Here is a 121,896-nt window from a genome sequence, read left to right on the forward strand (position 1 = left end):
AGAGATGATAGGTAGATGGATGATAGGTAGATGATAGATAGATGGATGATAGATGGTAGGTAGATAGATGGTAGGTAGGTGACAGATGATGGATGAGAGATGATAGTAGATGGATGATAGGTAGATGATAGGTGACAGATGACAAGATAATAGATGACATTTGGTAGATGAGAGAGAGACAGCCGACAGTTGAAAGACGGGTAGATGATCGACAGAAACATGGATCCCGCGGGGACTGGCTCCTCTAAGCATGGGGCAGAGCTGTCCCATGACCTGCCACTGTGGCTGGACAACCAGAAGAGCTGGCTGGCGACTCCGCACAAGGGCCGAGGCCTGAGGACCCAGGCCAGTGCTGGAGGGCAGAGTCGGCCGCCCAGCTCCAGAGCCAGGGCTGGCAGGACGCCGGCCCCTCTGCCGGTCCGTCTGCTCAGGCCCCAGGAGATAGGGGTCTGCCCAGCCACCGGGCGAGGGCGGCTCTTCTCCCTGAGGCCCCGGCTAACAGCCAGCCTCCTCCAGAAGCACTGCAGACGACTCGGGACTGCTTTCTCCAGCTCTCTGGGCGCCGGCGGCCCAGGCATGTGGGCCCACGGAGGTGACCAGGGTCAGTGACCCAAACTCCTGCAGCTGGAGTCGTGAAGCTGAGAGAGACTCAACGGGAATAAGCAGAACCAAGGAAGTAACGAAAACAAGGGCAGAAATCAATAACATGGACACAGGGGAAAGCAAGTTGAGAAGGTCTAAAGGTGGCCCTTTCAAAAGAGGAAGGCCATCTTGACAGACCCCTGCAGGACAGACCAGAAAAGAGAAAGGGCATCAATCACAGCATCGGAAATGAGGGGAGGCCCAAAGACCCTCGGCCTCTGAGGGGAGGCAGGAAGTGGTGACACCTTACCCTGTAATGAGGGGAGGTGGGAGACTCCTGGAGAGGGGCGCTCGGCCAAGCTGTCAGACTGGAGGGGACCAGCAGACCCAATGGGAGGGCCCTGGGGACACTGACCCTGAGGGAGGGCCTGGGGACACTGACCCTGTGGGAAGGACCTGGGGACCAGCAGACCCAATGGGAGGGCCCTGGGGACACTGACCCTGAGGGAAGGACCTGGGGACCAGAAGACCCAATGGGAGGGCCCTTGGGGACACTGACCCTGTGGGAGGCCCTGTGGACACTGACCCTGTGTGAGGCCCTGGACACACCAACCCCGAGGGACGGCCCTGGGGACACTGACCCCGAGGGACGGCCCTGGGGACACTGACCCCAAGGGATGACCCTGGGGACGCTGACCCCGAGGGATAGCCCACCCTTGCTCTGCAAACACCAAGCCCAAAAACAAAGCAGACTGGGAAACGGTCCACACCCAAGACCAGGGTGGGCGAAGAGCGGGGCCTTGGCCTAGAGCCTCGTGGTGGAGAACGCAGGGCGCACTCTGCGCACAGCGTGGCCTCGCCTGGCTCTGTGCCGGGCGCGGCACTCACGACTTCTGACCGGGGAGGAAACCGCCCTCCCTGGGAAAGCACTCGGCACGAGGCCCTCAGGATCCCAAGAGGCCGGGACACACGCACACGCGTGACGCCAGCAGGGTCGCTGGAAGCAGCGTGGACTGGGTGAACAGGACGGTGGTCTTTCCTTGTAGTATCATGGCGGCTTCCGGGTATGTTTGAGACTAAATCACAGCAGCAAGCGACAGAAACCCTTCTCAGACCTGCTGAGCAGCGATGGAGGAGTCAGACCACAAGATGAAACTTCCTACACTGTCATGAAGGGCCCGTGCCCAGAAAAGGGGTGACTTTCTGCACTCTGTAGGAATGTGGCCACGTCACTTAGTTGTAGGTGACTGTGTGGTCTAAAGTATGACCTCGTAGGCTTGGTTCTTAGAAATACAGCTCTTGGGGAGTCAACCCATCTTGAGTCCTGCTGCCTGTGGTGAAGGCCACTTCGCGATAACACTTGTAGGAGTTTATTGTGAACTACTTATCATAAATTCCCTGTGCATGGTCCTTGTCACGTAGGCCAAGAATTCAAACCCACCAACGTCGAAATGGTTAAGAAATGACATCAAATCTCCTGTAAAAGCCCCACGTCACCCCAGCTCAGGGTCCAGAGCACCAGCTCCTCTGGCCTGCTGGCGTAGATAAAGCTGAGTTCGCCTGCCCTCCTGGGGGTGGAGCACAGTTTCCTTGACAGAACCAGAACCCCACAGTGCCCTGGCCCAGCAGTCTGCAGCCCTTCTGTGTGGCTCTGCACAGCCCAGCTCGGGGCCTGCCCACGCGCCCAGATGCAGTGGGAAGGGAGCCGGCTGCACCCTCTGGACCTCCTGGCCCAAGCTGGCCTCCGGTGAGAGCTGGGCTAAGGCTGAGCAGGGGCTGGCTTATGTGTCCACTGAATGGACAGCTGTTTTCTGTGTCCTTCCTTTGCTTAGTCCCAAACAGCCTGTCCACAGCTGGTCCCACCCTGACCCCATGCTGGGGAGGGTGTTATATGTGGAATAAGAAGACGGAGCAGGCGGAGTATTAAAACCAGGCCTGGACTGGGGCTTCACTGCGAGGGTGACCCTCCAAGGGCAGCCAGCTGGCTCCCAGTGTGGGCTCAGGGGACAGCAATGTCCCCTGGGCCACGGGAGGCTCCCTCTCCTTCCCTGTGCTGGACCTTGGGGGCGCCCTGGGACCCTGCGCGCACTTTTCTGACACTCCCTTGCAGACCAGTCCCTTCGTACCAAAACCTAGAACCAGCCGGACTGAGTGTGCAGCAGCCCGAGTCTGAGCTCCTCCAGGTCTGCCATCCCCAGGCGCAGAGTGGAATTTTGTGAAACATGCCCAGTCCTGACCCCAGGCCCAGCCAACGGGGCCAATTTGAAAAGAGGATCTTTGCAGACATAATGAAGTTGAGGGTCTCCAGGTGAGATCACCCTGGGTTTCGGGTAGCCCTACATGCAGTGATGGGGTCCTCATGAGATAGGGGAAGAGATCTGAGACCCGGAGGGACACCGGGGAGAAGCCACGTGGGCAGAGGCAGAGTTCGGGATGATTTATCTGCGAGCCAAGGAGCACGGAGCTCGGAGGCTGGTGGCCGAGGAAGGGCCGGCCCCTGCAGCCCTGCAACGCCTTGCTTTCAGACTCCTGGGCCAGATCTCTCCTGGCGAGAGAACCAGCCTGTGTGGTGTCAGCCGCCCCCCAAAGTCTGTCACTTATTGCTGCAGCCCCAGGAAACCAGTTCTCAGGTCACCGGTCACCATTCCCCATGGCCACTCCTCATCCTGACACTCCGGGGCAGCTTCAGGGCAGGGTCAACCCTGGGGCCACGGCGCCCAGGCCTCCCACTCTCCTGCAGGGGCGGCGCAGCTTCTCCCTACCAGGCAGGAAGGGATGACCCGCGAGCAAGCCTGGCAGCCGCGTGCAGAGCAGGTGACTCCCGGGCAAATCAGGCTCAGAGTGGACTTTAAAGAGTAAGCTGAACAAAATTCACATTTATAGAACAAATAACAAAAAGTCCCTCCCTTTCTCATTTTCAATCTGCTTTGTAAACACTTCTTTCAGTTTTCACTTTGGATACGGAGATCATTCAGATTTTAATTTCAATAGCTCAAAATACAAAGGCTGTTATTCTTGCCCTTTTTTTTCCTTGGGAAAGTTTGGAAGCTCCTCACCAACAGAAAAATAAGCTTAATAAATAATGAGTACAGAGCAAATTACGAATGCTTAATTTTTCATGCTGCTATGAATATTCAGCAAATAATAGAAGGTTCCCTGAGATTTCAATAATAAGGCCACCGGGGAGCGGGGCTGGCCAGGCCCCTTCCTGTGATGCTCTTGATGCCACGTGTTTGAAATTAACGCAGGAGCTGTCTTCATTTTCCAGTTCATTGAAGAGAGATTCGTACTCATGACGCAGCTCCCTGGCTTCCAGGGGACAGCTCCTCTCGAGGACACTGGCCAGTAAGCCTGCCCTGACTCAGCTGTGGCGGGGAGACCTGTGCCCAGGGCATGTGCACATGGAGAAGCCCCCAGCTCGCCTGCTCACCCCAGCCCCACGTCCTCAGGAGGAGGTGAGAGGCCTTCGGGACAGGCGGAGTGGGGTCCCACTGGCACCCAGGGACGGTGGCTTTGGCCTGTGCAGAAACTTTGGCCCTCTGTCTCCTTTGGGTCTCTTCAGTCCCATGATCCTGCTGCTCCAACACCCAGGATGTCACCGGCTGGTGACGTCATCTTTTCTAACTTTTCAAGAAGATGAAAACTGAAAGCCCGTGCCCACAGGAGGTGGCAGGCGCCTTTCCCTCACTCCCTGAGCAGCTTGGGGTGCCCTGCCTTGGTGGTTGGTGCACGGCAGGCAATGTGACAGGTGCCGGCAGCCGCCACCCCACCCCACCTCAGTCTGGACTTGCAGAGGGGCCTCTCCCTCTAAGGGACCGTCTGGGGCTGGCCTGGGTGTGCCTGCAGGTGGCGGCCTTCCGTAGGGGCACCTGTCTGGAGATGGGCCTCCCTTAGGCCCCTCCTGCAGAGGAGCCCCAGACACCTCTCTGAAGAAGCAGGGCGCAGGACCCAGATGAGGACCAGGCCTGTGAGACCAGGTGTGCAGCCAGGGAGTCCCTCCCTGCCCAGGCGTCAGACCCAGCTCCCGCCCCCTGGCACATGCTGTCCACACCCTTCTTCCTGCCTAGCGGCCACATCATGGGGGTGGGTGGCATGACTGTGCCCAGGGGTCGGACGTGGGCCTCAGTGCCACAGGCAGACTCGCAGCTTTGCAAAACTGTGAGGAAATGCCCTGGAGGACTACAAATCGGTCCCCGGGCTGGCCGATGGAAGGTGCAGCCCGCTGGTGCCGGGAGGGTCCACTCCAGCCCCAGAGGGCCAGGGGCAGTGGCCACAGAGCTGGAGAGCTCCCATGTGAGGCCAGCAGAGCCCCCACGCCCCTTACCCACTCAGCCCACTCACGGGGGCCTGCCCTGCTGTGGTGCCCGGTCCTCAGAGCTTGGGCCAGCACACTCCTGACCACACCGCCAGCCAGGGCCGCTGCTCACACGGCAACATCAGAGGTGCCCAGTCTTCCCCAGCCTAGGGTGGCCAGACCTGGTCCTGAGGAAACACAAAGTTTCCTCAAGACCAAAGGGTGGCTCCCCTTGGAGGGACAAAGTCCCCTGCCCTTTGGGGTCTCCTCAGTGGACTCCCACCCTGAACTTGACTGAACCAAGCCTGCTGGGACGGGAGGACTGGGCCACCCTTTTCAGACCCCAACCGGGGTCATCCAGGAAGGAGACCCATGATGAGGAGCTGTCCAGAGACAGAGTCCATGAAGAGCTGCGTCCAGCCGAGCAGCCAGGGGAGGCAGCACCAGGGCTGTGGGCCAGCTGCAATAGGACCCAGGCCACGTCCAGGCAGTGTCCACCCACACCTGGGTTCTGCAGGGGCATCCAGGTTATAGGGAGCACAGGGCACAGGGAAGGAGTGCAGTCCCCTCTGCAGTCCAGGCAGGCCCAGCCAGGAGAGGCCGTGGCCAGTGCTGAAGCAGGTGTTCCAGGGAGCCGCAGAGCCTGGGCCCTGTCCCCTCCCGCCCTCGCACGCACGCTGTGACACCACTAATGATGCCCACCCCAGTTGCTCCCCGAGAGGGACCCCAGCCCTGCCACCTGCCTGTGTGTCCACCTCAGTGGGCAGAGAACCCAGGTGGCAGTTCCAAGCCAGCCCAGAGGTCACCACAGCCACCCTGTCCACACCTAGTGTGGCCTCCACAATGCCCGAGCCCCACAGGAGGCACGGCCCAGCCCCACAGGCTTCCAGGTTCATGGCACCCACCGCGCTGGCCATCACTCCCTGAGAGCGTCCGGAAGTCAGGGACTAGCTCCATGCAGGTCCCACGGTGCAGGCGCCCATGACCTCGCCCCTGGCCAGCCGTGCCAGACGCCGGGCTCGGTGTCTGGGAGATGCTGCGCGGGGGAGTGGGGTGGGGCAGGAGTGGCGTTCGCACCTCTGTGGACTCGGGGACAGACACGGGCAAAGGAATCCCTCCCAATCACCGGTTGCGGTCTCCGGCGCACAGTCTGAGCCAGGGCGGACTCGAGAGTCCACTCCCCGGGCGCCTGCCGGGAGGGTCTCACCCACCCCTGCTGAGCCGCGTACGAACAGGCCAGAGCCCTGAGGGCCGGGAGGCGACCTCCAGTGCTGCCCATCAGCCTCAGGACACACAGAATCAGCCGGGCCCTCTGGTGACTGCATTAGGCCGGCCTGGGCAGGCCCTCAGGACCACTGCAGCCCCACAGGCTCCCGGCACAGCTGCCCTCAGAAGGCAGAGAAGCAGTGTGGTGGGCGGAACCGGGGCCCAGGGTTACGCCACGTGCATCCGAAGATGGCGACTGGCAGAGAGCAAAGGGCGTTCTGAATATGCGTGGAGAAAGGCAGAACGCGTTTACAATTGGCTGCATGATAACCAGTTCACTGCCTAGCACGGGGACAGATATACCTTGTATGTGTGCTCGAGCCAGCGACTGCTTGACCTTTAACAGGATTGGATGGACATACCTGGTTACGATTGCTTATGCCTGAGACTGCGTATATATTGAGGGTGTTATCTGAATAAACGGGAAGCTGCTTCATGAACTTCTAAAGAGTACGTGTCTTCTGTCCCACTGGTCAGGCCGAAAGCGCGAGAAGCGGCTTTCCGTAAGCGGAGCCGCTTGGAGCCGCCGGGCAAAGAAGCCGCGGTCTTTCATAAGAGCAGCGTGAGCCGCTTGAAGCAGCCCGTCAGCAAACAACAGCGGTTTTCCGCAAAGCAGCCCACCAGGGCCCGAGGTGTGCTGGGGCTCAGGGGTATGAGCATCTGATCCTCTGGGTCACTTCCCTCGCTCGGGAAGGGGGGCAGTGGGTGCCCAGGAGGGCAGGACCCAACACAGCTGTCACACCCACTGCCCAACAGCGAGGCCACAGCACACGGCCCAGGTTAGCCTCCGACTTTGTTGGGTAGAACTGTGGCATTTTTCTCTCGAATCAGTGCCTCTTGTCACAGCCGACTGATCCTGCGTCTCGACAGCTGTGTGCTGGGCCTTGGTGCTCAGAGAATAACAGGAAGTGTCCTCATCAACCAGGCTGTTCCATGTGGGAGAGAGACGCCAAGAGAAAAGGGTACCTCAAAATAGCAGGGCCCACGCCTCCCCGGAGCGCTGCAGAGGGGTAGGTGGAGGTGAGGACTCTCTCTTCCTGAAGCAAGAAGGGCAGTGGCCATAGACACTGTCCAGTCCAGTTCTCCAGAGCAATGCGTGGCCACACAGGCAGCCTCTGGTCAGGAGCGTCAGCGCCAGCGCTCAAGGCTCTCCACGTAGGTGGGTCTCCAGGCTGCGGCGTCGGACTCAGTGGGTCCCTGACGCAGGGTGAAGACACTCGGCCCTGGTGGTGGAGTCGGTGGCCTGAGCTTCTCATCTGGGGTGTGGAGGAGGGATCTGCAGCCCCGCAGGGACTCGGGGATCCCGAGCCCTCGAGTTGGGGTTCTGCATGCAGCTGTACCCTGCTTGTTGGCCGGCCCCTGGCTGCCGAAAGTGTCCAGGAGACACAGTGTGGAGGAGACAGGGTGATCTCCTCCTGGCAGTAGAGGGCCTTCCGGGCTGAGGCATGTCCCCAACCAGCAGCTGCAGACGTGGCTGCCCTGTGCCCACGTGGGTCCTGGTCCCTGGGACCAGGGGATCAGATCTCTGCGGAAGCCCAGGCCTGGGCCAGCCATGCCCACCACTCTGAGGAAACTTCTTGAAGGACGCAAGGCCCCGTCCTCTGCTCAGACCAATTGGACTGCAGTGGGTGGCCACTTGGGACATTCAGATCACAGCTCCTTGGAATGGCTCTGGGAGGCAGGGCCCCACAGGCTGGCTGACCTGGACCATGGGCTACTCCTGACTGCACCAGCATGACCTTCTGGGGGACAGCTGTTGGACCCTGAGGGCGTTGGTGCAGTCAGGAGCTCTGCACCCAGTCCCTGGCCCTGCTCCCCAATACACCCATTTCCTAAAGGCATGTTCCTGCCTGGCACCTGGGGGAAGAGGGACGAGGTGGGGCGGAGGTTCCACAGACTTGTGGGATGGAGAGGTGGCTGCTCTTCACGGCACTGGCACTGTGGAGAGACTCTCCTAGCCCCCGTCAGCTCCTCATGCCTCCACAGGGCCCTCAAGTGGGCCTTGCCATGAGCCGGAGCCCCAGGCACACCCAAGGGAACTGGCCATGGCATCTGGTGCTGGGCTGTGGACACACCCGCCCAACCAAGCCCTGGGAGCCGCCCTGGGTGCCCCACACAGCCCTGGCCTGCTCCCTGCCTGGCACGCTGGAGGCAGCAGGTGCCCTCTGGGCAGAGCTGCACTGGGAAGGGCCCCATCCAGTCCTGGACATAAGCCCTGTCCTGGCAGGCAGGCTGCCCACATCTCTGGCCAGAGATGACCAGACCCAGGTGCCCTTGGCGGCCAACTCAGGAACAGCTGTGCTCAAACCCCACAGTGAGTCAGACAGAAACTCAGCTCCTCCAGGAGACGGGGCTGGAATGGCAATGTCACCTCACATACAATGTTGAGGGTCACAGGCACCATCAGGGGCTGGTGCACACCTGGTCCCCACCTGGTGCCCAGTCCAAGTTAGGCTTGGGACTCTGACCGGCAGGCTGGTGGAAGGGCCTCACTTTCCACAGGAAGCATGTGGGGGACGTAGGGGACAGCATCACTCATGCCCTGGCAGACGCCTGGCCCCCAGCCTCTGATCTGCCCCTCTCAGGTCCCGGGTGCAACCCCGCTGGCCCACTTCTCCACCAAGGGTGCTGTCTGAACTTGCCTGTGGTGCTGACGTGCTTTCCTTACCTTCCTGTGCTGGCCCTGGATTGCTCCCTCTGCTGGCCAGGCAGGGTGCGTGCCGCTTCCCTGGGCTCCGCACCCCACGGCCTGGCCATGAGGGGAGTTTGCAGTCCTGCGTTCTGCTGGAAGGTTCTGGGCTTGCCTTGCTTTTCTCTGTAGTGTGTTGATTTCTCCAGCATGAATCGGGCGTGGCGCAGTCCACATCCATCTGTCCCTGGCGTTGCCTGCTGCAGGACGTTCCTTGGTGGTGGGCTGCCAGCTCTACCCCTGGGCTGCTGTCGGCTAGGGGCCCATCTGTCCTCACTCCCATGCAGACACGCTTGGAATCCATGTGTGTCTGTTTCTCACACCCGAGGAAGAATGCTCCCTGTCCGGCCACGTGAGCGTGCCTCCAGGTGCCCGGGCCCTTGGGGAGGACCAGCACCTCGTAGCACTGAGCCTTTCTGCCCAGAGCGCGTGTTCGTCTTCTCCAGCCTCCTGGCGCCTGGCTTCAGGGACATTCATGGTTTTCCGTGGTTTGCCGGTGGGTTTCTACCTGGGCTTTGGTCTGTGGGTTTGCAAGTGGAGCCTGTTCTCCTGTGCGGTCACCAGCCCTGCAAGTATTGCACAGTCTACTCGGCGTCTGGCCAGCCTCCTGATCTGGTTTGCCCCGTGCTCCTGGGTGTCCAGAGTAACTCCCAGGGGGCAGGGGTCCTGCCCCTGCCGCTCAACAGGCTCTCCCACTGTTGGCCCGCCCCCTCCTGCCCTCCAAAGGCATCAGGTTGGCGTCGAGCACGGCCCCCTGCTGACTGAGGCAGGCTCTTGGGAAAGGTCCAGGAGCCCCTCGATTACCAGGGTCTTGGATCAAGGCGGGCTGTGGATTCTGCCAAATGCCTATTAGGCTCCTCTGGGATGATGGTTTTCCCTCTACACCAGTAATGAGCCGATTGAGGGCAGTGAACCTCAGAGTTGAGCCGTGGACTCCTGGGATGACCCTCCTGACCGCACGCGGCTGTTCTGTGTGCTGACAATGTCGACTGACGGTGTTCTACTGAAGACTTTCACCCAGCAGGGTGGGTCTGTGGTTCTCACGTCCACGCCACCCGCGTCAGGTCGAGCCCGCTCTCCTCTGGGGCGCTGGGCTGGGCCTCCTTGTTCTCCGGCATCTCTCACGTGTTCCCTGTGAAATGGGGCTGGTGTGCTGGGCCACGGGCCGACCGACCGTGCGTCCCTGTGTCTGCTGTGGAGACGGGCATGCTGGGCCCCACCCCACCTGGGGTCCGCTCCTTCCCTGAGGGCCAGGAAGGCGCAGCTGCCAGGACCTCACACGAGCGTGTGGGCAGTCTTACCTTTTGCGTGTGCGGGTGCCCTCTGCCTTCCCAGTCAGGGTCTGCTCGCCGAGCTTGGGAGAGTGGTCTCCTCTTCCTGCCTCTCTGGTAAGGGCTTCCTCGTGCCAATCTCAGGTTCTTCTCTAAGACGGGTGGCCATTAGGCCTGTATCTCACCTGCTTCCTTGCCCTTGGGGCTCTTGGCAGTGACGTGAAACAGCTTTCTTCTTGCTGGGTGCCCTGTGAAACCTGAGCGCGATACTTCAGGTTTGGTTTCATGCTGAGCCCGGGAGTTGAGGCGCAGCTTCTCTCCGGGTGGCTGTGCCTCCGTCTCTGGCTGGGCTGTCACTCTCTGACTGACCACAGACTCTTCCTGCACTGGTTCTACTTTGGGGACTATGCTGAATGTCCACTCGAGGTGTGAGGGTCTCCAGTGCTCTCAGAACCAGAAGCTGCACTGGAGCCTGGTCTGCCAGTGCCTGGGGCAGAGCTAGCGTCCACTCTTACTGCTGCTCCCACTTTTAAAGTGACAATGCTGCTCCTTCCGTTTCTGACTTCAACCTTGTCTGACACCAGGACAAAGCCTCTGCCCTCTGCCCCCTGCCCCCTGTCCCCTGCCCCTTGCCCTCTGCCCTCTGTCTCCCTGTCTCTCATTTCTCCTAGACTTGTTCCTACATTTCTGTCTGAACTTTTGGAGTCACTTACCTTTGTCCTTTCTGTCTGCTTTGGCTCCAGCTGGAGGACCTTTGGCGCTTAGTGAGGTTACACGGATCTTACTCTAGGCGCACGTTTACTTTTATCTGTGCTTTACACAGATAAAATTCATTCATATTTTGTAAGCTTCAGTCTCTACTGGGCTTGTCTTTTTCTCCTGAGTGAATTGTGGCTTCTGCACCTGCCCTCCCTCCACCGGGGAGGCGTCCTTCCCTCTGGTGTGGCCACTGAGCCACTGTCCCAACCCCAGAGCTCTTTTCTTCAAGTAAAGAAAAACCCAGAGTGAAATTGCTGCACTGCTGGGTAATCGGAAGAAAAAGATTTTTTCAGAAAATCTCCATGCACAAAACGGGAACCGGGGAAGGGAGGCGGAACGAGCCCTTCTCAGACCAGGCTGCGCACGGCTCCGCTCCGAGGATCGGACAACCAGCCTGCTGGGCTGCGGCTAGGTGGCGGGGCGCTAGCCCAGCACGTGTGAGGCACTGCTAGGGTTCGAGCCTCGGCACCTCGTCAAAATGAATAGATGAAATAAAGGCATGGTGTCCATCTACAACTAAAAATATTTTTTAAAAAAGGAAAAGGAAAAGAAAACCAGGGCATGATGAAACTTCCGGAATTCAGGATTCATTCGAGGAGGGTCCAGTAACTGCAGAACAGTCAGGAGGGCCGCCCAGCCCACCTCCCACCGGGCAGCAGCCCCCCTGGACAAGCCTCGGGGAACACTGGCCATCTGCAGCCACACGCTGACCCCCCTCAGTCCACCCTGTGAGCACCCCAGGGTGGGACACAAGTGTCCAGCTCCTGCTCTGCCTGGCTTGCAGCTTCCAACTTCCAAGCTCAGAGACTTGCTTTTGGCGAAGTGTCCACCCACCGGTGCCAGGGAAAGCTGCAGGTGGATGGGAGGTCTCCAGAAGAACGTGGCAGGGAGGGAAGCCACCACGCCCCTCTTCTCCTGTCCTGGGGAGGGAATGTGAACCAGGCCTCGGTTGTCGGAGTGAGTCCGCACAGCGTGGAGGAGATCTGCCCTGCAGCGGCCAGCCGCCCAGACAGCGCTCCCCTGCTGGGCGCGGGTGGCCTGCACGGCACCTGGCCGCACCACCACGGAGCGCGTGAGCACCAAGGTGTCCAACGCCCCTCTGTTGAGTCCTCCAAGCTCTCTCTGGAGTCAGTGAGCAGCTGCTGGGACGTTTGCAGACCCAGGCTGAACACTGGAGCCACAACGTGGATCCCTCACCAGAGGCCCCTGCCTGGGAAGCCCAGCACAGGGAACAGCCAGGGCACAGGCGTGGGGACCCAGGGCCCTGCTGTGTGACCACACTGAGACTGACCACTGCCACCCAGCGGAGGGGCTCACGTGGGGCTTCTGCTGGGGTCAGCTGTGAGGTCCACTCGCAGCTCCTCCAACACCATGGTCTCATTGCGAATTGCAAAGGCCCTGAGACAGCCCAACCTGACCCTCGGGAGTCCAGGCTACACTTCTAGTGTGTGTCCCCTCTGTCCACGCCAAGTCCTTGTTTAAATTTGCAAGATAACAAACAAACAAAAAAGCAAAGTGGACGCACCAAAGCCGCCTGCAGCCAGGGCACAGGCAGAGCTGGGGCAGCACAGAGGATTTGTTAGGAGCAGAGCAGAATGGGGCCGGTCTGGAACCGCAGGGCCCCCTGGGCTCTGAGGGGCTGCCCAGGCTCATGTGACTCCGGGCAGTGCCATCTGGGCAAACTATCACTTGAGCGGCTGCTGCGGACTTCAGGCAGCTCCGGCACCATGAGCACCGCGTGGCCACAGAGCCGCAGTGCCTCTGGGGAAGGACACGGCCACCATGGGCAACAGGCCACCATGTCCCCAGAGGGTTTGTCTCATGCATCGTCAGAAGGCTTCAAAGTGTGACCTTGAGCCCCCTTCACTGCCTGGAAACAGACCAAGTGAAAGGTCAGGAGAGAAGAGGATGGGAGGCCCGGACCTCGTTGCTGGTGGGGCTGCTCCAGGTGGAAAGCACGGTGCAGATGGGACGCTGCTAAGGACTGGTCACCCCCACAGTGGCGGTCTCACGGTGTGCCAGGAGAGCAGGAGGGGCGCTCCTTGGGGGGTGACAGCATGGCCCTCGCTGGCTGTCCATGCTGCCGCTCCAGTTCAGGGGAATACATCGCATCCCAGGAGCCCATGGGCAGCTGCACACATTGCCTCTACCTCAAAAGAGGCTCCACTAAGTCCAGAAGAGGAGCTGTGGCTCACAGTGCCCCACCAGACACTGAATCAACATGGTGAACCAGAGCGCCTCCCGTCTGGACGCTGGTCACTTCCCTTCTCAGGAACTGGGTGGCAGTGGCGAGGACAGTGCATTCAGGAGGCAGACCAGGTGTGGACACGGTGGAGTGCCCGCTGATTCTCAAGGGCACTGCCTGCCTCTGTGGCTCCTTGCTCAGACCCCTGACACCACCTGGCGCAGCCTGAGACGTGGTGTGCAAAGACGACCATACACAGGGCCTTCTTCTCCAGTGATGCCCGGCGTCCTGTGGGCATGGCAGGGCCAGACGCCACACACCCTCCACGCTCTCTCCCACCAAACTCCAGCTCCCCGAATCCTCCTCCCACCCTGCCCCCCCTGCCGAGGGACAGGACCTTCCCGTGGGCTCTGTGGCTGTGGCACAGGGGAATGTGCTGCAGTGACGTGGGCGGCGCTTCCCGGCACACCGCAGAGGCGACTGGACAGTGGAGAAGTGCCCGAGGGAGGACACCAGCCTAACGCACCTGCAGGTGAGCAAGAGCACAGCCAGGGCCGACAGGGACTCAGGGTCTGAGCGAAACCCCGAGTGAGGCAGGCCGAGGATTTAACAGGACTTCAGATTTGGGAAACAAAAACCAATAGGATCCATAAATAAATCCAAAAGCTGATTCTTAGAAATAAAATAAAATGAACAGCAACAGAACAGAGAAACCATTAGCAAATCTAAACAAGACAAAGAACGAGAGAAGAGAAACACAGAACAAGAAATAATGATGAGAAAACAGCTCCGGGTACAGAGGAGAAGAAAATGCCCCGAAAGGAGGAAATGAAGGCTGCTCAGGGCTGTCGCCACGGGAAGCAGGGACCGCAGCCACAGCAGGTGCGCAGAGGAAGGACGGCTTCTCTCGGGCCTGCTCGGGAGCTCCAGAGCCGCAGCCCAGAGAAGCAGGATGGGGCTTCCTGTGGGTGTGCAGGGCCGGGCCCAGAGCCTGGGTCTCCGAGTCACGGCCCCAGTGACGGGGGACTCTGTGTCTTCTCAGGGAGGGGAGGGCACAGACCTCCACAGGCCAGTGAAAGAGGGAGATGACTGGGCAACAGGTCTGCTGCGGCTGCTCCCCGCTGGCTGCTCTCCCTGGTGAGGGTCTCCCCACAGGGAGCCCCAGGGCTCAGGACCAGGAGCCCCGGCCAGGGTCTACTCTGAACAGAGGAGGGGCACAGAGAGCCTCTCCCTGGATCCTCGACTCTGCTTCAGCTCCTCAGGGTGACCTTCACACCACAGAGGGCTAGGGTGGGCCCTGACACAGATGTGCACACACACACACACACACTGGGCCCTGACACAGATGTGCACACACACACACACACACACTGGGCCCTGACACACAGATGTGCACACACATCCACACAGCACACACACACACACACACACACACACACTGGGCCCTGACACACACTCAGGCATGCACACACATCCACATGAGCACATACACATGCGTGCTGGGCCCCTGACACACATGCACTTGTGAACACAAGTTCCTGACATATGTGCTTACACGCACATGCCACCCACACACCCCCCACACAAGCACACACATCCTCATGAGCACACACATGCATGCACACTTGTGTATCTACACATACCCAGTTACACACTGCACATGAGCACACATGCACACACATGGCTCTTCAAATGGAGTAAGGACATGGTCCAGTCCCCCAGGCCCGGCAGACTGCCGAGGAGCTCGCACGAGGCTGTGAACTGTGCAGGGCCGGGGACGAGCGTCCAGGTCCTTTGGTTAGGACCAAGGTGGTGGCACCAAGCCTCAGCGAAGTGTCAGCCCGGCCCCGCGAGAGGAAGCAAGTGGAGGCACACGGCGCCCCGACCAGGAGCCGCCCAGAGCTCGCTCAGGCCCTACCTTGCAGTCCCGTGAAGGAGCCAGCAGTGTGTTTTGGTTTTGTGTTTTGTGTGTTTTTAACCAGACCAGATGACTCAGCATTTGCATAGAAATAAACATGCAAACACAGCCCTGGAGGATGTTAAGAACAGAGACAGGCGGAGGCCGGCTTTGGCAGCAGATGTCGAAGCATATTGTAAGTCGAAGCGGCCAAGACTGTTTGCGCAGTCCCTGCGTGGACTGACGGGTGGAGACGCGGACCTGGCAGCATGGGCGCAGGGTGCGGAGCCGGGGCGCAGGCTCTCCACCACCCAGACAGCTCCTGGATCCTCGGGGACGAGCTCAGGGAAATGAAGCCAGAGGGGCTGGGCAGCAGCGTGGGCACCGTGTGTCTGCGGCAGCACGTTTGCTGAGGGGACTCAGGCAGCCTGACCAACTCATCTACATGTAATTTAAACATTATGGCTGGAAAAAAATCAAAATAAGCCAAAAACAAGAAAACAAAAGTGAGGTATGAGAAACACTTGCGTTTCATATCGCCAAGAGGTGATGTTGTCCCACAAAGTGCCTGATGGGTCTGCCTACGATGACCCAGCGCTCAGCGGACACCGTCCAGTGAGGGCAGGATGAGCAGCTGACCAAGGGGCGCAGCCACGACTGTGAGATGTCTGCATTCCCTCCCAGCAAGCACACCCAAGCTGCGGCCACAGCAGAGGGGCGCCCCCACCTCAGCGGGTCGCTCAGAATCTTCAGGGGCCTCCCTGGTGGTCGTGGTGACGCCTGGCTTTCCGCCAGGGCTCTGCCCCCTGCACAGGCGTGAAGACACAGCCAGTGGTCCTGGCCAGCAGACATAAGCCAACGCACCAGCTGCCCGGGAGGTCGCCACGCTGGGCGCCAGAGTCCTCGAGGATGGACGCTGTCGGTAAGAACACCCACGTTGGAGTGAAGGTTATTTTGAGCTGAAGGCAACTGGGGGTCAGAGGTGCAGGGAGGGTCCCTCCCGTCCTGTTCAGCCTCCAGCAGGGTTTGGCGTCCCCTGTGGCCTGCCTCCCAGGCTCCTGCACCATGGTTCATGCTGGAGACGGGGCCCTGGCATCCTGGGGTCGCCCCGTCCCCTTACTGCCCCACATGCTCGCCTGCCCGGCATCACTGCCCTAGACGCCGACTCCCCGGTCTTTGCACACCTCACGAATGAGTCGCTCTTTGACCACTCGGCTGATGAGCTCTCGGGGTGCTCGAGGGCTTGATCCGTACCCTCCTACGCGGATGGGGTGAGGAGCGGCCCAGGGGCTCCTGGCAGCGCATTCTGCCCCCTCTCCCCAGCAGCGGGCCCTGGACCTGCATGGCGGCGGGGTCCCACTGACTGTGCCCTGACTGTGCCCTGACTGCATGTCACCCCTGCCCACCTGACCCAACAGAGAGGGTCCCAGGACCACCTGACCCAGCCAAGGCCTCCCCAGCAACGAAGAGCCCAGGCGCAGACCATCTTCATAGCTGTCACCGCTCCAACCCTCCCAGACTCCACCCTTGAACTCTTGTGCCTTTCCAAAGCGGACATCAGCTGTCCCCAGAGGAAGCCAGGTCAGGAGGACAGCTGGGTGGATAATGGCACAGGCCCCACAGGCCCTGCAGCCACCAGGACCCAGAGCAGGGTGCAGGTTGGCCACCAAAGGACACTGGCTTCCCAGGGGTGGTGAGCTGGGGTGGACCTGATGGTCAGGTGTGTAGGGTGGTGAGCTGGGGTGGAGCTGATGGTCAGGTGTGTAGGGGGTGGTGAGCTGGGGTGGAGCTGATGGTCAGGTGTGTAGGGTGGTGAGCTGGGGTGGAGCTGATGGTCAGGTGTGTAGGGGGTGGTGAGCTGGGGTGGACCTGATGGTCAGGTGTGTAGGGTGGTGAGCTGGGGTGGAGCTGATGGTCAGGTGTGTAGGGTGGTGAGCTGGGGTGGAGCTGATGGTCAGGTGTGTAGGGGGTGGTGAGCTGGGGTGGACCTGATGGTCAGGTGTGTAGGGTGGTGAGCTGGGGTGGAGCTGATGGTCAGGTGTGTAGGGTGGTGAGCCTGGGTAGAGTGTGTTGTCAGCTGGACTCCTGGGCAACCTGAAATGGGCTGCGTCCAGCACAGGCACACAGGAAAGCAGTGAACAGTGCAGAGCTTCTCCCAGCAGAGCTGCCTATCAGCGACCCTCCCGCCTCCTCCTAGCCCCTCAGGGGTGGGCACCTGCTCTTCTGCGGCTAGGGCCAGGGTTAGCTAGGCCAGTGACCTACACACCTGACCATCAGCTCCACCCTAGGTCACCACCCTGACCATCAGGTCCACCCCAGCTCACCACCCCCTTTCTTCTCCTTGCCTGACCTTGGGAGCTAGGATTCTTGGTCCCTTGAAAGTGGACTCCCTCCTGGGCATCCAGCCCGTGGCTTTGGCTGCTGGCTTCCGTGCGTTGGAGGACTTCTGTCTACATGCTCTGCCCCTTCAAACTGCCCTGTGCTCCCTTAGGGAACAGTGAAACCCCTCCTCTCTGCTGGTGGTGAAGGGCAAATGCTGCTGCTCGGGGACCCCACCACCTTCTGGTCGAGGTGTTCTGGGTTCCTGTCCCCTGACACCCTGGGCCTCGGGAGGTGGAAGGACCTTCACAGAGGCCACGGCTCACCTGAGGGCATCAGGGTGAGTCCTGAGCTGACGACTCCTGCCTCATGGAAACGGGATGTGGACACGGGCAAGCGGAGCGGGCGCCTCCATCTGTGCACCATGCAGTGGCCTCAGGAGGACCAGCCCCGTGCACACCTTGGTCTTGGACTTCCAGCCTCAGGGTCTAGCCTGGGAACCTAGCCACGGAGCGCTCCCTGTGGTGAGGCGGCGTGAAGGTGAGAGAGGAACCTGCTCCTGTCCTGGGTCTCCTTGGGGACGCTGGTGTCTCTGGTTCCTCAGGTGGGCTCCTAGATGGACTGGTCACCACAACCTCAAGTCAGGGTCGAGGCTGGAGCTTTGGGCACCCACTCTGGGGAAGCAGTGGGCTGCAGGGCATTGAGGCCTGTGCAGAAGACCGTGGGGCTCAGAGCACCTCCCTGCTGGTGAGCTCCAAGTGCCAGAGGGGGCACCCCAGGTCCACCGAGAGAAGTGCGAAGGCACCGGAGGCGCCGGCTGCCTGGGGGAGGCCCAGGCACAGACAGGGCACCCGCCCCTTCCACACTTGCTTCTCGGGCAAGAAAGCCGGGCCTGGCCGACCTGAAGCACCATGTGGCAAGAAGACAGTGGGGCATCAGGGTCTTGCTACTTGTGGCTGCCTTCCAACCAGAGTTTCCATGTGCAGAGCTCTAAGATTCAGAAAGCGTCCTGCCACTTGACGTCAGGGCGACGCCAGGGCGCATTTCACCCGCCAGGCGCCTGGGTGGAGAATCCCGGTGCACCAACACACACCACAGAGCCACCTGGGAAGCACCCGACACGCCGAACCCGATACGCTGAGCTGCAGGGATCCCGCCTCTGCCTTAGGAGGGCCACGGCTGCACACGGAGAGAAACACCTCTAGTTCCCAAAGCTGTACCAAGGCAAGACGACCTGGTCAGACCCTGCCACGGACCACCCCTCAGACACCTGCCATGGACCCGTCTCCCCAGGGCCCTGTCACAGAACATCCCCTCACCTCGGAATCACACGACCCAGACCTGCCCATTGGTGGCTTGCAGGCAGCAGGCCCTCAGGTCTGGTCTGCTCAGGGTGTTGGGCCACCATGGCGTGGCCACGTGGGGATGCGCGCAGTCTCTGTGACTGCCCCACGCGCCTCACTGCTGGCTGGCCCACTCCCAGGGCAGCTGGAGCAGGGAAGCCCTGGGGCCTCTCAGCAGATCCACACCCCTGGCTCTCAGGGAGCGCCCAGGACAGAGCTTCTGGGTGGCGGGCAGGGCCTGCTGAACTGTTTCAAAACCTCCCTTTCCAGGGGTGTGCCGCACGTGCCCGCTTGCACCAGGCCCATCTGTGGCTTTAGCATGGGCTGTGGGCATGCGGTGGACCCTCTGCTCTGCTCTTCCCAGCGCTGCGAGGCTGTGCTGCCCTTTGCGTCTCCACACAGATTTTGGAACTGGCTCCTGGGCGTCTTGAAGGATCGCTGTCGGCTTGAGTCTGGGGCCTAGCTGCTCTCGCAGTTTGGAGTGGCAGCACCCCTGGGCCCTGGTCTCCCAGCTCAGGAGGGTAAACCTCCCCAGGGGCGCCGCCCATTTTAAATGGTGCTTTTCCGTCCTGGATTGCTGTCGCTCAACAGCGCAGATGCACTGACAGCCATGATACCCACCTTACTGGCACTCTACCTGCTCTGTGCTAAGTTCACTTAGGCTGCAGTCTTTCTGCAGATTCTTGTTCGCTGCTAAAAGTCTTCAAACTTTTAAAGTGCTTGGATATCTTTTACTTTTAAAAAGGAGGCCCCCTCCAGACCCAAAGGCCACCCATTCTCTATTCCCGTTAAGAACTAAACTCGCAGGTCTTCCTGCCTCTGCCGGGCTGGCTCTTCCATTCTCTGGGACTCCGCCACCAGAGGGACCCTCCTCCCGGGTCCCCATGCTCTGCCCCCGTGAGCTCGCAGCTCCTACTCAGGCTGATCCTCTCTCGCCGGTCTGAGCCAGCTGCCGCCCCTTGCGCAGGTCCTTCCCCGGCCTCTGGACGCAGTCCTGTGCGGGGCACCCACCGCCCTCACCTGCTGCTCTGGCCCAGGGGACTGCAGCACTGCCCCACCCGTCCTCTCTTCGCGCCTGGCCCAGGCTCGGCGCTCAGCTCCGACCTCTGCAGTGGTCTCGAGAGCGGGAGGCCCCGCCCGCCCCGCGCGGCCCCGCCCACCGACCCGCGTCCCTCCGGGTGCTAGGCAACCGCCGGTCCGCAGGGCCGCCCGACTGACCACTGACTTTAGGTAGCGAGCGGCGTGGCACCATGGACCTGGTCATCACGCAGGAGCTGGCCCGCGCTGAGAGCCACCAAGGTGGGCTCGCCCCCGCCTCCAGGAAACCCGGGACCCCAGCCCTGAGAGGGGAGGACCCAGGGATCCCGCCCCGGGAGGCCCCGACCCCGACCTTGTACCTGGAAAGTCCGGGAAAAGGCCCCCAGGAGGGGAAGACCCCCGCCCCTGATCCCGGCCCAAGAGACCCCCGGATAGGCGCCCTGGAAGATGAAGGTCGTTGAGGGCTGCGTTGGGGCGGGAGTCCAGGGCTTCCTCCCTGTCCTAAGTAGTGGCTGGCCCTTTCTCATCCCTGTCCCTGACTGCAGAGCTGGGGAGGCTTCTGGGCAGCCTGTCCAGGGTTCCAGGGAACATGTCCCCGCTTGTCCCAGGGACAGCCTAGGGGCCCACAGGGAGGCCTGGCCGGGGCTGTGCCTCTCCAGACCTCACCTTCCTCCGCTGACACTCTGCCCTGCAGACCAGGCGGCCCTGAAGCGAGCCTATGAGCTCATCAAGTCCGCCAACATGGGGAAGTCGGAGTTCGACCCCTTGGAGAGCTTCAGCCCCGACCTGTTCGTGCTGTGTGCAGAGCAGGCCCTCAAGGTGACTGGCTCCAGGGACCTGCGCCCCACCCCGCAGCAGCGCAGGGGGTGGGGAGGGCTCTGGGCTCACAAGACACAGAGGCTGGTGGGCGGTCCTGGGGGCGGAACCTCGCTGGGCCCGCCCTGATTGCTGGGTCTGCAGTCAAGGCTTTGCCACCCAAAGAGCGTCCTCCTGCAGATGGGGCAGCCAGAGGTGAGCGAGGACTGCATCCAGATGTACTTCAAGGTGAAGGGACCAGTCACCCAGTTTCTGGGCCGAGCGCACCTGTGCAGGGCCCAGCTGTGTGCCCCCAAGTCGTCAGACAACCTGGTGAGAAGGCTGATGCTGGGCAGCTTCCAGAAGCAGGGCAGGCTAGACCCTGCTGCGGGTCTTGAGCAGAATGGAGTGAAGTCCCCAAATTCGTTTTCACAGTGACGTGCAATGCCCAGGGTTTTCTCAGGACTCTGGTCGTGTGTGTGACCCTTTGACCCCTTGGTGGTAGTGTTGTGGTCTTTCGCCGTCTGCCCCTGCAGCTGTCCCTAAGCTGGGCAAGGGGAGCTTGAGGAGGGCAGATACCCAGCCAATGTGGCTTCCCGTCTTGCCAGGCCATTGTGGGGAGAGGGTGTTCACAGAAGTGACCTGAACAGTGACCGGTGAGATTGAACTGAGTGTGCTTTACTCCATTTCAGGAGGAATTTGAAAATTGCGTGACTCAGTACATGAAGGCTATAAACTTTGCAAAAGGAGAGCCCAGGTAGGCAAGCTTGAACCCTGTTTCCAGTGGATGGTACGAGCCGCCAGAGCTCCCTGCCTGACGCGGCTTATTTGGACCGCGGGGTTTCCTCAGCACTCCTTGGGTGTCAGTGGATCCACGGTGGTGGGCACATCTTAGCAGGTGCAGCTGCTCTGTTCCTAGAAACCCCACAGAACCGCACAGTGTTCTGTAGTTTCCGTGGTCCACACGGGTCCGGTCAGAGCATGACCTCTGTGGTCTCCTTCTGACAGGTGCCCTTGGCTCCTGGGACCACCATCTGTGTCCTCCCAGTGGGCTGGCCATCTGTGTCCTGGACACAGTCCCCAGTTCCTACTCTGTCAGTGCTTTCTCATCACTAGTAAGGGTGGTTTTGAAACCTGAGCTTGCACACACTGGAATACACACAGTAAGCGCGTCAGGGCCCAGCGGACTCCTGGGCATCTTCCAGGTCAGGCAGGAGGGCAGCACTTCCAGGAAGCCTTCCAAGCCCCTCCCTCCTTGCTCACTGGTATATTTCCTTGGGGTTGTTCAATTTGTGGAATGACTCAAAGAAAGGAGCCCAGTGCAGACTCACAAGCCATGGCTGGGTCTTCACCGTGGGCCGGAACCACGGCTCCTCACAGCGGGGCTGCCGCCCTGCCCCGGGGATGGCTCTGCATCCTGGTGCTCCTGATGGGCCTCTGCCATCAGCTGGAGGTGGGGAGGCATCTTCTCCCAAAGAGCCCAGGGGAACGGCAGCCCCTCGCGTGCGCCCTGCTGCTCAGACTCCCTCTGCCGGCCGCAGGTACTACTTCCTGGTGTACAACGCCTCTGTGCTGTACTGGCACATGGTGAGGCCGTTCCTCAAGCCCGGATGCCACCAGTACGTGATCCCCAGCCTCTCCCAAATTGTCAGCGTGTTAAACCAGACCGAGGAAGAGGACAAGGAGTGGCGGGCAGAGCTGATGCTGTGAGTCAGGTGCCCAGGCCACCCCAGCCCTCCTGCTGTGACTGCCTCCCAGCCTGTGGGAACCCTGCTTTCCCTGCCGTGGTCAGGACTGGGTCTGTGTCTCGTTGGGTTAGAAATCTGGGGTGAGTCTTGCTGGGGGTGTTTCCGCAGAAAACAGAGAGGCGTGTGAGACTCAAAGTCAAGGCAGTGTGCTCACGGATTCCAGGCCTAGTGTGGTGGACTCTTAGTGTGGGGGGCCTTTGCACAATGCCTGAGCCAGAAGAGTCTGTGCATCCCGCCAGGCAGGAGGGACAGCACGGTGGGGACACAGGCACACGTCCTGGTCTGAGGAGCCACAGGGGCAGGCGGTCAGCAAAGCCTGACCAGCATGCCAGCTGGACGGAAACAGGGTTTATCTGGGGTGACTGGGCAGTTGTGGCCACAAGGGTCCCACCTGTGCTGATTGTGGAGATCCCCACCCAAGTCCAAGTCCAGTGCCTGTGGGTCAGCGGCTCCCTCTCGGGGCCATTGGGGGAAACTTTGAAACAGTAAATACAGACAAGATCTTTCTTTTTACAATGTCGTTTTAAAAAGGCCTCGGCAATTAAAATGCCAGGAGCGCCCAGCTCCCTTGTGAGGGTGACCGCTCTCTCTCCTGTGGCTCTTCCTGGCGAGCCCACAGCCAGGAGAGGGAGCTTGTGAGAGGCACAGCTGCGGGTGGCTGAGCCAGCCCCCAGGCACCTGCAGAAGCAGCTTCCCGAGTTCAGTGCCCACACCTTCTGTGACCCAGGGAGCTTCTTGAGTGCTACCTGCAAGCTGGGAAAAAGGAGGAGGCGGCCAAGCTCTGTTCCACGGCAGCACCCTTCATAAAAGCCCGCGTGCCCCAGAAGTATCAGCAGATGTACTCGGTCATGGTAAGTCGACAGAGTTAAAAACAGGCGTCAGCAGTAGTCTCCCTGAAATTCACCCTTCAGAGAACTGCCTAAAGGCCAGGAACAAGGCCATTAATCAGGGCATGGGGACCTAGGTGCACACCTGAGCCAAGCGAAGATGTGAGAAGCCGCCCTTCATCTCAGAGCAGACGTGCAGGCCCAGTATTCTTTTAAAACAAAACAGGATCTTTGCCTTCATTATTTCTCTTTAAATACTCCTTTGGTAACAGCATAGACCTTTTTTAAGTTAACCAAAAATTTGTAAAGGTGCAAGTAATTACTTCAGGATTATGTCCCCACTGCAGTAATTTTTATATTATTCATTGGCTATTAATTTTTAGGTATAGGGATCACCTGAAGTTATACATGAAAAGCTATAAAACTTTTATGAGAAAATACATCTTAATTGATTTTACAGGAAGAATAAAATAGTAATATCTATGCACACATCTAAATCGCTACCTAATTACCTGCTTGGGTCCAAGCTAATATTCTGTCCCATCTTACGACAGGTTCGTCATGAATTAATGGACGAGCTTCAGTTAAAGATGGAAAGGAAACATTCCATTAGCCTGTCAGTGTCTTTCCACATTAACTCCCTCAAGGCGTGAGTAGTCCTGGGGGCAGCAGGGTGGGTTTCCCAGGGCTGTGCTCAGAAGCCGGCCCCTCTGGCGGGGAGCCCTGTGTTATGGGAGCTGGAGGAGGCGGAGCCCAGGGACGCCTGCGGAGGACAGTGGGGCCCAGGGTGTGCCCAGGAGTGCAGGGCGGAGGCTGGCCCCCCGTTCCGGGGAGGAGGAGGGGCCCCGGTTTCCATGCCGATGGTCTTCAGTGCAGTGCTGCTCTGCTATGGCTGCCTGGGCAGGTTTTCTGGGGTGTTTTTTTCAGTGTCGTAGGAGAAATGACTCCCACGAGGTAGGAAAGATGAGGAGCGAGGACCTTTCTGGGGTGGTGGGGAGAGAGCAGGCGGGACATGTTGGGCCTGTGTTCACGGGAACAGGTTCACAGACTTAACGGCTCCTTAGAGCTTTAACACAGCTGTAAGGATGTTTTTTCCTCTCGGATTTAACTCTAGAAAGCTGGATAAAAATGACTTACCAGAAGACGCCTGTTCGATTCTGAAGAGGGCCTACAGACAGTTAGGTCTGTACAACCTCCAGCGCTTTCCTGCAGTCAGAGAAGAAAAGTGAGTGCTGTGTTTCCAGTGTGTAATCTCTGTGGTCTCGGTACAAGGTAGCAAGTCCTGGAAAACGTGGAAAGATACCGAGCAAGCAGGCAGGAGCGCACTGCCAGCACAGCAGCGGAGATGTGGTGCGTCTCTCCCTGGTCTTTCTTGAGGTTTGTGTTGTGCACTTGGGATATGTGACTTCACATCCCGCTCGGCAACATCAGAGTGACCTGTGAGCACAAGCGCTGCCATGAGCGAGTGCAGCATTTGGCAAGTGTGCGAATCCGTGGGGGAGAACACGCAAGCCACACACGGAGGGCACATCTTTCCTGAGCCCACCCAGGGCTTTCTGAACCTTCTGAGCACGTGTCCAGGGACAACTCCCAGGAGAGGTGCTGAGCCTGGGCAGCCCTGGGGCTCTGGAAACTCCCCCCCACCAGGGGCAGGTGGCAGGGGTCCAGTCTCCCACCCCCGCAGTTGTTGGTGGCCTCCTGATTAGCTCTTTGAGCGTAAGGCAAGTGTTGTCCTTTTCACATGGGGGCTGACGGTTCCAGTTGCTCTGGTTAATCTGCATGTGTCTGATCGCCAGCAAGGCTGGCTCTTCAGTCTATCGTGCCTTTGAGCCTCCTCCTTTGAGATCGTCCTCTGAGATTCTCATTCACTTGCGTCTCCGCTAACGTAGGGAGTGTTCTGACCTTTGCCTGGAGCAATTGTTTGGGTGTTTTTGCAGTTTGCCACGTGATGGTGGGTCGGTACGGTGTGTGGGCCTGCATTCCCCAGGAGGGGGCGCCCAAGGCTCGGCCCACCCTGCAACTGTGTCTTGGTGGAGGATGGTCTCCGGGTACTTCAGCTAAAAAGAGGTGCGCTGAGTGAGGGTGGGTCCTGCGTCCATGACTGCTCCCCATAGAAAGAGGAACGTCCAGACTGCTCCCGGCACATGGCCCTAGTGGTCGGTGGCTGTGTGACAAATGACCACAACTCTGAGACTTAAAAGAAGGCACATTTGCCCTCTGGCTGTGCCCGCAGGGCAGGAGTCACGTGCCAGCAGCTTTTAGTGCCCACAGTCGCGGGGCCGCAAGCCATTGCGTTGGAGGCAGCAAGGGAGAGTCAGCTGGAGCGCAGGGTCAGTGCTGAAGTCAGCGTGTCCATGCTGCGACTAAAGGACCTGACCAGAACAATTTTAAGGAGGAAAAGTTTATTTGAGGGCTCACGTTTCAGAGGTCTTAGTCCACTGAAGGCCGGCTCCATTCCTGGACTCGAGGTGCGGCTAAACATCATGGCGGGAGAGGGTGCAGAGGGACGCAGTTCACGTCATGGTGGTCAGGAAGCAGCTGGACACTCCACTCCCCAGACAGAAGGTGCATACCCAAAGCCAGGCCCCAATGCCCACCTCCTTCAGCCCACCCCACCTGGCCCCAGTTACCACTCAGTTAACCCCTTCAGGCGATGGACTCACTGGCCGGGCTGAGACTCACAGCCCAGTCCTCTCTCCTCTGAACCTTGCTGCACTCTCTCACACGTGAGCTCTTGGGGGACAGCCCACCTCCAAACCAGAACGCAGTGTGGTGCACAGCCCAGCAAAGACATCAGAGTCATCAGAAGGGTGCGCTGGAGGCAGGACCAAGTCCTGCAGGCCCTGCTGCAGGAGGTGGGCAGAGCGGAGGGATGAAGTGCCCTCTGTAGGCCGCTCGTACTGGGCCAGGTCTGCAGTGGCTCCTCAGGAGGAAACTGTGCACACGGACACAGGGACCCCTATGGGAGTGCATCCCAGGAAGGACGTCCACGGGGCCGCAGATGGTGTGGGCTGCCCCTTCCTGAGGGTCTCTCATGGTGCCCCCCAGGAGGTTCTGGGGGTGGGGTCTGAGGCGCTAGGTGCTTTGTGCCATGCTGTCTGCCCCTTCCCCTACTCTGAAGTTGTTGGTCTTAAACATTTGTAGGCTTGCTTTCCCTTTGTTAATTTCCCGTTCATTTTGGGATGTTCTAAAAGTGGGGTATGAAGGCCTGTCTCTGACTCCAGGAGCTGTCCGCGTTAAGGCGTGAACCCTCCACTTCCGACATCACCAATTGCCCCAGCTTCCTGCTCACTCTTGTAATGTCTTCATGTACAAAACCGTTGTATGTAAGATGAGAATGATTGGGCTATTATTCCTGCCAGTCCTGGGCCAGACGCTGTCCAGGCCTTGGTGCTGGTGTCCCCAGCTGCTTCCCGGAGGCCCAGGACTGGGTGCTCAGAGGGACTTGCAGGTGGCCTTGCTGTGGCCAGCCCTCCTCCTGTGCACCAGTGGCAGTGAGGAAGGGTCTCCACCCCAGCATGGTCCTGGCCTGCTGCATGTGGACTGCTGTTTTGGGTGCCCTGTCTGGCAGTGTAGCCAGACTGCCAGCTGTGGCCAGGGCAGGCTCCCTGGGGTTCAGCCTGTGACCTGTGTCCTACTGTCGTCCTTGGGGGGAGCTGTGCTGGGACTCACTCTCGCCACCAGCACAGCCTGGTGTCGGGGTGTCGGTCCTTCCCTGCAGCTCAGAGAGCCACAAAGGCCTCTGGACACCCCGGGGATCCTGCTGGGGCCTCCCCCTGGGCTTGCGTGCCTGCAGTTCTGGGCAGGGGGAATCCACTCTGTTCGTTCAGAACCAGTATGGCTATTGAAAACCAGTGATTGACCCTTCATGGTTTTTCTGCCTGTGTGGAGGAGCTCGAGGGGACATAGGCTAGGGGTCAGGAGGCCAGGCCTTTGGAGGCCCCTGTGCCTCAGCAGGGGAGAACGGGGCAGCAGCGCAGGCTGGAGAAGAAGCTGGTAACACGCCTTCCCAGGCAGAGTGTTGTATTTACAGGTGATCCTGCAGTGTCCCCAGAAGGTAGAAGAGGGAGGACTTGTTCCCAGGGTCCCTACTGGGGTGCTGCTGGTGTCCGTGGGCAGCCCACAGTGCCAGATGTGACACAGAGCACCAGGTCCAGTCGGCACGAGGCCCTCTGTCCTCCCCTCCCTGACGGAAGCCTTGAATAAGGGCCAGCCTTCTCCAGAGCTGTGTGCTGTCCGTACTTTCCACAGATTGGCAGCAGCCTGGGGCTTACCAGGAAGACTGGGAGGGTGACCACGGGCGCCCCTGATGTCCTCGAACCTGGGAGGGAGGGCTCTGCTCCAGCAGCACAGGCGTCCTCCTGGCAGCCCCCCTCTCCATGCCTGCCCCTGGCCTGCCGTGCGGAGGTGACCGCACCTGAGGTGAGGCTGAGCGGGGAGCATGTGACAGCAAGTGGCCTTGCTGCAGGGCTGCACCTGACTTGAAGACCTGGTAGAGGCTGCACTCGGCCGCTCCCCTTGGAGAGTAGTCCGGCCGGCGGCAGGCTGGCCAGCCTCTGCAGGACTCACCATCAGCTGTTTGTGTCTGTTGTTTTGTTCCTTATCTTGCTTGGACCCTGGCTCTGCGGGGACAGGGCTGGCCATCTACCTGACCGTGGGCATGCCCCGCCCCGTTGAACTGGTGCCCGTCTGTTTCTTTCCAGAATGCTTTTGCTTTTCGAATTAGCTCGTTTCTCTCTGACCTTGAAATGTGAGGAGATCACCTCTGACTGCCTCTCGGACCTGAAGAAAATGGACAGCAAAGTAAGTGCAGTGGCTTCAGGGGGTCGCCAAGTGGGTTGCTGCGCAGGGGGCCCAGGGTGGTACAGCCGTCACACACTGACATTCCGCGCACAACACATCTCCATTCTGTCCCTGCCAGGGACCATCACAGAGGGTCATGGGGAACATTTGCTCCCAACCCTTTTTCTGCGTTTAGAATTTTCCCGAGTAAGTTTCACTGATGTAGATTCCAGAGAATTCTCACCACCGAGGTCTTTGGATACGTGTGACAACATTGCCCCCCAGGGGAAGTCTCAGAGTGTGCACCCAGCGTGGTGTCTGCCTCCAGCTGTGTGGGAGGCCTGTCTGCAGAGTGTCCAGCCGCCGGAGAGTTCCTCCACGCAGGATGAACAAGGGAGAGGACAGCCCTGCAGAGGGGGCTTCCTGCTGTCCTCCTGAGCTCAGGCTGCGGCCTGGTCCTGAGTTACCTTGAGTGAGACCCCCTTGGCCTCAGGAGTTTACCTGCAGCAGACGAAGGAAACACCCCCTTTAGCAAAGGGGAAGTTGGCCGTTCTCCTAGCTGCAGTGATCTGGAAATGGCTTTTGAAAAGGGGATAAGGCTTCCTGTGGACCTGACCGCCAGGTCCACCTGGGCAGGACCAGCATGGAGGAGGGGCCGTGAGCAGCTCAGCCTGGGAGGCACTGCTGTTGAAGTGCTTTGCCGAGTTCTTTTGTGGGCTCCATGCCTGTCTTCTGGATTTCCGTGCTACAGGGGCCCAGACTCAGCATTGCCATCCAAGCTGGGCGCCTGAGCTCTACCCGCACCGGACGAGGAGCCGTCCTGTGTCCTCAGAGCCTACCAGAACTGGACCCCAGGCTTTGAGCACAGAGAGGTGAGATGCAGGGACAGTGTCTCTGGGGTCAGTTGCTGCAGAAGCCCAGGTGGCGACAGGGCAGCTCACAGGTCCTGTGCCCACAGGCGTGCTGCCCAGCCCTGACCTCTCTCCTGGATCCCTGCTCCACCGCCCCCAGCCACCCCCAGTCACCCTCTGAGGCCGTGCTGTGTGTCTGCAGAAGGACTGAAGGGTGGGAGCCGTTCCCATTCTCACCAGCCAGGAACAGAAACTCAAGATCCTGGAGGCTCAGAGGCATCTGTCTCAGCAGCGAAGGAGTTATCCCAGGCTGCTCACCGCGCTGGTCCTGCCTAGCAAAAGTGGAACATGAAAATGAAGGAACAAACCTTTTCCTCATTAATGTGATTGAATACCAAGGACAAATCTCAAAGTCACAGGAATACAAAAGTCCACAGCACCCAATAAAGTAAAATTGACAATGTCTGGCATCCTGTAAAAGTTGCCAGGCACCCAAAAAGGAAAAGGAGAAGAAACACCAATCAAAAAAACTCAACCAAGAAACTTCACAGATTGGTTGACCCAGATGCTGAAACAGTTATAACTGTATTCCAGATGCTCAAGAAGGTAAAAACTTTGAACTTTTAAGTTAAATAGGACCAAGGAAGACAATTCAAACTCCCAAACACAATCTCTAGAGCTGAAAAACTACTCTGTCTCAGATGAAGCTACACTGGATAGAGTTGAAACAGACATTTTAGAATAAAAGATGAGCAAACCTGAAGGTTCTGCAAGGGACACTCCAGAGGGAAACTCGGGAAGGAGAGAGGTGGAGAAGAAAATGTGGGTCATGTGCAGCTTCCCGCAGAGTGGTAACTACGCTGCAGATCCCTGAAGGGCAGCATTGAGGGCAGCAGGAGTGGACGGGCTAATGGCCAAAACTGCTGAATCTGATAATCTTCAAAAGGGAAGCGAAAGACATCATGTTGTGAGGAGCTCAAGTCGGATGGCAGCAGATTTTGTGTTGCAAGCAATGAAACCGGAAGTCAGAGGTCGTCTCTAAAGACCCAGAGGAAAGGTATTCACCCTGAAATCTGCACCCAGGGAAAATGTCTTCAAAATCAAAAGCAAAGATTCTTTAGATTTATTAAAATAACAGAAGCGGAAAGAGTTTGCCTGCCTCTTAGAGAGACTAAAGGAAGTTCTTCAGACGGCAGGAAGATGGTACCTGAAGGCAAGATGGGTCTATGCCGGACAAGGAAGGGTGGGAGGGGAGCAGGCCGTCTGAGCAGGACAGTGTGGCTGTCCCATGGGGGTCTAGACCTGCTTGTGGCAGCCGGGCAGGAGGGGACTGTGCCAGCCAGAGTACCAGTGCTGCACACCCGGGGCTGACTCTGCAAAGCCCTGTGTGCACACATATCCTGAGACAGCCACCAGAGCAATACCAGAAAGAGGCGCAGCTGAGGACCCAGCAGTCGGGTGGAATGGAACCACAAAGGGCACTCCGTGGATTCCCCCAAGACAGAGAGAACACAGAATCAAGAAAAGGAGGGACAAGAAGGAATGCGTCCCCGGAAGCCAGTCACGTTGCGAGTCGTGTTAAGTGGGAATGGCCATATGCCCAGTTACAAGGCCAGTATTACCACCTGGGGAGAGCAGGTCTCACCCATGCTGCTGCAGGAAGCCCACGTCCAGTGTGGGAGGCAGGCCGGCTCTGACCAGCACACGACACCTGTGGGCGCTGGATGTCACCGTAAGTGGTGAGAAACTGCTGGCCACAGAGAGGAAAGGGGACAGGAGACAGTCCTCCATGCTTACGCACCTGTCACACCTGCATGGAGCTTCGGCGTGAATGCAGGGGGACTGACAGGCCTGTGGGGACAGACAGGCTTTGATGCCACAATCCCAGCTGGGCTGGCCGAGTCCTCTCTGGCAGTACACGCGCAGGCGAGTGCCGGGTAGGACTTCCTGCGTGATCCCTCGGCCTTTGCCTTTGGGAGCGTGCTCAGGTCCCGGTGCCTTGGCTGTCCGGTGGTCTCCTCTGCAGGCCTCCAGCGGGCACGCTGGTGGTGTGAGAGGTCTCGAGGTTGGTGCACGAGGGGGCCTTCCCCAGGCTCACTCAGGTGGCCGTTTCTCACAGGACCCTGGGAAGCTGATCGAGATCGAGTGTCTGGAGTGTGAACTTGAAGCCTCCAGACTTGAGAATAAAGTTAGAGTCTACCTCCGGACAGCTGTCGAGGTAAAGCCCGGGCCAGTCTCGGTGCCCACGCTCCAACCTGTGGCTCCCGGGGAGAGCCGGGTTTGGGCCAGTGTGGAGGGCACTGGGGACGCGCCCGGCTCCCGTGCTCACTGCCCTGGCTCTGCACCGGCACCCAGGTCAGGTGCTGCCCAGCTGTGCCTCACCTCCTCCTCAGCCTCGGTGTCCAGCGTTGGGCCTGGATGTGCTAAGCTTCCAAAGCTGGTATCCTCCCTACACCAAGGTCTGGGACACACCAGCCCTGGCAGGGTCCCCCGTGGCCCCAGGGCCCCCTCGTCCTCCCATGCAAGTTGGGGGCTGGGATGTGACCTCCTAGACTCTGAGCTCATGTGGCCGACCTAGAGCTGCCATGTCCCCACGCGGGCTTGCCAGGCCACAGCTGTCCTGGAGGGGCGGAGCCCAGGGTGGGTCTTTAGGGAATGCACTGCAGGGTCAGCACAGGGCCCTGGGCACACCTCGCTGCCAGGCAGGCCTGGTTCCTTACTCTCTGCCCGTGCATCTGCCTGGCACAGTTGAGCTCCTTGAGGGACAAGGTCAACATTGGTCGACTGCCACATGCTGGGGGCTGGCGTGTGGGCCAGCTGTGAGTGCCCACAGGTCACGGTGACACAGGCGAGGCTGCAAGTATGGCCTGTGGCCTGCGCAGCTGTGCCCCACACCCACCTAGGGGACTCAGGGTGCAGCTTCCATTCGTGAGGCTCTGACTGGCTTTCTGCAGCCAGGACGGGGTCGTGAGGCCCCAGGGTGGACTCTGCCCTCAGCTCAGAGCAGGTGAGGGCATGGCCTCCGGGGACTGGAAGGCACAGGCTGGGGGACCTGGCCCAGCGGGGTCTGCGGAAGGCTCAGAGCTTCTGCTTACACCTGATCCCACACCCCTGATCCCCTGGACCTCAGCCCTGCCCACGCCGGCCCTCCCAGGTCATGCCGTGATGGGCCTGGCAAGGGCCCCAGGCTCATGACCTTCACAGAATCACTCGCTGTCCCCCAGGCCCAGCTGAGCATTGTCAACAGGCTGGACGTGGTGCTGCAGCGTGCCATCCGCCTGGGTGACCCCCGGGCCATCCATGTGGTGTGCACCGCTCAGTGGAATGCCTGCCTGCCCCTGCTGCAGCGCAGCCTGCGGCACCACCTGCGGAAGCCGCTGACCGCCGTGGCAGAGATCCTGGAGAAGGTGGACAGGTGGGCTGAGCTGGTCCTGGGACGTGGCCCCTAGTGGGTGTGGGTGGAGGCTCCTGCCTGGGCCTTGTGGGGGGAGTCCACTGCTGAACTCACTGGTGGTGCCTCTGGAGTGCGGCCTTCCTGAGGCCTAGTGTCCATGGTATGAGACGTGGACACTCTCCCCGTGCACCTTGTATGAGTCAGCTTTTCTGAGGCTGTGACCAAAGACCTGAGGAGAGCATGGTTCCAGAGGTTCAGTCCACTGAAGGCCACTGTGCAGCTCTGGGCCCGAGTGGGCAGATGGTCACGGTGGAAGAGTGGAGGAGGAAGGCCACCCAGGAGAGCTGGGGAGCAGAGGGCGCTCTCTCACCAGGGCAGGCCAGGGACCCACCCCTGCAGCCAGAGCCACCTGCAAAGTCACCAGCCAGGCCGTCCACTTGGGTGGGTTCATCCACTGACCAGGTCAAGGCTCTCACTGCCCAGGCAGGTCACCTCTGAGCTTTCTTGCACTGTGTCACCCTGGAGCTTTGGGGCCGCCTGCCTAGATTACAACACAGCTCCTGGGGACACTGTGGGGACCGTGGAGGGACGCAGGTGGGGATCGGCCACTTATGGGAAGGGGACTCGGACACATCTCCTGGCAGCTGTGGCGATGGCAGGCACGTCCTGCTGCCCACACAGCCTGCCTCCTCAAGCCGGGGTGTCGTCCCTCCTCAGAAGGCTGGCCATCGCTGGGTGTGCACTGCCTCTGCAGTGGACCCTTTCACGCCCCTCAGGTCAGTGGGGAGTGTCTTTCACACGCCTGTGGACACTCACTGGTCCCCTCATGACCAACTGCACAAAACTCCTGTCTGCCAGGTTTATCGTCAGGGGATGAGCTGGAGGTGGTCTTAAAGATCCCTGTCCAGAGATCGGCGCCGCTCACGGTTCTTGCCTTCTGTGTTTGCTGGAGCCTACAGACAACACCCCGGGCCCTGCCGCTTGTGTCCTGGGGAGGCCCCGTGCACTGCCGCCCAGCTGGAAGCCCAGGGGGAGGCTTCCCACCCTCGCCAGCGCCCCGTCTGCCTGCTGATGGAGGGCGTGCTCCCCGCCCCGCCTGAGTGTGCACCCGCCCACTCTCTCAGCCTTTGCGCCAAGAACTTTGCTTTGGTGGAGCTCTCCACATGCCCCGCCTGACACCCTGTCTGTTCCCCTGGCGCTCTGATCCTCACCCTGCACTTGGATTTAAAGTGCAAAGCAGTCTCAGAGCATGCCCTCAGACAGCAGATGGCTGAGTCTTGCTCTTCCATCTGAACATTGCTCTCCTTATTTCAGTTCTTTCTGGGGCTCTCTCGGAGCCTCAGGGGTGTGGATGGAGCCTGCCACAGCTCTGGGAGCTGAGGGCCTTCCTCTCCTCCTGCTGGGGCCCCGGCCGCCCGCCTGTGGGGCCTGGCCGCCCTCGGGCTCGCTGGGCTCGCTGTCCCAGCTCCACTGCTGTCTGCTCTTCTGACCAGGTGATTTCCATGGCTGTCTCAGCCCCACAGGCTCCTTTCCCACCCTCCCAGATCTGCTGCCTTGCCCCAGGAGCTATCTTTGCTTGGTTCAGTTTTCAGGCTCAGTACGTCCACGTTTTCAGTTCCGTTTCTCTTGTGAGATTCTTTACCCGTTCACATGCATCCTGCTGCCCTCGAGTCTGGGTGTCTCCCGTGATACCTGCTTTGCGGGGTTCGTCGCCGCCTGTGCCCTGCGTCGGGTTGCGTGCTTGTGTCCCTTGCAGGTCAGGGGCTTTCTGACTCTGTTGGGAGCTCGGTGACATGGAGAGCTGTCACACATTGCTCTCTTTCTGGAAGAAGTGTGGGACTCTTGGCTGGCAGTTCGATTGTCATGGGGTCTTTTGGCATTTTGCCTGGGAGCGTCTCTAGAGGTTGAGGCGTCCCCAGCCCACACCTCCTCGAGGCTTGGAGTCAGCTTTTGTTGGGGCAGGAGCATGGGAGGGCCTGGCCCCTCACCCAGCCTGCTGACTCGACCTCCTCAGCTCCAGACACTGCGGGTCCTTCTGCTCAGCCACCACCCTGGGGGGAGCTGGGCTGTCCTCCACACTTCCTGAGTTTTGCTCCCCTGGGTCGTGATCTTGTGCTGCCTGTTGTCTGTAAGCGCAAGAGGACAGGAAGCAGATCTCAGTGGATTCAGAGAAGCCTCCATTCCTTCATGGACTCGGGCACCCTTGCAACACACTTTCCTGATGGGAAAGTGGCTGTCAGTCACAGAGGGCATTTCGGTTTTGCAGGTACAGTGATGTAACCAGGAAGCTGTGCACAGGCAGCTTTGCCGTCAGGGGTTAGTTGAACAGGGTGAACTTTCCTTTAGGAGGTGGTTGTGAAAAAGCTCTGTTGTCTGGGGAGATAGGAGTTCAGATCCCAGGGATGCGTCCTCGTATCTTGCCCCTTGGTAGTTGCTGTGCTTCCATTTAGGACTGACGTGCCATGGGGGAAAGTCATGGTTTAGGGCGCTCCCAGGGCTGCTGGGAGGTTGATCCTTGGCCACTTTCCCCTCCTCCTCCCAAGCCACACTTCTGTCCATTTTTCTTCGGGGGCTATGTTGCAAGGGTATTATTTCCCATAACCCTTCAGCATCTGTCCCTAGACACCACTGCCTCCTGTGCTTGTGCCGCTCCTGGGTGCTGTGGTGGCAGGTGGGGCCCTCAGGAGTCACTTCGCCAGCTGGGAGCGGAAGTCCTGAAAACTACTGATCTGCAGGCCTTTCTGCTGCCTGCCCCACCGTGGAGGCTGTGGGCTCTCCGCTGCCAAGTCTGCAGCTGTGGTTCCTACATTTGTCCCCAGGGTGCCCCCTCTGCAGGACTCCTGGCCACCTTACCAGCCTCCTGAGCCGCCAGCTCTAGAGGAGTCTCCTGGGCAAGTGCTGCTCAGGACCCCACCTCCTCGTCCTCAGCACTGGCCACAGGGAGGTGCTCGGCTCCCACTGTGCCTGCACCTGCAGGCAGCACCTGAGGACCCTGGTTCCCTGGCTGAAGCACAGCTTCACCCTGACTGGGACAGGGCCCCTCCAGCCCTTCCCTTGGGGACATCATGGCGCCCTGGCTTCCGTGGGCTGCGGGGCCCCAGCCACCACCACAGGCTGTCTGCTGCTCTGCAGAGCCCACAGCGTTCCTGTCTCTGAGGGGGCGTGTAGCAGGGGCACCTGTACTTCTGTCCTCAGGGAGAGCCCTGGGGCCTCGCTCAGCAGTCTGTTGAGTGGGTCAAGGCTGCACCTCGGGACCATGGCTGAGGTGGCCCTCCCTGTGCTGTTGGTGGCAAGGCCTTTGCTCAGACTTAATGCCCCACCCCACCTGGACCAGCTGCAGCACAGGACTTGGCAGGTGCCTGGAGAGTGTCTAGAAGAACCTGCGCAAAGACCAAGGACTGGGGCTGGGCCGGGGCTCAGTGGCGGAGTGCTTGCCGAGCATGTGTGAGGCACTGGGATCACTTCTCACCACCGCATCTAAATAAATGAGTAAACAATAAAGGTCTATCGACGTCTAAAAAAATGCCAAAGACAAAACGACCACGGACTGCAGGTCGGGGCCAGGAAGGGCAGGGCTGTCAGGTCCAGCACGTGGCGGTGTCACGTGCCCTCCACGGGAGGGGTCCTGGGCTTGTGCGCCCCCCCGTGCTTCCTCACAGCAGCCCCTGCAGGCGGCCCCGCGTGCCCCTGCTGCCTCCCACAGGCGCCTGGGCCTGGCAGCTCTTGCCAGCTGGCTGGAGGTCCCCCGTGGTCTGCAGCGTTCACCCCTCCGCCCTTCCTGAGCCCTCGAGGTGAGGCCGAGTGTGACTGGAAGGAGGCTGAGGAGCCAGGGTCCTGGGCAGTCATGCTGTGCCCTGCCCTGCGCTGAGCGTGGAACAAGCCTTGCATGCCTGCAGGGCAGCCCGCTGACTCCCCTGACGAGGGCCACCTCCTCCCCAGCCTCATGACTCTGCTCCGCTGCCAAGTGCACATGGAGATGGCAAGCATCGAGGAGGATGAGGACCGGATGGAGCCTGCCATGGAGCACCTGCGGAAGGCCATGCAGCTGGATACCCTGGGCCTCTACCGGGACAGTCTCGAGATGGCCCTCACTCGGCTGCACCTGTGCACCATGCTGTACCAGTCTCCGGAGCGCCCCGAGGACAGGGCCACCATGATCATCCAGCAGGTGCTCCCGGGGACCCAGGGCCAGGCAGAGCCAGCGTGAACCCAGGCGGAGGAGCAGGGTGCCGGGAGGGAGCTGCCGGACTCGCCTGATGGCGGAGGGCCCTGGACCACCTGCTGGGCCTCCCGATCCTCTCCTCTGCAGGCAGAGAGAGCCATCCCCAAGGACAGCGTGAGGAAGAGGCGGGCCCTGCTGGTGACCGCAGGCCTGGCCCTCGCCCCCGACACCTTCCAGATCGTGCTGGACAGCGAGAACGAGGCCAAAGGTGAGCGCGTCTCTCCAGGCCGGGCTGGGCAGGAGGGGCCAGAGGCCTGAAGCCTGAACCTGCTGCCCGCTGCCCGTGACTGCTGCCCAGGGCTCCATGCACGGGGGGACTCCTCTGCTCTTCCACCACAGCGAGGGCCACAGCCGGGGACCCCAGGACAGATTGACCTTCTCACCCTCTGGAGGCCAGGGTCCCAGAGGAGCTGTGTTGGGCTGGCCCTCTCCCTGGCTTGTGGGTGGTCTTCCTCTGCTTGCCCCTCAGGCCTCCTCCTATGGGGCACCCAAGGCAGCATTCCAGGATCCTGAGTTCTGGGTCAGGACACAGCCTCTGGTCCAACACCAGGATGGTGTGTGGGTCCTGGGCTGCCCCTCCACATTAGTGATCTTGCAGGTCAACCTGGGCTGACCCCGCTCACCTCAGCCCTGACCTCACTCGCCTCAGCCCTGGACTTTGTCCCCAAGGAGGTCCAACCAGTGTATCTTATGGGGCACACAGTGAGCGGGCCTGGGGGGTCCTGGGCACCCTTGTACCCCAGCCCCCCTGGAGCCAGCTGGCAGCCTGGTCTGGCTGGGCGGCCATGCTGTCCTCTGGGGGCTGACACCAGTCACATGGGGACTGGAGCTGGGAGTAGTGGTCTGAGTGGGGCCGGAAAAGTCCATGTGGTAGTTGGAGAGGAGGAGGGCTGGGTGGGGTCACGCCCTGGAGGGGTGCGCCTGCCCGCCACTCTCCTCACCCTCAGGAGCGTCTCCTTCCTGGGTTTCGTGCTGTCCTCAGGAGGCTGAGGAGAGCTGTAGGTCTGTTGGTCTCTGGTACTCATCTGTATTGCCTCCCTGGACCATTGCACTCAGCATGACCTGCTGGAGGCCTGTGCGCTTTGCCCGAGGGGCCCAGCCAGCACCCACTCCCCGCAGGAGCTTCGGCAGAGCCGGCTCCTGTAGGGCTTCTGCGTCGTCTGAGAAGGCAGGAGGCCAGCCCAGGGGAAGCACATCCCCGAGGACCCTGTCTCTTGCCCAGAGACAGGCCAGTGCCCTCTGGGTCCCCAAGCAGCTCCCTGGGCAGCCCAGCACTGGGCATGAAGCTGAGTTCTGGGTGTCCTTCCTTTATTTCTTGGGAAAGGAGCAGGGGCTCAGAACTTGCTACTTAAAGCCAATAAAACCGCTGGGTTTTGGGGACCGTGGGTCTGCTGAGGGGCCAGGGTCGAGATCTGGGGCAGAGCCTGGTGCTTCTGATTGAAAAACTGACTGGTTGGCACAGTCACAAAGTGGGTGGCAAGCAAGGGACTGGCGGATTCTCTCTGCTACTCCATGCACAGCACGGTCAGCCCGACTGGCCTCTGTCAGAGAGCACAGCAACATGCACTAGCGATGCCCAGACTCAGCCGCGGGACCCAGCTGTTGCTGGGCAGGCACCACACTTCGCTGTTGTCACCAGTGTCCCCACTGAATGCAGCTGGCCATTCCTGTCACCCCCTCCCTCAGCACGTGATGTCAACCCCCACATTTTGTTCTCTGCCTCAGTTTCCACTGGGAAAACCAGAGGTAGATTCACGTACCTCTTCGCAAAGGCCCGGCATCACATGCTTAGTGTGGACAAGGCTGCCGGGCATCTGCGGCGTCTGGGAAATGAGAATGACCAGGAGAGGTGAGCAAGGAGCTAAAAGCAGAGCCCAGTAAGGAGGGTCTGTTGGGGCGGAAGACATGCTCTGGGAGGAGGTGCACCTGGGAGGAGGTGCACCTGGGAGGAGGTGGACCTGGGAGGGCATGCACCTGGGAAGTGTGCACCGGGGAGGGCATGCTCGTGGGAGGAGGTGCACCTTGGAGGTGTGCACCAGGGAGGATGTGCTCCAGGGAGGAGGTGCACCTGGGAGGAGGTGCACTTGGGAGGAGGTGCACCTGGGAGGAGGTAGTTCTGGAAGGAGGTGGTCCTGGGAGGTCGTGCAACTGGAAGGAGGTGGACCTGGGAGGGTGTGCACCTGGGAGGAGGTACTCCTGGGAGGAGGTGCTCCAGGAGGAGGTGCACCTGGGAGGAGCTGCATCTGGGAGGAGGTGCACCTGGGAGGAGGTGCTCCTGAGAGGAACTGCACCTGGGAAGAGGTGGTTCTGGGAGGATGTGCACCTGGGAGGAGGTGGACCTGGGAGGGCATGCACCTGGGAGATGTGCACCGGGGAGGGCATGCTCGTGGGAGGAGGTGCACCTTGGAGGTGTGCACCTGGGGGGAGGTGCACCTGGGAGGAGGTGCATCTGGGAGGAGGTGGACCTGGGAGGAGGTGGTCCTGGAAAGATGTGCACCAGGGAGGATGTGCTCCAGGGAGGAGGTACTCCTGGGAGGAGGTGGACCTGGGAGGGCATGCACCTGGGAGGTGTGCACCTGGGAGGAGGTACTCCTGGGAGGAGGTGCTCCAGGAGGAGGTGCACCTGGGAGGAGCTGCACCTGGGAGGAGGTGCACCTGGGAGAAGGTGCTCCTGGGAGGTGTGCACCTGAGAGGAGGTGGACCTGGGAGGAGATGATCCTGGGAGGAGGTGCTCCTGAGAGGAACTGCACCTGGGAAGAGGTGGTCCTGGGAGGATGTGCACCTGGGAGGAGGTGGACCTGGGAGGAGGTGCTCCTGGGAGGAGGTGCTCCTGGGAGGAGGTGCACCTTGGAAGTGTGCACCTGGGAGGAGGTGGACCTGGGAGGAGGTGGTCCTGGAAAGATGTGCACCAGGGAGGATGTGCTCCAGGGAGGAGGTAACTCCTGGGAGGAGGTAACTCCTGGGAGGAGGTGCTCCTGGGAGGGCGTGCACCTGGGAAGAGGTGCTCCTGGGAGGAGGTGCACCTTAGAAGTGTGCACCTGGGAGGAGGTGCACCTGGGAGGAGGTGCTCCTGGGAGGGCCTCCAGCTCTGCGCATTGCAGGCAGGGTATGGGCAAGGCCTGGCCTTGTTGGTGAAAGGAACAGGCCATGACCCATGTGTGTGTGGCCAGCAAGAGGCTCCCCTCTCCTCAGGGGACACATGGTGCAGCCATCAGGATCGTGTGAGCCAGACCATGGCATCAACCCAGGGAAGGATGTCCCATGCTGGAATGGGGACGTGGGACCTGCACCTGACTCAGGGACAGCCAGCCCTGACCCTGGCCCTGACCACTGTCCACCTGCCCCCAGAGCAGTCCAGCTGCTGCAGTCCCAAAGCCCTGGAGCGTGGCTGTTCCTCAAGAGCAGTCCCCCTTGTGTCTTCTAACCTCGCCAGCTATGCCTGAACCTGTGTTTCCTCTGCTTGTGTCTTGGAGAGTAGAATCCATATTTGGGCAGAGCTGGCCAAGGTCGCCAGGAAGCAGGGAGTGTGGGATGTGTGCCGGACAGCAAGCCGCTTCTGCCTGCTGTACGACAGCATGAAGGCCAAGAAGCCATCGAGGCAGAAGCGAGGTGTGTACACCGGGCGCCCCTGAACAGGGAGCCAGAGGCAGGCCTGTCCCACCAGGGCCACCCGGGTGGGCCACCCGGGCCTCCTGAAGAGGCCGTAGTACCGGGGCTGGTCAGCGTGCAGGTCCAGAGGAGCCCTCGAGTGGAATGCAGCCTGCCCTCCTCGACCTGGGTCCTGTGTGCACAGAAGCAGTGACGCTCGCCTTGGTACCGAGCGTGTCCAGACGTTTTTCTTGTCATTATTCCCCATACGATGCCGAGGGACAGCCATTTTCTTCTTGCCCACCTTGTATGAGGTGCTCAGGTCAATCTAGGTGACCTAACGTGCACAGGAGGAGGTGTTCAGGGCGTAGGCACAGACCATGCTGTTTACACGGGTATCTGGGGTCCTCGACTGTGTCCCCATGGACACTGAGACAGGTCACGTGACAGCTCACGGTAGTTGTAATGGTAGCAAAGTCACCAGCGACTGTCACCAACACCTCCTTTCGCTAGACATGGGTCTGACACACCCTCACCTTGAACCCTGACCCCTGCCTAGGGTGCCTGGGGGAGCTGAGGAGAGCCCCAGGCACGGGGCGCGGGCTCCTGAGCTGTTCCTCGCCCTCTGCCTGCTCCATCTCCCAGGAAAGAAGAAGCGAAACACGGAAGGCTCTGTGCAGGACGCCTGGGGCCCTCTGGAAGTGACGCTGCCGCAACGGTGGCCCCACGGCCTGCTGCGGAAGCTCGCGGAGGTGGGCTTCATCAGTGCGGAGGTGCGTGCCCGGCTCCTGTGTGTGGGCTGCTGCGAGCTGGGGTCTGCTCGGGCACCTTGTTCACGCACTGCAGATCTTTATTGTAGGCCCGTGTGGGCCCCCCAAACTGTGGGTCAGGGAGGGACGATCGCCCCAGTCCTTGGAAGCTTTTCTAGGAGAAAGACGCAGATCAAAACGCATCTTGCTGTGTGTTGCTGCAAACTTCTGGTGAGAAGTGACTTCTGAATGGTGAGTCCGAAGGCACGTGGACACAGCAGGTTATGTCTTTCCGTTTGGGGCTTATGTTTGGAGAGTACTTTGGAAGAATTTGAAGGAGGTGTCATCTCTGGCCTTGATCTGACCCCCTGCACGTGTGGGCGCTGAGATGCAGTGCCCGCCCTGCTAGTCAGCAGGTAGAGTGCAGCCAGCTGGACCCAGGCCCACCCTGTGGCCGGCATGCGCTCCTAGCCTGCGCCTGTGCCTGGGCTGGAAGTGACGTCAGAATTCTCCAAGTCGGTGCAGCTCGTCTCCTTTGGGGTCCCACAGTGTCAGGAGGCCCTCGCTGGTCTGTTCAGTGAGTCTCCGGGTCCACGGCATGGTTGCGGCTGTGCCCCCCGTGGAGACAGGCAGCTGTGACAGTGGGGTTTACCCACCCAGGCCCAGCCCCCCATCTCCTGAAGGCCCCCTTTGCCCTGTGGGCTCAGCAGCCTGAGGAGATTCGGAGCTGGTGGAGCATCGGTCAGCAGGAAGAAGCATCTGCTCTGCAGAGGGGCAGGGGTGCGGCCGTGCCCACACTAGCTCTTCTCTCCCGGGTGTGTCTTTGCAGTGAGGTGACAGGCCTCCAGCAGCTGGGGGTGGGCTCAGCCAGGAGTCTCCTCCTGCGTTTGGTTTTCAGAACCTGAGCTTAGAGGAGAGATGCCGGCTGTCCGTTCCCCAGGGCTGGGCGGCCTGCCTGTGACCCTTCCACCACACTCTCACAGGCCACCATCCACTTGCTGCGCATGGAAGGTGTGGAGCTGAATGACCAGGCTGTCCCCCCTGAGGACCTGAGCCAGCACCCAGCTGGATACGTGCCTGAGCCCCCAGAAACGAACCCAGAGTGGATCACATACAGGTGGGCAGCCACGCTGGCCCGTGTGCCCCCTGAGATACCCTCTGCTCCTTGGGGCTATAGTGGGGACGTCCTCCCGAAAGACAGAGCATTCCCACTATCACACAAGAAGTCAGAGCATCAACACGAGCCAGCACTACGGAGAGCGCACGCCGTCAGTGGGGCAGCCTGGCAGGAAGCAAGGCAGGAGAGCGCACAGCTGTGCCCCTGGCGCCTTTGCCTGAGTCCACCCCCAACTCTAGGGAGCCTTCTCACTGCTGGTACATGTAGGCTCCGGGGTCAGCAACGGGGGAGGATAAGGGAGCCCGCTGTCCCGTCTGCAGGAAAGTGGGCTGAGCACTTGGCTCACAAGCCCCTGCAAAGGAAGAGCTCACGTCAGTGTGCACAGAACACCCAGAAAGACACGCCCGCGAGAGGGAAGCTCGAAAGCAGCCAGGGAACGGGGAGGCTGCCGACAGTGACAGTTCTGAGCTACTTTTCAATCTGAGACTTTCAAAGAGGGTGCGGTAGTGGCTGGGTACCGACTCCGGCAGTGCTGGCCAGTGCCGTGGGAGAAGGGAGGCCCGTCTGTGAGCGACTGTCACATGGGAGGGGACACGGGTCCTCTCTAGCTTGGCTGGAGGTGCCACCCGCCAGCCCGGGCTGGTTTTATACAGCTCATAAGCTAAGAGTGTCTCTAACATTTTAAAGTTTGTAAAACAAAATAAAGAAAAACATGCAGCAGAATCTATATTAGCTCACACAGCCCCAAGTACTCTCGACATTGACAGAAAAATTCTTCCCTTTCCAGGCTGACAGGGTGGGGACATGGACCCTCGGGCTCAGTGCTGAGTGACAGGGAGCTGCTCTGTGCTAAGCACAGCTCGGTGCCCTGGTGGGAGAGGGTGGGCACACTGCAGAAGCGGGAGGAGGCCGGGGGCAAGGGCGGCTGCTGAGGTGGGCAGGGCCTCGGCCAGCAGCTCCTCCTCAGAGCAGGGCGGTGCCAGGGTCCAGTAGCCGATGAGAGCTCGGCCCCGGGAAGAGCAGGAGTTAGGTGAGAGGAGAGAGGTGCCGGGGCCTCAGAACCTCCGCTGGGAGGGGCAGGTACAGAGGGCTGCGGGGCTCAGCAAGGGCAGCGCGCTTAGACCCAGGGGAGTCCACAGTGGCCTCCTGGGGAAAGACCTGTACGGGCTGAAGCTCGCTGTGTGCCCCGCAGGACCTGGATCGAAGGCCTGTCCGAGTACGCCATGAGCAACTGGCTGCGCTCCGCGGAGATCGGGCTGGAGATCGGGGAGGCCTGGGTGGTGCAGAACGCCGCCGTCTACCTGCTGAACCACAACCACCACCTCATTGTGGCCGGGCGGCAGCGAGAGCTGCTGGACCCCCTGCTCCAGCTCCTGAACATCATCAAGGCCTCCGACCGCCTTGGGTGGGTGTGATGGCAGGTGCAGCAGGCAGACCCTGGGGGCTGTGGGGTCAAGCATGTCTTCTCTGGGGCCATGGGACCCACAGTGGCCATCAGGGGCCAGGACCTGCGCTCTGAAGGCAGGAGGGCACCACATATGCGCCGCCCCTGGGTCTGGTTGTGTCTGGGTCGCCACGTCCAGGTGCACGTGGACTTGAAAGACGGTTTTCCTAGTACAATGACAACTTTGGAAACACCAAGTTTTACCTAAGGTCAATTTGAACGTGTTTGTTGATTTGCTTTTTAGTCTGAAGGGCAGGGCCAGTTGTCTTACTCCAGATTCTGGTAGGAGAGGCATGAGTAAGGATGCAGCCACAAACACACTATGGCTCCTCGTGAGCACCTAGGCTACAGCCCACAGGTCAGCAGATGGCTCGGAGAGATGGGCAGCTGGAGCTAGCTCCCCACGCACCCCTGCCCCGTGAGCACCCCTCAGGCTGATTCTCCATCTTGGCGTGTGGAGACCACTCTGTCCCACAAGCCCTACTTCTGTGATGTCTTCAGCTGCCCGTGGGAATCAGACTTGGACATCACCTCCTGGTCACAGTGGCCACACAGGCAGGGGTGCAGTGGCCTTTCTGCCCGGCCCTGGGGCACGGTGTCCCCCTCTGCAGGTGGGGCCCTGAGACCTGCCTCCCCTGAGCAGCAGGGACTCCATTCTCTGACCACAGACCCTGAGCTTCCCCTGAGGACAGCAGGTGGCCTCCTTTCTGCTGCTTCCTGGCAGAGGAGTCTGTTGGCCAGTTGCTCCTGCCACAGACCCCAGGAGCCTCTACAGGCCGAGAGCCTGGCCTCCTGGTGCTCACACGCTGCTGCCGTCCAGGGACCCGGTCATGTTGGTGATGCTGTGCAACGCCCTGGCCAGAGGCCTGATCATCAGCTGGATCCCCACCCAGACGCTGGAGAAGACAAAGAGAGTCCTGCGACCAGCCACCGTGCACGCCCCTGCGGACCCGGGGGCAGCCTCTGAGATCCGAACAGCTGTGGAGGTACAGCCCCCAGGCCCAGGGCCAGCAGGGAGAGAAGGGCAGGGGTGTGGACAGCAGCCTGGATACTCGTGGGGGAGAGGATGGGGTGGACAGTCACAGAGCCTGCTGCCCAGGCCCACCCAGGCATCTGGCAGGTAGTGCTGGCCATGTAAACCAGGGCCAGGACCACATGAGGACAGGGATCCAGGCAGGGCCCCTGCTGTGGCTTCAGCAGGTGCCAGGGTGTGGCCTTTGGGCCAGGGAGGCAGTGGCTGCAGGAGGCCATGACAGGCCTCCAGTCTTCATTCCCAGTGGGACCAGGAGCTGGACTGGAGGAGGAGCCAGGAGGGCTGGAGTGGCCAGGGTCAGCTTGTCTCATGGACCCATGTGGCCTGACCAGGCGCTAATGATGAGCTTATAGCCAAAGCCCAAGAGATCACGGAGCAAGACTGTCAAGGGGCAGGGGGATGAGGGATGTGGGGACGTGGGGGATGTAGGGGATGTTGGGGACATGGGGATGCAGGGGATGTGGGACGTGGGGATGTGGGGGACGTGGGGACGCAAGGGATGTGGGACATGGGGATGTGGGGGGTGTGGGACGTGGGGGACCTGGGATGTGGAGGACATGGGGACATGGATGAGGGACGTGGGGGACATGGATGTGGGGGATGTAGTGGACATGAGACGTGGGGACATGGGGTTGTGGGGGACACAGGGGTTGTTGGGGGACATGGGAAGGGTGGAGGGCATGTGGGGACGTGGGTAGACGTGGAGGCTGCATGCCTCTGCAGCCTGGAGGACCAGGATCATTGCCTGGCTGGTGAGGGCACCTCTGTGGCGTTGCTCAGTGCTCGCAGCGGCTCTGAGCAGTGACCACACGTGGGGCTTAGCCTCCTGGGAGGTGAGGAAACAGGCACTCCATGGGCGAGGGCGGGAGCTGCAGTGTTCGGGCCAGCCCCCAAGCCCTGCCGTCACCTTGGGAAGATGCACAGTGGACCCTGGTCCCAGGTGCAGGGTCCCTGCCTGCCCTGTGCAGGCCCAGATCCAGCACCTTCCACCGCAGTGGGCGACTCTGCCTGGCCTCACTCACTGAGGGTTTGGGTGCATTTCTGACCTGTGTCCTGGGCGACAGCCCCGAGCCGGGTGGTGGTGAGAGGAGGTGGACCCCGCTGCAGAGGACTGCCCTCTGGGCGCCTTCTGGGTCCACCTGGAGCCCCGGCAGATTGACAAGTGGGCAGGAGCCGGTCAATGTGCAGGGGCCGCTCGGTGGGGGTGTCGAGCTCCCCACCTGGGCCGACGGGAAGAGGCCGCCTGCACTGCAGGTCTGCGAGTTTGCGCTGAGCCAAACCAACGGGGGTGTGCCCGAGGAGGCGGTGCCCACGGGCGTGCAGCAGCAGCTCATCGCCACCTGGGTGAAGGCCAAGCAGCTGGCACAGCAGCAGATTGGGCCACGGCTAGGCACCGACGAGCAGGTGAGCCCAGTGCCTGCTGCTGGCCAGGTGTGCGGCAAGTAGGGCCACGGGGGCCTGCAGGCAGTCTTCGGAGTGTGGCTTGGGTCCTCTTCTGGGCCCCAGGCCAGACTGCAGTGGGTAGTACTTCCCCCTAGGAGGTCTGGAGGCTGTCTCCCCACTGAGACCACTGCCCCTGGCCACCCTCCCCGGGGCCTGAGCCTGGGACCTTGGGGACGCTGCCCACCCTCAGTGCCACTCATCAACAGATGGCCACCTCCTTGGCAGGTGTCAGGGACCCCCAGGCTGGGAATACAACAGGCTGTGGGAGAGAACTGGGAGGCCAGAGCAGCCCTGCTCCTGCAGACAGCCTGTGGAGCCACTGGGCAGCAGGGAGGGATCTAGGGAGGGGCCAGAGGGACATTTGGAGGAGCAGAAGCGAGGCCTTAGATGGGAGCCAAGGAGGGCCACGCAGCCAGGGCCACTGCTGGCCAGGCCCTTCAGCCTCCAGCTGCAGCCCGTCCTCCAGGGGTCAGACAGCGCTGGCCGACACAGCCACAGCCCTGCGGTTACTCGGTGACTCAAGAAGCCTCCTGGAGACAGACCTCATGACGCACCTGAGGCAGAGTCACTCGATCTCATGGGCTGATCGTTGCCATAAGCTGCATGGAGGGTTGAGTGCACCGTCCTCCAGGTCCTCCAGCCATTGCTCACTGGTGCCTCAGGCTGCAGACACTCAGTGCCCTTCCTTTCCACAGAGTACCAACGAGGACAGCAGCTCTGTGACCAGAGTCCTCGTTGCGCTGGAGATGTACTCCTGCAACGGGCTGGGCCTCATGGACTTCACCGTGCCCCCCCTGGCCCAGGTGGGTGTGTCACTGTGTCCCAGAGGCCTGACAGCTACTGTGCAAAGAGGGACAAGGAAGCCAGTCTCAGAGGGTCTTGCTGGGGAGCAGAACTTGAGCCGCACCCCACATTCTCTCCACAGCACCCCAACAGAACTCTGCGGCCCACTCCAAGCACATAGCTCCAGCTGCTGAATGGAGTGTCGCTTTGTCTTCTTCTCTGGATGCCTCTTGGTGTCCAGACAGGCCCAAGCCCTCTGCGCAGGCAGAGGTATCTGTGGGGACAGGCACACAGTCCCAGACTGCAGCTGCCACGGGGGTAGTGATGTGGCGGGCATGGTGCCCACAGTGCAGTGGTCTATGCCAGCCACAGAGGCATCTGGAACAGCTACACTAAGTGACCTAAGCCTGGCAAATGCTCGGCCTTGTTCACCTCAGAACCCAGTGATCTTGCAGGCTGACAAGAGGCGCCCTGCCATGGGCCACAGCTGTGGGGGTCATCATCACCACGTGATGCCCCTCTCCCCCCCCAAAGGTGGTGAAAATGGCCTCCGAGTGCAGCTGGTCAGAGCCTCTGGTGGAGCTGCAGACACTGACCAGGCTGACCCACTTTGCCTATGCGGCCCATGACCATGAGCTCACCATGACCTGCTCTCAGATGGCCACACAGTTGGGGATCAAGTACCTGAGGATGTTGGGTCCGTAAGTATCCTCCATAACCATGCTCCAGGGTGACGTGACAGGAGGAGTCCCCACAAGCAGGTGACGTGACAGCAGAAGTCCCCACAAGCAGGTGACGTGACAGCAGGAGTCCCCACAAGCAGGTGACGTGACAGCAGGAGTCCCCACAAGCAGGTGACGTGACAGCAGGAGGAGTCCCCACAAGCAGGGTGACCTGAGCAGGAAGGGTCCCCACAAGCAGGGTGACCTGAGCAGGAAGGGTCCCCAGAAGCAGGTGACGTGACAGCAGGAGTCCCCACAAGCAGGTGACGTGACAGCAGGAGTCCCCACAAGCAGGGTGACCTGAGCAGGATGAGTCCCCACAAGCAGGTGACGTGACAGCAGGAGTCCCCACAAGCAGGGTGACCTGAGCAGGAGGAGTCCTCACAAGCAGGGTGACCTGAGCAGGAGGAGTCCCCACAAGCAGGGTGACCTGAGCAGGAGGAGTCCCCACAAGCAGGGTGACCTGAGCAGGAAGGATCCCCACAAGCAGGTGACGTGAAAGGATGAGTCCCCAAAAGCAGGGTGACATGACAGGAGGAGTCCTCACAAGCAGGGTGACCTGAGCAGGAAGGGTCCCCACAAGCAGGGTGACCTGAGCAGGAAGGGTCCCCAGAAGCAGGTGACGTGACAGCAGGAGTCCCCACAAGCAGGGTGACCTGAGCAGGAGGAGTCCTCACAAGCAGGGTGACCTGAGCAGCAGGAGTCCCCAGAAGCAGGGTGACGTGAGCAGGAGGAGTCCCCACAAGCAGGTGGCGTGACAGGAGGAGTCCCCACAAGCAGGTGACGTGAAAGGATGAGTCCCCAAAAGCAGGGTGACATGACAGGAGGAGTCCCCACAAGCAGGTGACGTGACAGGAGGAGTCCCCACAAGCAGGTGGCGTGACAGGAGGAGTCCTCACAAGCAGGGTGACCTGAGCAGCAGGAGTCCCCAGAAGCAGGGTGACGTGAGCAGGAGGAGTCCCCACAAGCAGGTGGCGTGACAGGAGGAGTCCTCACAAGCAGGGTGACCTGAGCAGCAGGAGTCCCCAGAAGCAGGGTGACCTGAGCAGGAGGAGTCCCCACAAGCAGGTGGCGTGACAGGAGGAGTCCCCACAAGCAGGGACGTAAGCAAGTGTCAGGCTCGGGCCAGGATGTGGCACCTGAATACGTTGAGCTAGGATGGCTGCAGTGACCTTGGTAGGCCTCCGTCGTCCTGCAGGTTTCCAGCCTGGCCTGCCGCCTTGCACAGCAGCCTCCACCTGCTGTCCCCATGTCACTGAGGACTTCAGCTTCTGTGCCTCTCACAGTGCTCAGTGTCAACAGGCTTCCTCAGACCAGGCATGCAGTGTGCGACCCACTGGCCATGGGCATGGTGGGCAGAGGGGGGCATCAGTCCAGACTGCCAGGACCTAGTGCCAGACCGGGAGGCCGTTGCTCCTGGTCTGGAGGCTGGAAGCCACAAGGCGTGACCTGTGAATGGCGCCTCATCCTTGTATCCTCCCAGGCACAAGGCCTGCCGAGCCTCTGATCCCGCCCTGTTGCTCCACCCTGTGTCCTCGGGGCCACTCACAGACCCGTGACCGGGCACCATCCCCTGGGGCCATGTGGGTTTGGGGCACTGTCTCCTGTGGCCACCAGAGATAGCCTAGTGAAAGTCACTCTGAATAGACCAGGATGCGCCCAAGCAAGTCAGGTCGCGATGGAAGGGGCACCGGCGAAGTGCATGACACCAGCCCTCGGTCTGCCCGCTCCCGCCGGGTCTCCCGCAGGACCTGCCCACACAGCCCTGGGCACCTCCATTCGCTGTACAGCTTCCATGTTCTGGTTTGGAATGGCAGTCACAGAGCGTGGCTGTCCCCTTCCTGAATGAGGGGTTCGCCAGCTGCTACAGAGTGCTGTGTGCAGGCCCTCAGGGCCTTCCTGAGCTACCGCCAAGCTGGAGGTGCCCTCTGTGGCTGGGCCCAGGAGAACCTCCCAGTGCCCATGTCCCTGGCCTGGGCCCAGCTGCCAGTCTCATCTTTCAGGTCCTCCTGGTGCTTGCTGTGGTGGAATCAGCTCATGTGGGCAGGAGGTGGGCACCTGGCAGTGGCTGCACCCCCCTGGCCACATCCCCACAGGGTGGGCTTGGGCAACATGTGGTCTGGCTCACACCACAGCTCGGGGCCACGTCCACACACCCAGTGATGATCTGGGAGTCAGCGAAGAAATGTGGCCTGCAGCTTCTGTAACCTGTGGCCTCTGAAACCCAGGGCTCCCCCATGCCCAGGCGCACAGACAGGACAGAACACGGTGACCGACAGCGCAGTGACTGGTGTCCAGTGGAGGGCTGCTCTTCCTGGGCAGGTGTCTGTTCCCATGCTCCAGAGGAGGAGCTCTCCTCTCAGGGCAGCGCCACAGAGATGTCACTGGACGGGACACTGGGCTCTGAGAACCCTGCGGCGGGGCGAGGCCTGGAGTGTACGTGGGCGCCAGGACCTACCAAGGACTGCGCAGAGGGAGAGGTCAGAGACTAAGCTGCCGTCCACGCTGGGACTTGGGCAGGTCAGCGCGACCAGCGCCCAGTGGACACTGGTGTCTCTGCGTGACAGGCCTGGTGGGTGCTCCAGCAGCTGCAGCGGGAGAGGCTTCAGCCGGAGGACTGGCTCTACGTGGGCGGGGCTCGGGAGTGAGGAAGAGCACCAGGCGGTCGTGGCGAGGGATGGAGGAAGGCCGCCCTCTGCCCAGTTCTTGAGAGCCGACTGTTTAAAGCAGAATTCGCACTGCCTGCTGAGAGCCACGGACACAGGTGGAACGCGTGGCGGCAGAGCCCCAGGACGGCGAGAGGGCTCCACGTGTCCGCCAGGCTGTCAGGGTCGAGGGTCGCGTTGAGGCCCCTGTGCAACCCAGAGGTCTCGCCAAACACCCGCCAGAAGACGGTGAAGGACTCGGGAGGGCGGAGAAGGGCAGCAGCACAGAAGGCAGAGCGCAGAGCTGGCAGAGGGCAGCCTCTGCCCCTGACCTGCAGGAGTGGCGCCCCCCTTCCCCCGGAAGGACGCGGCTCTCCCAGCACTGAGCGCTGGACACGGGCTCCTCCAGCGCAGACCCCGTCCGGCTCCGGCTTACGTCACGCAGGCACGTCATGGCCCAGGCACACCCGGCAGAGGTGCCTCAGAGAAGTGCCATGGCGCTGGGGGCCTGCTCGCCTAGCAGCGCTGCAAGTCGCAGAAGCAAGAGCGCAGGCCACAGGGTGGCAGCAGGGAGCTCAGCCGCCACTCAGGGCACTCAGGCAGGGCACAGGTTCAGGAACCTGAAGAAGGGCCTCCCCTGAGGACACTCCTAGGACACCCTGCCCGGTTTCCGGGCCGCAGCACCGGGAGGACCTGAGCCGTGCTCGCCTCCAGTGTTGTCAGCCTCTGCTTTCCTTCCAGACCCGACTCCCACCACAGGGCAGGTCCTTGCCGGCCAGAGCCAGCACCTTCCCTCTGGCTACTCCTGCAGGTGCCTGGCCTCGTCCCTGAAGGCGTCTCCCCAGAACCAGCGTGTTTGTCAGAGTCAGCTCTGAGCTGAGTGGCAGGATGTGCCCCACACAGCGCTGGGGTCACTCTGTAGTGCATGGTCTGCAGGTGCCCAGGCCACGGGAGGTGCTCGAAGAACATCCTAGAAGGGCCTGCTGCTCTGGCGGCTCTGCGGGAGGCGATCCCAGCCGAGCTGGGTGCAGAGAGCACCACCAGAGGCCAGCGCTCCTCCTCCTGCCCCGCAGAGCCTGGCTGGACTGGCGCCCACTGCTGCACAGCAAGCGGCCCCCAGATCAGCTAGTGGCTCCTCAGCTCTGTGACTGACGGGCTCGGCCAGTTGGTTCTGGTTCAGGGTCTCTCATGAAGTCACTCAGGGTCAGCACAGACCAGTCATGGAGAGACCACTGATCAGGTATCCCCGAAGCTAACTCCCAGGCCCTCAGCGCTGCCTCCCATAGCCAGGTGTTCCTGGGGATGCTCTCTACCCGTGTCACTGTCCACCTCTCCATGTGTCCTTCCCCCTCGCAGGCTGAGTGGCACCAGCCACAGGTCAGTGCTCCAGCCAACAAGCAGAGGCCTCGTGAGGCCAAGTCGCTGGCCCCCATCAGCCCGCTGGGCACGTCCTCACGGCTGCCCAGGTTCTGGGAGGGCGGGGAGCTGCACACAGGGTGGGTGGAGATGGGCCCCATCTTGGGGGCCACCGCAGAGGACCGCAGGAGAGACTGCTGCAGGTCACCCCCTTCTCAAGCACTCTTGCCCCCAGGGTGGAGGCCCAGCTGGTGGCGGAGATGCTGTGCACGGCCACCTGCATCCAGGGACAGAGCATCATGGAGAACCTGAAGGGGCGGAAGCAGCTGCGGCTGGCAGCGGCCAAGGCCTTCATGGAGAGTGCCAGGTGTGCAGACGCAGCCTGGGACACAGGAGGCCGCAGGGACACTGAAGCCCCAGGAGCCACCTGGCAGTGTGGGGAGGACCGTGCCCACCCGTGGGGAGCCCAGGGATACCAGAGGCCACTGGCTGCCCTGAGTGGTCCTGGGCCCAGGAAGGGTCTCTGAGCACCAGTGGCCAGAGGGCCCTGAGCAGCCTGAGCAAGGCCAGGCCCAGGCGGGTGCGTGAGGAGCGGGGGTGGCTGGCCCCAGCACTGCCCTGCTGTGCAGGGAGGCCGGCCAGGTGGCCTGGAGGCGTCGTGTGGAGGGGCACCCGGGCAGTGGAGAGGCTCCCCGGCGGAAGCAGTGCCAGGCGGGGGGAGCTGTGGCCAGCAGCCCGCGCCTGTGCCTGCCCTCTCTGGGTCAAGAATGCACTTTCAGGTTTGGGGGCCTGGCGGGCAGCAGCGCCCTGGTGATGCTGGCTGCCCGGCACTACTGGAACACCTGGCTGCCGCTCCTGTCCTCGGCCGCCAACAGGAAGAAGGCCAGGGGGGCCGTCCAGAAGATCATCAGCATCATCAACAAGACGGAGAACAAGAAGCAGGTGTGCAGAGGGGGGCTGAGGTCCCCGGAGACGGTGGCCAGGGCAGGCGCCGCCAGCTCAGGGCCACCTGAGGCCTCTGCCCATGCCCACACCTTTCCTCAACAGCCCACTGCGTTCCACCCTTCTCGCCTGCTGCTGCTCGCACACAGGTTGTCCCAGCCCTGGGGGACAGGGCTGCGGGCCTTCCCAGTGGCTCGGCCCCTCCTCTCCCGGGGCCGTGGCTTCCCCTCCTGCTGGTCCGCAGGGGAGGGCTGGGTTGTGGATCTGCTCTCCCCTGCGCTTCCTCCGCCACCCGACACTCTTCCCGCCCTGCTTCCATCACACTCATTTCAGACGAGGACTCCCGTCAGTGCCAGACTGCCAGGGGACGGGGCTGTGTGTGCGTGCTGCCGTGTGATCCTGTCTGTGGATGGAACTGGATATGCGTGTGTGGTCCCCGCTGTGTGACGGTGTGGCCTTTGTAAAATATGTGTGGTGTGTCCTGTGTGTGGTGTGAGTTGTGTGTGTCCTTGTGTACTACTGCATGTGCCCTGTGTACTGTGTGTGCTGTGTGTGTGTGCTGTGTGTATTGTGTGTACTGTGTGTGCTGTGTGTGCTGTGTGATGACTCTAGTTTGTGCTGTGTGTGCTGTGTTTGCTGTGTGTGCTATGTGTGCTGTGTGATGACTCTAGTTTGTGCTGTGTGTGCTGTGTGTACTGTGTGTGCTATGTGTGCTGTGTGATGACTCTAGTTTGTGCTGTGTGTGCTGTGTGTGTGCTATGTGTGCTGTGTGATGACTCTGTGCTGTGTGTGCTGTGTGTGCTGTGTGTGCAGTGTGTACTGTGTGTGCTGTGTGATGACTCTAGTTTGTGCTGTGTGTGCTGTGTGTACTGTGTGTGCTATGTGTGCTGTGTGATGACTCTAGTTTGTGCTGTGTGTGCTGTGTGTGCTGTGTGTGTGTGCTGTGTGTGCTGTAATGACTCTAGTTTGTACTGTGTGTGCGCTGTGTGTGCTATGTGTGCTGTGTGATGACTAGTTTGTGCTGTGTGTGCTGTGTGTACTGTGTGTGCTATGTGTGCTGTGTGATGACTCTAGTTTGTGCTGTGTGTGCTGTGTGTGCTGTGTGATGACTCTGTGCTGTGTGTGCTGTGTGTACTGTGTGTGCTGTGTGTACTGTGTGTGCTGTGTGATGACTCTAGTTTGTGCTGTGTGTGCTGTGTGTGCTATGTGTGTGTGTGCTGAGTGTGCTGTGTGTGCTGTGATGACTCTAGTTTGTGCTGTGTGTGCTGTGTGAGCTGTGCGTACTGTGTGTGATGTGTGTGTGCTGTGTGTACTGTGTGTGATGTGTGTGCTGTGCGTACTGTGTGTGCTGTGTGTGCTGTGTGATGACTCTGTGCTGTGTGTGCTGTGTGTGTTGTGTGTACTGTGTGTGCTGTGTGTGCTATGTGTGCTGTGTGATGACTCTAGTTTGTGCTGTATGTGCTGTGTGTGCTATGTGTGTGTGTGCTGAGTGTACTGTGTGTGCTGTGATGACTCTAGTTTGTGCTGTGTGTGCTATGTGAGCTGTGTGTACTGTGTGTGATGTGTGTGTGCTGTGTGTACTGTGTGTGCTGTGTGTACTGTGTGTGATGTGTGTGCTGTGCATACTGTGTGTGCTGTGTGTGTGCTGTGTGTGCTGTGTGATGACTCTGTGCTGTGTGTGCTGTGTGTACTGTGTGTGATGTGTGTGCTGTGCGTACTGTGTGTGCTGTGTGTGTGCTGTGTGTGCTGTGTGATGACTCTATGCTGTGTGAGCTGTGTGTGTGCTGTGTGTGCTGTGTGATGACTCTGCTGTGTGTGCTGTGTGTGCTGTGTGATGACTCTGCTGTGTGTGCTGTGTGTGCTGTGTGATGACTCTGCTGTGTGTGCTGTGTGTGTGCTGTGTGTACTGTGTGTGCTGTGTGTGTGCTGTGTGTGCTGTGTGATGACTCTGTGCTATGTGTACTGTGTGTGCTGTGTGTGTGCTGTGTGTGCTGTGTGTGTGCTGTGTGTACTGTGTGTGCTGTATGTGTGCTGTGTGTGTGCTGTGTGTGCTGTGTGTGTGCTGTGTGTACTGTGTGTGCTGTGTGTACTGTGTGTGCTGTGTGTGTGCTGTGTGTGCTGTGTGTGCTGTGTGTACTGTGTGTGCTGTGTGTGCTGTGTGTACTGTGTGTGCTGTGTGTGTGCTGTGTGTGTGCTGTGTGTGCTGTGTGTACTGTGTGTGCTGTGTGTGTGCTGTGTGTACTGTGTGTGCTGTGTGTGTGCTGTGTGTACTGTGTGTGCTGTGTGTACTGTGTGTGTGCTGTGTGTACTGTGTGTGCTGTGTGTGTGCGTGTGTACTGTGTGTGCTGTGTGTACTGTGTGTGCTGTGTGTGCTGTGTGTGTGCTGTGTGTACTGTGTGTGCTGTGTGTGTGCTGTGTGTGCTGTGTGTGTGCTGTGTGTACTGTGTGTGCTGTGTGTACTGTGTGTGCTGTGTGTACTGTGTGTACTGTGTGTGCTGTGTGTGTGCTGTGTGTACTGTGTGTGCTGTGTGTGTGCTGTGTGTACTGTGTGTGCTGTGTGTACTGTGTGTGTGCTGTGTGTACTGTGTGTGCTGTGTGTGTGCGTGTGTACTGTGTGTGCTGTGTGTACTGTGTGTGCTGTGTGTGCTGTGTGTGTACTGTGTGTGCTGTGTGTACTGTGTGTGTGCTGTGTGTGCTGTGTGTGTGCTGTGTGTACTGTGTGTGCTGTGTGTGTGCTGTGTGTGCTGTGTGTGTGCTGTGTGTACTGTGTGTGTGCTGTGTGTACTGTGTGTGCTGTGTGTGTACTGTGTGTGCTGTGTGTGTGCTGTGTGTGTGCTGTGTGTGCTGTGTGTGTGTGCTCTGTGTACTGTGTGCTTTAATCATTTTCTTGCTGTGCAGAAGCTTTTTAGTTTGATGACATTTATTGATTCTAGGTTTTAGTTCTTGAGCCTTAGGGGTCTGGTTCAGGAAGTCAGTGACTGCATTAATATGTGGAGTGTTGGCCCTGTTTTCTTCTAAGAGCTGCAAAGAGTCTGGTCTAATTCCACTTTGAGTCTTGAGTCTTGATCCACTTTGAGTTGACTTTTGTGCGTGGTGAGAGATGGGGATCTAATTCCGTTCTTCTACAGACGGATATCCAGTTTCCCAAGCACCACTGTGAAAATGACTCTTTTCTCCAACATATTTCTGGCGTCTTTGCCACGTATCCCACGGCTGAAAGTGCAGGGTTTTGCCTGCGCCTTCTCTTCGACGCGATGGTCTTTGTGCTGTGGTGCTGGCCACCGCACGGTCCGTGCTACCAGAGCTCTGCAGTGTGGTGCAGAGCGGGAATCATGCCCCCAGGGCTGCTCTTCTTGCTTGGGATTGCTTGGGCGCTTCTGGGCCTCTCCACCTTCCAAATGAATTTTAGAACTCTTTTTTCTACTTCTGTGAAGAATGCCATTGGCATTTTGATGGGTTTTGCATTGAATCCGTACCTTACTTTTGGTAATACGAGCATTTTAACGACATTCATTCTGCCTATCCGTGAACACGGGAGGTCTTTCTGTCCTCTGGGGCTTCCTCCATCTCTTTGTTCAGTGTTCTACAGTTTTCATGGTAGCGATTTTTCACCTCCTTTGTTAGATTTATTCCCAAGTTGGATTATTTTTTTGAGGTTTTTGTAAATGGAATAGTTTTTCTAATTTCTTTTTTCAGCAGATTCATCATTGGAGTATAGGAAAGCTGTGGATTTATGAGTTTTGATCTTGTATCTGTGACTTTGCTGGATTTTTTTTATCAACTTCCATCTTCTGGTGGAGTTTTGGGGTCTTCTGTAGGATCACGTGTCAGCCAGTGAGATCCTCCGGCTCTTGATTTCCCATTGCATCTCTTCAGTCCCCTCCTTCTGCCTGGTTGTTCCGGCCAGAGTCCCAGGACTGTGCCCCGCTGGCCTGGGACTGGGCCTCCCAAGGGGCACGCCGCACCCTCCAGCCCATGCACCCTTCGCTTTCCCTGCAGGAGAAGGGGCGCACGCTGCTCCTGCACCAGTGGCCCACCGCAGACTTCCAGAGCAGCAGGATGGGAGCTGAGGGCCATCTTCTCCCAGGTTGGTGGGTGCAGGACTTCCGTGCTCGAGGTGAAGGGAGGAAAGGACTTGGGACCGTTGCGGAGTTCTGTGCCTTCAGAGCCCACACCCCCTGCATGAGACCTGGCCTCATGGCCACTGCGAGCATGTCTGCTCCTCAGCAGCTGCACAGTGACCCCAGGAGGCCCAGGCTGGGCTCCAGCCTTGCCCAGGGCCACACCCCTCCAGTCCAGGGCCAGCACAGGCCTCCAGGCTACTGTGGTGGATGAATCACATTTGCTATTAGATCACACTTTCTACCACACACATGTGGAGATCCACTTCTAAAGAAGGAAAAGAAACACCCTGACCTTAAAGTATCAGAACAGCACTCTAGAACTCCAGTCCAGTTTACGGAGCAAGAGATTATCTCCTAAATATAGTCCTCCCTGTCAATCAAGAGCCCTCGCCTGTGCTGGGTGGGTCTTCAAGCCCTGTGACTAGGAAGGGGGTCCCAGCCTTGAGCCTTGAGGACTGTAGAGACTATTCAGAGAGAAAATTGACTTAGATTTTTTGAAACGGTGGCTGTGTATAATGAGACGTGAGCTGGGTAGTAAGGCCCAACCGCTGAGGCTGTTCGTGGTGCTGCAGGCGGGGAGGTGCAGAGGAAGCGTCAGGCAGGAAGCACCGGGCCTGAGAGGCACCTGGGAGGCAGGCGAGGCTGCTGCTCTCGGGGAAACCAGGGTCTGGTGAACAGCTGACTAGAAAACATCTCGGCAGAATTGGGCGTTGCAGACATCCGTGCCAGGGTGCGCGTTTCCACAGACCAAAAAATCGGACCTCCTGAATAAGGAGGAAAGCAGAAAACTAAGAAGGAAAGCGTAGGGAATACTTTGCACCAACTTTGGCAGCCGAACTTTCAGATTCTGTGGTGCGTAGTTGGAATGGCGTGGCCCAAGACCCAGGGGCCAGCAGAGCATGAAGATCCCAGTGGGCCCTCCTGCCAGGGCCCTCTCTCAGCCACGCCCATGACCCAGGGCTTCTTGACCCAGGGCTCTGACTCTGGAGAAATTAAGAGAACCACCTCAAAAGCGGAAGGAAGCTCCATGCTCCCCACCGTGGCTGGGACCACTGTGCGCTCAGCCAGGCATGGCTGGAGTTGCTACGGCCCACCCTCAGCACCTGCAGCCTGCCCCGCGCTGTGCCGGGTAGGGCGCTGGGAGAAAGGAGCTCTGCTTTCCTTATTGTGATAGTTTCTAAATGATGAGAAATGTACTGAGATTTCCAGAGAAAGACCGGCATGGAGGACTGTGCAGTCGGAGAAGCTCCAGTGCCAGGGAGGACTTGGGCCTGGCCTGCTGTGGGTGCTGGCTGCTGCAGAAGCAGCTGCACCGGAGCCAGGGGGAGGAGGAGGGGCTGGACACCATGGAGGACGCTTGAAGTGATAGGCTCCTCACCCAGACACCTAGCGTCCAGCCTGGAAGGTGGTCCTGCTCCGCCCAGAGCCCACAGAGGGTGGGCAGCTCCTAAGTCAGGGTGCTCCAGCCCATGGAGTCCCCCTGGGCCACTTCTGTGAGTGAGCGGAAATGCGGGGGGTGGGGGGATCACAAATGCAGGCGCAAGCTTGGAGACAGGACCTCCGGTGGGGACGAGGGCTGCGTGCCAGGTCCAGCCTGGCTCACACCATGACGCCTAAGAAGCCCACATCCTGGAAACGTGCTGCACGACCCGAGTCCCTCAGCTCATGGTGACCCGAGTCCCGCATGCTGACCTTTCATGCACTCAAACTGCAGGCACTTCTGTTAGAGCAAGATCCCCAAAACCCACAGGAGGGAGCAGCAGAGACCACCAGGGGACACGAGAATGGTTCCCTTGCACTGAGGCACCTGGGCCAGTGACAGGCAGGGCCGCCCAGGCCCACCCCTCACATCAGCCCTGCAGGGACAGTGCTGGCCTTCCGCCTGTGCAGAAAGGCTCTGGATGGGGGGCTTGGATGCGGAGGGAGGTTCTAGGAGGTCAGAGGCCCGTGGGCCAGGGTCAGCAAGCAGCCACATGGCCTGTCCCCTCTGAGGCCACTGCCCCTTCTGCCCAGGGGCTGAGGATGACCTCACACTGCGCGCTGCCCTCTACGGCCTGCTCTTCCACAGCCATGCTGACCAGGACGACTGGGAGGGTGGCCTCAAGGTGCTGGACGAGGCTGTGCATGTGCTGCCTCGCACTGCCCACCGCCTGTGAGTGCCCGCACCCTGCTGCCCAGCACTGCCCTGCCCGAGGCCGCAGGCTCCCTTCTGGCCTCCCGCCTGGGGCAGGAGCATGGACAGACTGAGCTCTGGCGGCCTGCGCAGGTTCAGGATTTCCCCACGGACTTCTCTCTCCTTTCTGTAGCTTGATTTTCAAACACATGGTCATTGTGAAAGCCAAACTTGGCCAGAATTTTACCATGGAAATCCAGAAGTTCAAGGACGAAAGCGAGGACTACCTGGCACGCATGTGGCACCGCCTGGCCCTGAACTCGAAGACCGTGTGTGGGGAGCTGACCTGCTACGAGAACGCCATCCGGGCACTGCAGGTCAGTCTCGGCCGGGGGCCGCGCAGAGAAGCCCCACAGCTGGGCTTGCTGGGCCAGGCCCGTGCAGGGAGCCGACTGCCTGAGGGTCCCCTTCTGCTGAGAGGCTGGCTGGCCATCCAGGGGTCCTCTCCAGCCTGGGAAGACTTCTGAGGCCCCAAGGGGAGAAGCCCAGCGTGCTGGGAGCCCTACAGCCAGAGCCTGAGCTCCAGGTGCAACAGTCCAGGACCTGGGCCCTGGGGTTGGCACCCTCCCTACCCCAGAGGCTGCACCTGGCACTGCTGCCACAAGTGAGAGGGGAGTGTGGGCGCTGGTCACTAAGTCAGTGCCTGGGATTCCCAAGGGAGGCCCACAAGGGATGCATGTGAAGACCTAGTCAGGGGACTGAAGGAGTCCTGGGCCTGAGTTGAAAGGCCAGACCATTAGCAAGTGCCTTAAAAGGCTTTTCAGTTTCGTGGCTGTTCTAGGGCCTTGGGCACATCCCACCCTGAAAACTTCAGATTGCTGCTGGGTCCAGGGCATCCCTTAATGAGGGGGTGGTGGGATGGTCAGGAGGCTACCCAGATCCAAACACAGTTCAGCCGCTGGTTGGGCGAGGCCCATCTGCAGCACAGAGTGACCAGTGCAGAGCCAGGACACTGCTACAAGTGGTGTGAGTAGGCCCTGGCCTTGCTTCTAGTCAGCAATGGTGTTTATCCCTTGCAATTCTCCTTCTGGACATATTTGGGTAGAGAGAGGCAGAGGCTAGTCCAAGAAGAGAAGCAGCTAAGGAAAGGGAGGCTGAAGGGGCCCAGAGCCAAGCTGCTTTGAGAAAACGAGCAGAATTCCTGGGAAGTTCCCTGTACAAGTGACGCCAAGGCAAGACTTCCACCTGCAGGACCACACTCCTGCCCCTGGGATCTGCAACCTCAGCCTGTCCTCCACCTGCAGCTCCACACACTCCTGCCCCTGGGATCTGCACCATCAGCCTGTCCTCCAACTGCTAGACCACACAATCCTGCCCCTGGGATCTGCACCCTCAGCCTGTCCTCCACCTGCAGGACCACACACTCCTTCCCCTCGGGTCTGCACCTCAGCCTGTCCTCCACCTGCAGGAACACACTCCTACCCCTGGGATCTGCACCTTCAGCCTGTCCTCCACCTGCAGGACCACACACTCCTGCCCCTGGGATCTGCACCTGCAGCCTCTCCTCCACCTGCAGCACAACACACACCTACCCCTGGGATCTGCACCCTCAGCCTGTCCTCCACCTGCAGCACAACACACTCGTGTCCCTGGGATCTGCACCTGCAGCCTCTCCTCCACCTGCAGCACAACACACACCTACCCCTGGGATCTGCACCTTCAGCCTGTCCTCCACCTGCAGCACCACACACTCCTGCCCCTGGCATCTGCACCCTCAGCCTGTCCTCCACCTGCAACACCCCACACACCTACCCCTGGGATCTGCACCCTCAGACTGTCCACCACCTGCAGCACCACACACTCCTGCCCCTGGGATCTGCACGCTCAACCTGTCCTCCACCTGCAGCACCACACACTCCTGCCCCTGGGATCTGCACCCTCAGCCTGTCCTCCACCTGCAGGACCACACACTACTTCCCCTCGGGTCTGCACCTCAACCTGTCCTCCACCTGCAGGAACACACTCCTATCCCTGAGATCTGCAACCTCAGCCTGTCCTCCAACTGCTAGACCACACAATCCTGCCCCTGGGATCTGCACCCTCAGCCTGTCCTCCACCTGCAGGACCACACACTCCTGCCCCTGGGATCTGCAACCTCAGCCTGTCCTCCACCTGCAGCACCACACACTCCTGCCCCTGGGATCTGCACCCTCAGCCTGTCCTCCACCTGCAGCACCACACACTCCTGCCCCTGGGATCTGCAACCTCAGCCTGTCCTCCAACTGCTAGACCACACAATCCTGCCCCTGGGATCTGCACCCTCAGCTGGTCCTCCACCTGCAGCACCACACACTCCTGCCCCTGGGATCTGCACCCTCAGCCTGTCCTCCACCTGCAGGACCACACACTCCAGCCCCTGGGATCTGCACCTTCAGCCTGTCCTCCACCTGCAGCACAACACACACCTACCCCTGGGATCTGCACCCTCAGCCTGTCCTCCACCTGCAGCACAACACACTCGTGCCCCTGGAATCTGCACCTGCAGCCTCTCCTCCACCTGCAGCACAACACACACCTACCCCTGGGATCTGCACCCTCAGCCTGTCCTCCACCTGCAGCACCACACACTCCTGCCCCTGGCATCTGCACCCTCAGCCTGTCCTCCACCTGCAACACCCCACACACCTACCCCTGGGATCTGCACCCTCAGCCTGTCCTCCACCTGCAGCACCACACACTCCTGCCCCTGGGATCTGCAACCTCAGCCTGTCCTCCAACTGCAGCACCACACACTCCTGCCCCTGGGATCTGCACCCTCAGCCTGTCCTCCACCTGCAGCACCACACACTCCTGCCCCTGGGATCTGCAACCTCAGCCTGTCCTCCAACTGCTAGACCACACAATCCTGCCCCTGGGATCTGCACCTTCAGCCTGTCCTCCACCTGCAGGACCACACACTACTGCCCCTCAGGTCTGCACCTCAGCCTGTCCTCCACCTTCTGGACCACACACTCCTGCCCTTGGGATCTGCACCCCCAGCCTGTCCTCCACCTGCAGGACCACACACTCCTACCCCTGGATCTGCACCCTCAGCCTGTCCTCCACCTACAGGACCCCACACTCCTGCTTCTGGCATCTGCACCCTCAGCCTGTCCTCCACCTCCTGGACCACACACTCCTGCCCCTGGGATCTGCACCCTCAGCCTGTCCTCCACCTGCAGGATCATACACTCCTTCCCCTGGGATCTGCACCCTCAGCCTGTCCTCCACCTGCAGGACCACACACTCCTGCCCTTGGGATCTGCACCCCCAGCCTGTCCTCCACCTGCAGGACCACACACTCCTACCCCTGGATCTGCACCCTCAGCCTGTCCTCCACCTACAGGACCCCACACTCCTGCTTCTGGGATCTGCACCCTCAGCCTGTCCTCCACCTGCAGGACCACACACTCCTGCCCTTGGGATCTGCACCCTCAGCCTGTCCACAACCAGCAGGACCACAAACTCCTGCTTCTGGCATCTGCACCCTCAGCCTGTCCTCCACCTGCAGCACCACACACTCCTGCCCCTGAGATCTGCACCCTCATCCTGTCCACCACCTGCAGGTCCACACACTCCTGCCCCTGGGATCTGCACCCTCAGCCTGTCCTCCTCCTGCAGGACCACACACTCCTGCCTCTGGGATCTGCACCCTCAGCCTGTCCTCCACCTGCAGGACCACACACTCCTGCCCCTGGGATCTGCACCCTCAGCCTGTCCTCCACCTGCAGGTCCACACATTCCTGCCCCTGGGATCTGCAACCTCAGGCTGTCCTCCACCTGCAGAACCACACACGCCTGCTTCTGGCATCTGCACCCTCAGCCTGTCCTCCACCTGCAGGTCCACACACTCCTGCCCCTGGGATCTGCACCCTCAGCCTGTCCTCCACCTGCAGCACAACACACACCTACCCCTGAGATCTGCACCCTCATCCTGTCCACCACCTGCAGGCCCACACACTCCTGCCCCTGGCATCTGCACCCTCAGCCTGTCCTCCTCCTGCAGGACCACACACTCCTGCCCCTGGGATCTGCACCCTCAGCCTGTCCTCCACCTGCAGGACCACACACTCCTGCCCCTGAGATCTGCACTCTCAGCCTGTCCTCCACCTGCAGGTTCACACATTCCTGCCCCTGGGATTTGCAACCTCAGGCTGTCCTCCACCTGCAGAACCACACACTCCTGTTTCTGGCATTTGCACTCTCAGCCAGTCCTCCACCTGGAGAACCACACACTCCTTCCCCTGGGATCTGCACATGAGCATGTCCTCCACCTGCAGGACCACACACACCTGCCCCTGGGATCTGTACCCTCAGCCTGTCCTCCTCCAGCAGGACCACACACTCCTGCCCCTGGCATCTGCACCCTCAGCCTGTCCTCCACCTGCAGGACCACACACTCCTGCCCCTGGGATCTGCACCCTCAGCCTGTCCTCCACCTGCAGGACCACACACTCCTGCCCCTGAGATCTGCACTCTCAGCCTGTCCTCCACCTGCAGGTTCACACATTTCTGCCCCTGGGATTTGCAACCTCAGGCTGTCCTCCACCTGCAGAACCACACACTCCTGTTTCTGGCATTTGCACTCTCAGCCAGTCCTCCACCTGGAGAACCACACACTCCTTCCCCTGGGATCTGCACATGAGCATGTCCTCCACCTGCAGGACCACACACACCTGCCCCTGGGATCTGTACCCTCAGCCTGTCCTCCTCCAGCAGGACCACACACTCCTGCCCCTGGGATCTGCACCCTCAGCCTGTCCTCCACCTGAAGGACCACACACTCCTGCCCCTGGGATCTGCAACCTCAGCCTGTCCTCCACCTGCAGGACCACATTCACCTGCCTCTGGTACTCTCTGTCACTCTGGCCTCACACCCGCAGGCTGCACCCCCTTTGCCAGGCCATCTTAATCTCCCTCACCCCATTTTTGAATGGTTCCCATTCAGTCGTCCTTCTACCTGGCTCACTCCAGGTTTTTCTCAGCTTCCCTCTGTCTCTCCTGTGCACACCCATGTTCTGGCCCATGGCCTCCCATTGAAGGACCTCCAAAAAGGAGACCCCGACTCTATCCCTCGGACCGACGGCAACCCCAATCAACCACAGGAGGCGTCACTTGATGCAAACCGCAAGAGGTGTTTATTCCAGCGCGCTGGGACCCGACTCGTGACTCACGCAGGAGTGCAAGGGTCGAGTCCCTAGCAGAAAATCTTACAAGCTTATAAAGGCAGAAAACCACACATCGGGAGGGGTCGCACATGAAAGGGAGAAAAGGGAAAAGAAAAGAAAAAATGGGGGAACAAAGCTGCCGGGAAATTCCAAAGGGGGTCTAAGTTGTCTGATAACATACAACATGTTTTACAATGTTTTACAACAGGGCGTAAGATTCTGGTCAATAGTTTCTGGTAATCCTACTGTTTGAGCACTATTTAGTCATCTAGCCCAATTTACTCTTTTACCCTCTGTTTGGGGCTATTTCCTGGAACAGCTTTTAGGGGCTTTTGCTCCCATCACTGGGAGGGTGACCTCAGGGAGTTAAGATAACCAGGAGGGTGACATCAGAGAGTTAAGACAATGGGCAGGAGACCTTAGGGAGTTAAGATAAAAAAAATGTTCATTCTTTAGAACAGCTTACAGCTTAGAAATGTTCACTCTTTAAAACAGCTTAAAAAAAATGTTCATTCTTTCACCATCTACTGCCCAGTCCGCCTGCCCCCAGCCTCTTCCAGGGCCTGGAGTCGCTGCCTGGAGTGTTCTCCCAGACACTGCTCCCTGGCCAGCTCATGCCCTCTTGAAGAGTCCTTTCCCTGGTGCCCTTTGCCCCATCCTGAGAGCAGCACACCTCTGGAGGTCCCTGGCAAGGCGCTTGTGCGTCTGTGCTCTGCGCCCTGAGATGAGTCCCAGGCCCGGCTGGCAGACTCCCACAGGTGTTATGGAATGAGTCAATGGGCAGAGGCGTGTGCTCAGAACATGCAGATCAGGGGTAGGAGGACCCAAGGGTACCACTGCTGGGGGCGTGTGTGATGCAGTGGGGCTGGGCCCCCAGAAGGCCAAGGGTTCCTGGGAGCAGGGGTGAGCAGGCCCAGATGGTGCCATTGGCTGGAGCTTGAGCCAGGCAGAGCTGGTCCTGTGAGGCCAGACCAGGGCCTCCAGGGTCGAGGTGCGGGTGTGGGCCAGTGCTGTGCCAGGCCTTAGGCTGTGCACATCCTCCCGCCACCTCCTCTCCACACTGGAGCCTGCAAACCAGTCTCAGTGGAAGTGGTTTGCATGGTGCCCACAGCAAAGCGGGCATCAGGTGGCCCTCATGGTGACTGTCCCAGGGTGTCGGGCGGGTCTTCTGGGCCAACTCCCTGCACGCTGGACCAGCCCTGTGGCGTCTTTAGCTTGATCCTCTGTCTCTTCCCAAAGAAGCCAGAGAGCGCGTGGCAGAAGGTGGACTACATCGTGGAGTTCAGCCAGTGGCTGTACCACCAGCAGTTTCCTCTCGAGGACGTGCTCTCCCACCTCAACTGGGCAGTGGAGATCCTGATGGCCATGAAACCCCACAGAGATGACCCCGAGCCGGAGCCCAAGCTGGAGCCGGGGCCGCAGGGTGAGGGTGCCAAGCCTGTCGCTTCCTCCCTGCCCACCTCTCTGCAGGGCTGCGGGCCCTGGTGCCACCCCATCTCGTCCCCACTCAGAGAAGTTGGCTTCCTCGTAAACAGCAAAGTGTGTGCCCAGTGCAGGTCAGCTGGGCGATGTTCCCTGTGGGTGGGGGAGGCCCTGACCCCTCGGAGGTGCTCAGGAGAGGGGCCGGTGGCCTTGCCTCTCTGGATCACGTTGCAGACAGACGGCCACGTAGGCAGTGAGGTGAGAGCTTCCGCCCACCCAGCGCGTCAGGGAGCGGCACCTCTCCCCCAGGTTCTGGGCAGGACCACGCTTCCCCCGCCTGCCCGTGACACTGGAGGCTGAGAGGCCTTTGGGTGAGGGAAGGTTTGCTGAGGCCAGAATCATCCAGGGCCTTACAAACCCCACTGCCCTGGCACCAACCCAGGGACACCAGGGGACAGAGGTCCCTGTGAGGAGTCCCACAGGTCACCCTGCAGGCCTACCATGACCCAGCCCAAGCAGAAGGAGGAGAACGAAGGCCCTAGATGCATGTGCAGGTTCAGGTGCAGCCCACAGGCTCCCTGCAGCACTGGATGGTGCTGGCCTGGTCAGGGCCACTGGCCTAGTGGCCACAGACTGCTGTCAGAATGGACAGAGATCTCCTGAGAGACCCCAGGCCCTGGGGGAAGTGGCGAGGGGCTTGGGTCAGGACCACAAGGGAGGTCAGAGCTGCGGATACCTGAGGGAACTCAGTCCAGCCCAGGGACAGCTCAGCCGGGACTGCGGTGCTCAGCACTGCGGCGTGCAGAGACGAAGGGGCAGACCTCACCTCGACAGAGCACGTGACTCCAGGAAGAACCGCCTCAGCCCAAGGGCAGCTGGCCCCAGGCTGTGTCCAGCAGCAGGGCATGGCCTCGGCTGGCACGGCCCGGTTCAGACTTGCACAAGCCAGGGGCCCAGACCCCACCCACCCCCAGGGCAATTCCACAGCCTGGAGCAGGCCCCAGGGCGGCAGGAACCAGCCAGGCACGGGGCTCAGGGGCCTCCTGCATCGGCCAGGCCCGGGCGGAAGGGCAGCACACTGGGAAGCAATTGGTTCTGAAGAGACCAGTCAGGGGGCCCCAGCTGAGGCCTGGTGCAGGGCAGGTTGCTGAGCAGGAGCCAGTGAGCAGGACGGGCAGTCCCGGCCCACAGGCACCCCAAGTCTAGAGGTGCACTCAGCTGGGCACCCCATTTGCAGGGGAGTGTGACTCCATTCAGACCCCAACCGAAGAAAACCCCTCAACCCAGGAGCACATCTCCTGGGAGCGGCTGTGGAACGTGAAGCAACTGGACGCACTGGCCTGCGTGCACATCCTGCGGGCGCTGATGGGGACCCCCAGCTCTGCCCACCACCAGGACGACTGCCTCCTGGCCTACGCCTTCCTCAGGCACATCCTGCAGGTGGGGCTGGGCCCGCGGCCTGTTCGCTGCTTCCTTTGGGAAAGCCTTCTTGGGGCTCCAGAGGGCAGACCCCACCCGGCCACCCAGGCGCTACCCCGAGAACGACCCTCTGGCACCTCTCTGACCCCCGTGTGCTCCGTGTCCTCGGAGCTCTGGGAAGGAGGAACCGCTGCTGCCTCCAAACCGGCCCCTGCTTCCCAAACCCACCCCAGCCGAGCCCACCCACAGAGCAGCCATCTTCCCATCAATATCTGTGGCTTCCAGAACCTTCTTCTGACTCCACCCCCGCCGTGCAGGGCCTCCTTCTGACCTCCACAGCTCCCTGTGGGGTCCCGGGGCAACTCTGTCTGGTCTCCCTTGCTCCTGGGGACTGCCCGTGTGTGATGGTCCCAGGACAGGCCTGTCTTCTGAGAACAAGTGAGCCCAGAGCCCCCAGCAGGTGAGGGACAAGGGGCACCTCTCAGCCACCCGAAGGACCGGAGAGTTCACCTGTCCCCAGCTCTCCAGCGGGGCCGCGGCCGCCTAGCTCCGGCGCTGAAGGCCTGACTCACTCTGTGGAGGCCCAGGCCTCCTTGAGGGCCAGCTGTGCCTTCCTCTGCTGGACACCCAAGGCTCACTGGCAGAGGTGCCTCTGTCCTGGCATCCCTATCCATCGAGAGTCCTGGGGAGCCACCATCGTCCCTCCCAGGCCTCGCCAGCAGGAGGCCTCTGGGGGATGATCAAGGTCTGTCCACAGGAAGTCTCAGTGTGAGGATGTCCAGCTGCACCCAGCCAGGGGACACCCCTGTGTGCTCTTGGGCCATCACACAGCTGTTAGGGGCCCAATAGAAGCTCAGCTCTGTGGCAGCTCCTGGCCCGACCACAGCCGAGTAACACTCTCAGAGCCAGGAGCCCCGCTCTGGCCATGTGCAGGAGGACGTGGGCCCAGCTCTGCTTCTAATGCTGCCAATTTGGGTTTTGTTTTTCCCCAGATGTCTTTGTTGACAGCAGGAAAATCGATTCTAGAAAATAGAATTCTAACAACAGCCAGTTCACATATATCATTATCTAAAAAAGAGAAGGAGAAAGGTAAAGAGAAGGAGAAGGAGAAGGTCAAGGAGGAGAAGGTCAAGGAGGAGAAGGAGAAGGAGAAGGTCAAGGAGAAGGAGAAGGTCAAGGAGGAGAAGGTCAAGGAGGAGAAGGAGAAGGAGAAGGTCAAGGAGAAGGAGAAGGTCAAGGAGGAGAAGGAGAAGGTCAAGGACGGGAAACAGGTGAGGGTGTCTTCCGCAGACACAGCCTCCCTGGAGGCAGAGGTGAGGCCCCACGGCCTCCCAGCCTCCCTGGTACTCAGGTTGGATCTGTGACCTCCTCTGTGCCGATTCCCTCTTCTGCACAATGGAGACTGACTTGCCTTGCGCAGGGTTGAGCAGCAACCCTGTGCCCTGGTGAGCCAGGTTAAACAGCAGCCTGGAGGTCCTGGGGGCGAGGACCAGGAGAAAAGCGGTGCTTCATGTAGGAAGCCGCTAGGGCACATGGGACCTTTTGTCCTAAAATATTGGCTCCTCCCTGTGCTGACACAGGTCTGAGACACGTGCCTGTGGCCCGAAGCTCGCGGGCTCCAACCCCAGTTGCACGACCTGTGGCCGTAGAGCCTGGCAGCCCAGCAGAACTGTGCTGTGCGCAGCAGAGACTCCTCAGTGTCACTGGGCAGTGAGGCCAGAAGCTGCCTTGTGCACAGAGTCGGAAGTGGCTTCGGTGTGGAAGCTGCAGAGGTGGAGGGCAGGCAAGGGCCAGTGTGCCCTGGGCATCAGGGTGGGCAGGTGCAGCCCCGCCCCCGCGGCTGTGCGAAAGAGCAGTTTCCCCGAGGTCACAGTTCCTGCGTCCAGGTGGGGACACATTTTTAACTCCATTCTCTAATGTGAATCCCCATTCTCTCCTGCCCAGTCTCAGACCTCGGCTCCTAGCAAGCCGCTTGAAGATCTGCCGGCCAGCGTGGAAGAGTGGGCCTGCTACTCCTGCCCCGAGGAACTGCTGGCGGTGCTCAGGCAAGACAAAAGTGACTTCGCCGTGAATGCCACCACCATCCAAAAGCCGGTGAGCAGGCGTGAGGGCAGGGAGGCCTTTGCCCGGGACAGTCTGCCTGCTGGCCAGGCAGCACTCACCACGGAAGCCTCCTCCACCACACCCACCAGGACGCATGCCCAGACACCAGACACACCCAGGGGCTTTGGCCAGCCAGCCCGTGTCAACAGGAGGCTCCTTCCTACCTCCTCTGCCCAGTCCATTCAATGGCCAGGCAGCCCCTCCCCCTGCCACCTCCTCCTCCACCCCCCTCAGGGACCCTGGGACTGTAGCCTGGACCCCTCCTGCTGGTCACACCTCACAACCTGTCGGGCTGTGTGGTCTCCCCGGTCCTGGAGGAGGACGTGTCTCTGGGCCCTAGTGCAGCCCACCTCATCCGCCCGACTTGGGCTCCAGGAATAGTCATGGATGCGTCACCTGTGGGCTGACTTCCTTCTGGGTCGTTCTACACTGCAGGTCACAGTGGCCCACCCTTCTGTGTGCAGAGCGCCTGCACTGGGAGCAGATGTGGTCTGTGGGCCTCTCTCCTGCTGGTGGGCGCTGTGCAGGTCCAGTCCACAGCTGCGGCAGCTGGGAGCATGCTTACCGGGGCCTCCGGGTCCGCGAGTCTGAAAGGCACACCTGCCTTCCAGAAAGTCTCCACGGCACAGAGTCCTCAGCAATGGGGTGCCTCCGCCTGCCTCCAGCCCCGCGCCGTGGCCAGAGTTCCGTGGCCAGGCCCTGCTCCTGGCACAGGCCACCTGGTGGCAGCAGCGTCTGTGCCGTGGAGAGTGGGTGCTCGGGGCGCAGCGAGCTGGCCCTCCTCAGGTCAGCGTGCCTACCCTCCTTTCCCACCTGCAGCAGGCCGCCCTCTGCCCGGGCCTGGCTCCCGCCCTCCGTGGGGTCAGTTCACGGAAAGGCAAGTTGGCGACCTCCTCGGAGGCCAGGGCTCTCCTGGAAGGGCTGCAGGCGCCCCGCAGTGTCTACAGAAGCTGCTCCGCAAACGGTCTGCGTGCCAGACCTGCAGGGCCCCCGCGCGCCTGGCCGCTGCCCCCGGCACGTCACCAGCTTCCACACGCAGAGTGTGAGACGGCCGTCCAGCTCAGGCCCACATCACAGGACGCTCTGTTCTGCTGTCCACGTCAGGTTTTAGAGCAGCTGTGCGTGTTCATGAAGGACGCCTGCTTCTGCCAGGCCAGCAGTCGGCGGGGACAATGGGACTAGAGTGCGGCCTCTGCAAATGGGCACAGGAGCGGGTGTGCCCAGGAGGCTGCTGCTGCCCCGGCCGTGACCACGCCAGCTTGCTTCCGTAGACGTACACGCTGTACTACCTGGACCGCCTGGTCACGGCCCTGCAGAGGATGTTCCTGCATGAGCTCACCATCCCCATCCTGCAGCTGGGTGCCCTCATCGCCAGCGTTGTGGTGGACAGCAAGAGCCTGGCAGACCTCTACCACCTTCGGTGGGTGTGCACGCCCCGTGCTCCCAGGGAGGAGGGGGCGCTGCAGCGGCCAAGGCCGGTGTGCCCAAAGCCGCATGGAACCCACGTTTTGAAACGTGACTGCTGAGGCTGAGCATCTGTGTCGACAGCGGTCGAGACTCAAGCATAGCTGTGGTGCTTTCCTCTAAGGAAGCGCACGGCAGGGGTGGGGGCACTGCCCCTCGAGGAGCAGGGGAGGGAGGACAGGGGACAGAGAGAAGGGTGGCCGGAGGCCGAGCCAGGGCAATGCCTGGGTATTCCACACTCTTCTGCCAAGTTCCCCAAGCCCCCAGGGCTTCCTGTCCCCACTGACTGCCCCCCACCGACCTCAGCCTGTGTGACTGGACCCTCTCCTATCCAACTGCCCCCAGACTTGCCTGCGTGTGCTGGGACCTGAGGCTGACCGCAGCGGCCACTCACCATGAGGCGGTGGTTGGGCAGGCATACATCGGTGACATGGAACAGGCCAGGTGCGTGCTGTCCCCTCGGGCAGGACACTCGCTCCTGGGCGCCTATGCAGCCAAGGCCAGAGCTCACTGCAGAGAAGGGCCAGGTGGAGGCCAGGGAGCCTGGTGACCTGGAGGTCCTGTCAGGCAGCGCCTTCAGGGACAGCCTGGGGATGTGTGCACACTGGAGCCAGGTGGACACTCAGGAGGGACAACAGGAGGAAAGGATAGAGGGCCTGGGAGAGCCCCAGCTCAGGTGCCAGGCCTGTCACTCAGAGGTGCTGGAGGTCTGCAGAGCTCGGCTGTCCCACAGCTGGACCCACAGGATCCAGAGGTCCCTTGGGAGTCAGTCTGTACTACAAAGCACTCCTTTGCTTGTGGGAGTGATGTGTTTCCTCAAGTAAGTTAGAAAACAAAGGAGATAGGGTTACTGCTGCCCATCACTCTGTTATGCTGTCCATACCTTCCACTGTGCAGCCTGTGGTGAGCAGTGTCCCTGTTCGACTTTTGCATTCTCGAGCCACATAGTCCACTTGTCCTGTCCTCACTGGCCTCTAGAGCTGCCAAGCCTCCAGCAACGTGGGGGACATCCCAAGGTGGTTCTGGCTCAGCGACTCATGGCCCCCAGCTGATGGAGGTCGCAGCTGCTAAAGCCCTGGGCCTAGCCGACCTTCCTCTTGTGGGTTCACTGGCGAGTGCCTGCTGTATACTATTCCATCCAGGACTAAGGGTGGGCTGTGCGACAGGCAAGGTGTGTGCCCCACAGTGGCAGTCCAGGTGCAGGTGGTCAGGAGAGGCCTGGGGGTTGGGAAGTGTCCAAGGTGCTGAAGGAAAGGACCAGTGCAGGCCAAAGAGACTGCTGGTTGGCTGTCCAGGGGACAGCTCTGGACCTGCTGTGCCGGGGCTGGTGGTGAGGAGCAGGAGCCCCCAGGTGCTCCACGTGGGGGCCCCGGGGGCATAGCCTCTCACGTGGGTGGCGGGAGGTCTGCTTCAGGCACGTGGAGTCTGGGGCTCTAAAGCCAGGATGTCGAGGAGTTCCGTAGAGAAAACAGGACCGAGACATGAATTTGGGAGCCGGATTGATGCCAAATCCAAGGACACTTTCAGTCCCTTTGAAAATGTGGACATCGGCTTCTTGTAGCCTTGCGAGCATCTCTTTGGTGCTGATGAAGGTGGCCGTTGTCACTGGTCACTGTGCTTCGCCAGCTGCAGGAAGGAGATTGCATTGAGAAGGGAGAAAAACAAGGAGCCTGTGCTGGAAGAAAGTCTGCCGGTGGTGCTGGAGCCCGTGGCCCCCAGCCAGCCTGAGGAGGCCAAGCCGCTCATAGCACAAGACAAGGTAGCCACTCCCACTGCTGATCTGGCGCCATACTGCCTGCGGTGGGCGCCAGCAAGCCAGAATTTAGTGAGGCGCTCACTGCTGGAACCCGTGCTGGGTTCAGGGACCCAGAGGCCTCATGGATTATGACCCCTCCTGGAATTCTGCAGGTAACCACAGGCCACCACAGGCCACCATGGAACCGGTGTGCCAGGGGCCCGGCAGCAGAGAGAAGTCAGGGAGGACGGACGCCCCTGGAGCAGAGCTCATCCTTGGGAAGCCCAAGGGAGCCCGCTGGCCTCTCAAGGCCCTGCCGTCTGACTAGCCAGCTCCCCCCCTAGACCACCTGGCTGCCCCTAGAGCTCTGTCCAGGAGGGAAAGTAGCTTTCCAGACAGCAAGCTCTACGTGAAGAGCCGGTCCCCAGGATGCCAGGCGGGAGCACTCCTGGGAACCGGGGTCCACACTCAAGACCCTGTAGGAAGGCACCCGTGCCCTGGGCTGCAGAGCCTCCCAGCCAGTGGGGGGCTTGGGTGGGCTGGAGGGGGAGAGTAAGAAGGGGCAGAGGTCCCGGGAGCCAGCGATTGTCGGGTGGACAGGTGCAGCTGCAGCCGAGCACCTGGCCCGGGTGGAGTCCTCAGCACCCCGAGCTCTGGTGCCGGGAGCCCCAAAGCCTGGTCCTCATGCAGCTGTGGCGTCACACTGTCCCCCGGGCCTCCTCGGCCAGGGTGGCTCACAGGGGCACAGGCATCAGCCCGCAGTGTCTTACAGATTTTGAAGATGAATGGAGAGACCGGGAGGGGTCTGGATGGAACGTCCTACCCCCAGCTGTGGCTGCTCAAGGCCGAGGTCCTGCTGGAGATGAACCTGTACCAGCCGGCACGGCTGCTCCTGTCCGAGGCTTACCTGGCCTTCCAGGTAAGGAGCCCCCAGCCCGTGGCCATCTGAGGAGCTCCCTCCACCTGCACAGGTGAGCTGCTTCTGTCTGGGAACCAGGCCTGTCCATTCTGAGTCTGTTGTGTGTCCTTCCGTCATGGAAGGTCCACTCCACGCTCTGCTGGGATGCACTCCCTGGAAGTCTGACTCTCCTGTCCTTGGCCGACCTACTCTTTTCTTTGGTGCACTGGTTGTGGTGTATGGAAGTCCCTGCTTCCGGTCACTCGGGTTTATTCTGCTGCCTCTGTTACTCCCCTCAGGTGTCCGTGGCGATGGGACTCTTGGCTTCCTCAGTTCTGGGGCTACACATGGGGAGCCCTGTGCAGGATCTTCTGCCAGAGAGCATCTTGGCCCAGAAGGCAGACTCCACGCAGGTCACTGGCCTGGCTGCTCTGGTCTTGTCTTGGGTGCTTACTTGTGTTCTCACACAGCTCTTGACTGCCCGACCTCAGTGGCCATCCAAGGTCCCCAGGGGCATCCCTCGGGAGGGCTGGAGTCAGTGCCCATGCCAGACACACAGCTCAGGCCCCCAGGCTCAGACACCCCGAGCTCCTCTCTGCTGGGTTAGGAGAAGACTTGCATCACTCCAGGCAGCAGGGATGGCTATCCACAGGACTCGACGGCACCTCTGAGGGCCCCACATAGGTCCAGCTTCTTGGGGCTGGCCCTTCAGGTCTCAACACGGAAGTCAATGCTCTGGACGCGCAGGTCTCTGGTGTCCACCTGGGCTCTGCTCTCACGGAGAGCTGCCCTGGTAAGAATCAGGCTGGAGGAAGCCCAGTGGTGCTTCCCCTACAGAGCAGTGGGCCTGCCCTCCGGCTGACTCAGGTGCAGCACAGACGCAGAGATCCTGTCGCATGTGTGGAAGGTTTCCAGGACGGGAAGAACTGGATGCAACGACCCAAGAGAGCCCTGTAGGACTCCATCTTAAGATAGGACAGGGGTGTGTGGAGCTCAGGCAGGGGACAGGTGTGTGTTCAGGTCAGGAAGGGCACAGGCGTGTGTGGATGTCAGGCAGGACACAGGTGTGTATGGAGGTCAGGCAGGGCACAGGTGTGTGGAGGAGAGGCAGGGCACAGGCATGTGTGTAGGTGAGGCAGGGCACAGGAGTGTGTGGAGGTCAGGAAGGGCACAGGCATGTGTGGATGTCAGGCAGGACACAGGGGTGTATGGAGGTCAGGCAGGGCACAGGCGTGTGTGTAGGTCAGGCAGGGCACAGGAGTGTGTGGAGGTCAGGAAGGGCACAGGCGTGTATGGATGTCAGGCAGGACACAGGTGTGTGTGGAGGCGAGGCAGGAAACAGGCGTGTGTGTAGGTCAGGCAAGGCACAGGTGTGTGGAGGTCACGCAGGGCACAGGCGTGTGTGGAGGTCAGACAGGGGACGGTGTGTGAAGAGGTCAGGCAGGGCACAGGTGTGTGTGCATGTCAGGCAGGGCACAGGAGTGTGTATAGGTCAGGTAGGGCCCAGGAGTGTTTGTGGAGGTCAGGCAGGGCACAGGTGTGTGTGTGGAGCTCAGACAGGGCACAGGAGTGTGAGTGGAGATCAGGCAGGGGACAGGTGTGTGTGGAGGTCAGGCAGGGCACAGGAATGCGTAGAGGTCAGCAGGGCACAGGTGTGTGTAGAGGTCAGTCAGGGCACAGGTGTGAGTGTGGAGGTCAGGCAGGGCACAGGTGTGTGTGGAGGTCAGGCAGGGGACAGGTGTCCGTGTCGGTCAGGCAGGACACAGGTGTGTGTGGATGTCAGGCAGAGTACAGGTGTGTGTGCAGATGTCAGGCAGAGCACAGGTGTGTGTAGAGGTCAGGAAGGGTACAGGCGTGTGTGGAGATTAGGCAGGGCACAGGCGTGTGTGTAGGTCAGGCAGGGGACAGGTGTGTGGAGGTCAGGCAGAGCACAGGTGTGTGTGGAGGTCAGCAGGGCACAGGTGTGTGGAGGTCAGGCAGGGCACAGGCGTGTGTGTAGGTCAGGCAGGGGACAGGGGTGTGGAGGTCAGGCAGAGCACAGGTGTGTGTGGAGGTCAGCAGGGCACAGGTGTGTGGAGGTCAGGCAGGGCACAGGTGTGTGTAGAGGTCAGGCAGGGCACAGGTGTGCGTGGAGGTGAGGCAAGAAACAGGCGTGTGTGTAGGTCAGGCAAGGCACAGGTGTGTGGAGGTCACGCAGGGCACAGGCGTGTGTGGAGGTCAGACAGGGGACGGTGTGTGAAGAGGTCAGGCAGGGCACAGGTGTGTGTGCATGTCAGGCACGGCACAGGAGTGTGTATAGGTCAGGTAGGGCCCAGGAGTGTTTGTGGAGGTCAGGCAGGGCACAGGAGTGTGAGTGGAGAACAGGCAGGGGACAGGTGTGTGTGGAGGTCAGGCAGGGCACAGGTATGCGTAGAGGTCAGCAGGGCACAGGTGTGTGTAGAGGTCAGTCAGGGCACAGGTGTGAGTGTGGAGGTCAGGCAGGACACAGGTGTGTATGGATGTCAGGCAGAGTACAGGTGTGTGTGGAGGTCAGGCAGGACACAAGTGTGTGTGGAGGTCAGGCAGGGCACGGGTGTGTGTGTGGAGCTCAGACAGGGCACAGGAGTGTGAGTGGAGAACAGGCAGGGGACAGGTGTGTGTGGAGGTCAGGCAGGGCACAGGTGTGTGTGTAGGTCAGGCAGCGCACAGGATTGTGTGGAGGTCAGGCAGGACACAGGTGTGTGTGGAGGTCAGGCAGGGCACAGGTGTGTGTGCGGATGTCAGGCAGAGCACAGGTGTGTGTAGAGGTCAGGCAGAGCACAAGTGTGTGTGGAGGTCAGGCAGAGCACAGGTGTGTGTGGATGTCAGCCAGGGGACAGGTGTGTGGAGGTCAGGCAGAGCACAGGTGTGTGTGGAGGTCAGCAGGGCACAGGTGTGTGGAGGTCAGGCAGGGCACAGGCGTGTGTGGAGGTCAGGCAGGGCACAGGCGTGTGTGGAGGTCAGGCAGAGCACAGGTGTGTGTGGATGTCAGGCAGGGGACAGGTGTGTGGAGGTCAGGCAGAGCACAGGTGTGTGTGGAGGTCAGGAAGGGTACAGGCGTGTGTGTAGGTCAGGCAGGGCACAGGTGTGTGTGAAGGTCAGGCAGGGGACAGGTGTGTGGAGGTCAGGCAGAGCACAGGTGTGTGTGGAGGTCAGCAGGGCACAGGTGTGTGGAGGTCAGGCAGGGCACAGGTGTGTGTGTGATGTCAGACAGGGCACAGGTGGTTGTGTAGGTCAGGCAGGGGACAGGTGTGTGTCGTTCAGGCAGGACACAGGTGTGTGTGGATGTCAGGCAGAGTACAGTGTGTGTGGGTGTCAGGCAGAGTACAGGTGTGTGTCGTTCAGGCAGGAAACAGGTGTTTGTGGATGTCAGGCAGAGTACAGGTGTGTGTGGAGGTCAGGCCGGACACAAGTGTGTGTGGATGTCAGGCAGGGCACAGGTGTGTGTGCAGGACAGGCAGAGCACAGGAGTGTGTGGAGGTCAGAAAGGGCACAGGCGTGTGTGTAGGTCAGGCAGGGCACAGGTGTGTGTAGGACAGGCAGGGCACAGGAGTGTGTTTAGGTCAGGCAGGGCACAGGTGTGTGTAGGACAGGCAGGGCACAGGAGTGTGTGTAGGTCAGGCAGGGTACAGGTGTGTGTAGGACAGGCAGGGCACAGGAGTGTGTTTAGGTCAGGCAGGGCACAGGTGTGTGTAGGTCAGGCAGGGCACAGTTGTGTGTGTAGGTCAGCAGGGCACAGGTGTGTGTGTAGGTCAGGCAGGGGACAGGTGTGTGTAGGTCAGGCAGGGGACAGGTGTGTGTAGGTCAGGCAGGGTACAGGAGTATGTGTAGGTCAGGCAGGGCACAGGGGTGTGTGTAGGTCAGGCAGGGCACAGGAGTGTGTGTAGGTCAGTTAGGGCACAGGATTGTGTGGAGGTTAACAGGGCACAGGTGTGTATGTAGGTCAGGGAGGGCACAGGTGTGTGTGGATGTCATGCAGGGCACAGGTGTGTGTGTGTAGGTCAGCAGGGCACAGATGTTTGTGTAGGTCAGGCAGGGCACAGGTGTGTGTAGGTCAGGCAGGGCACAGTTGTGTGTGTAGGTCAGCAGGGCACAGGTGTGTGTGTAGGTCAGGCAGGGGACAGGTGTGTGTAGGTCAGGCAGGGGACAGGTGTGTGTAGGTCAGGCAGGGTACAGGAGTGTGGGTAGGTCAGGCAGGGCACAGGGGTGTGTGTAGGTCAGGCAGGGCACAGGAGTGTGTGTAGGTCAGTTAGGGCACAGGATTGTGTGGAGGTTAACAGGGCACAGGTGTGTATGTAGGTCAGGGAGGGCACAGGTGTGTGTGGATGTCATGCAGGGCACAGGTGTGTGTGTGTAGGTCAGCAGGGCACAGATGTTTGTGTAGGTCAGGCAGGGCACAGGAGTGTGTAGAGGTCAGGAAGGGCACAGTTGTGTGTGTAGGTCAGCAGGGCACAGGTGTGTGTTGAGGTAAGGCAGGGCACAGGATTGAGTGTAGGTCAGGCAGGGCACAGGTGTGTGTAGAAGAGGCAGGGCACAGGAGTGTGTGTAGGTCACGCAGGGCACAGGTGTGTGTGGAGGTCAGCAGGGCACAGGTGTGTGGTGGACAGGCAGGGCACATGCGTGTGTGGAGGTCAGGCAGGGCAAGGTGTGTGTGGAGGTCAGTAGGGCACATGTGTGTGTGTCGGTCCGCAGGGCACAGGTGTGTGTGGAGGAGGTCAGGCAGGGCACAGGAATGTGTGGAGGTCAGTAGGGCACATGTGTGTGTGTCGGTCAGGCAGGGCACAGGAGTGTGTGGAGGTCAGGCAGGGGACAGGTGTGCGTGAAGGACAGGCAGGGGACAGGTGTGTGTGGAGGTCAGAAAGGGCACACAAGTGTGTGGAGGTCAGGCAGGGCACAGGAGGGTGTGGAGGTCAGGCAGGGGACAGGTGTGTGTGGAGGTCAGGCAGGGCACAGGTGTGTGGAGGTTAGCAGGGCACGGGCGTGTGTGGAGGTCAGGCAAGGCACAGGCATGTGTTGGGGCCAGGCAGGGCACAGGTGTGTGTGTTGAGGCCAGACAGGGCACAGGTGTGTGTGGAGGTCAGGCAGGGGACAGGGGTGTGTGGAGGTCAGGCAGGGGACAGGTGTGCGTGGAAGTCAGGTAGGTCACAGGAGTGTGTATAGGTCAGGCAGGGCACAGGTGTGTGTGTGGAGCTCAGACAGGGCATGGGAGTGTGAGTGGAGATGAGGCAGGGGACAGTGTGTGTGCATGTCAGGTAGGGCACAGGTGTGTGTGTGGATGTCAGGCAGGCCACAGGCATGTGTGGAGGTCAGGCAGGCCACAGGCATGTGTGTGGATATCAGGCATGGCAAAGGTGTGTATGTGGAGGTCAGGCAGGGTACCGGTTGTGTGTGGATGTCAGGCAGGGCACAGGCGTGTGAGTTCAGGCAGGGCACATGTGTGTGTGTAGGTCAGGCAGTGCACAGGTGTGTGTGGAGGTCAGAATGGCATAGGTGTGTGTGGAAGTCAGGCAGGGCACAGATGTGTGTGTGATGTCAGGCAGGGCACAGGTGGTTGTGGAGATCAGGCAGGGCACAGGTGTGTGTGTCGGTCAGGCAGGGCACAGGTGTGTGTGGAAGTGAGACAGGGCACAGGAGTGTGTGGACGTCAGGCAGGGCACAGGTGTGTGTGGAGGTTAGAAAGAGCACAGGAGTGTGTGGACGTCAGGCAGGGCACAGGTGTGTGTGGATGTCAGGCAAGGCACAGGCGTGTGTGTAGGTCAGGCAGGGCACAAGTGAGTGTGGAGGTCAGCATGGCATAGGTGTGTGTGGACGTCAGGCAGGGCACTGGTGTGTGTGCAGGTCAGGCAGTGCACAGGTGTGTGTGGAGGTCAGGAAGGACACAGGTGTGTGTGGAGTTCAGGCAGGGCACAGGCGTGTGTTGAGGTCAGGCAGCGCACAGGTGTATGCGTAGGTCAGGCAGGGGACATGTGTGTGTGGAGGTCAGGCAGGGGACAGGTGTGTGTGGACGTCAGGCAGGGGACAGGTGTGTGTGGACGTCAGGCAGGGGACAGGTTTGTGTAGAGGTCAGGAAGGGCACAGGCGTGTGTGGAGGTCAGGCAGGGCACAGGCATGTGTGTAGGTCGGGCAGGGGACAGGTGTGTGTGTCGGTCAGGCAGGGCACAGGTGTGTGTGCAGGCAGTCAGGCAGGGTTGAGGAGTATGTGGAGGTCAGGCAGGGCACAGGTGTGTGTGGAGGTGAGAAGGCACTGGTCTCTGTGGAGGTCAGGCAGGGGACAGGTGTGTGTGGAGGTCAGGCAGGGGACAGGTGTGTGTGGACGTCAGGCAGGGCATAGGTGTGTGTGTGATGTCAGGCAGGGCACAGGTGGTTGTGTAGGTCAGGCAGGGGACAGGTGTGTGTGTTGTTCAGGCAGGACACAGGTGTGTGTGGATGTCAGGCAGAGTACAGGTGTGTGTGGATGTCAGGCAGAGTACAGGTGTGTGTGTCGTTCAGGCAGGACACAGGTGTTTGTGGATGTCAGGCAGAGTACAGGTGTGTGTGGAGGTCAGGCCGGACACAACTGTGTGTGGAGGTCAGGCAGGGCACAGGTGTGTGTGCAGGACAGGCAGAGCACAAGAGTGTGTGGAGGTCAGAAAGGGCACAGGCGTGTGTGTAGGTCAGGCAGGGTACATGTGTGTGTGAAGGTCAAGCAGGAGTCAGGTGTGTTTGGAGACCAGGCAGGGCACTGGTGGGTGTAGGACAGGCAGGGCACAGGAGTGTGTTTAGGTCAGGCAGGGCACAGGTGTGTGTAGGTCAGGCAGGGCACAGGTGTGTGTATAGGTCAGGCAGGGGACAGGTGTGTGTAGGTCAGGCAGGGGACAGGTGTGTGTAGGTCAGTTCGGGCACAGGTGTGTGTGGATGTCAGGCAGGGCACAGGATTGTGTGGAGGTTAACAGGGCACAGGTGTGTATGTAGGTCAGGGAGGGCACAGGTGTGTGTGGATGTCATGCAGGGCACAGGTGTGTGTGTGTAGGTCAGCAGGGCACAGATGTTTGTGTAGGTCAGGCAGGGCACAGGAGTGTATAGAGGTCAGGAAGGGCACAGTTGTGTGTGTAGGTCAGCAGGGCACAGGTGTGTGTTGAGGTCAGGCAGGGCACAGGATTGAGTGTAGGTCAGGCAGGGCACAGGTGTGTGTAGGACAGGCAGGGCACAGGAGTGTGTGTAGGTCAGGCAGGGCACAGGTGTGTGTGGAGGTCAGCAAGGCACATGTGTTTGGAGGACATGCAGCGCACATGCGTGTGTGCAGGAGAGGCAGGGCATAGGCGTGTGTGGAGGTCAGGCAGGGCACAGGCGTGTGTGGAGGTCAGGCAGGGCACAGGCGTGTGTGGAGATCAGGCAGGGCACAGGTGTGTGTGGAGGTCAGCAGGGCACAGGTGTGTGGTGGACAGGCAGGGCACATGCGTGTGTGGAGGACAGGCAGGGCACAGGCGTGTGTGGAGGTCAGACAGGGCACAGGAGTGTGTGGAGGTCAGGCAGGGCAAGGTGTGTGTGGAGGTCAGTAGGGCACATGTGTGTGTGTCGGTCAGGCAGGGCACAGGTGTGTGTGGAGGAGGTCAGGCAGGGCACAGGAATGTGTGGAGGTCAGGTAGGGCACAGGAGTTTGTGGAGGTCAGGCAGGGCACAGGAGTGTGTGGAGGTCAGGCAGGGGACAGGTGTGCGTGAAGGACAGGCAGGGGACAGGTGTGTGTGGAGGAGGTCAGCAGGGCACAGGTGTGTGTGCAGGTCAGAAAGGGCACACAAGTGTGTGGAGGTCAGGCAGGGCACAGGAGGGTGTGGAGGTCAGGCAGGGGACAGGTGCGTGTGGAGGTCAAGCAGGGCACAGGTGTGTGTTGAGGTCAGCAGGGCACAGGTGTGTGGAGGTTAGGCAGGGCACGGGCGTGTGTGGAGGTCAGGCAGGGCACAGGTGTGTGTGTTGAGGCCAGGCAGGGCACAGGTGTGTGTGGAAGTCAGGTAGGTCACAGGAGTGTGTATAGGTCAGGCAGGGCACAGGTGTGTGTGTGGAGCTCAGACAGAGCATGGGAGTGTGACTGGAGATGAGGCAGGGGACAAGTGTGTGTGGATGTCAGGCAGGGCACAGGTGTGTGTGTGGATGTCAGGCAGGCCACAGGCATGTGTGGAGGTCAGGCAGGCCACAGGCATGTGTGTGGATATCAGGCAGGGCAAAGGTGTGTATGTGGAGGTCAGGCAGGGCACAGGCGTGTGAGGTCAGGCAGGGCACATGTGTGTGTGTAGGTCAGGCAGGGCACATGTGTGTGTGTAGGTCAGGCAGGGCAAAGGTGTGTGTGGAGGTGAGAAAGGGCACAGGAGTGTGTGGACGTCAGGCAGGGCACAGGTGTCTGTGGAGGTCAAGCAGGGCACAGGCGTGTGTGTAGGTCAGGCAGGGCACAAGTGAGTGTGGAGGTCAGCATGGCATAGGTGTGTGTGGACGTCAGGCAGGGCACAGGTGTGTGTGCAGGTCAGGCAGTTCACAGGTGTGTGTGGAGGTCAGGAAGGACACAGGTGTGTGTGGAGGTCAGGCAGGGCACAGGCGTGTGTGGAGGTCAGGCAGGGGACAGGTGTGTGTGGAGGTCAGGCAGGAGACAGGTGTGTGTGGATGTCAGGCAGGGCACAGGTGTGTGTAGAGGTCAGGAAGGGCACAGGCGTGTGTGGAGGTCAGGCAGGGCACAGGCATGTGTGTAGGACGGGCAGGGGACAGGTGTGTATGCAGGAGGTCAGGCAGGGTTGAGGAGTATGTGGAGGTCAGGCAGGGCACAGGTGTGTGTGGAGGTGAGACGGCACTGGTCTCTGTGGAGGTCAGGCACGGCACAGGCGTGTGTGGAGATCAGGCAGGGCACAGGTGTGTGTGGAGGTCAGCAGGGCACAGGTGTGTGGTGGACAGGCAGGGTACATGCGTGTGTGGAGGACAGGCAGGGCACAGGCGTGTGTGGAGGTCAGACAGGGCACAGGAGTGTGTGGAAGTCAGGCAGGGCAAAGTGTGTGTGGAGGTCAGTAGGGCACATGTGTGTGTGTCGGTCAGGCAGGGCACAGGTGTGTGTGGAGGAGGTCAGGCAGGGCACAGGAATGTGTGGAGGTCAGGTAGGGCACAGGAGTTTGTGGAGGTCAGGCAGGGCACAGGAGTGTGTGGAGGTCAGGCAGGGGACAGGTGTGCGTGAAGGACAGGCAGGGGACAGGTGTGTGTGGAGGAGGTCAGCAGGGCACAGGTGTGTGTGCAGGTCAGAAAGGGCACACAAGTGTGTGGAGGTCAGGCAGGGCACAGGAGGGTGTGGAGGTCAGGCAGGGGACAGGTGCGTGTGGAGGTCAAGCAGGGCACAGGTGTGTGTTGAGGTCAGCAGGGCACAGGTGTGTGGAGGTTAGGCAGGGCACGGGCGTGTGTGGAGGTCAGGCAGGGCACAGGTGTGTGTGTTGAGGCCAGGCAGGGCACAGGTGTGTGTGGAAGTCAGGTAGGTCACAGGAGTGTGTATAGGTCAGGCAGGACACAGGAGTGTTTGTGGAGTTCAGGCAGGGCACAGGTGTGTGTGTGGAGCTCAGACAGAGCATGGGAGTGTGACTGGAGATGAGGCAGGGGACAAGTGTGTGTGGATGTCAGGCAGGGCACAGGTGTGTGTGTGGATGTCAGGCAGGCCACAGGCATGTGTGGAGGTCAGGCAGGCCACAGGCATGTGTGTGGATATCAGGCAGGGCAAAGGTGTGTATGTGGAGGTCAGGCAGGGCACAGGCGTGTGAGGTCAGGCAGGGCACATGTGTGTGTGTAGGTCAGGCAGGGCAAAGGTGTGTGTGGAGGTGAGAAAGGGCACAGGAGTGTGTGGACGTCAGGCAGGGCACAGGTGTGTGTGGAGGTGAGAAAGGGCACAGGAGTGTGTGGACGTCAGGCAGGGCACAGGTGTGTGTGGAGGTCAAGCAGGGCACAGGCGTGTGTGTAGGTCAGGCAGGGCACAAGTGAGTGTGGAGGTCAGCATGGCATAGGTGTGTGTGGACGTCAGGCAGGGCACAGGTGTGTGTGCAGGTCAGGCAGTTCACAGGTGTGTGTGGAGGTCAGGAAGGACACAGGTGTGTGTGGAGGTCAGGCAGGGCACAGGCGTGTGTGGAGGTCAGGCAGGGGACAGGTGTGTGTGGAGGTCAGGCAGGAGACAGGTGTGTGTGGATGTCAGGCAGGGCACAGGTGTGTGTAGAGGTCAGGAAGGGCACAGGCGTGTGTGGAGGTCAGGCAGGGCACAGGCATGTGTGTAGGACGGGCAGGGGACAGGTGTGTATGCAGGAGGTCAGGCAGGGTTGAGGAGTATGTGGAGGTCAGGCAGGGCACAGGTGTGTGTGGAGGTGAGACGGCACTGGTCTCTGTGGAGGTCAGGCACGGCACAGGAGTGTGTGGAGGTCAGGCAGAGCACAGGTGTGTGTGGAGGTCAGGCAGGGAACAGGTGTGTGTAGAGGTCTGGAAGGGCACAGGCGTGTGTGAACGTCAGGCAGGGCACAGGCATGTGTGTAGTTCGGATAGGGGACCGGTGTGTGTGGAGGTCAGGCAGGGCACAGGTGTGTGTGGAGGTCAGGTAAGGCACAGGAGTTTGTGGAGGTCAGGCAGGGCACAGGAGTGTGTGGAGGTCAGGCAGGGGACAGGTGTGTGTGTCGGTCAGGCAGGGCACAGGTGTGTGTGGAGGTCAGGTGGGGCACAGGAGTTTTTGGAGGTCAGGCAGGGCACAGGAGTGTGTGGAGGTCAGGCAGTGCACAGGTGTGTGTGGAGGTCAGGAAGGACACAGGTGTGTGTGGAGGTCAGGCAGGGCACAGGCGTGTGTTGAGGTCAGGCAGGGGACAGGTGTGTGTGGATGTCAGGCAGGGGACAGGTGTGTGTAGAGGTCAGGAAGGGCACAGGTGTGTGTGGAGGTCAGGCAGGGCACAGTTGTGCTTGGATGTCAGACAGGGCACAGGGGTGTGTAGAGGTCAGGCAGGACATATGTGTTTGTGGAGGTCAGGCAGGGCACAGGTATATGTGGAGGACAGCCTGGGGACAGGTGTGTGTAGAAGTCAGGAAGGGCACAGGTGTGTGTGGAGGTCAGGCAGGGCAGAGGTATGTGTGGATGACAGGCTGGGGACAGGTGTGTGTAGAAGTCAGGCAGAGCACAGGTATGTGTGGAGGACAGCCTGGGGACAGGTGTGTGTAGAAGTCAGGCAGGGCACAGGTGTGTGTGTGTAGGTCAGGCAGGGCACAGGTATGTGTGGAGGTCAGGCAGGGCACAGGTGTGTGTGGAGGTCAGGCAGGGCACAGGTGTGTGTTTGGATATCAGGCATGGCACAGGTGTGTGTGTGGAGGTCAGGCAGGGCACAGGTGTGTGTGTGTGGAGGTCAGGCAGGGCACAGGGGTGTGTGGAAGTCAGGCAGGGCACAGGTGTGTCTGGAGGTCAGCAGGGCACAGGTGTGTGTGGAGGTCAGGCAGGGCACGGGTGTGTGTGGTTCGGCAGTGCACAGGTGTGTGTGTAGTTCAGGCAGGGCAAAGGTGTGCGTGTGGCTGTCAGGCAGGGCACAGTTGTGTGTGGAGGTCAGCAGGGCACAGGTGTGTGGAGGTCAGGCAGGGCACAGGAGTGTGTTTGGAGGTCAGACAGGGCACAGATATGTGTTGAGGTCAGGCAGGGCACAGGAGTGTGTAGAGGTCAGGAAGGGCACAGTTGTGTGAGTAGGTCAGCAGGGCACAGGTGTGTGTGTAGGTCAGCAGGGCACAGGTGTGTGTGTAGGTCAGGCAGGGGACAGGTGTGTGTAGGTCAGGCAGGGTACAGGAGTGTGTGTAGGTCAGGCAGGGCACAGGGGTGTGTGTAGGTCAGGCAGGGCACAGGAGTGTGTGTAGGTCAGGCAGGGCACAGGGGTGTGTGTAGGTCAGGCAGGGCACAGGAGTGTGTGTAGGTCAGTTAGGGCACAGGTGTGTGTGGATGTCATGCAGGGCACAGGTGTGTGTGTGTAGGTCAGCAGGGCACAGATGTTTGTGTAGGTCAGGCAGGGCACAGGAGTGTGTAGAGGTCAGGAAGGGCACAGTTGTGTGTGTAGGTCAGCAGGGCACAGGTGTGTGTTGAGGTCAGGCAGGGCACCGGATTGAGTGTAGGTCATGCAGGGCACAGGTGTGTATGTGGAGGTCAGCATTGCATATGAGTGTGTGGAGGACAGGCAGGGTACAGGTGTGTGTGGAGGTGAGACAGGGCACAGGAGTGTGTCGAGGTCAGGCACGTCACAGGAGTGTGTGGAGGTCAGGCACGTCACAGGAGTGTGTGGAGGTCAGGCAGGGCACAGGAGTGTGTGGAGGTCAGCCAGGGCACAGGTGTGTGTGGAGGTGAGATAGGGCACAGGAGTGTGTGTGGATGTCAGGCAGGGCACATGCGTGTGGGGAGATCAGGCAGGGCACAGGCGTGTGTGTAGGTCAGGCAGGGCGCAGGTGTGTATGTGGAGGTCAGCATTGCATAGGAGTGTTTGGAGGTCAGGCAGGGCACAGGTGTGTGTGGAGGTGAGGCAGGGCACAGGAGTGTGTGGAGGTCAGGCAGGGCAAAAGCGTGTGTGTAGGTCAGGCAGGGCACAGGTGTGTGTGGCGGTAAGGCAGGGCACAGGTGTGTGTGGAGGTCAGCATGGCACAGGTGTTTGTGGAGGTCAGGCAGGGCACAGGTGTGAGTGGAGGTCAGGCAGGGCACAGGAGTGTGTATAGATCAGGCAGGGGACAGGTGTGTGTGTGTGTGGAAGTCTGACAGGGCACAGGAGTATGTGTGGAGATCAGGCAGGGGACAGGTGTGTGTGGAGGTCATGCAGGGCACAGGTGTGTGCGTAGCTCAGCAGGGCACAGGTGTGTGTGGAGGTCAGACAGGGCACAGGTGTGTTTGGAGGTCAGACAGGGCACAGGTGTGTGTAGAGGTCAGGCAGGACACATTTGTGTGTGGAGGTCAGGCAGGGCTCAGGTATGTGTGGAGGACAACCTGGGGACTGGTGTGTGTAGAGGTCAGGCAGGGCACAGGTGTGTTTGGAGGTCAGACAGGGCACAGGTGTGTGTAGAGGTCAGGCAGGACACATTTGTGTGTGGAGGTCAGGCAGGGCTCAGGTATGTGTGGAGGACAACCTGGGTACTGGTGTGTGTAGAGGTCAGGAAGGGCACAGGTGTGTGTGGAGATCAGGCAGGGCAGAGGTATGTGTGGAGGACAGGCTGGGGACAGGTATGTGTGGAGTTCAGGCAGGGCACAGGTGTGTGTGGAAGTCAGACAGGGCACAGGTGTGTGTTTGGAGGTCAGGCAGGGCACTGGTGTGTGTTTGGAGGTCAGGCAGGGCACTGGTGTGTGTGTAGGTCAGGCAGGGCACAGGTATGTGTGGAGGTCAGGCAGGGCACTGGTGTGTGTGTAGGTCAGGCAGGGCACAGGTGTGTGTGGAGGTCAGGCAGGGCACAGGTTTGTGTTTGGAGGTAAGTCAAGGGACAGGTGTAAGGAGGTCAGGCAGGGCACAGGTGTGTGTGGAGGTCAGGCAGGGCACAGGTGTGTGTTTGGAGGTAAGGCAAGGGACAAGTGTATGGAGGTCAGGCAGGGCACAGGTGTGTGTGGAGGACAGCCTGGGGACTGGTGTGTGTAGAGGTCAGGCAGGGCACAGGTGTGTGTGGATGTCAGGCAGGGCACAGGTGTGTATGGAGGTCAGCAGGGCACAGGTGTGTGTGGAGGTCAGACAGGACACAGGAGTGTGTTTGGAGGTCAGACAGGGCACAGGTGTGTGTAGAGGTCAGGCAGGGCACAGGTGTGTGTGTAGGTCTGGCAGTGCACAGGTGTGGGTGTGTATGTCAGGCAGGTCACAGGTGTGTGTGGAGGTCAGCAGGGCACAGGTGTGTGTTTGGAGGTCAGACAGGGCACAGGAGTGTGTGGAGAACAGCCTGGGGACTGGTGTGTGTAGAGGTCAGGCAGGGCACAGGTGTGTGTGGAGGTCAGCAGGGCACAGGTGTGTGTGTAGGTCAGGCAGGGCACAGGAGTGTGTTTGGAGGTCAGACAGGGCACAGATGTGTGTAGAGGTCAGGCAGGGCACAGGTGTGTGTGGAGGTCAGGCAGGGCATAGGTACGTGTGGAGGACAGCCTGGGGACTGGTGTGTGTAGAGGTCAGGAAGGGCACATTGTGTGTGTGTAGGTCAGGCAGGGCACAGTAGTGTGTGGATGTCAGGCAGGGCGCAGGCACGTGTGGAGGTCAGGCAAGGCACAGGTGTGTGTTTGTGGATGTCAGGCAGTGCGCAGGCGTGTGTCGAGGTCAGGCAGGGCACAGGCATGTGTGGAGGTCAGGCAGGGCACAGGTGTGTGTAGGTCAGGCAGGGCACATTATGTGTAGGTCAGGCAGGGCACAGGGGTGTGTGTAGGTCAGGCAGGGCACAGGAGTGTGTGTAGGTCAGGCAGGGCACAGGGGTGTGTGTAGGTCAGGCAGGGCACAGGAGTGTGTGTAGGTCAGTTAGGGCACAGGTGTGTGTGGATGTCATGCAGGGCACAGGTGTGTGTGTGTAGGTCAGCAGGGCACAGATGTTTGTGTAGGTCAGGCAGGGCACAGGAGTGTGTAGAGGTCAGGAAGGGCACAGTTGTGTGTGTAGGTCAGCAGGGCACAGGTGTGTGTTGAGGTCAGGCAGGGCACAGGATTGAGTGTAGGTCATGCAGGGCACAGGTGTGTATGTGGAGGTCAGCATTGCATATGAGTGTGTGGAGGACAGGCAGGGTACAGGTGTGTGTGGAGGTGAGACAGGGCACAGGAGTGTGTCGAGGTCAGGCACGTCACAGGAGTGTGTGGAGGTCAGGCACGTCACAGGAGTGTGTGGAGGTCAGGCAGGGCACAGGAGTGTGTGGAGGTCAGCCAGGGCACAGGTGTGTGTGGAGGTGAGATAGGGCACAGGAGTGTGTGTGGATGTCAGGCAGGGCACATGCGTGTGGGGAGATCAGGCAGGGCACAGGCGTGTGTGTAGGTCAGGCAGGGCGCAGGTGTGTATGTGGAGGTCAGCATTGCATAGGAGTGTTTGGAGGTCAGGCAGGGCACAGGTGTGTGTGGAGGTGAGGCAGGGCACAGGAGTGTGTGGAGGTCAGGCAGGGCAAAAGCGTGTGTGTAGGTCAGGCAGGGCACAGGTGTGAGTGGAGGTCAGGCAGGGCACAGGAGTGTGTATAGATCAGGCAGGGGACAGGTGTGTGTGTGTGTGGAAGTCTGACAGGGCACAGGAGTATGTGTGGAGATCAGGCAGGGGACAGGTGTGTGTGGAGGTCATGCAGGGCACAGGTGTGTGCGTAGCTCAGCAGGGCACAGGTGTGTGTGGAGGTCAGACAGGGCACAGGTGTGTTTGGAGGTCAGACAGGGCACAGGTGTGTGTAGAGGTCAGGCAGGACACATTTGTGTGTGGAGGTCAGGCAGGGCTCAGGTATGTGTGGAGGACAACCTGGGGACTGGTGTGTGTAGAGGTCAGGCAGGGCACAGGTGTGTTTGGAGGTCAGACAGGGCACAGGTGTGTGTAGAGGTCAGGCAGGACACATTTGTGTGTGGAGGTCAGGCAGGGCTCAGGTATGTGTGGAGGACAACCTGGGTACTGGTGTGTGTAGAGGTCAGGAAGGGCACAGGTGTGTGTGGAGATCAGGCAGGGCAGAGGTATGTGTGGAGGACAGGCTGGGGACAGGTATGTGTGGAGTTCAGGCAGGGCACAGGTGTGTGTGGAAGTCAGACAGGGCACAGGTGTGTGTTTGGAGGTCAGGCAGGGCACTGGTGTGTGTGTAGGTCAGGCAGGGCACAGGTATGTGTGGAGGTCAGGCAGGGCACTGGTGTGTGTGTAGGTCAGGCAGGGCACAGGTGTGTGTGGAGGTCAGGCAGGGCACAGGTTTGTGTTTGGAGGTAAGTCAAGGGACAGGTGTAAGGAGGTCAGGCAGGGCACAGGTGTGTGTGGAGGTCAGGCAGGGCACAGGTGTGTGTTTGGAGGTAAGGCAAGGGACAAGTGTATGGAGGTCAGGCAGGGCACAGGTGTGTGTGGAGGACAGCCTGGGGACTGGTGTGTGTAGAGGTCAGGCAGGGCACAGGTGTGTGTGGATGTCAGGCAGGGCACAGGTGTGTATGGAGGTCAGCAGGGCACAGGTGTGTGTGGAGGTCAGACAGGACACAGGAGTGTGTTTGGAGGTCAGACAGGGCACAGGTGTGTGTAGAAGTCAGGCAGGGCACAGGTGTGTGTGTAGGTCTGGCAGTGCACAGGTGTGGGTGTGTATGTCAGGCAGGTCACAGGTGTGTGTGGAGGTCAGCAGGGCACAGGTGTGTGTTTGGAGGTCAGACAGGGCACAGGAGTGTGTGGAGAACAGCCTGGGGACTGGTGTGTGTAGAGGTCAGGCAGGGCACAGGTGTGTGTGGAGGTCAGCAGGGCACAGGTGTGTGTGTAGGTCAGGCAGGGCACAGGAGTGTGTTTGGAGGTCAGACAGGGCACAGATGTGTGTAGAGGTCAGGCAGGGCACAGGTGTGTGTGGAGGTCAGGCAGGGCATAGGTACGTGTGGAGGACAGCCTGGGGACTGGTGTGTGTAGAGGTCAGGAAGGGCACATTGTGTGTGTGTAGGTCAGGCAGGGCACAGTAGTGTGTGGATGTCAGGCAGGGCGCAGGCACGTGTGGAGGTCAGGCAAGGCACAGGTGTGTGTTTGTGGATGTCAGGCAGTGCGCAGGCGTGTGTCGAGGTCAGGCAGGGCACAGGCATGTGTGGAGGTCAGGCAGGGCACAGGTGTGTGTAGGTCAGGCAGGGCACATTATGTGTAGGTCAGGCAGGGCACAGGTGTGTGTGTAGGTCAGGCAGGGCACAGGTGTGTTTGGATGTCAGACAGGGCATAGGTGTGTGTAGAGGTCACACAGGGCACAATTGTGTGTGCAGGTCAGGCAGGGCACAGGAATGTGAGGGGGACAGGCTGGGGACAGGTGTGTGTGGAGGTCAGGCAGGGCACAGGTGTGTGTGTAGGTCAGGCATGGCACAGGTGTGTGTATGTCAGGCAGGGCACAGGTGTGTGTTTGGAGGTAAGGCAAGGGACAGGTGTGTGGAGGTCAGGCAGGGCACAGGTGTGTGTGGAGGTCAGCAGGGCACAGGCGTGTGTGGATGACAGGCAAGGCACAGGAGTGTGTAGAGGTCAGGCAGGGCACAGGTGTATGTGGAGGTCAGGCAGGGCACAGGTGTGTTTGGATGTCAGACAGGGCATAGGTGTGTGTAGAGGTCACGCAGGGCACAATTGTGTGTGCGGGTCTGGCAGGGCACAGGAATGTGAGGGGGACAGGCTGGGGACAGGTGTGTGTGGAGGTCAGGCAGGGCACAGGTGTGTGTGTAGGTCAGGCAGGGCACAGGTATGTGTAGGTCAGGCAGGGCACAGGAGTGTGTGTAGGTCATGCATGGCACAGGTGTGTGTATGTCAGGCAGGGCACAGGTGTGTGTTTGGAGGTAAGGCAAGGGACAGGTGTGTGGAGGTCAGGCAGGGCACAGGTGTGTGTGTAGGTCAGGCAGGGCACAGGTATGTGTAGGTCAGGCAGGGTACAGGAGTGTGTGTAGGTCAGGCATGGCACAGGTGTGTGTATGTCAGGCAGGGCACAGGTGTGTGTTTGGAGGTAAGGCAAGGGACAGGTGTGTGGAGGTCAGGCAGGGCACAGGTGTGTGTGGAGGTCAGCAGGGCACAGGTGTATGTGGAGGTCAGCAGGGCACAGGTGTGTGTAGGTCAGGCAAGGCACAGGTGTGTGTGGAGGTCAGCAGGGCACAGGTGTGTGTGTAGGTTAGGCAGGGCACAAATGTTTGTGGAGGTCAGCTGGGCACAGGTGTGTGTGGAGTTCAGGCAGGGCACAGGTGTGTGTGTGTAGGTCAGGCAGGGCACAGGTGTGTGTAGGTCAGGCAGGGCACAGGTGTGTGTAGGTCAGGCAGGGCACAGGTGTGTGTAGGTCAGGCAGGGCACAGCTGTGTGTAGGTCAGGCAGGATGCAGGTGTGTGTGGAAGTCAGCAGGGCACAGGTGTGTGTGTAGGTCAGGCAGGGCACAGGTGTGTGTGTAGGTCAGGCAGGGCACAGGTGTTGTGGAGGTCAGCAGGGCACAGGTGTGTGTGGAGTTCAGGCAGGGTACAGGAGTGCTGGGGATGGGTGTGTTCGTTTGCCTGTCTCTTTCCAAGTGTCCCATGGTTCCCTGTTTGCTTAGAAAGGCCGCCCAGGCCAGGATCCATGGCCTCCTGCCGTCTGTGATGTCTGAGGCCCAGGCTGCCCTCAGGCCTTGCCCTCCCTCCCAGCAGCACGTGCCTTTGTGGTGATCACAAATTGTCCTCGTTCCCCGGCTTTCACCTTGCACTCTGCAGGCCACTGGGCACGAGGGTGAGGCTGTCCCTGAGCTGCCTGAGGAATCTTCAGGCCTAAACTCAGCCCCTTCATCCCAGGAAGAGGTGAAGCCCCGAGAACAGGAGGGTCAGGGCACAGTCCAGCCAGCACCCAGGAATCTCATGGGGCTGGCGTTTTGCTGCCCAGACAGCTCACCACACACGTCCTCTCCCAGGATTCATCTGGTCCACACTCACGCCTGAATCTCGAGGGCCACGAGGTGTCCATCATGTTCCCAAACTATCGAAGTTAGAGCATTAGGTAGCCATGCATGGGAAGCAGGCCTAACGCACCTCCATAGAAGGCTCCAGGCCTCAGGGCTCCGGCCTACACAGGGAGAGCCAAGAGCAGATGAAAGCCCTCAGCAGGGCCACCTCCTGCCCAGGCCATGACCACCTCTGTCGGCAGGCAGGAGCCACCCTGGAAGGCACTGCGAGGAATGGGCCTTAGTCCTCAGCTTTGCAGGGCTGCAACAGTTCCCCAGCCCGTGAGCTGAGTTTCAACGCAGGCAGAGGTCCTCCTCTGAGGGCAAACATGAGCTTTGTCTCCTTTGCCGGAGAAGCCCAGGGCCAGAGAGAAGCCCAGGGCCAGAGAGAAGCCCAGGGCCAGAGAGAAGCCCCAGGGCCAGAGCGAAGCCCCAGGGCCAAGCTCACCCGTGCCCTCTCCTTTGCACACTTCTCTGCCCCTAGGAGCTCGATGACCCCTGTGCAGAATCACAGTGCCTGTTGCTCCTAGCTCAGCTGGCCAACAAGGAGAAGAACCACGGACAAGCCAAGAGAATGATCGAGAGGGCCCAGCAGCTGGGCGGAAGTGAGGAGTTCTGGTACAACTTGACCCTGACTCTGGCCGATGCCATCTTGTCCTCGGAAGACCATGGGAAAGAAGCCGCAGTGAGGAGAAGGAGGGCGGTGTTCAGAGGAGGGCGCAGTTCCCGGCCTGTGGGCAGGACAGTCACACCATGGCCCTCTATCCCCAGGTTTGCCGCCTATTTAAGAAGCTCATAGATGCCCTCAGCGTCCTCCAGAAAGAAAGGCCTAACCGAGTGCACATGCTGGAGTTCATCACCACCGACTTGGAGGCCAGGTAGCAGCGCCTGTCCCAGGAGAGTGCTGGCCGCCTTCCTGCCGGTCAGCTTGCGCGTGTCCCTCAAGGCCACCGGGGCTCAGACAGCCTCAGCTCCCTGGCTCTGCTTGCTCTGAGCCCCAGAGCTCCTCCGCAGGGCTGCAGACTGGCCCGGGGAGGTGCTGCGGGCAGAGCTCCCAGGGGCACGCTCCAGTCCGGAACCAAGCTTCTCCCTGCTCAGGAAGCCGCTCTCGGGCTCAGCCAGTCGTGTGGGCTACTGGAGTCTCCCTCTTCCTCTGAGCGGAATTGCGGGCTCCACTTATGGGGTCTCTTCAAAGAAGCGGCGGCTTCTGGCTCACTCAGCGCAGCGGGGCAATTCTCTCCGTGTTCCCTGCTTCTGCTCGCTCGCCGCAAACAGCTCTGCACAGGAGGAGCTGCCCATAGTGTCCTGGTGCCTGTGTCCTGGGTCCCCCCGGCAGTGTCCCTTCAGTTTGGTCTGGGACATTTTGGCATGGGTTTTTTTTTTTTTTTTTTTCACTTCTGGGTGATTTAGGGGTATGTTTTTAGTTGCCAAACAGATACAATGTCTAGGGCGGGTCTGTTAGTCTCTCAACTTCATCGTCTGACCCAGGAATGTAACTGCAGGACTTCCAGGGTGTGAGAAAGGCTGGAGGTGATTGACCCAGAGTCCCTGGGCAGACGCGGAGAGCGAGAGCATCTCCCCAGTCTGGGCTTTTGACTCTAGGCAGAAACCTCAAAGTCACAGTCCTCCAGAGGACTCTGTCCCTGCAGGCGCATGAGCCCCCTCTGTCCCTGCAGGCGCATGAGCCCCCTCCGTCCCTGCAGGTGATGAGGCCCCTCCGTCCCTGCAGGTGATGAGGCCCCTCTGTCCCTGCAGGTGATGAGTCTCCTCTGTCCCTGCAGGTGATAAGCCTCCTCGGTCACTAAGGTGCATGAGCCTCCTCTCTCCCTGCAGGTGCCTTCAGATCCAAATCACCCAGAACTCAGAGGAGAGCAAATTTCCTGACTGCTGGTTTTTGTTCAAGAAGATGGATGATCAACTGCTGGAAATTGAGGAAAACTTTGTTAATTGTGGTTACGAGGAGAACTGTGTCAATATAAAAGTAGAGCGTGCAAAGATACGGAGGTGAGGACCTTGCTCCAGAATCCGCCTGTGGAGGAGCGCCCCAGGGCTTTGCCATGGGTTGAGGGGACAGCCGCTGCTCCGGCCTGAGACTTCATCTGTCCCTGCCCCTCCCCCTGCAGTCCGTGAGTCCCTGGCAGCTCCTCCCACTGCCCCTGGCCAAAAAGTCTGGACTCACACTTTGCTGTCCTCACACTTTGCTGTCCTCCTGCCTCTGCCCACCCAGGTGGGACGCCCCTGGGGACCTCCCCACAGACTCAGTGTTCACACACCACAACCTGAGATGCCAGTTCCCAGGGTAGGACCCCTCTCCTCCTGCAAGGCCTTGGGGAATGCCTCCACCCCCGGGGCCCTCCCACACCGTTCCCCTCCCACATCGTGCCCCGCCCACACAGTGCCCTCCCACACAGTGCCCCTCCCACACAGTGCCCTCCTACACAGCGCCCCTCCCACACCGTGCCCCTCCCACACAGTGCCCTCCCACACAGCAGCCCCACCCATACAGTGCTCTCCCACACAGCAGCCACTCCCACACAGCGCCCCTCCCACACAGCGCCCCTCCCACACCTCAAGCTCTCCCACACCTTGCCCCCCCACACAGTGCCCTCCCACACAGCAGCCCCACCCATACAGTGCTCTCCCACACAGCAGCCACTCCCACACAGTGCCCCTCCCACACAGTGCCCCTCCCACACCTCAAGCTCTCCCACACCTTGCCCCTCCCACACAGTGCCCTCCCACACAGCAGCCCCACCCATACAGTGCTCTCCCACACAGTGCCCGCCCACACAGCGCCCCTCCCACACAGCGCCCCTCCCACACAGCGCCCCTCCCACACGGCGCCCTCCCACACAGCGCCTCTCCCACACAGTGCCCTCCCACACGGTGCTCCTCCCACACGGCGCCCCTCCCACACAGTGCCCTCCCACACAGCGCTCCTCCCACACAGTGCCCCTCCCACACAGTGCCCTCCCACAGGGCGCCCCTCCCACACAGTGCCCTCCCACACAGTGCCCTCCCACACGGCGCCCCTCCCACACAGTGCCCTCCCACACGGCGCCCTCCCACACGGTGCCCCTCTCACACGGTGCCCTCCTACACAGCGCCCTCCCACACGGTGCCCCTCCCACACGGTGCCCTCCCACACAGCGCCCTCCCACACGGCGCCCCTCCCACACAGTGCCCTCCCACATAGTGCCCTCCCACACGGCGCCCCTCCCACACGGCGCCCCTCCCACACAGCGCCCTCCCACACGGTGCTCCTCCCACACAGCGCCCTCCCACACAGCGCCCCTCCCACACGGCGCCCCTCCCACACGGTGCCCCTCCCACACGGTTCTCCTCCCACACGGCGCCCCTCCCACACGGCACCCCTCCCACACAGTGCCCTCCCACACAGTGCCCTCCCACACGGCGCCCCTCCCACACAGTGCCCTCCCACACAGTGCCCTCCCACATAGTGCCCTCCCACACGGCGCCCCTCCCACACAGCGCCCCTCCCACACAGCGCCCTCCCACACAGCGCCCCTCCCACTCAGCGCCCTCCCACACGGTGCTCCTCCCACACAGTGCCCTCCCACACGGCGCCCCTCCCACACAGCGCCCCTCCCACACAGTGCCCTCCCACACAGCGCCCTCCCACACGGTGCTCCTCCCACACAGTGCCCTCCCACATAGTGCCCTCCCACACGGTGCCCTCCCACACAGCGCCCCTCCCACACAGCGCCCTCCCACACGGTGCCCTCCCACACAGCGCCCCTCCCACTCAGCGCCCTCCCACACGGTGCTCCTCCCACACAGTGCCCTCCCACACGGCGCCCCTCCCACACAGCGCCCCTCCCACACAGTGCCCTCCCACACAGCGCCCTCCCACACGGTGCTCCTCCCACACAGTGCCCTCCCACACGGCGCCCCTCCCACACAGTGCCCTCCCACACAGCGCCCTCCCACACAGCGCCCTCCCACACGGTGCCCCTCCCACACAGTGCCCCTCCCACACAGTGCCCTCCCACACGGTGCCCCTCCCACACAGTGCCCTCCCACACGGTGCCCCTCCCACACAGTGCCCTCCCACACGGTGCCCCTCCCACACAGCGCCCCTCCCACACAGCGCCCCTCCCACACAGCGCCCTCCCACACGGCGCCCTCGCACACGGCGCCCTCCCACACAGCGCCCCTCCCACACAGCGCCCCTCCCACACAGCGCCCTACCACACGGCGCCCTCCCACACAGCGCCCCTCCCACACGGCGCCCCTCCCACACAGCGCCCCTCCCACACGGCGCCCCTCCCACACAGTGCCCTCCCACACAGTGCCCTCCCACACGGTGCCCCTCCCACACAGCGCCCCTCCCACACAGCGCCCTCCCACACGGCGCCCTCCCACACAGCGCCCCTCCCACACGGCGCCCCTCCCACACAGTGCCCTCCCACACAGTGCCCTCCCACACGGCGCCCCTCCCACACAGCGCCCCTCCCACACAGCGCCCCTCCCACACAGCGCCCTCCCACACGGCGCCCCTCCCACACAGTGCCCTCCCACACAGGGCCCTCCCACACAGCGCCCCTCCAGACTTCTCCTGGGCATATCCCCTGGTTCATAAGCAGAGGGTCGGACTGCAAGCAGCATTGCTCAGCAGTTCAGGTTGCTTTGAAATGTCAGCCTTATCGTGAGCGTCCGACCCCCGCGCTCCTCGTGCTAGCACAGTAAAGAGCACAGTCACGCAGAGGAGAAGCATCACACGCTCGCTGGCGGCAGTGACGTGTGAATTCCACATTCATGTCTTGTAAAGGTTTTGTGCCCAAAATGAGGCAGACAGAGACCAGAAAGTCACACACTACTTGGAAGCTTACGACTTGACCCAGAGAGCTGTGGCTGAAGAGGAAGAGCTGTTCCACAGGACCCGCGGTCTGCTGGCCCTTCAAGAGGTGAGTGGCCCATCTCGCGCTCCACCGGCGGTCTGCGTGCTCGCCCACGGCCTCCACTCCAGCGGTGCGTTGAGCGACGGACCGGTGTACGCTCCCTGGACACAGCCAGGACACAGGCGACCGCATGCGGCCTGCACTGTCAGAGCGCTGGGCGTTCGCACGGCAAACAGCAGCGCGAGCCAGAGCCCAGGCCTCCCAGGGCCATGGCCTGCAGCCCTGGTGGGGACAGCTACCAGAGTCCAGGTGACAGCCGAAAGCAGGCAGCAGCCTGGGGCGTGGGGCGAGGGCAGATAGAACTGATAGATCCAAAGACACGGGAAGCAAACCAGGGGTGCCAGGGCGTGCCAGGGGTTGTGGTGAGGAAGACGAAGACACTGTCGATGGACCAGGCTCTTCCCAGGAGGGACGAACAGGCTTAGGGATTAGAGCTGAAGATCACCAGTGTTGTGACCCACCACGTTCCCCTGGTTCTATGCTTTAAATGACTTACCTCAATTCAAAAAACCAAAAACTACATATGTGGGAAGCCCCGAATAGCTGGAAATTAAAAAGCATAGGCCACATGGCCATGGGACACAGGAAAGTGTTCTGACCTGGAGGAGGACAGGCCAAGCCCTGCCGAGGTGTCTCCTGCACAGTCCTGGGGGGGCCTGGGGTCGCAGCACCAAACACCTGTAAAGAACAGGGAGAAGATCAAGACTCTCCACTTAAGAAGTGGTCAAAGAGCAAACTTAACCCAAATGAGCAGAATAGAAACCAAAGATCAGAGTGGAGGTCAGCGAATCAGAAGACAGACGATAAAAGAGGAAGCCAAGAGAGCCAGTTGGTTCTGCGAAAAGACGGTAAATTAATGAACTTCTGGTCAATTCGATCAGACAAAAAGAGAGGACCTAGGTAGCTAATATCAGAAGTGGATGAAGCAATGTTGCCACGGGCTCCACAGATGGTGAGAGGACAGGAAGGGAATGTCCTGAACTCGCCGCTCAGTGAGGAGGGCGAACCCTGGAAGCATGACTCACCAAAGCCCCCGGAAGGAGAAGTGAGGGACGCTCTGTACCAAGGACTCCAGCTGCGAGGGAGAGCACACGCCCTGGAGAGCAGCCGGCCCAGGGGCTTCATAGGTGAATTCCACCTCTAAAAGTACAGGAAAAATAATACCAGCTCTTCACACATCTCTCTAGAAAGTTGAAAAAGAGGGCACACATCCAACTTTTCTATGAGACTGGTATTGCCCTGATTCCAAAATAAGACAACAACATGGCAAACAAACAAAAAACTATAGACCAGTACTTCTCATGATTATAAGTACAAAAATCCTGAATGAAAATTTAGAAAATTAAATCCAACAATATATGAGAAAGATGAAACATTGTGACCAAGTTAGGTCTATCTCAGGAATAATTTTACATTCAAAAAATTAATGTCGTTCACCATATTTTTGAACTGTGTCCACATGACACAGGAATATTGTTTGACAAAAAACCAACATCCACAAACAGAAAAAGGGAACTTCCTCAACCCAAGGAAGGGCATCTATTAACAGACTAGAGCTAAACTCATTCTTCTTGGCAAAAGACTGAGTGTTCACTTCCTCTGAGGAGGACTGATTCCAGGAAGTGTTGTCTTACTGCTTTTCTCCAGCATTGCTTAGGAAATTCTAGATGATGCAGTCAAAGAAAGAAAAGGATCCAGCTTGGGCAGGAAGAAGTTTGCAGATAACATTATTACACAGAAAATTACTTGCACTGTACCAATAAACATTAAAGCTACTTGTAAAGCTAAATTAAAGCTCATAAACGAATTAAAGCTAACAAAAGAGTTTAATCAGGTCACGAGATACAAGAACAATATGCAAAAATCAATTCTATATTTCTATACACTAGGAACCATCAATCAGGTCATAAAAATTCAAAAACTGTATCATTCGTGGTAGCATAAAAAATGAAATTTGACCCCCAAAAAGTGAAAATTTGCATCCTGAGGACTACAAAGCATTGTTGAGAGAAATTAAAAGACCTAAGTAAATGAAGAGCCACTCTTGTTCAAGGAGCAGAACAATCAACTGTCAAGATGTCAAATCCTCCCTACGTTTAACTGCAGGATTTTTAATAGAAATAGAATGATTCTATATTTCATATGGGAATGCAAAAGGCCTTACCCAACCAACACAACTTTGGAAGAGAACAGTATCAGACATCTAATGCTACTTGATTTCAAGTCCTATTATAGAGCGTGGAGAGTGTGTTTAGTGCAAACGCAGGCAAACATATCAATAGAGCAGAATTCGGAAGTAGGCGCACACAGACAGGAGCCTGGTTCCCGCAGGACTGCTGCAGCACATGGTGCTGGGACAACTGCTGAGCCCCGGGGCTACCTCCCGCCCCGCCAGACAGCTCAAAACGGTCGTAGTCCTAACCTGAAGCTATGAAGCACCCAGAAGAACACAGGAACGCCTCTGTGACCTCAGATTTGGCAAACATTTTTGGGTGGATGAGGAGTTACTAGGTATTGAACCCATAGGCCCTTTACCACTCAGTCACACCCCCAGTTCTTTTTAAATTTTTTTTGAGTCAGGGTCTCACTAAGTAGCTGAGAACCTCACTAAATTGCCAGCCTCAAATTTGCAATCCTTCAGTCTCAGCCTCCCGAGTTGCTGGGATTACAGTTGTACCTGTCCCGCTGCCCCGGCACCTGTAAGGGTGGTTGCCATTTCAAAGCCTGACTACCCCAAGTGTGGGCAGGAGTGTGAGTCTGGAGCCTCAGGCTGGGGAAAGTGAGCGTAGGGCTGCTTTGGAAGGCTTTTGGAAGTTCTGAGAGGCGCGAGATTCAGGCCTCAGGGTGGTCCCTGCCCAGGTACGGCCTCCCTTTCCCGATGCTCATGGCAGCTGGGTTCTACTAGCCCGCACAGCGGGGTCAGCCCTCTCTGAAAGTGGCAAGCACGTGGCCACAGCGTGGAGAGACCCGGAACACACGAGAGGCCAGAGTGAAGGTGCCTGCCTGTGAGACCACGGCCAGACCTCGGGCTGTGCAGGTGCCGCTCACGGAGCCCCAGTGGCTGCTGGGAGGCGTGTGGCGGCCAGGGCCAGGGGCGGGAAGGGCGGGGCATGTGCCCACAGGCCTTGGCTGTTCTCTGGGCACTGGTAAAAGGTGGGCTTCGGGTGCCAGAGGCGGCCCAGCCCTGACGCCCCGCCTGTGGCAGCTGCAGAACATCAACACCCCTCTGATGAGGAAGCTGGCCCGTCTCAAGCTCGGCCTGGCGGAGGTGGCGCTGGACCTGCTGCAGCTCCTGTGGGAGGAGGGGCTGGCGCAGCTGGAGCAGCCGTCCCTGGAGAAGCTGCTGCAGAGCTACCTGCGGAGCACCAGCGAGAGCACGTCCATCAGCCTGGTGACCGCCGCAGTCCCACGCCCCTCTCCTGGGGCTGCCTGGGGGGGCCACCCTCTGGGCCAGTCATACCCGGGAGCCCTTGGCTGCGGTGGGGACCCCCGCACACCCTGCCTCAGCACCCCACGTGGCTGTGAGCTTCCAGCCTAGGGAAGAGCAATGTCGTGGGGTCCCGGGGGGCTCACCTGGCGAGCGAGCAGTGTGCTCCCTGCGCCACCCCCAGCTCTCCTCCGGGTCTTGGGACTGAGCCGACAGCGCACTGTGTTCTCCTGAGTACCAGCAGCTGCAGCGAGGGCAGAGGAGAGCCCTGCTGGAAAGACCTGTTGCAGGCGGGGGTGTGGCTCAGGGGCAGAGCGCTCGCCCAACAGCGCATGGCCCTGGTTCCGTCCCCAGTGCCACAAAGGCAACAAAACAATGAATTGAATATGTGGAATATTCGGAAGGAAATGTATACCCTTCCGTTTTATATCTGCTTAGATGCCATGAAACGTGAATCAAACCAATTTGACATGAATACAAATGAACCAGACAGTCCTGATTGAACTGGATGTACCAAGGAGCTCCCAGTAGAGTCATAGACCTCCTTGGCCTCCCCACACCTAAGGAGGCCCCCACCCCACCTCCCCGGGCCGCGTTAGGGGCTGGCAGGAGGGTGGGCGACCGCCGCGGGCCCTGGTCTTGACGATGCCTCTCGTCTCCCTGAAGCAATGCTTCACACTGAAGCGGACCCTGGCCCACACGGCGCTGGCACAGCTGGAGAGCCTGCAGCCTCTGAGCGCAGGCTGTGTGGAGATCCGCGCGCAGCTCCTGGGCCTGGCCGGGAGGGCCCTGCACCTGCTGGCCATGCAGGCGGACCCCCTGCGCCCCTCCTCCTGCTGGGAGGAGGGCCTCTCGGTAGGTGCTCCCGTTTCTAGCCCAGGCTGTGCGCACGCCGCCACCTCTGCCTAAAGAGGACGGCGGAAGGCCTAGACGGCCAATCTCCACGGGGGACCTGGGGGTGGACCTTGAAGGGCCCGCCTGGCAGCTCCCCACCATGGTGGCCCTTGTCTGGACACGCACAGGCCACGGGGAGCTTCAGAAAGCCACCGGCCTCCTGGCCCCCCGGCCTCCTAACCGCAGCAGCATAGGCCACTGCCCAGCGCCCCTGGCCCTCCAACCACACACACCACCCTGGGAGCCAAACCAAAGCTCAGCACCTGCCGTGCCAGTGCACCCTGGCACCTCCGAGGGTGTGTGAGGACTTCACGCCACCAGGGCCGCCCTTCCCCATGGCCCAGGCAGCACCGCTACACAGGGCTGGCACTTTGGTGGCATCGGCCTGCACACTCAGGACCCTCAGCAGAGAGCCTCTGCAAGCCCGAGTGACCACCCAGGGGACTGGGCAGACTGGGGAGCGGGGTGGCGGCTCCCTCAGGAAGGCAACGGCCCAGGGACAGCAGGGCCTCCCAGCGCCCGCACCTTTAGCACACCTCCCCCACCCAGAGACGCAGCTGCATCCACCACACTGTGCACAAGAGCAGTTCCCGGCAGGAGGCCCAGAGGCCTGGGTGGCCCTAGGCCAAGCCGACTGAGCTGGGGCCTCCACACCACCAGTGTCTGTGAGCATCTGCCAGTGGCTCTGGACCCCCTGTGTGTGGACCCGAGTGCGAGTCTCATGGTGAGAGGGTGCTGGCCACCCTGGCCAGGAGAGGCCGCTTCCGGAGGTGCATCGGCCCACACGGGGCCACGAGGCCTCCCTGAAGGGCTCCTCTCCACCCCAGCCTGACCTCGCTGGCCTCTGCCTCAGCTCACCTGTTCCTTTCTCCTTAGACCTGGCTACTGGCTGGTCAGCTTCTTGGAACCAAGCCTAGGTCTGTCTTCCGGCTCTCTTCTCTTGTTCCAGGGGCATCTTTCCTTCTCTTTTGGCCAAGTCTCAGAAGCCTGGTGGGAGCGTTTAGTTCTCTGGGTCTGTTTAAGTGTGTTCAAACTCCACTGTGATTTCTTGCTGACGCTTAGGTCATTCTGAGTGTGCTGTCTGATTTCAAGGCGCTCTTGCTGTTCACAGACCTCATCTGTTACTGATTTCTAGTCTGATGGGTGCTGGGACCCCAGTCCCCTGGGATTTGCTGAGGCTGTGTGACCCAGCGCTGGTGGGTTTGGTGGACATTCTGCTCACTTGGGCATCAGTAGGCAGCACGCTCTGGCGGTCACCAGACCAAGGCCACCTGGGCCCCTGCACAGGCCCTGGCTTTCCATGGACCTGACCCCCAGTGACTGAGACACTGAAGCTTTCCTCTAGGACTGTGGCCTGGGGACCCCACACAACCAGGGCCCCCCTCAGCCCAGTTCTGACTGCTGTCCGTCCACCTGCCCTTCCCTTTCCTTCCTTCTGCTTGTTTTCTGGCCAGATTGAGCGCCCAGCTCAATGGCCCAGTGGGTGCCGGCTCCAGCTTGGTGCTGCAGTGCCAACGGGCTCTCGATCACTGTCAGAAGTGACCCCAGGATGCGCTGTCCCAAGACCAGGGTGCCTGCCGCTTCCTTCGAGCCCCGCCCCCGCCCCCGCCCCGCTGTCAACTGGCAATCAGCTCAGGCTCCGAGTCCACTAAACCCCCTGCCAGATCGTGGCCTGTAGCGCCCCTGGGGCCCATGCAGGTGGACCGAGCAGAATCCACGGTGCCCTCTGACTCGCACTGTGTGCTGTTAGGTGGGCGCCAAGCTGAGCAGGCTCCGGTCTCTAGAGCAAGAAGCAGAGAACAAGAGTGCCAAGGCCTCCGCCAAGGACCTGCTGGCCCCCCACGCCCCGGCCGGGGACGGCCCCAAGGGCGAGGAGCTGAAGGTACTTGTTGCTGTTGCCCCCCGGTGGCCTCTGCCCGCTCAGCCGCTGAGCCTGAACTCCTTCCCACCTGCAGAGAAGGATGGTGCTAGCCCAGCGGTACCTGGCCCAGACCTCCGAGGTGCTGCTGCAATGCCTGCAGGTGGCCCTGGACAGGGGCCTCCTGGGCGTTGCGGCCTCTGCCAGCCTGGAGATGGTGGAATGCATTGGCACCCTGGACCCTTTGGCCACCTGCCAGTTCCTGGCTCTGTCTCAGGTATGGCTCTGCCCTGTGTGCCTGAGCTCAGGGTGAGGAGGGAGGCCCAAGCACCAGGGCCACCCACTGGGCCATGACTGTGGGAATGGGCTCACTAGAGAGGAGAGCTGTGGGCCATGGCTTGGCCACAGCGCTGGAAGGAGGCAGGGCCATGCCTGTGAGCCCCAGTCCTGCTGGTCCAGGTTCCTGACCTCACTGGTTCCTGAGCTCACCTAGTCCCCACAGTGGGCGAGCACAGGGACTAGCAGTGAGGCCAGTACTCATGCAGGCCCAGCGCAGGGAGCAAGTGTGGCCAGGAGAGGGGGCTGTCCAGGGGCGTGGCCACACAGCCCCACCAGCCCTCCCTCCCCGGGACCACCACAGCACCCGGGCACCTTCCTGGTCTGTTGCAGAGCTGCACGGCCTCTGAGGTGATGCGGAGCGTCCTGTCCACAGCCACGGCTGACACCAGCAGCTCACAGCTGGCGGCTCTGCTGCAGCTCCAGCACCAGCTGAAGCTGCAAGACAAGACTTCCACCAGCCTGTTCACCAGCGTGGCGCAGAGGCTGGCCGCCATCTCCAAGGTGACCACCTGCAGGCCCTGCTGACCTCCACTCCCATCTGCCCCAGTGCAGAGAGAGCAGCTTTAGGTCACTCAGGCTCCTGTCCAGGTCCTGCTCACCCTTCCGGCTGTGCGGCTCTGGGAGGCTGCTCTCCTTTCTGAGCCTTGTTGCCTTCTGTGCTTGTGGGACGGTGGCCCCTCACTCTGCAGGTGGCTACAAGAGTTGGGCCTGGGAGGACCTTCCTGAGGCTGCTCCGCCCGGGGTCTGAGGGCGCCGCACTTCCTCTGACGCCTGCGGTGGCCTGCCCGAGGGGCACCAGCAGACGGGGCGGCCTGCCCGAGGGGCACCAGCAGAGGGGGTGGCCTGCCCGAGGGCACCAGCAGAGGGGGCGGCCTGCCCGAGGGCATCAGCAGAGGGGGTGGCAGCTGCCTTTCTTTCACTCGCACTGGCAGGTGAATCAGTGCGCTGAAAGGGAAAAGGTGAACTTCCACCCATCCTGGAAGCCAGAGGGGAGTCCCAGGCTCCTCCTCTCCTCTTCCTACTGACCGCTTCCTAGGTCCTCCCTCAGGGCTTCTTAGGACACTTGGCGCTGGATCTTTCTCCGCTGATGGGGTCAGGGCTGCCTCCTGTGCACTGTAGGAGCTGGGCACTGTGCCTCCCCACCCCAGCGAGGTCAGGGACATTCCCACCCCTGTCCCCACTGTGATTACGTCTCCAGGGGTCACCAGTGGGGGCCAGTCTTCCTTCCAAGAGCCAGTGCTTTAACCCCAAAATGGAAAGTCAGTCTCTGTTGGTCTCAGGAGGGAGGACAGAGGAACAGAGGCTGGAGGTCTGAGGCTGGCCCAGTCCTGAAGGCAGGGAAAGTGTCCAACCTGGAGGCTAGACCTGGAGGAAGAGCTACGGGGACACACACCACGTGGGAATGAGAACAAGTGCACAGACACCAAGGGACACACCAGGCAGGCGGTGTCCCCAACCGCTGCTGCTGCCAGTTGGGCCCTGTGGCTGGGGACTAGGTGGTGCTACCTCCTGAGGAAGGTGCGGACGTTTTCTGCACCCAGTGTGGAATGCGGGGCTGAGCACGGGGCTGCCACCTGTGCGCTAACCTCCTCCTCTGAGCACAGCCTGGGCAGAGCCGTGGGAGTCGGGTCCAAGGCCAATGGCCACCACCTCCACAAAGCCAGAGCATGGTCCTAGTGGTGGCAACAGCAAGAGCTAGCTAAACTGGAATGGCAGCCAGAAAGGGAGCAGACTGTCCCTCCTCAGTCAGTCACTCAGTCCCTCAGTGACTGGGATGGACTCAGTAAAGAGTGTGGGCCAGGTGTGGACCTTGATGCAGCCACCAGGGTGGAGACCTAGGCTGTGGGACCCATAGGGCCATGAGACACCAGCTGGGGCACCCAGTGGTGTTCTGGGCTTCCTGGAGTTCACCCAACAACTTACGGAAGGCAGTGACCCAGGAAACTCAGTAGAGACCACAGGTACAAGCAGTCTCCAGGATACAGTGGCCCCATGAGCATCTACAGAGGCCACCACAAATCAAGTCAGATGTCCAGGTTTTAGGGAAATTGTGCCAGTCTCAGCTTGGACCTGAAGCTGGACTACAGATGGGAAATTGCCCAAAAGGAGAGGAGCCCAAGGGGACAGAGGTGGTGAGAGACGGGACTTTCAGAAGGCCAAGTATGTGCTCACTCTGCGTCCTCGTGAGAGTGGACAGGTGCACGGGTCGGCAGTCAAGAGCCTCTGGTGCTGAGGAGCACGGTCTCCAGGACCCAAACCAACCCCCCACAGGATGACACCAGAAAATCTTCCTGGGCATGTGAGAGCCAAGTACACAGAGACAGTCTTCAGGCAGCCAGAGAGTCCAGCACACAAATGTCCAAGAAGAGTTGCTGACCTTGAATATGAAGGCTCAAAATCAAGGCAAATAAGGGTATTTTTTTAGATTTAAAAAAAGGTAATTTGACACTTCATAACAAGAAAAGCTGAAAGGAGGCTCAGGCAGAGGGAATGTACCCCAGTCAGAACCAGAAACAGGCGAGAAAGAATGGAGACCAGGTAAGGGTGAAGTACTGTGGCTAAAGTGGGAGATGCATAGCCAAGAAGAGCAGAGAGTCTACGACGCTGGCCACCACCCTGCAAGTGCCAGCACAGACAGCTGCTGTGCCCGCAGGGTGGCACCAGTGTGGCCAGGTCAGTACAAGAGAACAAGAGTGCTTCATCAGTCCAGAAGAAGGTAAGAAAGAGAAGTGTGAGAGGTGCCCCCGGAGACGGGGAAGAGCTCAGTAGCAGAAACGAACCTGATATATGGGTAGTTACAGTATAAATTGAATAGACACTCCAAGTCAGAGGCAGAATAGATTGGATAAGACAGAAACAAAGCCAGGCACCGCCTGTCATCCAGCGCCCGGGGAGGCCGAGCCAGGAGGGTTGCAAGCTCAGGCCAGCCTGGGTAACTCAGCTAGATCCTGTCTCACAATAAAAAAGGGCTCGGGATCCAACTCAGTGGTAGAGAATCCTGGGTTCAGTCCTGATTTTAAGAAAAGAAAAAAGAGAGAAAGAAAATGTATCTGTACATTGCTTAAAATAGGCATTTTACATATAAGGACACAGAAATGTTGGGAGTAAAACACATAAATCCTGAAAACACTAATCAGATGAAAGCTAACAGATGTTGGATTGTGCGTTACTGGCCCAGGGACCAACCCAACTTGGTGTTGCAAGTGCTGTGGTTCTGAAATACACCAAACATGGGCAGAAATAAAAGGAGTCATAGGCAAACCCACAGTCCTAGTGGAATACTTCACACTGTTTCAGTCGCTGGGGGTCAGGTAGATGGAAAGCCAGAGCCTGTGCAGGGGCCCGAGTGGCCTTGGTCTGGTGACCGCCAGAGCGTGCTGCCTACTGATGCCCAAGTGAGCAGAATGTCCACCAAACCCACCAGCGCTGGGTCACACAGCCTCAGCAAATCCCAGGGGACTGGGGTCCCAGCACCCATCAGACTAGAAATCAGTAACAGATGAGGTCTGTGAACAGCAAGAGCGCCTTGAAATCAGACAGCACACTCAGAATGACCTAAGCGTCAGCAAGAAATCACAGTGGAGTTTGAACACACTTAAACAGACCCAGAGAACTAAACGCTCCCACCAGGCTTCTGAGACTTGGCCAAAACAGAGGAGGAAAGATGCCCTAGGCTTGGTTCCAAGAAGCTGACCAGCCAGTAGCCAGGTCAACAGAGCAGGAAGGGAACAGGTGAGCTGAGGCAGAAGCAATGCATGCCTGTGGAGCAGAGGAAACCAACAGCTGCAGAACTGGCTCCCAAAAGGAGGACAGTAAGACTGGTAAACGCAGACCCATTAAAGGAAAAGAACAGAAAATGTGCATTTCCAATATCAGCAACATGAAGACAAGGCACCAAGATCCTGCAGGCACCAGAAAGCTGACAAAGGGATGTGCACCACCTCACCCCAACACACGTGGAAACTGAGCAACATGGAACAGCTCCTAAAAAAATAATGCTCCAAAGTGAGATGAAAATAGGAAATATTCTGACAGAAGAGGAAAAAATAGAGCCCATGGTCAATATGATTGTGAGCCTAGAATACCATAAAGAAGCTATAGATTATCAGAATTAGCATGGAAAGCAAGCAACTCTGTTAGACATTACAAGGTATTAGTCTGCCAACATTCCTTGTATTTTATATGCCAGTTACAGACAAGTATAAAATGGAAATTGTGTAAATGGTACCATTCTTAGTAACATCAAAAACAAAAACAAAAAGTGAATACCTAGGGAACAATGTAAGAATATACTCAGAATCTAGACAATGAAACCACAAACCCCATCAGGAGAAATGAAAGAAGCACTGGCAAATGGAGAGAGGTCCCATGTTCACAGGTGAGGACAAATGGAGTCAATGGAGAGAGGTCCCATGTTCACGGGTGAGGACAAATGGAGTCAATGGAGAGAGGTCCCATGTTCACGGGTGAGGACAAATGGAGTCAATGGAGAGAGGTCCCATGTTCACGGGTGAGGACAAATGGAGTCAATGGAGAGAGGTCCCATGTTCACGGGTGAGGACAAATGGAGTCAATGGAGAGAGGTCCCATGTTCATGGGTGAGGATAAATGGAGTCAATGGAGAGAGGTCCCATCTTCATGGGGAGGACAAATGGAGTCAATGGAGAGAGGTCCCATGTTCACAGGTGAGGACAAATGGAGTCAATGGAGAGAGGTCTCATGTTCACGGGTGAGGACAAATGGAGTCAATGGAGAGAGGTCCCATGTTCACGGGTGAGGACAAATGGAGTCAATGGAGAGAGGTCCCATGTTCACGGGGAGGACAAATGGAGTCAATGGAGAGAAGTCCCATGTTCACGGGGAGGACAAATGGAGTCAATGGAGAGAAGTCCCATGTGCAGGGGCTGGAGGCTCAAAGTATTAAGCTGCCCTTCCTCTGTGTGGGCAAAGGACATCATGTTTTCCTTCATCTGCTGTCCTATCTCTGTTCCCCTGAGCTTAGTCAGCAAGGATGACCCGACTGGCCATGTGTCACCAATACCCAACAGCTGAGCCACGAGTCGCCACTCTTGCCCTCATGGGCTCCCCTGTGGGGCGGCCACAGCTGCCAGGTCCTACCTCGGGGAGGGCGGCGCTCCTTCCCTGGTGGGAGAGATGGAGCACTAATGCAGAAGGGGAAGTGAAGCTCCACAGGGCCATGGAGTGGACACGGAAGTCATGGCAACACTACTGTAGGTCCCACCCTGCCTGGTGAAGGGCGTGCATCCCTTCTGAACTAGACAAACACTCCGTAGAAGGGCAAGAATGTACTCGCAGGCCCATTTACATCTTCAATGTGTTTGAGTTCTTTAGTCTTCAAGGAAATGCAAAATTTAAAACCATATCAGAGAGCAGCAGACACCCACCAGAATAAAGCTAAGTAAAAAACGGGAGGCTGGCCTGTGGTGGTGGCCCTAGGTCAGGATGGAGCTGAGGGTGGCACCATAATCCCACTGGAGGACGGGCAGGTCCACAGCAGCGGAGTGTCCTTGACAGGCAGCTCCCAGCAGTTCTGCTGGTTCTGGGCCCAACAGAAGTGCTTTGCGAGCTCCTGAGAACACACACTGCACTGCTCCTCACGGTGGCACTCGGGGCGTCAGAACCGGACAGCGCCCAGACCCAGGGCACTCGCAGACGGGCGGCAAAGAGGACTGACCCCCGAGGAAAGCTGAACCTGAACCGATGGGCAAAGGGGCCAGAGGTGCGCAGAGAAGCCAGCCTGGGCCATCAGAAGTCTGCTCACAAACCCCTGGGGAAGGCCGGCCAGTGAGGCCAGCCAGACTGTCTGTTCGCCCGCCATGGACGTGGCCCTTGGGGAAAGAGCCACCATGTCTTCAGGTGGGCTTTCTGTGGCATACCTTGGAGAGTTTGGGCCTGAAGCTGCAAGCATTCACAGCTGGACTAGGGAGGGCTGCTCACACTGGACATGGGCTGCCCAGGCCCCTACCTGCCAGGGCTACGCATCTGTCACTGCGAGGAGAAGCCCATGGTATGCACAGAGTCTCTGTCACTCAGGACCCTCAGGGCACAATGGCAGAAGCCACCCCTGACCACAGCCCAGGGCCCCACAGAGCCTCCCTAAGGGCTGGGCAAGGGAAGGCCTCCTCCAGGGCATCAGGGACAACTGTGTGTCCACACACGCGAGTCTGGTGAGTCTGTGCGTCTGCATGTGCACGCGCTTGTGTGTGGTGCGGGAGGCAGGACGGAGGACAGGGAGCTTGAGGCTGGCAGGTTCTGGTGAGTACTCCGTGTGTGTTGTTTGGATGTTTGCGCAGATCCAGTTTCTCACAGCGACAAATGGACAGAACAGGACATTTTTGACTTGCCAGTGGCTTTTCCTGGTGGTCATGAGTCGTTCCCAGCAGGGGCCACTCCTGGGAGGACTCCTGGACCAGCGCTGCAGGACCCCCCACTGCTGCGGTCAATTCTCGTGGAAAAGTCACGGAAACCGGCCCCAGGCCCTCAGCACGTCCATTGCTTCCCGTCTGTCACACAGGCCTGGCAGAACCTCAGTGTCACGGAGCAGCACTTCAACTTCCTGCATGAGCTTCCGCCCACCTTCCGAGTCCTCTTTCTGCACCATTCACAAGACAGGTGAGGCCTTGTTCCTGTGGACACACCCACGGGGGAGGTGTGGACCCAGCCAGGGCTGCCCACGTGCAGTAGAGGGACATGGGCACCCTTCTCTGAGGGGTCTTTCTGAGTGGGCCTAGATGTGAGGATCTGAGGTCACTGAGGAAGTGGAGCAGAGAGCTGGGCAGCTGGGCAGCCTGCTGGTCTGGACAGAGCCCCCCAGTGGCAGGAGGGTCAGTGCGACAGATTGACAGGCACCCAGGCACCGCTGCACCCCTCTGACGCCAGCCCTAGATCCAGCCTCTGCCTGCCACTCACACCTGGGGAGCACACCTGGCGGGGTGTGTGGTTGCAGAATTGTCCCCATCAGGTTCCCCAGGACCCATGATACTTGACCCCATCTCCTCTGGGGACTCACCTGTGCCCCTGTGTCTCCCCCAGAACCCGGCTGTATGGCGCTGCCTACGAGAGACCCAAGTCCCAGCCCACAGCCAAGGGGAAGGTGCAGGAAGTGGGCGGTGAGTGTGCATTGAAAGAGTGCTTCCCGGGACTGTGGGCAGGGGCCAGCCCGGTACTGCGGGCTGCAGACCTTCGAATTCCAGAGGTACCTGCCACTGGTGCCCAGTGGGAGAGGCCTATGGAGACCAGGACGTGCAAGGAGGAGGGGCCCAGGTATTTCCACCGGCTCTGCTCTCCCTGCAGCACCCAAAGTCACCCACCACCTGTTGTCCCCTCTCCCCTGAGCACCCCAGCCTTGCCCCTTCTGCAGCCACCACTAGGAGGAAAGCCAGCCCATCCTGCAGCTACCTCTGGGGACAGCAGCCTGGGCTGGGGCTGGCCGGGAACCCTTCCCAAGTCCTTTTACAAACCTGCCTCCTTGCACTCCCAGGGACTCTGCTCAGCCCAGGATGGGGACTGTGGGTGTGTCTGTGTCTCCACAGGCCACTGCAAGGTCATTCGAGTGACTGTGAGTCCAGCTGCCCTCTCAGACCTGTTGGCCAGTGCCGAGCAGTACCAGGAGCAGATCCAGGACCAGGTGTACAGTGAGGACACCACCCAGAACCCAGGCATGGTGAGGCCCAGGTCGGAGAGCCAGGGCCCCAAGGTGGGACGGGCAGGCACTGGGCCAGAACCCAGGTGACTGAGGTCCCAGGTGGGAGACTCAGGGCCCCAAGGTGGGACGGGCAGGCACTGGGCCAGAACCCAGTTAGCAGGGGTCAAGCTCTACCCAGGTTGGGTTGAGGGCTCTTTCTTGAATCCTGTGACCAAGTCTGACCCCTGAGGGAGGAGTCCCTACTCTGGAGAACACAGTGTCACCTCACCTGGGCCTGTCCTCTCAGGTGGGACCCTCCTTGGTACCAACAGAGACTAGAGGGGAGCAGGGTGTCATGGTGGATTCAGAGTGGGGTGCTGGGGACCTGGGAGAGGTGAGGGTGTTGACAGGGCAGGGTCCACCCATGTACCTGATCTGGGCCCCATGTCCACTGTGCTGTGTACAGAGGGGCAGGAGCTGGCCCCTCCCGTGGGTCTCCCCCTGATCTGACGGGGGGGGGGTTGGGCCCTGAGGCAACTCCTAATGGCAGGCTGTGATTTGGGTCGAGGTAGGAGCCCGCCAGCCCGCCCGCTGAGGAGCGAGGCCCCAGCCCGCGGAGCATCAGCAGCCTCCTGGAACCCATGGAGCAGTACCTGAAGCCGCTCTTCCCCCTGCTCGGCCTCCCAGAGTCCAGGTGCCCGCGTGGCCTTCAGCGGCTGAGCACTCTTGGCTGCTTCCCCAGGTGGCACACGGCCAGGAGCAGGGTGGGGCGAGGCAGGCGCAGGCCTCCCCTGGGCAGGGCGTGCCAGCAGGGCACCCGGTGCATCCTCCTGGAAGGCCCAGGAGAGGCTCTGGGGGCAGGAATATGAGGTCCAGCAGAGACCACCTGGAAGCCAGCGCCAACCCCGGAACTTGCTGGAGTCCCACAGACAGGCTTGTGGAGGGCGTAGCCCAGATGGAGAGCCACTCTCCTGGGATCTTGCTCTCCAGAGATCAGGTCGGAGGCAGAGGCCCTGTGGAGCTTGCTGCCTCTGCAGAGGGGCACCGTGCCAGTCCACCTTCAGGGCAGCCCCTGGCATGTGGTGGGAGGCCTTGCCCCGCTGGGAGCCCCAACCTGGGTATGGCAGGGAGAGCAATCTGGCCCCTCGGATTTAATTTGGGAGGAAGTCGGGGGCCTGGGGGGACGGGCACACTGCCAGGAGAACAGAGCTCTCCGGGGCCTAGCTCTGCTCGCACTGTGGGAAGCCAGCCCCGCCCGCCCAGGAAGTCCTGCCCCCGGAGTGAGCAGGACGATTCTGCTCACTGGTAGCGGGCGATTCTTTCATTCCCTCTGTGGTTTCATCTGGTTTTTAAAGCTGAATACGTAGCTTTGACTTTCAGAACCCAGATTCCTGTGGTTATGGCTGACCCAGGGAAGTCAAAGGGCAAAGAGAAGGAACGGAGAATGTCTATCTTGCAAGGTGCGTGGAGCTGGGGTCAGGGGAGAAGGGCAGGCCTGTGGGTCATGGTGCAGGGAAGGGAAGGCAGGCTGGGACTCGCCCTCCTGTCAGGGAAGGTCGAGGTGAGCCAGGAACCCCACACAGCTTCTGCTGGCCCCAGTTTGAGGTCCCCAGGGCCCTGGGTGCCCAGGGTGAGTGGACAGCCCCCGAAGGCTCTGTGCACAGCGTACTGGGAGGGGCACTACCAGCCCAAGAGCCTGCCCTGGACGCTTGAGCAGCCAGTAGGTCCATTTGGCACGGTGGCTTGAGTGAGGGTGCCAGAGGCCCCCGTGAGCAACAGGCCCGCCGACGCCCCTAGTGAGGATGGTGTGGTCCACCCGCCGGAGAGCGCTGTGGGAGAGGCCCGTCCCCATCCTCGCCACACCCTGAGTGGCCTCTGCTGGCTCCAGGGCCCTGTCCCTATTTCATGCAGGCCCACTTGTTCCTCTGCCTGGGGAAATCAGGCTGTGCTCACGACCTGACCCTGCAGATGTCCATTCGTCTGCTTCTCTCTCTCCCACAAGGAATCACTGAGCAGAGAACAGGGGTGGCCACTGACACTGCCAGAAAGACGCTTTGAGTCCCAGTGTCCTGAGCGCTGCCAACTGCGAGGGCATCAGACCTGCAGATGGAGGCCTGGGTGGCCAGCAGTGGTTGGCAGGCCCCTCACTCTTGGCTGGCCCTCAGAGCTCCGCTCTGGAGGCCACTGCCATGAGCTGAGCTTCTACTCGGGTTCCAGCTCTGAGATAGGAGGGGTCCTGCTCCGTTGCAAGCAAACCCATCTTGGTTTCGGAAGTGAGACTCATCCAGTGCAGTTTTTGGAAGTGGGACTCATCCAGTGCAGTTTCAGTGCGTCCCGCTCAAGAAGAGCAGGTGCTTCCTTGGGAGCCCGTGGGTACGCAGTCTCGGGTCACCAGCGTGATGCTGCCCTTCCTCCAAGGAGCCTCTGAAGGAGCGTTTGGGGGAACCCGAGGCAGGGAGCCATGCTCCCTGGTGCCCACCATGATGGTGCTCTCTCCAGGCCCAAGCTGTGAGCACGGGCTTGCTGTCAGAACCGGGGACGCCCGGGGGCCTGGCCCTGCGCAGCCCTGTCTCTCTGCAGGCCGGGCTGAGGTCAGACTCCTTCCCCAGGCTCGGCTCTGCCCCACCAGGCCCGCAAGCTGGGACTTGGCGGGAGCTTGGCCCGGGCTGCCCTTCCCAGGAGCCTCTGTCCTTTCCCCACCCGCAGCTCAGCCCGAGGCCCCCAGCAGCGTGATCCTGGTGGCCGACAAGCACCTCTTGGAGCTGCCCCTGGAAGGACTTTCTGTGCTTCACGAGGGGGCGGCCTCCTCCGTGTCGCGGGACTTCTCTCTCCAGATGCTGTGCCATCGCCTCCACCGGGAGGAGGCAGGTGAGAGCCACCAGGCACCGCTGCGTTGGGCGGGAAGGAAGAGTCCCAAGTGCTGTCCAGACCGGAGACGCGCTCAGGCCACAAAGTGCCGGTCCACGTGGCAACCTGGTCAAGGCATTGGCCGTCCAAGAGTTCCCTGCGCCGGGCTCACAGGCGCCCGCCCTGAGGGAGGGAGTGCTTTGCACACAGCCGCCACAAGCAGTGCTCACCGTCCTTGTGATGAGGCCTTACATGGCTGGCAGCCGCTGCAGGGGCAGCCAGGGGGACAGGGTCAGGCCTGGAGAGGGGGGCAGTGGGGAGTCAGGATGCAGTGGTGCCGACGCTGGCGCTGGCTGCACAGGTCCTCCCGGTCTGTGAGGGTCTCCACCTGTACCTGGGACAAAAGCCCCTTGGGCATACGCGTTACACCCCAGATAAGGAGACGGCTTTGCTTCCACGCAAGGCGCGTAACAAGGACCAGATCTGCCCTTCCAACCAGACCAGATGGACCATGACAGAGGGAGGCCTGAGAGTCTCAGGCCAAAGCAAGGCCAGGATGACCAGGGAGAACCCAGGGGTCCTGGGTGGAAGAGAGGGAGCTGGGCATCCAGGATACCAGGTCTGGAGACCAGGAGGAGAGGCTGCAGAGACCTGCAGAAGCCCCGTGGAGGCCCGCTGAGAGTGAGCAGTGCCTCGGTGCATGGAGACCACCAGGGGCAGGAGCAAGATCCCAGCAGCAGAAGTGAAGGAAAATGGGACACAGAGACGTCTAAGTTCTTCATACTTAAAAGATCTCTTAAAAACAAAAGAGCAGAAAATAATACTGACTGTGGGGGTTTAAACACGTACAATGTCTGACAAGAACAGAAGCGGAGCTCAGAGGGAGAAAATGGAATGTTCTGGAATGTTCTCATACCGTGTGAAAGTGCCGGGATGAACTTGAAGGTGACTCTGAGAAGTCGAAGCCCTCAAGCAGCCCCTAACGCAGATGAAAGCAGACACCCAAGGAGTTCACGCGGAGGGCCAGAGAGGTGGGAACAGCGAACACGCCCAGCACTCAGGTCCTTGCGCCTGGGGGAGAAGCACAAAGGCCACCGTGAGACTCCACTGAGCTGAGAAGACCAACCATGCCAAGTGCCCCCAGACAGCAGGAGCAGGGCCCACAGCCCACAGCCGCTGCCTGCAAGGAGGGTGGGTGGCAGAGCATCCAAGGAGAGCCCCGCGCAGCCAGAGTAGCCAGGAAATGGGACCAGCTGCCAGGGCAGCCAACGGCCAACAGGGCACGCACCCTCGCGGAGCAGGGCCTGCACCAAGAAGGGACCTTGTCGTCAGGGCCCCCTGGCAGGGCCTGAGGACTGAGGGAAGTAAGCCACTGCAAAAACCTCTCCCTGTCACTCCAGCAGGCCTGCCTTCCGCAACGGGAAGCCATGGGCTGGAGGGCCTGTCTTGGTTGGCTGGATCCAGCCCTGCACAGAGGGTGCAGGCTCAGGAGCAGCCCGCTGTGCCCAGCAAGCATGTGCCCTTTGTTCTGGTGGGTTAAACAGAAGACAAATAAGATGAATTGAAATCTTCAAGTAATGAAGAATTGGCCAGCATGAGGAGAGACTGGAACCTTCACTCATTGCCGGTGGAGATACAAAAGGTCCAACCACTCTGGACAACAGTGGAACAGAAAAGTTTCTTAAAAAGTTAAACATAGGCCAGGGACAATGGCACACACTTGTCATTCTGGTGACTCAGGAGGCTGAAGAAGGAGGATCCCAAGTTGGAGGCCAGCCTCATCAACTTAGTGAGACCCTGTCTCAAAATAAAAATAAAAAGACTGGGGATGTAGCTCAGTGTAGAGACCCTGGGTTCTACCCCTAGTCCAACGTGGCCTGCTGCGTGGCCCAGCTTCTGCACTCCCAGGAATCTACCTGGGGTTAGAAATCACAAGATCTGCATGAGAAAGGCAGAGTGGCAGGTCACAGTAGAGGCTGCTGAGCCCCCTCCTTGGTGGAGCTCCTAAGAAGTCAGGACAGGCCAGAGCCCAGGCCAGACCTCCACTGTGTCTGGGAGGCCCAGGGAGACCAAGGGATCCAAGGGCCTGGCGGTAGAGAAGGGAAGACAGTGGCTATAGAGGCACACAGCCGTCCACACAGAGCCTCCAAAAGAATCGGCCAGTCACAAGGGCCGTGGAAAGGACATGGCTGTATGTCTCCTGCAGCGGGCTCTGTGCCCAGCAAGGGCCAGGCACCCTGGGCAGCCTGGTGAGTGTCTCCTGTGCTCTGCAGAGGCCTGGCCGGCGGGTCTGGAAGCCTTTGGAGACTGGTCCTTTCTCCAGGGCCTTTCCCAGCCCTGTGAGGCCTTGCCTTTGAGAAATTGTTGCTATTTCAGCTTCACAGAAATTAAAACCAGTTGTGCTCGCTGCTTGTGTCACAGCTGAGATGAAATTCACCGCACCGGTCGGCAGTGACCGGCTTGGGGGCTGCCTGCCGCGTGCTGGGGCACAGCCCTCCTCTCGTTGTCTCGACAGAAGGCAGCATGAGAAAGGAAGGCAGAGGCAGAGACTTCAAGAGGAAAAGCCCCGCAAAGAGGGGCATGAAGGTAGGCCGAGGCTGGGGCGCAGGCGGGCTGGGCGGGGTCCAGGGGCACTGCTGCCTCTGCTGCGGCCTCGCCCCGCCCGCTCTGTCCCTGCCTAGTGTCTGTGGTTGCAGGGCATGCTCCGCGTCATCCCCCCGGACTGCGTCACCATCGACGCAGACGGCTTCAGGTGTATCCTTTGACGGGCGCTCCTGGCCCTGAGACCCCAGCTGTGCTCCTGCTTGTCCTTGACTGAGACCCAGTCGTCGTAGACCCCTTCGATGAGGTCCAGAGCATCGGCGCCATGGGTGAGGGCTCCACAGGCGCCGGCGCCGCCTCCAGCCCCTGGGAAACACCCCAGGTGGCCTCTGGAGACCTCTTGCTGCTCTGAACATCGCGATTCTCTGGACCGTGCGCGTGCGTGCGCGCGAATTCTCCCCCTCTCTCTTGCTAGACTGGTGTTAGCAGTCTCTCCACAAGGGAGGGCAGGGCTGACCGTCCATCTGACCCCCAGGCAGGGAGGTGAGAGGGCTTGGGCCCGGCCCTGCAGCCCCAGGGACAAAGCCTGAGCTTTGTCTCCCTCCAATTCTCCCTGCAGAGATGGTGGCTCCTGTCTCCGTGACTCGGGATATTTTGGAAAGATTCCAAGACACATACACTATGCGATGGTTGGGCCATCTGGGAAGTCAGAACTCTCCAAGGTTGGGATTGGGGTTCCCTGCAGCCAGTCCCCACTGGTCGTGGCGCTGCTGCACCCCACATAGCCCTTCTCTCCCTTCCTCCCTCGGGTCTGTCCTGCAAAGGCCTTGGGCACAGAGCTGGGAGCATGGGTGCCCACTTTACAAATGGGCCTGGAGCCCCAGGTCATACCCCAGGATGGGGCCCAGCAGCGTCCCTAGGTGACCTCAGGGTCCCACAAGGTCTGAGCCCCAAGGCCCATTCCTGGAGCAACCTGCAGGCAGGGAGCAAGCAGACCCCAGGGGGGGCTGCCCCATGCCGCAGGCCCCATGCATGACTGTTGGTGGTGTGGGTGGGGCAGAGAAGGTGGGAACCCTGGCCCACCTCTCCTCCAGGACCTCTGTGGGATTGCCTGTTCAGGAAGCCCCTTCTAGCACTTTTCAGAGCTCACCCTGCCTGCTGAGGTGAGGGAGTCCAGGTGGGAGAAGCCACTGCAGACACCGGGAAAATAAAACCAGCTGGGCCCCACGGCAGCTGTGGTGGCATGCCGATGGCAGAGGACACCCTGCTCCAGGACGCGCCTGGGCAGGCCTCCCCAGGCACTTGGCCACATAGCGGCCCTCCTCGCCCACCCCTGCAGCCAGGCAGAGTGGGAGCAGGTGCTGGGCAGCTGCAAAGGCTTCTTCTTCTACGGGATGGAGAGCTTCCTGTCCCACGTATTAGTGGACAGACTGGCAGCCATGAACCTGCAGGGTGAGTACCCTCCCCACCGCTGGACTCCTCCAGGACCCGCGGGCAGGCTGCGAACCCCCGGCAGGCCAGCAGGCCCTGCTCCTGGAAGAGCCGTGGGGGACAGCTGCTGGGCACACCCACAGGTGGCCTTCAGGGACCCTCGTGCCCTCCCAGGACGCACTGGCCCATGTGTGGCCGCACAGCCGGCTCCTGGTGCTCGTCCCACCACAGGGTGCCCAAGGCCACCCTTCCAGCCCCTGTCCCTCTGGGCCAGCACCGGGAGATGAGGATTCCTTGTCCCAGCAGGGCCTCTCAGAGGGCCTGATTCCCTGTGAGGGTGCAGCAGAAACCCTGCACTCAGGCCTGGCAGAGGCGGCCTCCCTGGGCACCTGCTGCCCTGAGTGGCCTCTCCCCGCATAGCCGGACATTCTGCTGTGGGCCAGTCCCCGAAGCCCTGCTCAGCCAGGCCTCAGGGGCAAGTGGGCAGTCGGCCCCTTTGCATCCATGGGGGTCCTGCAGCCACGCCCAGCTGCCCTTTTCAGTGGGCACACCTGGCCAGGGTGAGAGATCATCCTTCATGTACTAGGGGCTGCCTGGCCTCCCAGACCCTCCGTGTTCCCAGACTTCAAAGCCCTTCAGTGGTGCAGACAGGGCCACAGCACCTGTAGCTGGCCCTCTCCTGTGGCCTGCTTGGCCAGGACCCCCATGGGAGAGCCCCAGGCAAGAGCTGGGTCCTCTCTGCACTAGTGCAGGCCCATGCCCCCGTCAGTGTGGAACTCTAGAAGTGCCCAGGCATACCAGGAGGCTGACCCTGCTGCTGGGCAGGGAGCTGCTGGAGAGCCCAGTGGGCTTCCCCATTTGTTGTCTGGCCCAGATGTAGTCAGTGGGGCTCAGAGAAGGCCGGTTGGATAGGAAGTCCAAGCCTCCGACTGATGGTCAGTGTTTCTGCCATCTCCCTGGGTGCCCTGGCAGCACAGGCCGAGGCCATGGCTGAGCTGGCCCCTGTTGTGCCTGCAGAGTGCCAGATGATGGTCCTGCTGCACCTGACACGGTCCTATGAGAGCCTGCGGCGGCACAGAGAGGTCTTGGAGAGCAAGAGGTGCCTGGTGTCCCTGCCCATGAGCAGGACCTGGGGAGGGGGAAGCAGGTGTGCCCAGTGGTGGAGACGCCCACCGGCAAGTCCAGGCAGCAGGATGGACATTCCTGCACCCCCTGGAGCTCCAGGTTCCCAGGTCTGCTCCCTGACTGTGCTGGCCAAGGCCCTGGAGATGGGGTGGAAGAGGCCGCTCCAGAGGCTGGGGCCTGACCGAGGCTTCAGGGCCTGCTGCGGTGGGCTGGAGGACAGAGGGGCTGCCGCAGGAAGGACGCCTGGCTCCAGTGTTTCCCCCTCTGGGGCAGGCAGGGTGGCTGAGTGCGACTCCCGCCCTCACCCACAGTGCCTGCTTCCGCTGTAGGTCCCACCCAGGGTTTGACCACATAGAGAAATGCCATTTTGTTAAACAGCACTGAACTTGGTGGATGAAATGATTCCCAACATGCACACCAGCAGCTGGTGTGGTCTGGGCTGGTCTTGGCTCAGCCCACATGAGCTGGATCCCCACAGCACCTCGCAGCTGTCCTTGGAGAAGCCCATCCAGACTGCCATCCTACTGAGCCTGGTGGGGGTCCAGAGCATCGTGTCCAACCAGTGGCCAACATCGCTGCAGGACAATGCGCTGCGGGCCAGCGTTCTGTGGGAGAGTGAGTGGGCACCTGGCCACCCAGAGCCCTTCAGGATGCCCTGGAAGCCTGCCAGGAATCCACAGCCCATCTGAGGGCGTGTCTCTGTCCTAGATCTGCTGGCACTGGGCAAGCCAATTGGGAGGACCATCCGGCTCCTTCAGAAGATGGAAGGCAACGAGATGGTGGAGCCAGGTAAGGCAGACCTGTCCACCTCCTTGCCTCCCCTCCTGCAATTCTACTCCCCTGCCACCGTCACCCTGCTCACTCACCAGGGGCAGGCAGCATCCTCACAGCCCTGCAGGGACAGGTGTCCCTGCCTCTGATGAGGAACTGGGCTTCTGAGCCTGGAGCTAAACGCCAGAAGAGAGAGCTGCCCTGCAGGACGCTGCTGTTGCAGGCAGCATGAGCTGAGGCCGCACCCTCCACAAAGGAGGGCTCCCGAGACCCCCCACAGCCCCCAGGAAAAGACCAGGCACTGGGCAGCCCTTAAGACACCCTAGGCAGGGCCAGTCATCCCCAGCCAAGACAAGAAAGCTCCAGGACGAAGCTCCAGGCTGAGGGGCGAATCCTGTTGGAGTCACAGGGATCAGCCCCTGTGGCCTCCCTAGGACCTCTGAGTTCCGGAAACCTCCCAGCATCGTGGGCACAGTCTCAGGAGGGGCACTGGAAGGGACCGTTCTGCATGTGAGATGGGGCCCACCAGACCCTGATGCCAGCTCCAGAACAGTGAGGAAAGATCTCACATGTGAATTCAGCCTAGAAGATCAGAAAACATACAGGTTACAGAATTAGCATCATACTGAAGAGATGACTTACCATGACGTGGAAAGCTTACTCCAGGACAACTCCAAGCTGGATAGCAGCCCACATGAGCACCAAACACCCTGCCTAGTTACTGTGAGATGATGTGAACGCTGGTCAAGTGAGTAAGTGGGTGAGTGAGTGAGTGAGTGGGTGAATGAGTGAGTGGGTGAGTGAGTGAATGAGTGAGTGGGTGAGTGAGTGAGTGGCTGAGTGAGTGAATGAGGGAGCAGGTGAATGGGTGAAGGAGTGAGTGAGTGACTGACAGAAGGAGTGAGAGGGTGAAGGAGTGGGTGAAGCAGTAAGTGGATGAAGAAGTGAGTGGGTGAAGCACTGAGTGGGTGAGGGAGTAAGCGGGTGAAGGAGTGAGTGAGTGAGTGGATGAAGGAGTGAGTGAGTGAGTAGGTGAAGAAGGGATCGGGTGAGCGGGTGAAGGAGTGAGCGGGTGAAGGAGTGAGTGAGTGAGTGCATGAAAGAGTGAGAGAGTGAGTAGGTGAAGTAGGGAGCGGGTGAGTGGGAGAAGGAGTGAGCGGGTGAAGGAGTGAGTGAGTGAAGGAGTGAGCAGATGAAGCAGTGAGTGGGTGAAGCAGTAAGTGGATGAAGAAGTGAGTGGGTGAAGCACTGAGTGGGTGAGGGAGTAAGCGGGTGAAGGAGTGAGTGAGTGAGTGGATGAAGGAGTGAGTGAGTGAGTAGGTGAAGAAGGGAGCGGGTGAGCGGGTGAAGGAGTGAGTGGGTGAAGCAGTGAGTGGGTGAAGGAGTGAGTAGGTGAAGGAGTGAGTGGGTGAAGCAGTGAGTGGGTGCAGAAGTGAGTGGGTGCAGGAGTGAGTGGGTGAAGCAGTGAGTGGGTGAAGCAGTGAGTGGATGAAGCAGTGAGTGGGTGAAGCAGTGAGTGGGTGCAGGAGTGAGTGGGTGAAGCAGTGAGTGGGTGCAGGAGTGAGTGGATGAAGCAGTGAGTGGATGAAGCAGTGAGTGGGTGAAGCAGTGAGTGGGTGAAGCAGTGAGTGGGTGCAGGAGTGAGTGGGTGAAGCCGTGAGTGGGTGAAGCAGTGAGTGAGTGAGGACATCGCATGGCCCCCTTCCGTACACTGAGACACAGCAGCAGGCTCCTTGCTGGCAAGCAGGCTCCGCCATTACCTCGTAATCAGGTAGCTAGAGACACGCTGTGCCCACGTGGAAGGGGAAGGAGAGCCCTGGCTGGTGGCCATGCCCACGTAGAGCAGGGTGTAGCAGGGCGGAGAGCTGCATCATCCTGCCACTGTCCCCTCTGGGTCTGCAGCCTCTGGAGGCAGCCTCTAGAGGATCAGAGTGGAACAGTGCCCACACCACAGTGGAGCCTACTGGTGGCCAGAGCTGGATCTGACTTGCTGGGAGCCCTGGCCTGGTGTGGTGCACACGCTGCCTGGGCCCTGGGTGCTCAGGGCTCTTCCCGTGCTTCGCAGATGAGGCTTCGCAGGACAAGGCTGTGCCCCTGCAGCCGCAGCTCCCCAGCGTGGAGCCGCTCTCCACCACCCTGGGCCTGGTCCTCTACGGGCTGCCAAACCAAGCCATCGTGTGACTGGCACCCCGCCGTCGGCATGCTCCTCCAAGGCCTCGGCCCCTGGCTCTGCCCCCTAGTCTTCTGGGCCCGGCCTCCGCCTGTGGCCCCCCAGCCCCAGGTTGTCCGTGACAACCACACTCCTGCTCCTTAGACCACAGAAACGATCAGATCACAAGTCTGGGTTGGGTTTTGGGTTTAATTAAACAGCAAAAGCAAGCTCTCAGTATGGTTCCTGGACCCCAACCCTCGAGGGTTCGTCAGCCCCACCAGGGTGCCCGTCCTCCCGCCTGCACCTCTGGTACCGTCCAAAGTGACAGGGGGCACCAGCCCTGCCTCTTGGCAGCAGCAGTCCCCCTGGGAGCACAGGCACAGGCCCCAGAGGGAGCTTCCCTGACAGGAGGGCGTGACTGGCTCATTCCACACTGAGAGCGAGGGTGCTCATGGTAGCGTCCCGGGAGCTGCCCCGGAGGGGAGAGGCGGCCTCTGAAGCAGCCTCTGAAGCGGCCTCTGAAAATTCCCCGCATGTTGTGTGATGTAGCCAGATGGCCCCTTCCCATGGGGGCTGAGGAGCCCACTGCCTGCCTCCCTCAGGGGCTGTCTGCCCAGGAAAGAGAAGGCCAGGACAGGCCCCCGGGGCCAGGGCTTGCACCCCCTAGCCCATCCCTCCAACTTTCCTTCTGGTCCCCCACCAGGGGACCAGGATGGGCCTGGTGTCCCTTTCTGTTGCTAACGGCATGCCGTCTCAGGCTGGTTGACTCGGGAGCAGGTTTGTTTGGGCTCACAGCTCTGGGG

General features: G+C 60.2%; 1 protein-coding gene across 11 annotated transcripts; it reads left to right on the top strand.

Annotated features, from left to right (window-relative positions):
- Positions 1-19,770: 19,770 nt before the first annotated feature.
- On the top strand, positions 19,771-121,572 carry CFAP46 (cilia and flagella associated protein 46). 11 transcript variants are annotated; one of them, XM_079138713.1, is made up of 60 exons: positions 19,771-19,904; positions 20,338-20,462; positions 20,640-20,771; positions 21,131-21,195; positions 21,980-22,144; positions 22,914-23,037; positions 23,568-23,662; positions 24,128-24,238; positions 27,717-27,816; positions 30,766-30,864; positions 31,871-32,061; positions 35,980-36,208; positions 36,350-36,470; positions 37,988-38,111; positions 39,741-39,871; positions 40,496-40,623; positions 41,583-41,716; positions 42,909-43,121; positions 43,981-44,146; positions 45,448-45,597; positions 46,332-46,439; positions 46,954-47,120; positions 51,378-51,509; positions 51,922-52,084; positions 56,084-56,171; positions 58,222-58,360; positions 58,515-58,698; positions 64,768-64,951; positions 66,188-66,390; positions 67,362-67,481; positions 67,557-67,640; positions 68,314-68,463; positions 69,744-69,892; positions 70,282-70,380; positions 71,563-71,695; positions 72,444-72,590; positions 91,626-91,826; positions 91,913-92,019; positions 92,975-93,145; positions 95,934-96,069; positions 99,269-99,454; positions 100,157-100,345; positions 102,135-102,266; positions 102,340-102,519; positions 102,912-103,082; positions 109,117-109,214; positions 109,635-109,711; positions 110,135-110,265; positions 110,799-110,920; positions 111,607-111,686; positions 112,933-113,094; positions 115,589-115,659; positions 115,770-115,827; positions 115,899-115,943; positions 116,234-116,336; positions 116,954-117,066; positions 118,063-118,144; positions 118,649-118,785; positions 118,879-118,959; positions 121,007-121,570. In XM_079138713.1, the coding sequence occupies exons 1-60, from the start codon at positions 19,856-19,858 to the stop codon at positions 121,120-121,122; spliced, it is 7,851 nt and encodes a 2,616-aa protein (XP_078994839.1). In that variant the 5' UTR covers positions 19,771-19,855; the 3' UTR covers positions 121,123-121,570. The 11 variants fall into 11 exon arrangements, 10 of the variants coding, with proteins under 10 accessions (XP_078994839.1, XP_078994841.1, XP_078994835.1 ...); XM_079138715.1 differs by lacking the exons at positions 116,954-117,066; positions 118,063-118,144 and having other exon boundaries at positions 121,007-121,572; XM_079138709.1 differs by lacking the exons at positions 118,879-118,959; positions 121,007-121,570 and having other exon boundaries at positions 118,063-118,736.
- The last annotated feature ends 324 nt before the right edge of the window (positions 121,573-121,896 follow it).

The sequence above is a fragment of the Sciurus vulgaris genome, assembly GCF_902686455.1.
Source record: "Sciurus vulgaris genome assembly, chromosome: 4".
In the NCBI taxonomy this organism is placed as follows: domain Eukaryota; kingdom Metazoa; phylum Chordata; class Mammalia; order Rodentia; family Sciuridae; genus Sciurus; species Sciurus vulgaris.

Excerpts from the sequence above, each read along its gene's own strand:
- CFAP46 (XM_079138709.1), top strand. The coding sequence starts at position 19,856 with ATGGACCTGGTCATCACGCAGGAGCTGGCCCGCGCTGAGAGCCACCAA. Across the intron at positions 43,122-43,980 it reads AAGGCCTCCGACCGCCTTGG|GGACCCGGTCATGTTGGTGA; the intron begins GTGGGTGTGATG and ends GCTGCCGTCCAG. Across the intron at positions 46,440-46,953 it reads CCGTGCCCCCCCTGGCCCAG|GTGGTGAAAATGGCCTCCGA; the intron begins GTGGGTGTGTCA and ends CCCCCCCCAAAG.